This window comes from Xenopus laevis, chromosome 6L (genome assembly GCF_017654675.1).
Source record: "Xenopus laevis strain J_2021 chromosome 6L, Xenopus_laevis_v10.1, whole genome shotgun sequence".
Taxonomy (NCBI): Eukaryota; Metazoa; Chordata; class Amphibia; order Anura; family Pipidae; genus Xenopus; species Xenopus laevis.
In genome coordinates, this window is record NC_054381.1 from 112,349,434 (window position 1) to 112,471,329 (window position 121,896).

Genomic DNA, 121,896 nt, shown 5'->3' on the forward strand with positions numbered 1-121,896 from the left:
ATTTGCCACATGTGACAACAATGATTATCCTACAATATACAGTATAGTCCATACATAGGAGCCATATTGGAATAAATAAGCGCTTTTTTGTGGGCTTTGCTTGCTAAAGTTTCCCAGATGCAGAAATCAGAGCAGCAAAGGAAAGCTAACAATATGTCTGTTTGAATGGAATAACATCGCACTGAGCCCTTCTGCCTTCAGGCAACAGCTTAAGCCACAGGAATTCTGTCCCTTTTTGCTTACACAGCACTTGGACTCCAGGAAATTATTGACTAAACATAACTTCTAGGCGTAGTTTGATAACAATTTTTTTTAGTTTGCACAAAGTCTCCTTTAACCCTTTAATTGCCGTGACACATAGAATCAATGGTGCGTGCATAAAAAGACCATAATGCTGGTGCCGACGATTCCGGTTGGCTCTTTGATCAGTGTTGTGCATTTGTTTACATGGCAATGAGCGAATAGATCAAAGAGGCAGCCACAAAACTGAAAGATATAAGTTACCGAAATCTGTAGTTATTAGTAAAGAGGAAAACACCACAGTCAGAAATAATGGGGCCAAAAAACTGAGAAAGCACTTGTGAGCCCTGTTAGAAAGAGAATGATCTTTAACAAGGCCTTTGGGAGATATTTCACATACGTTTGATACTCAAATATAAAATAGAACTAATTCATTAAAGTTACAAGGAATCAGCTCAATATGCCATACTTTACCCTCTCTTTCAAGGGAAAGGACATCACTCTTTAAGGAAATAAGTTTACATTTACATCCCATTCAATTGTGTGTGATTATCAGACATTTAGGGGATTTACTAAACTCAGACTGCAAAAATCATGAAAAATTCGTGATTTTTTTTTAATAAAAACGGATTTTTAAAAAATCGAAAATTCTTCAGAATTTATTAAACCCCCAGGATGGAAAAGTCTAAATCAGAAAATCTGGCATCTCAGACATCTCGAGGCATATAAGTCAATGGGAGAAGTCCCAATGATTTTTTGATGTGTGCTATGTTTCGTACAACACCCCGAATTGTTCGGAGTTTTCGGGCAAAAAATATAAGAATTCAGAGTTTTCAGGTGAAAAATAAAAAAAAATTTGAAAATTGTATGAAAAATCCGAAAAAAAATTTAATCAGATTTTTTTCCCCACAAAGCAAATTATTGGGAAAATGTAATAAATAAGCGTAAGAAACCAGATCGGAGTTTGCAGCAGAAAATGTTGCGATACAATCATACTTTGATAAATATAAATAACCCCCTTATTGTCTATAGACAACATACAAACAAAGCCCTGCACTTACCACCTAATCAAGGTAGGTGTTTGGTAGAGGTCCCCCTTGCAACAGAGAACACTGCCCCTTGTGTCTCAGCACAAAGTAGGAGAAACTGTCACATGGCATTAATATAGATGTGCGCAAGTAGGCACAGGCGCTTATAAGAGTGGTTCACTTTAAGATATCTTTAGTATGTTGTAGAATGGGTAATTCTTAGCAACTTTTCAATTGGCTTTCATTTTTATAGTTTTTGAATTATTTGCCTTTTTCTTCTGATTCTTTCCAGCTTTCAAATGGGAGTCACTGACCCCATCTAAATACAAATGCTCTGTAAGGCTACAAAGTAATTGTTATTACTAATTCTTATTACTCCTCTTTCTATTCAGGCCTCTCCTATTCATATTCCAGTCTCTTATATAAATCAACGCATTGCTTGCCAAGGTAATTTGTTATTGGAAACTGGAGAGTTGCTGAATAAATAACTAAATAACTCAAAAACCACAAATAAAAAACAATTGCAAAATTGTCTCCAAATATTGCTCTCTACATCATGCTAAAAGTTTATTCAAAAGTAATAAACAACCCCTTTAAATAAGCCTTATTACAGTATATAGTAAATGTGTAGGTTTGTACCATTACAGTTGCATAAATCTGGATATATAAGTATGTAGTTGTTGAGTTCATATCCATTTAGCAGAATAGTTAAAAGAAAAAGGTAACTATTGACTTCCCCTAGATAGAATGGATATAAAGAATTCTAAATCTGTTATTTCTGAGATATCTGTCAGGTTTCTCATGCACCGGAATAGTGGGCAATTCTAGAAACAAGTGGGTTTGTTGTTATTATAAAGCCAGTCCTGCTTATGTTTCTTTAGCACACACACTGGAAAGTCATTCCCATTCGCTTGCTGCATTAATCCCCCAGATTTGCTCTTCCTTTCTGTCTCCAATCCTGCCTATTCAGTTATCACAGAATGAGAACTCCAGGGATGCACAGAATGAGAACTCCAGGCTTTCTTCCTCTCCTTTTAACTCTTACATTTACCTTGTGTGCGTGCAAATGTTTTCAATCAATGAACCTATTATTTGCCTCTTTTTTTTTTTTTAATTGTAATTGTAAACACTGCGAAAGAGCCAGAATAGTTACAAAGATTCTGCAAGGGAGGACTGCAGTTTAGACTTTCAGTTGCAAACTAAATGATTCCATTGTTTAAGGCATCAAATAAGGGTATATGTGGGTTGGTATGTCTGGCATTTTAACAGAAGCAATCCCAAAGATTATTGGCAGGAGGGGGGCTGTGATAAGATGTAGCAGAGTATAGTAATATCACATCTGCATTATATTATCTGGTGTATTTTATTTAATGATATTAATATAGAGTACAAGGCAAAGTACTGGCCAAAAAGCTTAATATTCTTAATGTTACTCCAAGGATAGGAAACAGGCCGCTCTCCACTTCCAATGCAATGCTGGGAGTTGTGTCTATATAACATGAAGGATGAAGTTGCCCAGTTTCATGTTAGTCCTATTTTTACTTATTGCATTGAGACATCTGGATGGTGGTAATTTCAGTCCGTGTTTCCTGACGATCAAACCAAACCATAATCAGGCTGACTAAAGCCTTGGGATGAAAGATATAGTCAGCAGGATGTCTCCAGGCCCACTAGTCACAACAAAACATTCTAGCTGCATATACATAAGCAAAGACCTCCGAACAGGGCAAGCACTTTACTAACTCATAACAGATGTATAAATAAAGGAACAAATTAGTCCTGACAAAAAAAAGAGACCTACAGGACGGTTTAATAACAACAAAAAAATAACATATTTCACCAGTATATTGAAAGTAACAACATTTGGAACTAAGACTTTGGAAACCACAACCTACAAAATTGTTTTTTTTTAATTTAATTTGATCTAAAATACGGTGTTCCTGCCAGTTTTCTCTTATCTCTGATCTAAAGAGACTAAAGAACTAAAAGTTATGTCTGTTTATTTTTTGAAACAAAAAAGAATGACACTTTCTTGAACCTTCTTTAACCCCGCTTCAGAATGGTGCTGTTTTTTCAATTACTAAATGTTAATGCATACCTCAACCACTAATCCAAGTGGCCCCTGGATGTTTCCTAAACCACGATAGTTACTCCATGTACTTAAAACAATGTAAACCAGGGTAACCCTTCACAACACTATAGACACATCTGTAGATGCTGTTCAAATATTTTGGACACACATGGGCAGAGTTACATGGTTTCTGATGATTCCCTGGTTAAACCAGTGCATAGGTAACCCAAGTACCTCCTTTCACTGGGTGGAATGTGTGCATGTATGTTTCCTTTTGTGTTCTCTAATTGCCACCCACAGTCTAAAAGCATAATGGTAGTTTAATTATCTATGGGGTAAGTGAAGTGTGTGGGTATTCTCCCCAACATTCTAAATTGAATGTACTGAATATTTTGGGCCAAGGCTGCAACCTGCCTTGGATACACCCAGACACTCCCCAGATACAGTTGAAACCATTTCTAGTCTGGTTAAGCCCCTTGCTTTTTGTGATCTGGATTGTCCTACTTAAATAGGGTGGATCTGTGTATGTGTGGTAGAAAAATTAGACTATTAGGCTGTTGACACATGGGGCATATTCTCATTTGTCTTTTTTAGGTAGAAAACTGCCTCTCATCAGCATATTTTAGCCAATGGCAGGCAGCAAGGGCAGTTTTGGACTGTGGAAAAAGAGGGTAAAATTATGGCTAAAAAAATGCATATTTTATATACTGAGCTTATTGCACCAGTCTAAAGTTTCAGCTTGTCAATAGCAGCAATGATCCAGGACTTCAAACTTGTCACAGGAGGTCACCATATTGGAAAGTGTCTGAGACACTCACATGCTCAGTGGGCTCTGAGCAGCTGTTGAGAACCTAAGTTTAGGGATCTTTGCAAATTATCCAGCAGAAAATGTGGTTGGCCTGTTATAAAAACTGATGCTACAAGGTTGATTATTAAATTCTGATGCTAGTTGCACTGGTTTCTGTGCTGCCATGTAGTAATTATCTGTATTAATTACCAATCAGCCTTATATTGTGACATTTCTATTCTATGTGTACTGTATATTGTGAGTGGTCCCTAAGCTCAGTAAGTGACAGCAGCACAGAGCATGTGCAGTGAATCAGCAGAAAAGAAGATGGAGAGCTACTGGGGCATCTTTGGAGACACAGATATTCCCTGCTAAATGACTATGTTGCCTTGGGCTAGCACATAAGCTCAAAACATAATGTACAACATTTCTAGCTACATCTTTAGTTAAGCTTTATTTCTCCTTTAAAGTTACATTATGCTGAGGCACCTCAGGTCCCCGTTCATGGTTCAGGTGTTGTCATTAACTTAATAGCTGTTATGACCAAAGCTCAACTCAATCTACATCTGTTTTTTAGCTAATAAATAAGTACCTTGTAGGTGCTCACAGAGAACAAAGGAATCCTGAACAAAGTGTTATCTTCTCACAAAGAACTGTGGCATTCCACAAAGAACCTCTCTCTTAATAAAGAAACCAATGAATGTCAGATTCCATAAACTGTAATTGCAGCAACATCCCATAATAGTCTTTCTCAAACAGATTATCCTGAATGGCTCAGTGGGCAAAGGCACTCTACTGGGTCTGGCTACTCTTTTGGGGAAGACAAATTGCTTTTTTTTTTAAAAAAAACTAGTTAGGGCATTACAATTTTATTTAACATACCCTCTCTTGGGTCTATTATAGGAAGCATATGTAAGGGTAATCCCGTATATACTAGTGGATCCATCACCTGCAGCAAACAATATTCCTTATGTCCTAAATAACCTTAACTGCACACTGGGTGACACTGGCATTGTAGAACAGAAAACCTGGCACTGCAAGCTAACTGAGCCAACCACAGTACAGTATGTATGCATGCATTCTACATTACATGATGAGTGATGGTCAGGATCAGGTACCTTCATGTTTTTAGAAAACTAGAAAAAATATTTAATATATTTCAGCTCATTTTAGTCCTTAGGCGCGCTTTTGTTGCCAACTGGGGGTGTAGACCCCACCCTGGGCCCCATGAGTTACCTGTCTCTTTATAGCAGACTACAAAGTGAAAAGTCCAGGGTACATTATCTTCTTCTAGTGTGTAATGTGTTAGAAATAAATACTAGACATTCTTGTAATGATATAAAAGAAAGGAAATAAAATTAAAGGATTGCTGAAATAACATAAATGCTGGTGTAAGAGAGAATGGTGTGAATGGGTGGCATTATATACTCTAATTATCATTATCCATTGTAAAATTCCTGTGAGCTGCATTTTTCTGGTGGTCTTGTGGGAGTTTAGCATGCTAGTCTTTAGGACAGTGATCCCCAACCAGTAGCTCGCGAGCAACATGTTGCTCACCAACCCCTTGGATGTTGCTCCCAGTGGCCTCAAAGCAGGGGCTTATTTTTGAATTCCAGGCTTGGCGGCAAGTTTTGGTTGCATAAAAAACAGGTGTACTACCAAACAGAGTCTCCTGTAGGCTGTCAGTCCACATAGGGGCCATCAAATAGCCAATTACAGTCCTTATTTGGCACCCCAGGAAGTTTTTGCATGCCTGTGTTGCTCCCCAACTCTTTTTATTTTTGAATGTGGCTCACAGGTTAAAAAGGTTGGGGACCCCTGCTTTAGGATATCACAACTGACATCCCACTGGGCAGTCTAGTATTGGTCAGTCTAATTGAAGCTAATAGCTCTTTCTGACACACAGTAGTGACTGAGTCTTTGAGATAAGAAGGTTCATGGAGGAGACCTCCCTCACATGACATGTCAGATACCAGCCAAATCAGATGCTGTTTTACTTCCCTTCAAGTTTATTTGCTTCTGATAAATCTTCTAGTGTGACATTATGCTAATGGTAGTGACACTTATAGACTTTGCGTAATATAGTACTAACGAGAGTACTAACCTGTTGTTTACAGTATGTGTGCCAGACTTGGGGGGGGTGTCACCTGATTCTGCCTGTTACATGGGTCTGCTCCAACAAAACTGCACAGAAAATAAATTACCAATGGGCAAGGGTTTAACAACAGATACAGCAGACCCAGTGGCTGCTACAAGTGGCCCTAATTACTTTAGTTTATGAACATGAAATGCACAGTTCTCCCCAAAGTTTGTAGGGTGACTTTAAAAGGGATTTTCTATTAGACCCAGTAACTACTTATAACTCCTTCACTCTTTCTTTCCCAAGAAAACACCCCTTACTACCTCACACACCTGCCTCACACACACATTGTGTCTCTCTTTATCACTTCCTTATAAAATCTTCTGACTTCTAGGAATCACCTAGATGTAAATAGTTGTTCAAAAGTGGGCCATACAGCCAATAATTTGGGTGACTTCCCCTTAATAAAGTTCTAGCAAATATCTCTGACTTATTGGCTGTAAGGCCATAGGCCACTTTCTTATTCAGTCCGACGTACTTTTTCCAGCACTCTAGTTCTGGTAGATTTAACTCACAAAGCTGTGGCATTGCTGCCTTTATTAGTGCATTGCATCCTGTGATAACGACATGAGAACAGTTTGTTAATCAGAGTTCTCTCTAGAATTCAGCTCAGAGGGGTGACTTTTGCCACCCAGCGTAACCTTATTATGCAGATCAAACATGGGTGCTGAGTGGGGTCAACAGACAAGCCTGCATAGCCATTACTTGCTGCATACCATTCTGGTGCTTATATTTCTAGGAAAATTTTGCTAAGGGCTAGAGTTATAGATTAAAAAAAAAACCTTCAGTGAGACTATAATTTAAGGAAATAAATGAAGCCGAGGTATGGCCAACCTGTGATGCTTCAGCTGTTGTCCCTCCAGCTGTTGTCTTCAACTCCAAGCATCCCCCTGTCAGTTTTCAGCTGTCAAAAGGATGCTGAGAGTTACAGTCACTCTTTGGGGCATGTTCCTCTTTACCTCTTATATCAGTTATAAAAAAAATGTTTGTTTTTTTAAAAAAAAAATCATTGGTGGTCAGGCCCCCTCCCCTTACAGGTGCCAGGGCTCCCCATAAAAGTTTTTCAAAAAATCATTGGTGGTCAAGGCCCCCATAAGTTAAAAAAAATAAAAGTTTTTAAAAAGAAACATTGGCACCCCAGGGAACATTTTTTTTAAAAACATTGGTGGCAAGGACCTATAGAGTATTACAATAATAGATCGGTGGCCAGGGGTTTAATACAATTAAAAAGAACTCACATTGGTGTTCAGTAGAACTGAACTGATGGCTTCAGGACCTCAACTTCAGCTCTTTTCGCGACTTTATGACTTCAACTTCGGCTGCTTTCGTGGCTTTGAGTCTTTTCACGGATTCAGGACTAGAGGAATAGAACTTTCATTTGAAGCAGTGTAGGTGGTTCTTCACAGTGAGGGCAGCAGGGCCGGAACTATGGGTAGGGAGAGTAGGCACGTGCCTAGGGCGCAAAGCTGGGAGGGCGCCAGGCACGTACCTCCTCTGTCGCCTACCCCAAGTCCGGTTCCCTTCTCTTGCTGACTTTTCGTGCTTTGTGCGCTTCTGCGCATGCGCGCTCAAATTCGCGCATGCGCACGCGAGTGCAAATGCGCGCACGCGTACTCCATACAGGCGCCGCGCGTGCCGGGCCTGCCTAGGGCGTCTGCCCAGCATGGCCCGGCACTGGAGGGCAGTGAGGTTGTGGAATGCACTGCTGGATGATGTTGTGATGCTGATTCTGTTAATGCTTGGAGGGGCTTGGATGGTTTCTTGTACAAGAAAAATATCAGGCTATTGTGATACTAATATCTACAATTAGTATAGATATTGGTGTATATATAGTTTTATGGTGGGGATTATTTGGAACAATGGTCTTTTTTCAGCCCAATTTATGTAACATGTTGGCATGTTAAAGTGGTTCTTCACCTTTGAGTTAAGTTTTAGTATAATGTCGAGAGACAAGTTTTCATTTTTTTTATTTGTAGTTTTTGAGTTATTTAGCTTTTTATTCAGTAGCTCTTCACTTTGCAATTTCTGGTTTCTAGGATCCAAATTACCCTAGCAGCCATGCACTGATTTGAATAAGAGACTGGAAAATATATAGGAGGAGAGGGTCTGAATAGAAATATGAGTATAACAATAAATATTTAGCCTTACAGAGCATTGATTTTTTAGATGGGGTCACTGACCCCCATATCATAGTGGGAAAGTGTCAGAAGAAGCTAAAAAAATTAAGACAATCAATTGAAGCATTTCTTAGAATTGGCCATTTTATAAAATACTAAAAGTGTACTTAAAGGTGAACCACTTCTTTAATAAATCATCATCATAACTAGAGGGCTGGAGTGCTACATCCCTGGAGACGCATTATACACAAAAGCTATGAATATCTTGTAAATTATATCCTTATAAACGGTGAGTTCTGATGTCATCAGTTATAAACGGTGAATAGTGATGTCATTTCTGTCACATGACTGTCACATGACTCTGAAACCTGTTGCAAAATATGAGGATATTAGGAGTGACCTTGGCGTTCCATCACCTTCGGCCTCGTGTTTTTATATGGTCATGTAACTCCTCGGTAACTTATAATTTACAAGAGGGTGGAACTTTATTCACTATATTAATGTAAAGGTGGCCATAGACAAACAGATAATATCGTACGAAACGAATTTTCGTCCGATATTCGTTGCGTGTATGGTGGAAAAAGAGCCGACCGATATCGGCAGAAGACTTGGATATCGGTCGGCTCGTCGATCGGGCTGGACGGAAAATTTTGATCGGGTGCCTTTGAAGGGACCCAAACATCGGCCATTGTTAGTGCTGAATCGTCAGATACAGGTAGATTTCTATTGTTTCTTCCCGTATATCTACCTGTATATCTGCTGATTCAGCTCTACACGTGTGTATTGAAACGAACGATCTTTCTTGGAAAGATCTTTTCCAAGAAAGATCGTAATTGTTACGTCTATGGCCACCTTTACATAATTACCCATTTTCCCTGGGGAAATTCCCACTCTGCCTCTGTAAGGGTTAGTTCACACGAGGAGATTCGGGGAGATTTTTTCGCCTGGCGATCTCACGAGGCAACTTCGGGCGACCATGGAAAACGCATCGCCGCGTGTGCTTTTTCATTATAGCCTTTGGGAAAACACGCCACTTAGAAGACGAGGCGATTAGTCACCAGGCGACAAAATCTCCCCGTGTGAACTAACCCTAACCTCGCCAACTCTATCCAAAGATAAATGGCTCTATCTCCAGCAGCAGCACGTCCCTGATACCCAATTGCCAGACCCCACATTCCTCCTCACAGCTTTCTGATCCTCTAGCTACCCCGGACACTACTGCTCCGCGCCACATTTTTCATAGGGGACACATCAAATACCTACTTTGTGCAAATATTTCCTCCAAAACACAGCAGAGAAAGTTTTGCTTTTGTTGGTTTCGGCTTCTGGAAAAACTACTCGTTTGAGCGATTGTAAGCAGACGATTGGAGAGTGGAGTTCTAACGAAAATGCATGCTGCATCAGACACCCCTCCCTCTTTGGCTGAATGGTTTCTCCCCCTGCCCTCTTCTTTTCCTAAGCGGTTTCCCCAGAGCCCTTTGGATGAGAGAAGATCCTCAGTGAGAATAGAAGTTGCAGAGCGGGGGGTGCAGCACAGACCCTCTAAGCACGGATGCCAAATTTATAACCTACAGCAAATTACCGGCCCCATTCCCTGTCCTTCATATTGGAACAGAGTGAGAAATGCTCTGCCGAGTGCTGCTGCTTTTGCTGCTGGGCGCTGCGGTCCGCTGCCAGCTCAGAGGTGAGTTTGGATCAGTCCCCATCACAGATCACGGGCCATTTTATCTTAATAGGGGGGACTAGTTCTATCTGGCGCACTGCTGGGCTCGCTGCTGCGACTTCAACAGAAATCAGTGAGAATAAATTAGACTATGAATGTGCTGTAATTATGTTCGAACCCTCAGGCTTTTGCTTTGCGCTTTAAATCTAAAATAGCACCAGATCTCCTCTGCAGCGATCCCTGCTGCGCACTGGCCAATCATTTGCTTTCAAAGAGGCATTTTCATTGAGTTTTCTAATGATCTTTCTCTGGAAAAAGTTCGAGTCATTGCTCAGCCATTGTCCCATCAATCTCACAGGATCATTGGAGTCTGTGAAAGGAGTAGAATTTTACTTAAAGGGTTGGTTCACCTTCAAGTTAACTTTTAGTATGTTATAGAATGGCCAATTCTAAGAAACATTTCAATTGGTCTTCATTATTTTTTTAGAATTATTTGCCTTTTTCTACTCTCTCCAGCTTTCAAATGGGGTCACTGTCCCCATCTAAAAACAAATGTTAGTGCTATTTTTTCCCCCACATATTTCCATTCAGGCCTCTCCTATTCATATTCCAGTCTCTTATTCAAATGAATGCATGGTTGCTTGGGGAATTTGGACCCTAGCAACCAGATTGCTGAAATTGCACATTAGAGAGCTTTTGAATAACAAGCTAAATAGTCAATAACAAAGAATCCAAAATGAAAACCAATTGCAAATTGTCTCAGAATATCGACCTCTACGTCACACTGAGGGGAAGATTTACTAAGGGTCGAAGTGAATTTTTTTTTTTTTTTATAATCTCTTTTATTTTTCAAAAATAGATACATTGACAGAGGATAACGTAAGTATCTTTTCCAGTATAGAACAGTGAAAGTAGAACACATCAGTACAATTCCATGTAGTATAACATACATTGAACTTATTGTTTTGGGGTCGAAGTGAATTTGAGGGAATTTTCGAAGTAAAAAAATTCGAAGTCATTTTTTGGATACTTCGACCATCGAATAGGATACTACGACTTCGAATTTATTTTGACTTTGATTCGAAGTAAAAATCGTTCGAATATTCGTCCATTTGATAATCGAAGTACTGTCTCTTCGACTTCAATACTTCGCCAAATTAAACCTGCCAAAGTGCTATGTTAGCCTATGGGGACCTTCTACATTTTTTTTAAGTCTGTACACATCGAATAAAAATCATTCGATCGTACACTAAAACCGTTCAATTCGAACTATTTAATCGTTCGATCAAACGATTTTTATTCGATCACAGGATTGCCAAAAAAGTTTTTTGTACTTCGAAATTCGACCCTTGATAAATCTGCCCCTAAATGTTTCTTTAAAGGTGAACAACCCCTTTAAGGGGCTTTCACTGTATTATTAAAATAAAACAACATCCTCTAACATGTGTCCCTCCCATATTATGGAGCATTTGTATTAAGCTGAGTTAAAAGAAAAGCTGTGTTAGAATATACGACACATTTTTAAATACTGCAAATTGCTTGGTGTAATGGATCATCAGGTGATTATTATGCATGGTGTTCAATACACAACTTTATTTTACAAGCTTTACGAATATGGCCCTAATTTGGTTGTATACTGTTCTAGGTGTAGTTTAACGGCAGACCATAAAGGAAACATACTTGGAAACATTGACCTGGAGATTTGGGGGGAAAGTTTATTTTTCAGGATTGTGCTACAGACTTGCCAGGCAATAAGCTCATGCCTGGAAAACTAGATCACTCTGGTCTTTGCTGTTATCAGACATGATGATTGACAGTGTTTGGGAGCTAATGGGGGCACCTCCTTCAGGCATGAGTTACTCCTAAGTGGAGGCATTTTGCTGTCCCTTCAGGCCATTCCGTGACTGCAATAAGAGCAGAGCAAAAGCATAGGAGCTGCAGGATGGAAGGAATTATTTACTCATTGTTTTGGATAAAGGCTTATTGTTACCATATGGATGTTAGTGTTATTAGCACCTGGCAATGGATGATGGCAATTAAAGGCAATAAAACCAGAGGGAAGATGTTCAGTAGGGATGGGGTTGTTGGAATTAATACTTTAACAACAGATAGAAAGACTTTCAGAGCAGGGCCCTTTAATCGCGTATTTGTTTGTTAAAATATGCTATGCTATGTAAATAATGATGATAAATGATGATGCTGAGACAGAAGGCCAGACTTTGGATACCCCCGTTTGCATACTGCACAGTTGTATTAGTAGTAAGGCTTTGCAGGAAGCATTTTTGAGATTTTTTACTTTGAAACATGGAAACACACATAAAATGTTGAAATCTGGATAGTATTACTTTTACATTGTGTGTTCCAGATATGTCCTTGCATCTGCACAAAGAGACAATTCAGGTCTGGACTGATAATCAAAATAGGTTCTGGCACCTCAAGTACATAGAGGCCTAAACAGCCCTTCACAGGCCCACTATATAGTGACTGTCTATGGCATCTTACAGCAGCACCTCTGGCATTTGCCAGAACTCACAGATTGCCAGTCCGGGCTTGTGAAACATAATGGAAAAGGGCTAAAGTTTACTTTTGTTTTATCTTTCATGCACTTATTATGTACATCCAATATGTTGGCATACACCTCTTCTCAGTGGGCCTGTGCAGCTACCTGGTAAAGTACCACTGGTCATCCATTGGAGCCAGGACTCAAGAGTAATTTCCATTGGGGGTCACTCGGGGGCAAGGATAACTGTGTCAGTTAAGTCAGTGTAGCTGGATTTGACTTGCTGCGGAATTGCTGGAATGATCTGTATTGATGTCACATTCTCATTATCTCCAATATTGTGGTTTGGCAATTCTTGCTGTCTGGCTTTAGTAGATAAATCCCAGTTTGACCAATAACATCTGTCCAGATATACTCACGCATGTAAATGTGACTTGGAAGTGTGACTTACTCATTTTGTGCAAGTACAGTACTGTGGTATTATTGATGATGCTTAGGTGTGCGATGTCAGAGATGGTCAACGTGCAGACCTGAAATGTCCAACATCTCTAAGCATGTCAGATCCTACACTTGGAACATACATGTGATGCCAGTATACATCAGTGTGTGTGAGTGTCGCAGTATAGTTACATATACAGGCATGGGACCTGGTGTTTTCCGGATAACAGATCTTTCCGTAATTTGGATCTTCATACTTTAAGGCTACTAGAAAATCATATAAAGATGAAATAAACCTAATAGACTGGTTTTGCTTCCAATGAGGATTAATTACATATTAGTTGGGATAAAGTATAAGGTACTGTTTTATGTTTACAGAGAAAAAGAAAATCATTTTTAAAAATTTGATTATTTGTATAAAATGGGAGATAGCCTTTTTGTAATTCGGAACTTTCTGGATAAAGGGTTTCCGGTAACGGATTCCATACCTGTATTTCATTTACACTCTAGGCATTAGGTTACCAGTTGCCCAGTTAAGGGGAACTTTAACCCTAAGTCTTTTTTTATTTATTGTCAAAATGCAGCTCTATCTAGATTGTACTTCAATGAAGAGAGGCCATTATCAGCTATACTCCAGATGTTCGTGGTTCAGATCATGTTGAAAGAATGCAACCTATTTCTAGCCAGCTGTATGTAGCAGCTACAAGTCTCTCCAAGTGATGTTACCATATGGACTATGGAACCCCAGAATTTGTGAGCATTGTCAGGCAATAGTCATTGGTCTTGCTTTGATCAATAGGCTTTTTTATTAACTGCTAACAGAAAATGCTAAGTTTTCCATAGTTTACAGCTTATTTACCCCCAGCTGTACACAGTCCGGAACCCCACATCAGCAATATTGCCTGACCACATAGTGTTTAGGCATATTTGTGGATGATTAGGGAGAGAAACACTATATACAGGTATGGGATCCGTTATATGCTGATCAAATAATCTACATTTTTAAGGACAATTTTCTTTTTCTCTGTAGTAATAAAACATTACCTTGTACTTGATCCAAACTAAGATATAATTAATCCTTATTGGAAGCAAAACCAGCCTATTGGGTTTATTTAATGTTTACATGATATTCTAATAGACTTAGATCCAAAATACAGAAAGATTCCTTATATGGAAAACTTCAGGTCCCACGCATTCTGGAGCACAGGTTCCATGCCTGTACTATATTATGGCATATTCTTTATTTTACAATTCATATATATATTCTGGCACTTAAATAATAATAACATGCATACAAAGTGTTCCACTGCATGGATACATAATGTGTTTCTTTGTCCCATTTATCTAGATAGGTCAGTTTTCACCCAGGAAAAATAGATCTCTGTACTTGAACACACAGATGATCAGGGATGGATGGGAGCAAATCATATAAGTCTTTCAGTCTGAATTGCACCTCTGCATGAATGCAGGAGGTCAGATTACTAAAGAGTAGCGATGACCGAATTTATTTGCCAATTTTGTGGGAAAATTCTGAATTTTGACGTGTGGGATTTTTTTCACAAAACTGTGCTGAAAATTTGCAGCAGGAAAATTTGTTGTGAAAAAACACCCATAAGAAAAAAAACTTAACTTTAATGCATTAGGACAAATAAAGTCACTATAAGAAGAAACGCCCATTGACTTTAATAGATTATCAGGTGGATCCAATTGATATCAGAGGGAGAAGGCAGAGGAGGTCACAGACAAGTTTCTGATACATTGGCAAACAAGATGGCCCATATGCTCATTAGGGTCTCATATGCATAGGTGATTTTTTTTAATGTTTGAGACGCATTTTATTGTAGCATGTTGTAATTAGCACAGTTGGCTTTCACTGCATCTTTTGAAACACTACTGCATGCTTTATTTTTTAGTGTTAAATATATACAGTATATATGTATCTCTCTCTGTTGGAATAGAGACGCTTGTTAAAAACAATAAAGAAATGCTTGCTTGAGCATTATGACTCTGTATCTTACTACTTCATTACTACTTCATTTAGTAGTATTAGGGTAAGGGCACACCATGCCTGTGCCAATGCACTCGCGGTGCTTAGATTTCCGAAGTCGCCCAATGTTTACTCGTGAGGAACCTTGGGGGGAAATTTAAGTGCTGCGAGTGCATTGGCGCAGGTGTTTTTCCATTGAAGCAGACGGGGAGATTAGTCACCCTAAAGAAGAGGCGATTAGTCGCCGGGCGATTAAATCTCTCCGAATCTCCAGGTGTGCCCTTACCCTTAGGAGTGTCGACAGGCAGACAAGGGTGATTCAACCTCCAATCTTCTCCTCTACAGTCTGCTATAACATCATTAGCATGCTATGCCCTTATAGGAAGGCAAACTTCAAATTCCCATACAGCCCTGTCACACTGCTTGGCCAAACTCTTTCCTTGTACAGCATGAGATAAATGGTCCTTTGTGACAAAGTGTTGAACACTTGAGTGCCTTTATTTTACTGCCAATCTAATAAACTTTCTTTCAAGTGTAACCAGACCGTTAATCTGCTACATATTGCCAGGAAGGATGAGCATTTGGGGGCAGATGATTTACAGAGGCAACCCCCCACCCTCCCCCGAACATTAACTTCTGTCTGAAGTAGGGTCATCTCTACTTGAGAACAAAGGACTCATCCACAGCTGTTTTCTGTTAGCGATACTAAGTACTGGGTCTGTTCTTTTCTTCAGAATTCATGATAAATACCATACATGTTATGGAATATTATAATAATGTATGTACAAAGCGCTGCCATATTTATCTTATGCTCTATAATTAATGGGGAATTAATCTTAGACTTAAGTTTTTACACACAAATAGTCTTAAGGCGGCCATACTTGGGCCAAAAATAGTCTACTTATCATTACATGGGAAGAATGGATGGGAAGAACAGATCATGATTGTTAAACGACTGTTCACTGCGCATGGCTTTATTTTGAAGGGTTGGGTTAAATGTTTGTACCCATGATACCATGAAAGCAGACAATTGGCATTGGATTTTAGCTATTAATACCAATAAATATGCTATACAAATAAATAAAACAAATAAGTAGTAGCTTGTAGAAGAGAGCTGAGCATTTCCTCAACTCTTTAATTTGCTCCACAAAGATTTCTCCTATATTTTTCCTTTTTATTAATGTGAGTAAAACTATAGCAAGTGCAGCTCTCTGATTTGAATCCATAAAGTCATTATAGGAATGTTTGAAACAAAAGAACTTTTGTCTGCAGATGACTGCATTGATTAGGAAACATACATCACTTCCTGTTTCCTGTATACACTGCTTCCGCCATGATCTGATGTCTCAGTGTGGATGTACAATTTTTTAAACCCGTTGCCATTTTGTTACTTGGTCGTTTTTCTTTGAAAAATTGGATGGATGGATAGGGATTATCCTACAGTAACTAGGAAATACACTTTAGCCACCAGTGATAAGACAGACAATGGCATAGAGTATTCACAGTCTCCAAAATGTTAGATCACAGTTGGCTTTCATCAACAAAATTAAAAATGTATTTTTATAGTAGATTACGGAATAGGTATAATATGTGATAAGGCAGACCCACGGATATAATAAAGTATGATAATGTAGATAAACAATAAGAGCAAGGGGCAGCGCCCATTTCACACTGTTAGTTTGAGGTCCCACCAATTTGTAATGTGCTTCCCAGATTTACAATTTCCTGGACCCAATGTAAAATGGGGGTTCTACTGTATTGCACTCACAAAGTTCTTATAATGCACTCATTTTTGTTTGCTAACTATTAAGTGTTAGGAAATGTTAAATTTGATTTTCCTGCATAGATTGTTTAAAATTCTTTCTAAATTATTTTTTATACATTTGTAATAGCAAGCCAATGTTTGGCCGGTTCTTGTAGCCCACAACACGTTGCATTTTATGTTGATCAGTTTCAAAGCAAATATTGTATAATTCTACAAGATATTAGACATGGAGCAAACTTTGGACCTATCTCACAATCATTTCTTGTTTTATGGCTCTTCTGCTAGGAGATCATTGCAATGTAGATATTCTGTCTTATCTTAGTGCAGGACGATAAGTCTGACAGAGCAATTCAGCTTGATTAAAGCAAAAGAGGACTGTTTTATAAAGGTTGTTCACCTTTATATTATCTTTTAGTATGATGTAGAGAGTGATATTCTGACACAATTTGCAGTTGGTTTTAATGTTTTATTATTTGTGTTTTTTGAGTTACTTAGCTTTTTATTCAGCAGCTCTCCAGTTTGCAATTTCAGCAATCTTGTTGTTAGGGTCCAAATTACCTTAGCATCCATGCATTGATTTGCATAAGAGACTGGAATATGAATAGGGGAGGGCTCTGAATATAAAGATGAGTAATAAAAAGCAGCAATAACAATAAATGTGTAGCCTTACAGAGCATTTGTTTTTTAGGTGGGGTCAGTGACCCCCATTTGAAAGCTGGAAAGAGTCAGAAGAAAAAGGCAAATAATTAAAAAACTATAACAAATACATAATGAATACTTAGTTGCTTATCATTGACCATTCTATAACATACTAAAAGTTAACTTAAATGTAAACCACCCCTTGAAGGGGCACAAACCCCTGTGACTCATTTTTAACCATTCCCGGGCAAGTCCACAGTTTCTTTCTACCCCCCTCACCCAACCTGTGTCCAACATACAGTAAGTATTACCTTTTTGCTGTTTCTGTGGCTGCCATGTTTTGCCGAATCACTTCAGTTCACAGGTTGCTTGGTCATGATTGGCAGGCAGGCCCATACCAGTGGTCCCAGGTTTTGAGGGACAAAACAGGGAAAGGAATCATGATAAAGTAGGCAGAGTTCAAGAGGTTTGACTGTGGTTGGGGGTAATAGGTGTGTGGTCCTTTATTTAATTATTCATATGGTAATGCCATGTGCATTGGATGCTAGCCAGTGGTACTGGACAGGACCTCAGATTGTAAGAACTTAGACAAAGATTGATGTGAAAAATAAATAGTCTATGAAAAGTGCTGTTTAAAGTGGTTTTTCATCTTACAAACACATCTTTCAGTTCAGTTGTTTTTAGATTGTTCCGCAGAAATAAAGACTTGTTTCAATCACTTTCCCTTTTTAAAAGTTTTTTCAAAATCTAAGTTTGAAGTTTAATGTTCCTGTCTCTGATGTAAAAGCGTGGACTCTAAAGTATTAAAATTTCGCAACATTCAGTTGATACATTTCTCAGCAGCATCTCTGGAGTATTATCAACTATTGTATCAATTCTAACAGTTGCCTTTAATGAAATTCAGAGATTCAGCTCAGCAGGGACAAAGATTAGAAATGTATCAACTAAAGTATCAATTAAGCGACCCCCATCCTAGCTACTGTAGGGCAGAGACAGATGCGAAGATTCAGGGAGATTTAGTCGCCCGGCGACGAATCGCCTCTTCTTCGAGCGACTAATCGGGATGGCACTCGAAGCACTTCGTTTTCCGAAGTCGCCCCGAAGTTGCCTCACAAAGCGTTCCAAGTGCCATGCTGCCAGCAATTTAGATTCTAGCCGGCGGGAAGGCTGTACAGGGCGATTAGTTGCTTGAAGAAGAGGCGATTAGTCGCCAGGCGTCTCTGCCCTTGGAAAGTGAAAAATGAAACTTTAGACTTCAGTATTAGAAAAACAGTCACACATAGAAAAAGTATTTATTTCTGATGAACTATCTGAAACCAACTGAACTGAAAAAAGTGTTGGAATGTGAACAGCCCCTTTAATATGACAACACTATGTAAATAAAGTATAATATTATATTCTTGGATGTTTCCTCAGCTCCTCTTACTTCATCCAAACCCACTTCCATCTTTGAATTCAAATCTCCTTTTTTCTGAGTTTCTTACCACATGGAGCTAAATCTCTATATATTAATGATTGCTTCAAGAGGTAAAGAGAGCACTGCACAAAGGTGTTTACAGTCTATATCAGGAAGGTTTTAAAACCATGTAGGCTAAGGAACGCATTGGGCTGTTAATGCAGTCCATTTCAGACAGGTCTGCCCCCATGGCAACCATTGGATCAACCCAAGCCTATCAGCCAAATATCTGCTCTTCCAAACGAGAGTATCTTTTTGTGCATGCCCATCTTAATTTGAACTTAGCTTCTGATTGATCCAGAGGTGGCAGTCAGAACACGTAGAGTGTCATATTCCTAAAACAAATCAGTGTAATCCACATAAGTGAGAATGAGGGCCAGCATGGAGTCAGTGTGGATCACTGATTAGCTTGGGAAAGTGGAAGAGGTGACTCCTGAATATGTGCCACTGTTTGCTTTCACACTCGGGAAGCATCTTCTTCTTAGTTTGCTTTTTGTTTACTATAGCTATACAGCTGCTCTTCTTTAGGCATTCCTGCACCATGCTGTGGCAGAACAATGCACTTCGGTTTTAATTTCTACAGCAACCTATAAAGAACGTGATTTCCTTTGTTTTACTAGCCACCTATCTTAGCTCTGCTTTGCTGTTGAACTATAACATTATGTTTTTTAAATTAAACTTTTTTTTACACAGAATAAATGTATATTGTTATTTTTTATAAATGTGGTTCCTGGGAAATGACTTTTACTTTTGCCGCAATTGTGCCACAGCCCTTACATGAAGCTAGATTTAGTCAAAAGGCACAACTTTACTGCACTTTAATTAAATAATTCAAAAATAGAAAACACATTTTCTATGTTATAATAAAACAGTACATTTGATCTCAACTAAGATAAAATTAATTCCCATTGGTGGAACAAATCCTATTGGGGTTATTTGATGTTTAAATTTAAATTTTGGCAGATATAAGGTATGGAGATCCAAATTACAGAAAGATCCCAGGTCATAAGCATTCTGAATAACAGGTCTCATACATGTATTCATTTCTCCTCTATTGCCCTTTTACTTCTTCTTTGTCTGTGTCATTAGTTCTTTGCTCTCCTGCCTTCACACCATACTACATAAGCTAATGTTTTCTAGTCCTGGTGATAAGGCTTCCATTACCATTTTGAGCACCGGAGGCTGGACAATGGTGTTAAAATGACTGAAGAGTAGGTGAGGAGGATTGGAGTATAGGGGAAAATTCCTCTGACCTTTAAACTGTTTTATGTGAAAGAATGCACATCAGTCCCATGTGGGCTAACAATAAGCGGTCTATTCTTTTTTAATAACGTATTTTGTCCTTTCATGTGGTCTGCACCAAACCCCAGATGACAATAGAACCAGTGTTAACCATTGCTCTCGCATATTTTCTCCATGTGTTCCACTCAACATATAGACTATTCGGTCTATACATGCAGCATTGCTCTTTGCTGAGCGGACATATGTGAAATGTGATTTTTTTTTATCCGTTGAGGAACTATAACTGTCATCACTCCATGCCAAAGTGCAAGGAAAATTGAAAAAAATCAATAAACACATTCTGCTATTTTCTCAAGAGCAGCTTCAGCTAAATAACAAACATTTTTTTCTGTTTGAAATCATTAGACCTCATTTACAAAATGCACAAGTAGCACTTTTTTTTTGCACTTTGCACCTTGCTGTGCACTTCTGATCCCTGCCTTGCAAACAAGGTCACTGCATCTTAGTGTGGCAGTGAGGATAGGGCCTTTGTAGACATGTCAACTCAAACGGAAAATCTGGGAGTCACATGGATAAATAATATATACTCTGTATGCATAATTACTATGTATCTAACGGTATAATATATATGTAACTGGTTCTAGATATGATTTGTATATATGTTTTTCCATTCTCCTTGCACAGAATTGGTGAAAAGGGCCAGACAGACAACAGTTAACTATATTACGGCTCCCCCTACCTCCCTCAGGTTTATGGGAAAGGGTCAGTTTTAACAGTATTTTAATTGTTAACATTTCTTATCCCAAAACCAAGGCTGAGGGAAAAAAGTCCAGAGGATTAAAAAGGGAGGCAAATTTATTTTTATTGCATTTACTGTGCTGATCTATGTAAAAAAATACTTTAAAGCTGCTGAAGAAGAACAGCTGAAATATTAAATGCAATTTGCATGTGCTAAGTGTCTTCAGATGTCCCTGCGGTGTGTGGTACAGTTACAATGCAACTTCATTCTCTGAGCATTGTCCTGGATTTACAGCTGTTTGCCTTTGGTAGTTTTCTTTTGTTTGAAGACAATTATGAATAGGCCCAGTGTTACCCAGAACATCTAAAAAGTTTGCTGTCTGCAGCATTAAGCTAGTTAGGTATTAAAGGGGACACTCAACGTTAGGCACCAATCCTTTGTATGTGGCGGACAGTGGTAATCTTTTATCTATCTATCTACAGTATCTATCTATCTATCTATCTATCTATCTATCTATCTATCTATCTATCTATCTATCATCTATCTATCTATCTATCTATCTATCTATCTATCATCTATCTAGTTGTCTGTCTATCAATTTCAAATGCTGCTTATCTATCTATCTATCTATCATCTATCTATTATCTATCTATCTATCTATCTATTATCTATCTATCTATCTATCTATCTATCTATCTATCATCTATCTATCTATCTATCTTTCTATCTATTTATCTATCTATCATCTATCTAGTTGTCTGTCTATCAATTTCAAATGCTGCTTATCTATCTATCTATCTATCTATCTATCTATCATCTATCTAGCTATCTATCTATTATCTATCTATCTATCTATTTATCTATCTATCATCTATCTAGTTGTCTGTCTATCAATTTCAAATGCTGCTTATCTATCTATCTATCCATCTATCTATCTATCTATCGTCTATCATCTATCTGTCTGTCAGTCTATCATCTATCTAATCCATATATAATATTTATTTGTTTTTTGTAATAATTTTTTCAGAGCACTGAAACCCCAAATAATTTTATTGAAGAGCATACTCATACATTGTATTAAAACCACATGAACCTCCATTTCATACGACTTTATCTTTGTGTTTATGGCCAGCTTATGATGTAGAGAGTGATATTCTGAGACAATATGCAATTGGTTTTCATTTTTTATTATTGAAGGTTTTTGAGTTATTTAGCTTTTTATTCAGCAGCTCATCAATTTGCATCTTAGGCATTTGCATCTGCTAACTAGGGTCCAAATTACCCTAGCAACCATGCATTGATTTGAATAAGAGACTGGAATATGAATAGGAGAGGGCCTGAATAGAAGGATCAGTAATAAAAATTAACAGTAACAATACATTTGTAGCCTTACCGAGCATTTGTTTTTTTAGTCAGCAACACCCAAGGAAAATAGGCAAATAGCTATAAAACAATAAAAAATAAATAATGAAAACCAATTGTAAAGTTGTTTAGAATTGGCCATCTATAACATAATAAAAGTTACACTAAAGGTGAACCGCCTCTTTAAGGGTAGAAATATTCTTAGAGACAACAAAAAAGGTTAATCACAGAGGGGGGCAATTGGTGAGGCACACTTATATATATATTCAGTTGTTGCTAAATACTGTAATATAAAATTCAATAATATTTAAACATTAAAAGGACCAGTCATAATATGGCTACACAACACACATATATTTATTGAGGTTAGATGATAGGATGATGACGGTATGAGTGATTTGGTTAAACTTTGGCATGACTATGGGCTGCTTCTCCATGTGTGTGGCCAAATTTGATTATATATGGGCCAACTGGTTGGTTACTACAAACATCAGTTGATGTGAGACTAGCATTAGGGTACCACTGATGTTAATATTTTTGTTTTTGTTTTGTCAGATGTATAGTGTGACTTTAGCTCTAGTGTGCTTTTCCCAACTCTGTGTAGTGTAATCAACCATTGTTTGTGCGCATCCGATGTGTGTTCTAATGTACATTTGCTAATTGACCTCATTTCCTGCTGGCACTGGTATCCAGGTGTGCTTCTGCTATTTGGAGACTATTGTTGGTTTATGGTTAGCAGTTATCTCCTAAAGAGGGCTGTGAGCCTGCATTTGTGACTTCTGAAGACTGTACAAGGCACATTAGACAAGACAGTGCATTTATGATTATTGAGCTGGTTTAAGGGACTTTGCCCTGTGAACAGATTGCAGGCATGCACTCATTTTCTTACTCTTTCGCATAGCTTTATATCTTTCTACTGTATTAAACATATGGATTTATTGAGTGTTAGTTTAAGGCATTATAAGTTGACCAGATACTGTTTACACCCTATGAACACTATGCATCTTTTCTTCATATTGTTTCTTTATTCTAAGGATGCGAGAATCCAGGATTCAGTTTGGAATTTGGCCAGGAATTAGCCTTTTTCAGCAGGATTCAAATTCGGCCAAATCCTTGTGTCTGCCCGAACTGAATCCTAATTTGCACATGTAAATTAGGGACGGGAAGGGAAATCACGTGACTTTTTGTCCCAAAACAAGGAAGCAAAAATGTTTTCCAACTTTCTCCTTTCTCGCCCCTAATTCACATATGCAAATTAGGATTCGGTTTGATATTCGGCCGAATCGTTCACAAAGGATTTGGGGAATCGGCTGAATCCCAAATAGTGGATTCGGTGCATCCCTACTTTATTAATATAATTGTTTATCTACTATTAGACTACAGTGCTATATTTGTTTCTAGAAGAATTACATTTGCAAGAATCTGCTATTAGGCCAGTATTTTGTTAACATGGAACATTTGACTGGCAAGGATTCTGTTATATTGCTACATTCTAGTTTAGTAATAGTATACTGTAAGTTCAATGATATCCTGTAAAATTCCATTTTAGAACCAATGTATGTGCAAGTATATAATGGTAGAGCTAAAGCATATGCAGGGATAAGCTCTGTTCCTTTCTATTGTCATAGTATATTCATGAAATCTGCTATCTTTAATCCCATTATTCAGGAAGTCCAAAATACAAAATTTCCATAGTATCCTATCAAAATAAAAATTCTTAATTTCTTTATTATTGTCTTTGTCAGTGGTTTTGTACATACTCAATGGTAACTATATCTATTTTCATATGGAACATATGTATTATTTTTGTTTTTAATGTTTAAGTGTACTTAAGTGTGCATTCAAGCCTGCCTCAATAATCAGATAAACCTATTGTTATATGCTACAATTCTACCACATATATTATGTATGCATTCACTATCTTCTCCTCTGAAGATGGCCATACACATTAAAGGAGTTGTTCACCTTTGAGTTAACTTAGAATGATGCAGAGATTGATATTCTGAACAATATGCAATTGGTTTTCATTTTTTACTTGTGGTATTGATTTGAATGAAAGACTGGAATATGAACATGAGAGGGACTGAATAGCAAGAGGAGTAATAAAAAGTAGCAACAACAATACATCTGAAGCCTTCCAGAGCATTTCTTTTTAGATGGGGTCAGTGATCACCGTTTGAAAGCTGGAAAGAGTCAGAAGAAGAAGGCAAAAAAAAGACCAATTGAAAAAGTTACTTAGGCCATTGGCCATTTTATAACTTAAATGTGAACCACCCCTTTAAGAGAGGTCACCAAATGAGCACATTTTTGCCCATTCAGGCCACCTACATTCTGGGCCAAATTGTGTAGGATAATAATGTGAGCCAGTGTCCATCGGGAGAGGACTGCATCAACACTCCAACGCACCCCCCAACTGGATTTTCAAACCTTATTTATATCCCTCTCTAAGCTTCTTCCGTTGCTGCCCTGTAGTGTTAGAATCCCCATACATAAAACAAACAAGACGTATAGATGTTTACCTGCAACAGGAACAACTGCCTAAATCTGCTTATACACAAAGATACTGTAAAACGTGGACGTCAGAAGGAACATTTAAGTGCACACTGCAGCTAAACGATCTGATAAGATTTTATCTCCCATTATCTACATTTTATAGTCCTGGTGTACAGTTCATATGAAATTGAAAGGTTTATTAACACAAGTGCAATGAGAAAGAAAAACAGATGAATATCACCATGTTTTTGTGCGGTATGACTCCCTGTTTTGTTGCCTTCTGCAGGGTTTGAACCTGGGCCTGATATTGTGCAGCTTATCTGCAGTCAGGCTTGAGCACCCCAAGGCCAGCTGGGTCCCAGTGCCCGGCAACCACAAACCCAGGCCTGTCTGCAGTTCTTACATCTATGCTACAGTCTGCAGATATCAGGATTCAGAGTATTGAATTCTACTTAATCCAGGCTATGTTATGTCGGTTACTCTGAGCTGCTCTGTATTAATTAACAGGTGCAGCTCATTCCCAGCAATCTCCCTGCTAGGCTTGTCACCTGTCTGGATTTGATCCGGATAACCAGTTTTTTTAGAGACTGCCTGTTTAAAGGGGTTGTTGACCTTCCAAACTCTTTTTCAGTTCAGTTGTTTTCAGATTGATCTCCAGAAATAAAAACTTTTTTTCAATTGCTTTCCATTTTTTTTGTTACCATTTTTCGAAAATCAAAGTTTAATGTTCGTGTATCTGGTGTTTGAGTCTGGCAGCTCAGTAATTCAGGTACAGACTCTAAACTGTTACAATTTGCTACATTACTTGATACATTTCTCAGCAGCATCTGTGGAGTATTAGCAACTATTGTATCAATTCTAACAGCTGCTATGCACGGAAAAAGATAAAAGATATATCACCTAAATCAACTAAATGTATCAGAACAGTTGCCCCACGAGGTAACTTCGGGTGACTTCGGAAAACCAAAGCAACACGTATGCCATACCGCTGGCGATTCACATTCTTTCTGGCGGGAAAGCATTTCTTGGAGATTAGTCGTCTGCAGTAGTGAACATTTTTTGCTTGGCAACTATCTCCCCTTGTGCCACCATCCTAAATATTTGTATTGGAGGCTATAGGCCTCTATTTGCATTACATCCCTAGGTCTATGCAATGTCTTTTCAAAGTTTGACTGTGCATGTGCTATAAAGGCTGCATAGATACTGATGATGTGCGCACACATTTAGGAGAGTGAGCTTTAAATCTGAAATAAGAGGACTCTCTGTGTTCTGCTCAATATCATTTCTAAAGGGATACTGTCATGGGAAAACATGTTTTTTTCCAAAGCACATCAGTTAATAGAGCTGCTCCAGCAGAATTCTGCACTGAAATCCATTTCTCAAAAGGGCAAACTGATTTTTTTTATATTCAATTTTGAAATATGACATTGGGCTAGACATATTGTCAGTTTCTCAGCTGCCCCAGTCATGTGACTTGTGCCTGCACTTTAGGATGGAACAACTTTGTGGCAGGCTGTTATTTCTCCTACTTAATGTAACTGAATCCGTCTCAGTGGGACTTGGCTTTTTCTAATAATAGTGGATCTTCCAGGGAGCTGTTATCTTGTGTTAGGGAGCTGCTATCGCGTTACCTTCCCATTGTTCTGTTGTTAGGCTGCTGGGGATGGGTGGGTGGAAGGGGTTGATATCATTCCAACTTGCAGTGAAGAGTGACTGAAGTTTATCAGAGTACAGGTCACATGACTGGGGGCAGCTGGGAAACTGACAATATGTCTAGCCCCATGTCAGATTTCAAAATTGATTATAACAAAATCTGTTTGCTCTTTGGAAAAATGGATTTCAGTGTAGAATTCTGCTGGAGCAGCACTATTAACTGATGTGTTTTGAAAAAAACATGTTTTTCCCATGGCAGTATCCCTTTAAGGGTAATTATATAGTACAGAGTAGTATGTTAGATATATAGTCACATCTGGTTAGCCACGTAGAAAACAGATGTACATCCGATTTTCATGCAAAGTCATTTGAGGTGTGGGAATACCTGTAATTATGGCTAATTATTATTATCTAGTAAAGCTGCAGATTTAGGAAGAAATATCAATTACCATTGTTAGTATGGAAAAAGATTCAGTGCTCTTGCCTTCCAGGTGTTTGAAATACCGGGTTAATCCCTAGAGAATTAGAGATTAGATTCTGTGAGTGAATTCCTTCTACATTCCAATAGTAATTAAAGTAAACTTTAGTCTTTGATGGTTTAGTACCTTTGCCTATCGCCTACCACTGTCAGGCTACTACTGTAAAACAGTTCTATATTTTCTATAGCTTTGTATCTAGGTGTAAGAATCCAGTTTTGTTATTAACCAGTTCATAAGCAAAAACAAATGGTATTTAGTATTAGTATTAGTATTAGTAATGTTTCTGTTGTGTTTTATGTATGGCCTGTAAATCTATGTAGTAATGGCTGCTGTCCATGGTGCTGCACAGTCAACCTGCCTGAACCCCCTCAACAATCAATAGATAAGCCAATTTACCAGTTTGTGTAGTATAAAAAAGACAGTACATTTATTTTGATATTTTGAAAAATTTCAATGTACATTTGTGACACTGAAAAACGACATCAACTAAAACCTTAATTTTAGATACTTTCTCTCTGAAAAGCTCTTGGGCCCAAGTTGTAAACTTGCATCGCCTAGGGATAACATTACATGCCATCATTCCCCACAGGTCAAACGACACCCAATAACCCATGTGCCATGCACATTTCCACAGCACATCAGTTTACAGCTTTTCTTCTGGAAAAAAATGGCTACAGATATGGGACCTGTTATCCAGAATAATTGAAAAAAATGGACCTGGGGTTTTCCAGACAAGGGATCTTTTTGTAATTTGGATCTCCATACCTTAAAGGGGTAGTTCACATTTAAGTTAACTTTAGTATGGTATAGAATGGCCAGTTCTAAGCAACTTTTCAATTGGTCTTCATTATTTTATTTTTTTTTACAGTTTTTTTTAATTATTTGCCCTTTTCTTCTGACTCTTTCCAGCTTTCAAATGGGGGTCACTGACCCATCTAAAAACAAATGCCCTTTAATGCTACAAATGTATTGTTATTGCTACTTTTTATTACTCGTCTCTCTATTCAGGCCTCTCCTATTCATATTCCAGCGTCTTATTCATATTAAAGCATGGTTGCTAAGTTAATTTGAACCATAGCCACCAGATTGCTGTAACTGCAGAATGGAGAGCTGCTGAATAAGAAGCTAAATAACTCAAAAACCACATATAATAAAAAAATGAAAACCAAATGCAAATTGTCTCAGAATATCACTCTCTACGTTGTACTAAAAGTTAACTCAAAGGTGAGCAACCCCTTTAAATCTACTAAAAAATAATTGAAACATTATCTAATCCCAATATGATTGTTTTACCTCCAATAAGGATTAATTATATCTTAGTTTATTATTACAGAGAAAAAATTTTTACAGAGAAAAAAGTTGTACAATTTTGAATTGTTTGAACATTTTATTTAGGTAAAGTAACTGTTATAAAATGTAAATGTTCTAATTGTAATGTATAGTTGAGATATGTAAACACTGAGAAAAAAAAACTATAGACAAATTCATAACACTGAGCTGAACTTTAGATTGCTTGACCTATTATAATATGGTAAAAATACATTTTAGGTAACCAATAGATACAAAGAATTTAAATTCAAAACACTATGGGGCCTTTTTATAATGTTGTGTAAAAAGTGGAGTGAAGCATTACCTGCAAAGTTGTCCAGAGCAACCAGTGAGCAATTAGACAGAAAACAAAAGCAAAGATCTAATTTTTTATGTTTTACTTCACTTTTTAAACAGCGTGATAAATAGACCCCTAAGTGTATTTCATGGTTAATTTTCTACTAAAATTGACACATTCTCAGGGGGCGCACTTTGCAAGCCGAGGGTATGCTGAGTGGGAGATAGATCTGAATGTTCATAAAGAAACTCCTGCAGTAGTGAACACATTTTCAAGTTTTGCAATCTCTGGCTTCAGCGAGTCAGCACACATACATGTGCGTCCAAGCAAAACCTGATGTAAATATACTGCATATATGAGCTTTCCTTATGGCCTACCACAACTTCCAAACCCTTTCAAACTTTTTCGGGATCCAACAGACCATTGTTGCCCAACATATTTAGGTCCTATTCCACCTTAAGGATGATACATAAAAACTTAATAGTCAGGAATGCTTTTTAGGAGCATGGTTATGAGCGCTCTGCTCTTTAGTAAGATGGTGGCACCCATGGGTGCAATGCTGCCATATCGAAATGCTGGCATGCCAATTAGCCGGGTTTAATACCTGAAAATAGGTTCTATTCCTGGGTGGTCTACATTTACCATTTTGCTGATTTCTGGTTCCTACGCCGATTGCATCTTGCCCCTGATTTTTTGCCTGGACATCAACCTTGTTTACCGTGTATTGAACTAACTCCATCAGTCTCAGTGTTGAACTGGTCCACCGGGATACCAGGAAAACTCCTGGTGGGCCCAGGGGTCATTGGGCCTCTTGCCTCTAACCATTTGGCATATTTCATGGTCATTACCATTCTTTATAAGAAAAAAGAGTTAATAATGGAAGAATATAGTATAGTATGTAGAGAAAAGGAACTAGGAGAATAAAGAGGTTGAGTGAAGAGAGGAGGTTAGTTTGGAAAGTGGGCCCTCAGCCTAAGGCTTTCTGGTGGGCCCCTGGCATCCCAGTCCGACACTGATCAATCTGCTCATCAGGTTCCTCCTTGGTCCCTACTCCAACCTACTATTTTGACAAATACCAGCTTGACTGTAGAGTCATACAAGCTCCTTCTATTTCTCTTGGACAAGTATAATTAATGGCTTTCTTTCTGCATAACAGTTTGATAGAGTTGCTTGCTTTCCAACTGCCAGTAGTTTAAATTAGTCCATAAACAACCAATTTAGGCTCAAAGTTTTTTTCAGAATTGTGCTTGTTCAACTTTTCTTTATGACATGCCTCTATACAGGACATAAGTAAACTTGGTGGGTTATCCCTTTTATGGAAATGTCCAGCTGTGGCTCTGTTCTGCAGGCCATCTCCCAGGGTTATACCCTAAGTTAATATTTCATTAGACTAATTACAAAGCAATCAAACAAAATTGTATATCAGCATCTAATTTTCCTGGAATATCTAAGTGTGTTTCTTAAATACAATGGGTATTTGGTTTGATGTTTATGAGTACCTCAAACTATGACAGCTATGAGTTATACTGAATGGTAAGTGTCCCTTGTTATTAGTACCCCATGCCTAGTGGCTAAATTATAATAAAAAATGCATGTTTGTGGTGCTCTAGCAGGTAATAACTTGTTTCCAAGTCAAGCAAGTGTCCAATACTTGTCTGGCTGCAGCCTAGTTGCGGCACATAGGAATGCTGTTAATATCTGCAGATAGCAGAGTTCTGAGAATTTCCTTTGAGAATGGGAATAGTTTCACAGATGCTTCCCATTCTCTTTGCCCATTTATGTGTTTACATATTGTTATCTGGTTCACTTGGAATTTTTATTATGTTTCTTAGCTCACTTGCTTCACAGTGATCTGCTGATGGAATTCCTGATTATTTCACTGTTCTTTAAGGGAATGTAACACTTGCAACAGTTCTAGGGTTTCATAAAACTTTGAACTATATCTTTACACAGATGTGAAATAGAAGCGAGAAGCTAAAATGTGAGAATATTTAATTCCTTGTCCTGCTGTGTCATCCTGTTTTTATAACTTCATATTTTTCTTGGCTCAGTTCATTGGTGTGATATAAATTTGTTCTCAGTTTTAGTCACCAATTTATATTCATAATCTGTATATTATTCCAAGATTTCCCCTCAGATACTAGTGGCCTGGCCCAGGGGAAATGGCCAGAAAGCCCTGAATTATGGAATGGCCATCTCCCGTAAACTCCATTTTATCCAAATAATCCACAGTTTAAAAAAAAAAATATTCTTTTGTCTCTGTGATAATAAAGCAGTACCTTGTAATTAATCCAAACTAAAATATAATTAATCTTTATTGGAAGCAAAACCATCTTATTGGGTTTGTTTAATGTTTACATCATTTTCTAGTAAAATTAAAGGGGTGTTTCACCTTTCAGTTAACTTTTAATATGTTATAGAATGGTCAATTCTAAGCAACTTTTCAAAAGGTCTTCATTATTTTTATTTTTTTTTATAGTTTTTTAATTATTTGCCTTTTCCTTCTGACTGTTTCCAGCTTTTAAATAGGGGTCACTGACCTAATAAAAAAACAAACAAATGCTCTGTTAGGCTACATATTTCTTGTTGCTACTTCTTACTACTCAATTTTCTATTCAGATCCTCCATGTTCATTTCCAGTCTCTTATTCATATCAATGCATGGTTGCTAGGTTAATTTGGACTCTAGTAATCAGATTGCATAAATAGCAATCTGGAGAGCTGCTGAATAAAAAGCTAAATAACTCAAAATCACAAATAATAAAAAATGAAAAACAATTGCAAATTGTCCCAGAATATCACTCTCTACATCATACTAAAAGTAAACTTAGAGGTGAACCACCCCTTTAAGGTATGAAGATCCAAATTACAGAAAGATCCATTATCTGGAAAACACTAGGCCCCGAGCATTCTGGATAACAGGTCCCATACCTGTACTAATTATGACATAATAGATCAGTGTTTCATCAAATGACAAATCACAAAAATATTTAAAAATAGTTAAACAGCAGCATATTGGTGCATGTCTTTTAGAATTACCTTATGTCACTTATGGTTAAATAATTTTGTTAAACTGAATAGATTAGTCATTTAGCTGGACTTTTCCATAGAATCTGATTTTATTTTTGATCTGGTTGTTAGTTTAATATCTAAACGGAATGCAACAGACAAATAAAGTCATCCTAGCAGAACTATATATCATTGTCTGTGTGTATTTTTGCCCAAAACAGGACCGATAAGCATAAACAAAATGTCATTCGCAAATCTGTGAAGTGCTGGCTCTGTTACTCAAACCCTCAGAATGATGGATATTGATTGAATAAAATACAAACATTGCTAAGAAAACTGCCTACCGAAACATGAATAGCGTTCTAAGTCAAAGTAAAACAACTGACAAGAATTTAAATACAGAGATTAGGAAAGTAAACTTCCTCTGTCATTTTTCTTACTAAACCAGGCATGGAAATACACAGAGGCACTTCCAACTGTCTCGTGTGTAGAGAGACAACCGGTGTTCCAGAATCCCTCTCATTTCCTGCCCAGAGGAAGAAGAAGGCCTGTTTCAGGCCAGGTGTTACCAGACCTAGAGGCTACTGTTTCACCCACAGCATTTTTCTCTCTTTCATTACATTACTTAAAAAAGCTGTTTATTGCTTTTCTTTGCTTTGTTCTTGCTAAGCTACAGCCTGGGATAAGGACTGTTGACTTGTGGTTCCCATTGTGGAAAGATACATAAAAGGTGCAGGACAGGTATTTGTGTGCACTAAGCACATTTGATCCTTCTGGAATCTGTCATTACCTAGCCAATGTGAAAACGGGAAGGACTATGGGTAACGTTTCTCAGAACTGGTGATTAGCTCATTAAGAAAACTCATATCTAAAAAACTCAATGTACCTGCAACACTAGAGGGGTTATTGATCAAAGGTCAAGGTTTTCGAGGTTTTTTATACCTCGAATGAACTCACAACTTGAATTTTTCTAATTTATAAAAAAAAAATCGAATGTAAAAAACTCAAATCAGTGGGAGAAAAACTTGAATGCTCAAATTAATCGAATTTTCAGGGGGGAAAAAAACTTGAATCGCTCAAATTAGTTGAGTTTTTTAACGAAACCCACTGAAAAAAACTTGAACATCATGAAGGCTACAAACATCTTCAAATGGTTGAAGGGACCTCTGCCATTGACTTCTACGTGATCTCCACAGGTTTTAGCTGGAGTATTTTCAAATTGGAAGTTACGCCGCTGATGGTAATCAATGGAAATCAATTAGGTAGCAACCTTTATATACCCATTACCCCTGGTCCAAAATATCTGGTATCAGGCCAAATAATAGTGAGAATGTGTTATTTGTACTAAAAACAGAACGATTTATAGCTTTTTGTTTTGCTTTGAACTTTGTGGTTTGAGCAACTTCTCTGTTCTGAAAAGAAGAATTATTTTTGTTCTTAGAGGGGAAACTATTTCAGTACAATCAGTGCAAACAAGTTGCTTGAGTTTATTGTTCTTTTCTTTCTGCACCGTTTCTTCTGCAGTTGAAACATTCCATATTTTGTTACACAGGGATACTACTTTTTTACTTGCCATGCTTGTGATCTACTTTAGGAAGCAATCATGCAGTTCAGTTGCCAAAAAGCTTAGGGATTTAACGTTTATCTGTGTTCATGCTCCTAGAGCTGAAAAACTGCTAAGCTTGCAAATTCCTTCGTATACATAGAACAACTTTGGCTCTCACTCTCTCTTTTCTTCTGCTCTATTGTAGTCTGCTCTGTGCTGCTAACTCATCTTTAGTGTATTTTTCCAATAGTCTGTAGAGAGATTAATGTACAGGGTTCTACTTAGTTAGCCAGCCACACATGCACAGATATTGTTGTTAAATATGTCATTAGATACAAGGTTTTGTGCAATATCTGGGACATGACCAATGCATTTTTTATAGTTCTTTATTAGAAAAGTCTCAAATACAGAATACCTTATCAGTTATTATGATACATTTTGGGTATATGCATAATGAAACAAAATCCAGAACCAGTAAAATAAACATAGATTACATTCAACCTAAATTGTGGTGTCATTCTTATCAAGAATTGTAGACTGTGTATTGTATTATTTAGAACATTAAGAAAAATGGCTTTATAAGTTACCATAGCGCCTAGTGTGGGGTGTGGAGTATTATGAAGAGGGAGCTCTGGGGACAACCCTTAAACATCGTCTTCAAGGTCGAGCCATGAACCCCAGACCTTTTAAAAATTTTGTGGACAGCCTCTTTTCATGTATGTCAGTTTATATATTTGGGTAGCCTTGCGAATGAGATCTTCTCATAGAGCCAGTGTTGGGCCCTTGGCAGTGTTCCACTTCCACACAATTGTTTTCTTAGCATACATACAGAGCAGGGATAGGAGGGTTTGTACAGCTTTTCTGATGGAAAGCTCTTCAACCAGGTCAAGGGGAGATTGATATGTCTAGTCTGACCTGGATCTGTTGTGCTACCATAAACCAGAATTGGTGGGCAAAGGGAAACAATCATATCATGTGGAAGAAATCTGCTGGACCCGTCTGGCATCTGGGACAGTCCTGACTTATGGCAGGGTTCAGCTTATGCAGGCGGCTTATATCTTCTTGGTATTGTTTTTGGAGGAGAAGAGAACATTAGGCCAGTTATGTGTTCTAACTTGCAATTTACAGACTCTTTTCTGCAGTTTTAGTTTGATGCCCCCTTCAATCACAAATGCGGCTCCTTTATGTCTGCTACTGAGCTGTGCACACAATTTCTTAATATTCTTTCTTTTTTGGAAGAACAATGTCCATAAAAGACAAAGACCATAAAGTTAGAAATGGCCCCTTTACCTTCACCACTTGGATTTGTGTGTGTTTTTTTAATATATTTATTAGGGTAAGGATGATTAAACTACACAAAGGGGCAAAGGCATTAGAATTAGAGCATTAATTAAGTGCAGTTCGGATCCCACATGCATTACATTCAGCAAGTGCAATACAAATGGCTTAAATAAGAATATACCGATTTACTTTTGCTTTTGTCGACAGTGGCCAAATGGTCTTGAAAAATATTTAGGAACGTTAGGTTTTAGGTAATTGACAACTGCTTTTAGCTTGCCACTAGCAGCTGAAGAGTTATATGCTGGCTAACCCTAAATAACAGACATTTACTATAGATCCCAGGGCTTCCATTTTGTTTGTACAAGTGCTAATGTTCACATTCAATACTTAATTGCAGTGACAGATATGCTGTTGTTGTTGGAAAATCTGCTGCTTTCAATTGTATTTTTTCATTATTTATAACTGATCAGTATAGCTTCTACTGTATGTTTCTATGTTGTAAAACAATTGTGTCTAATGGCAATTTAACTTCTTTTTAGGCTTGTTTCCTGCCATATTAAATCTTGCAAGCAATGCACAAATTTCCACTAATGCTACCTGTGGGGAGATGGGTCCAGAGATGTTCTGCAAGCTTGTGGAACATGTGCCAGGAAGGCCAGTTCGCAATGCGCAGTGTCGTATGTGTGACCAGAACAGCATCAATCCTAAAGGTAAGGCTGGCTTGATGTTTCTTACCTAACAACATTAAATATTATGGTAATTATGTGTTTGTGTTATGGGGCACCATAAAGGGCTAAACTACATGGGAAATTTTCATCCGATTTTGTGGGTCAGATCTTATCTGATCTTGCCAAGATCCTACAAAATCTGATCCCCATAGCTGTAATTTTAAGTCGACTCAAATAAAGTCAGATGCCGTGTTTTGTATATACATCTATATCTGACATTAAATGTATTTCAATGAGAAGAAAAAGTTGGTTAGACACCATTAGGTTTTATCTCATCAGATTAAGATATAACATACAGGAGTGTCGTGTTGGATGGCAAATCTTCTAGTTTACACATCAGATTTTTGTATCAGTCCTAGTATATTTTAACCCATGTGACTCCATCCAACTTGTAGGATGTGATCTGTCAATCCAACACCTTCCTACAAATTCTTCCATGTAGTTTAGCCCTAAGTATAAGGCTTTGTATACAAAGGTTATAGTGGCTTGTATTTAGGCTTGGATAACTTATTAGGCTACTGTACCTGCTGAGTCGGATAATATTAAAAAAGCAGAGAAAGAAAAAATTATGCAATACAAGTCAGAAAGAGGTCTGTGCATTGAACTGCAGGAATGGGAGAAAACATTGGGGTAATTGTCAGGGAAAGTATGATGGCTGGATGGAAGTTCAAAGAGGTGAAAGAAACAAAAGACAATAGAGCATTAAAGAAGTAAAAGAGGGAGAAGCATAAGAGAAAGAAGGACAGAGAAAAGAACGACAGGATTGGGTGTAGTATGTGCAGTAGGGAAGAAGACAAAGACTGGGTTATTAAAGCCACATAAGATGTAAGGACAGGTTAAAAGAATGTGGGATATAGAAAGCATGAACAAAATAGGAAAAGCATGGAAAATAATAATGTGGACAACATGCACAATAGATTTCATACAATTCAATGTTTGACCAACCTTGTATGATCATCTGTGCATGTCTGGAGAAAACTAAAAAAAGTGTAGTTGGCAAATATATGGGTTCATTGGCCAACCCAAATATTCATGGGCCTGTATTTTTGCAGAATGATAACACCGATTTGCCTGTGGAAATGATTAAGGGGGGGGTGGGGGGAGATAAAAGGAGTAAGGAAGTTTGTAAATTAGGGAAAGATGAGTATGGGCTTCTTCCCAGCATCCTGTTTTTACTGACATCCAAAGAAGTTGAGGTGGGCTGCCATTAGGAAAAATTGTGTCATGGGGGCTGGTATTTTTGAGACATCCATAGAAAATTGTGCCTATCTATCTATCTATCTATCTATCTATCTATCTATCTATCTATCTATCTATCTATCTATCTATAGTCTAGTACAAGTAGAAGGTTACAGCCATGGGCCAGAGTGTACATTAAGAGCTGGAGAGCCACTTTTCTGAGTGTGTTTGCATATAGTTTACAAAGTTGGTATTTTATGAGGACTTGCTCCTCTGCCACCATCACTGTAGCCATCATTCCCGAAGCCATACATTTCTGTTGCTAATAATCCAATAATGTTCTTTGTACTTCCTTGCAGAAAGACATCCAATTACTAATGCTATTGATGGTACCAATGACTGGTGGCAAAGTCCAAGCATACAGAACGGGCGAGTTTACCACTGGGTTACTATAACCTTAGATTTAAAACAAGTAAGCAAATAATTTCATGTTCCATTTCATTACACTATTGTTTTTTTTTTAATTCTTAAAAGTTCTGAAACTCATTTGAATACTTACGGGGGAATGTAATAAAAATCGCTAACGGAAAAACTATTCGCAATGCGAACAGTTATGCCTTTACGCGAACAAATTTGGCTTTGTGCGAATTTAATATAGCTTTTGTGAGCCCGGAAACTGTTTAGCGACCACTTCCGACAGTGAAAGACCGTTTGCGAATTTTATAGTTTGCGCCAATGCGCAGTCAATGTAATAAAACTTCTTACTGAAAAAGTCGTTATGTTTGCTCCAAAAGATTACGACACCTTCAAGCACTTCTTATGAGTGCGCAATTAAAATTCGCAATGTGCAATTAAAATTCGCAATGCAATAACAGTTTAAGGAACAATATTACATTGCGAGATGTGGATTTTTAGTATTATTGGTGCGAATTATTTTGCTCTTTGCAACTTTTATTACATTCCCCTGTTAAAGTCTTGATGCTTATGAATTCGGACAAATCCCAGTACAGGGATGAGATCTCAGAAACCCAGTATCCACAAAGCTCTGACTTATGAGATGGCCATCTCCCTAAAACAACCTTGTATTTGATTCCAACTTAAAGATCATTAATCCATATTGGTGGCAAACAATCCTATTGCGGTTATTTAGTATTTATTTAATCATTATTTAGTAGACTAAGGAGCCTATTTATCATGCTGTACAAAAATTGGAGGAAAACATGGAGATCCAATTTGCAGAAAATCCCAAATCCTGAGCATTCTGGATATTAGGTTCCATACCTGTACTTAATACGCAAGACTGGTTATAGGTGAACTATTTTACAGGTCATGGGGAAGGTGTTAGGGACAGGGCTCTTAAGCATCATTTTCCAATCCCTAAATTGTGGGTCTGAATGACACAAAACGTATGGGTTGGGAAGAGGGATGCCTACATAGCTTTCCCAGCCCGCCCCCCATTGAATACATTGCTGCCACTTTCAAGAAGTGTTGTATTAATTGGTAGCACAATCTATTAATACATACAGGTATGGGATTCGTTATCCGGAAAATTACAAATTACGGGATGACCATCTCCCATAGACTCAATTTTAATTAAATAATTCACAGTTTTAGAAATGATTTACCTTTTCTCTGTAATTAAACAGCACCTTGTACTTGATCACAGCTAAGATATAATTAATTTTAATTAGAGGCAAATAATCCTACTGGGTTTAATTGATGTTTAAATGCTTTTTTAGTAGTCTTAAGGTATGAAGATCCAGAGTACAAAAACTCTGTATAAATCCTGAGCATTCTGGATAACAGGTCCCATACCTGTATATTCGTTCTGGAGCACACAGTGGAACAGTGGAAAATTGTGCAAAAAACATGGCATCTTGCTCCTGTTTGTACCCTGTCTCAAAGTTTGTAAATGATCCCTGAAGTGTTTTGGTTCCTTTCTGACTTTATTTTTTAATCTTTAGGTCTATTTTGTCTTCTCTTCCTGTAAAATCTGTATCTCAAATCTTTGTTAGCTGTTAATGACTTGTGAATTTGGCTGCATTATATTGTGTTCTCTACATTTATAATGTGAGAACCCACTATCCTTCAAGTTAATGCAAATTATTTGAAAGGCGTAGACAAATTGCTTTAGAAGAAATAACAAGAAGTTCACAAGCCATGAATAATAAAAGATCATTTCAGTGTATAATTTTCCTTTCCTATGAATGCCGTGGTGACATTGCTATTTTTTATATTTCCAATCACATAATAAGGCCCATCTCGTCGAGAACTTTCCCTTTCTTTGCTTGACATGAACTGAAATGAGTAGCATGTCTGTACACTATGAAATCTCACTGGGATCAGCTTGTTGGTAATGAATAATGCAAAGCTTTTGCTGAAGGACTTGCTTGCTGGGAATGTCACTTTGTCATGGGTAAACAAGTTCAATTTCTAGTCTAATTTTCTGTATGACCTTGAGGCAGTCACAGTACAGGCCCTAACTGGGGACACTGTGTAGTGACAAAGAACTTGCCAGTTTTTGTTACATTACAGAGTGTGTGCTGAAAAGTATAGTGCCCTTTGCTCCAGAAATTGCCTGCATTTTATATTATAAATTCAAATGATCCACACATTGGAGTATTCTGAGGACTTTGTGTGCTTTGCATGCTGTTCCATCCATTATTATATACCCGTAAGATATGGTTTTACTCCTTGATGGGCCTGTGTGGAATTATGGTAGTCAACAAAAAAACATGCATTTGCTTCCTGTCCCAACTAGCTCATTATGAGCCTAATTTATCTGAATAATATTTCCATTTTAACAAGAAATTATGAATGAATGCATTCTTTTGAAAAGTGTAACCATATATGTACGACACGGCTGCCCCAAAATCAATTAAGCAGCCATATAGAAGTCATGTATTAGGTACAAGTATAGGATCTGTTATCCAGAAACCTGTTAATTACGGGAACGCCGTCTCCCATAGACTCAATTTTAATCAAATAATTTAAATTTTAAAAATGATTTCCTTTTTTTCTCTATAATAATAAATCAGTACCTTGTACTTGAGCCTAGCTAAGACATAGTTAATCCTTATTAGTCTCAACACAATCAGATTTATTTTGTACTTAAATGATTTGTTGTAGACTTAAAAGTATGGGCATCCAAATTACAGAAAGATCCCTTATGTGGAAAACCCCAAGTCCTGAGCATTCTGGATACACATACAAGCTAGCAAAGGAAACTTATTCTTAGTTTATTTGTTTTTTTTATTTTGTTACAGACAGCCTTTGCGAAGATTTTAGCTGTTCAGTCTTAAAACACATACTGGCATAATAGTTAATATAAGACATGTCATTTACAAAGTGCAGGACAGAGTGCAAAGTGCAAAAAAATGGATGTAAACTACCATTTTATTTGCACATGCCTGCACTTTTCTGAGTTGCTGTAGGTCTCTGCTCCAAAATGAAATGTCTTGACCAGTGCATGTCCCATTAATACGTTACTGTCTGTGTTTATGAGGGGCAGGCATGGCTGTATTCTTGTGGCACTTAATGGTCTCTGCACAGATACCTGCATCAGCTCAGTAAAGTGCATGGCAAGTAGCAGTGTGCAACAAACATTCCAGTTTGCACCCAGCAAAATAGAAAAAAACTGCTGCAACTCCTTAGTTCCTACTATTCTGATCACTTGGTTTGTCCTGCAGCGGGTCGGGTACCCGCGGGTTACCCTAAAAAAAGCAGGCACCTTGCGGAATGAGGGGAGGATTTTAAGGTGCAGGTATAGCTGGGGTTGTGGGTCTTCGGATCGTGGGTCTCAACTAAATTTCTTATCTTATGTAATATTGTCTATATTTTACTCCTTTTTAAGTTTTACAAAACTTGTTTCTGTCCTGCCTTCTTTTGATGATGTCACTTCCGGTTTGCAGCACCATCATTTCCTGTTTGATGGTGGTCGGCGGGTTACGGGTCAGGTCGCAGGCTGCGGCTTGCGGGTCCTGGTCGGGTCTGGGTTCTAGAAATTGGTTCATATAGTAAAGAAGTAGGATGGCACACAATGTTGCAATCATTCTAAAACATAAGTGTTTTATTTGGATCTCAAACGCAGTGTTTGAGATCCAAATAAAACACTTATGTTTTAGCACGATTGCAACAGTGTGTGCCATCCTACTTCTTTACTAGATGGAACAAGGGAACCAAGTCAAGCAGCAAGGTTTCTGGATAGAACACCACCAACATACAGCCATAGTCTTTTAAACAATTGTATGCTACTTAGAAATTGGTTCCACGCGTGGAACCAATTGTGGGGTACAGGAGTCGGTGAGAAGTGACTTGTGCTACTTTAGGTCTCAACTTTCCTAAGGAAATTGCAGTTGGCAAACTGGCTCGTGGGAGTACAAAGCTATAAAACTCTTGAAGCACAAGTCATCTAGAAGATTTTATAGTTTACTATCTATATAAACCTGCAACCAGTAACATTCCAAAAGCAGCATTTTGGCACAAACTGTTACAAAGAAATCAACTCTAAAGCAGCCATCCCATGTATTTTGCGCTAATTAAACACTAATCATTTGCCACGCCTTTGTATTTTACTATTGATTAAATGAGCAGACACATCTAATAAATATATGCCCCTGTGATTTTTTTTTGTCTTTTAAAGGGAATGTCAACCCAAAAAAATATTTTTTTGACAAAGCAGCTGATTAAAGGGGTGGTTCGCCTTTAAGTAAACTTTTAATATGTAATAGAATGGCCAATTTTAAGGAATTTTTCCATTGGTTTTGGTTATTTATTTTTGTATAGTTTTATAATAAATATATAAAAGAATCTTTCCAGCTTTCAAATAGGCATCGCTGATCCCATCTAAAAAAACATATGCTCTGTAAGGCTACACATTCATTGTTATAGCTAATTTAAGTTTGTCATCATTTTAGTAAGGTCCTCTCCTATTCATATTCAGTCTCTTATTCAAAGCAATGTATGGTTGCTAGGATAATTTGGGCCCTAGATACTAGATTGTTTATAATGCAAATTGAAGAGCAGCTGAATGAAAAGCTAAATAACCTTAAATAATAAAAAATGAAAACCAATTGCAAATTGTCTCAGAACATCACTATTTACATCATACTTAGGGGCCGATTCACTAAGGGTCGAATATCGAGGGTTAATTAACCCTCGATATTCGACTAGGAATTAAAATCCTTCGACTTCGAATATCGAAGTCGAAGGATTTAGCGCAGATAGGATAATTCCTTCGATCGAACGATAAAATCCTACGAATCGAACGATTCGAAGGATTTTAATCCAACGATCGAAGGAATTATCCTTTGATCAAAAAAAGTTAGGCAAGCCTATGGGGACCTTCCCCATAGGCTAACATTGACTTCGGTAGCTTTTAGATGGCGAACTAGGGGGTAGGGATGTAGCGAACGTCGGAAAAAAAGTTCGCGAACATATTCGCGAACTTGCGCAAAAATGCGAGCGGTTCGCGAACCCCATAGACTTCAATGGGAAGGCGAACTTTAACATCTAGAAAAGACATTTCTGGCCAGAAAAATGATTTTAAAGTTGTTTAAAGGGTGCAACGACCTGGACAGTGGCATGCCAGAGGGGGATCAAGGGCAAAAATGTATCTGAAAAATCTGCCTGTGTGTGCTTGGAAGAGATAGTGTAGGGGGAGAGCTGTTAGTGATTTCAGGGACAGATGATAGTAAGTTTGCTGGCTAGTAATCTGCTTGATACTGCTCTGTATTGGAGGGACAGAAGTCTGCAGGGATTTGAGGGACATTTTAGCTTAGGTAGCTTTGCTGGCTAGTAATCTACTGTTCTCTTTAAACAACTGCCATACGTTGACCTTGTAGGCATTGTTTGCCCAGTTTTTTTGGACGCAGCCACTGAAGCACAGTTGCCATAAAAAATATGCCATATAAATGCTGAAAATAGTAATTTTTCGCCATACGTTGACCTTGTAGACATTGTTTGCCCAGTTTTTTTGGTTGCAGCCACTGAAGCACAGTTGCCAGAAAAAATATGCCATATAAATGCTGAAAATAGTCATTTTTTGCCATACGTTGACCTTGTAGGCATTGTTTTCCCAGTTTTTTTGGTCGCAGCCACTGAAGCACAGTTGCCAGAAAAAATATGCCATATAAATGCTGAAAATAGTAATTTTTTGCCATATACGTTGAGTCAACGTATGGCAAAAAATGACTATTTTCAGCATTTATATGGCATATTTTTTCTGGCCTCTGTGCTTCAGTGGCTGCGGCCAAAAAACTGGGCAAACAATGCCTACAAGGTCAACGTCGTTGACCTTGTAGGCATTGTTTGCCCAGTTTTTTTGGCCGCAGCCACTGAAGCACAGAGGCCAGAAAAAATATGCCATATAAATGCTGAAAATAGTCATTTTTTTGGTCGCAGCCACTGAAGCACAGTTGCCAGAAAAATTATGCCATATAAATGCTGAAAATATGCATTTTTTTGGTTGCAGCCACTGAAGCACAGAGGCCAGAAAAATTATGCCATATAAATGCTGAAAATATAAATTTTTTTGGTTGCAGCCACTGAAGCACAGAGGCCAGAAAAATTATGCCATATAAATGCTGAAAATATGCATTTTTTTGGTCGCAGCCACTGAAGCACAGTTGCCAGAAAAATTATGCCATATAAATGCTGAAAATATAAATTTTTTTGGTTGCAGCCACTGAAGCACAGAGGCCAGAAAAATTATGCCATATAAATGCTGAAAATATGCATTTTTTTGGTCGCAGCCACTGAAGCACAGTTGCCAGAAAAATTATGCCATATAAATGCTGAAAATATGCATTTTTTTGGTTGCAGCCACTGAAGCACAGAGGCCAGAAAAATTATGCCATATAAATGCAGAAAATATGCATTTTTTTGGACGCAGCCACTGAAGCACAGTTGCCAGAAAAAATATGCCATATAAATGCTGAAAATAGTCATTTTTTGCCATACGTTGACCTTGTAGACATTGTTTGCCCAGTTTTTTTGGTTGCAGCCACTGAAGCACAGAGGCCAGAAAAAATTAAACCAGTAGGGTTTGCACCCTAGTTTGTAACGGTGGCGGAGGGAGGAGGAGGACGCTAAAGGACAGCTGTGTGTGGAGTCATGAGGCTTGAAGAGAAGGACAGCTGCATAGAAGTCAGAACAAGTCTTCCGGCGTGCAGTAACCCTCCGAGATCCACCCCTCATTCATTTTAATAAAGGTCAGGTAATCGACACTTTTGTGACCTAGGCGAGTTCTCTTCTCAGTTACAATCCCTCCTGCTGCACTGAAGGTCCTTTCTGAGAGCACACTTGAGGCTGGGCAAGACAAGAGGTTCATGGCAAATTGTGACAGCTCTGGCCACAGATCAAGCCTGCGCACCCAGTAGTCCAGGGGTTCATCGCTCCTCAGAGTGTCGATATCTGCAGTTAATGCCAGGTAGTCCGCTACCTGCCGGTCGAGGCGTTCTTTGAGGGTGGATCCAGAAGGGTTGTGGCGCTGCCTTGGACAGAAAAACATTTGCATGTCTGACGTTACAGACTGGCCAAAGGGCTTTGTCCTTGCAGGTGTGCTCGTGGCAGGATTACTGGCACCTCTGCCCCTGGAATGTTGATGAGTTCCTGAAGTGACATCACCCTTAAAAGCATTGTACAACATGTTTTGCAGGCTGGTTTGTAAATGCCGCATCTTTTCGGACTTGTGGTATGTTGGTAACATTTCTGACACTTTATGCTTGTACCGAGGGTCTAGTAGCGTTGCGACCCAGTACAGGTCCTTCTCCTTAAGCCTCTTGATACGGGGGTCCTTCAACAGGCATGACAGCATGAAAGACCCCATTCTCACAAGGTTGGATGCAGAGCTATCCATCTCCGCTTCCTCATTATCAAGGACTGCATCATCCACGGTCTCCTCCCCCCAGCCACGTACAAGACCAGGGGTCCCCAAAAGGTCACCACTAGCCCCCTGGGAAGCCTGCTCCTGTTGGTCCTCCTCCTCCTCCTCCACAAAGCCACCTTCCTCCTCTGACTCCACTTCTGGCACCTCTCCCTGCGTTGCAGCAGGTGCCTGGGTTCGTTCTGGTGATTCCGACCAGAAATCGTGCGCTTCCAGCTCCTCGTCACGCTGGTCTACAGCCTCATCTGTCACTCGTCGCACGGCACGCTCCAGGAAGAAAGCGAAGGGTATTAGGTCGCTGATGGTGCCTTCGGTGCGACTGACCATATTTGTCACCTCTTCAAAAGGTCGCATGAGCCTGCAGGCATCGCGCATAAGCACCCAGTAACGGGGGAAAAAAATCCCCAGCTGTGCAGATCCAGTCCTACCACCCAGTTCAAAAAGGTACTCGTTGACGGCCCTTTGTTGTTGCAGCAGACGTTCCAACATAAGGAGCGTTGAATTCCAGCGAGTCTGGCTGTCAGAAATCAAACGCCTGACTGGCATGTTGTAGCGCTGCTGAATGTCAGCAAGGCGTGCCATGGCTGTGTAGGAACGTCTGAAATGGGCCGACACCTTTCTGGACTGGGTGAGAACGTCCTGGAATCCTGGGTACTTGGAGACAAAACGTTGGACTATTAAATTTAACACATGTGCCATGCAGGGCACATGTGTTAAATTGCCTAGTCTCAACGCTGCCAACAGATTGCTTCCATTGTCACACACCACTTTTCCGATCTGCAGTTGGTGTGGGGTCAGCCACCGATCGGCCTGTGACTGCAGAGATGACAGGAGTACAGATCCGGTATGGTTTTTGCTTTCCAGGCACGTCATCCCCAAGACAGCGTGACAACGGCGTACCTGGCACGTCGAATAGCCTAGGGGGAGCTGGGGGTGCACAGGTGTGGAGGAGGAGAAGGAGGACCAGCAGCAGAGTAAGAAGAAGAAGAAGACGAGGTAGAGAGCGATGGAGGAGTAGAGGTGGTGGCAGAACCGCGTGCAATCCGTGGCGGTGACACCAACTCCACTGTTGTTGTTGAGCTACCCATTCCCTGCTTCCCAGCCATTACCAAGTTCACCCAGTGGGCAGTGTAGGTGACATACCTGCCCTGACCATGCTTGGAGGACCATGCGTCAGTAGTCATATGGACCTTTGGCCCAACACTAAGTGACAGAGATGCGGTAACTTGGCTCTGCACATGTTGGTACAGGTGTGGTATTCCCTTTTTAGAAAAAAAATTGCGGCTGGGTACCTTCCACTGCGGTGTCCCAATTGCTACAAATTTGCGGAAGGCCTCAGAGTCCACCAGCTGGTATGGTAAAAGCTGGCGGGCTAAGAGTGCAGACAAGCCAGCTGTCAGACGCCGGGCAAGGGGGTGACAGTCAGACATTGGCTTCTTACGCTCAAACATGGCCTTCACAGAAACTTGGCTGGTGGCAGATGACTGGGAATGGGAACAGGTGGTCAAGGTGGAAGGCGGAGTGGAGGGTGGTTCAGACGGGTCAAGGAGAGCAGAGGTAGAGCAGTAAGATGCTGGACCAGAAGGAGTGTGGCTTTTAGTTTGCCTGTTGCCTTTGAGGTGTTGCTCCCAAAGTGCTTTGTGCTTGCCGCTCATGTGCCTTCGCATAGAAGTTGTACCTATGTGGCTGTTGGGCTTACCAAGGCTCAGTTTCTGACTGCACTCATTGCAAATTACAATGCTTTTGTCAGAGGCACACACATTAAAAAAATCCCACACTGCTGACTTTTTGGAAGTGTGCGATCTGGCGGTAACAGTAGAAGTTGGCGGCATTGGCGGCAATGGCGGGTGCGTTGGCCGGCTGAACACAGGTGCCGATACATGTTGTTGCCCTACTGATCCCTGCGGGCTGTCCTCCCTGCTTCTTCTAAGTCTTATTCTCCTACTGCCTCTCTGACTCTCCGTCTCTCCATCTGAACTACCCTCCTCTTGCTCTCTTCTACTAGGCACCCACAAAACATCAATCTCCTCATCATCATTCTCCTCAGATGCATCAATTTCTTCTGACACATCACAGAAGGAAGCAGCAGCGGGGACCTCCTCCTCATCACTCATTATGTCCATCTCTATCGTGTTCTCTGCCAGAATTAAATCTGGTGTAAGGTCCTCATCTCCTTCATCTTCTTCTGGCAATAATGGTTGCGCATTACTCAGTTCAAGAAACTCATGGGAAAATAACTCCTCTGACCCCAGTGAAGAAGGGGCACCGGTGGTGGAGGAAGTGTTACGTGGGGTGGCCATAGCAGTGGAGGATGAGGAGGATGTTGTGGTAAAGTTAGAAACGGTAGAGGATGGGGTGTGCTGTGTGAGCCAGTCAACTACCTCTTCAGCATTTTGGGAGTTCAGGGTCATTGGCTTTTTAAAACTTGGCAATTTGCTAGGGCCACAGGATTGCATAGCAGCACGGCCCCTAGCACGGCCTCTGCGTGGCGGCCTGCCTTTGCCTGGCATTATTTTTAAAAAAACAACAACAACAACAAAAACTCAGTTGGTTTTTCTGGAAACGATAATACACACAGCTAGATGGCGGGTTGAAGAAAACAGTGTGCAAATAATGCCTACAAGGTCAACGTATACACTACTACAGCGGTGGATACGGATTACGTAAAATATATGAATGCTGCTTGAAAAAAGTCACTCCGGTGTTTTTTCTGGAGACGGTAATATTATGGATATTTAGACAGAATGTGAACAAGGTCACACAGCTAGATGGCGGGTTGAAGAAAACAGTGTGCAAATAATGCCTACAAGGTCAACGTATACACTACTACAGCGGTGGATACGGATTACGTAAAATATATTATGGCTGCTTGAAAAAAGTCACTCCGGTGTTTTTTCTGGAGACGGTAATATTATGGATATTTAGACAGAATGTGAACAAGGTCACACAGCTAGATGGCGGGTTGAAGAAAACAGTGTGCAAATAATGCCTACAAGGTCAACGTATACACTACTACAGCGGTGGATACGGATTACGTAAAATATATGAATGCTGCTTGAAAAAAAGTAACTCAAGTGGTTTTTCTAGAGACGATAATATTATCAATATTTAGACAAAATGTGAACAAGCTCACACAGCTAGATGGCGGGTTGAAGAAAACACTGTGCAAATAATGCCTACAAGGTCAACGTATACACTACTACAGCGGTGGATACGGATTACGTAAAATATATGAATGCTGCTTGAAAAAAGTCACTCCGGTGTTTTTTCTGGAGACGGTAATATTATGGATATTTAGACAGAATGTGAACAAGGTCACACAGCTAGATGGCGGGTTGAAGAAAACAGTGTGCAAATAATGCCTACAAGGTCAACGTATACACTACTACAGCGGTGGATACGGATTACGTAAAATATATTATGGCTGCTTGAAAAAAGTCACTCCGGTGTTTTTTCTGGAGACGGTAATATTATGGATATTTAGACAGAATGTGAACAAGGTCACACAGCTAGATGGCGGGTTGAAGAAAACAGTGTGCAAATAATGCCTACAGGGCAAATAATGCCTAAAAGGTCAACTTATACACTACTACAGCGGTAGTAAAATAAAAAAAGTAAAATAAAAAAAAAATGAATATTAAAAAAAAAAAATTAAAGTTGGTGCTGCTGAACTACTAGGAGCAGCAGATTAGCACACCAGTCCCACTCCCCAACACTGCTAGACTAATAGCACTGGGCTCTTATAGTAGTAGTAGTAGTAGTAGTAAAACAACAAAAAAATAAATAAAAGCAGTCCTTACAAGGACTACTGTTATTGCAGCAGTCAGCAGATGAGATCAGAAGCAGGACAGCTGCCCACTGCAGCTACATACAGAGCACTGCAGTAGAAGGTAGATTACTAGCCAGCAAAGCTACCTAAGCTTAAATGTCCCTCAAACCCCTGCAGACTTCTGTCCCTCCAATAACAGAGCAGTATCAAAACGATTACTAGCCAGCAAACTTTCAACTGTCCCTGAAATCACTAACAGGCAGCAGCTCTCTCCCTACACTATCTCTTCAGCACACACAGGCAGAGTGAAAAAACGCTGCAGGGCTTCGGTTTTTATAGGGAAGGGGAGTGGTCCAGGGGAGAGCTTCCTGATTGGCTGCCATGTACCTGCTGGTCTGGGGTGAGAGGGCAAAAAAAGCGCCAACAATGGCGAACCCAAAATGGCGAACGTCGCGCGACGTTCGCGAACTTCCGGCGAGCGCGAACACCCGATGTTCGCGCGAACAAGTTCGCCGGCGAACAGTTCGCAACATCTCTACTAGGGGGTCGAAGTTTTTTTTAAAGAGACAGTACTTCGACTATCGAATGGTCGAATAGTCGAATGATTTTTACTATGAATCCTTCGATTTGAAGTCGAAGGTCGAAGTAGCCGATTCGATGGTCGAAGTAGCCCAAAAAAAACTTTGAAATTCGAAGTTTTTTACCTTCAAATCCTTCACTCGAAGTTAGTGAATCGGCCCCTTAAAGTTAACTCAAAGATGAACAACCCCTTTAACAGACCTGTCTATCTATATACCTTTAAAACCACTGAAAATGTTTAATGCATATTGGATAGTTGATTTGATTTATGTTTTCTTTTATTAGGAAACTTTTTTTTTGGGGTTGACTTTCACTTTAAAAGGGAATTATACATTTTGTTAAACCTTGCTGCTATGCTGCATAACATACAATCCCTTTATGCGTCTATATATAATACAGGCCTCCTCTGAAGTGACACTGCTATGATTTCTGTCACTGGCAGCAACTTGTTCTTATGACTATAATGTATCCACATAAACCTGTACTGAGACACTCTCCCATGCCCTAGGATGAGACCTATTGTGCATTAAAGGTTTACTTATCACATTTTGGCTGTAAATTATTGTAGAATAATACTATACCCTTCCACACCTTCCGTTCAGTGCACTGACCTGTCTCAGTTCTATTTCTAGAAAGATGGTTAATGTTTGATTTACCTCATTGACCTTTTACCAATTTGCATTTTAAGTAAATAGGTTCAATTAACTTTTATGTTTTTATTTATGTAAATTACTAGTCTTCAGCCAAGTGTAAAATGAATTTGCTATTGAGCATTTACAACCACAGGACAGCTGCGGAAGGTCGGCTGAATGGGCACATTTTATTAAAACATAGGGGACTAATGTCAGAAAATAATGCTCACTTATGAGTTAATACATTAATATGTGAATGGAGCTAGTATCTGCTGTATATCCAGTTTGCATGGCTAACTATAGTCCAGTGCTAGCCAACAGCATGGTCAGATTGTTAATGTGATTTATAGAATGAATCTTACTCCATCTTTGTTGCGGTTGTTTGAAATTTGCAGCTTGCACACCAGCTAACTTTTCCTTTTTTGTATAAGAATCCATGTATCTCCTAGACCTAACTACTCTTATTTTATGACGTGCAACAAAAAAAAGGGCTAATTACCCCATTTAATACGCAGGTAGTTGCTAGTGTTTTAGGGGAAAAAGCTTCTTCAGGAAGACTTACAATGCAAAAATGACTGTGCAGTAGTGTAAGCCAGGGGCAGTGAGATGTTCAGACATTTTCCTAGATATAAGATAACATTCGGGAAATTTTAATGGAGGTATTTATTCTTAAAACTTGCTGATTGTACTATTGCCTGCATCATGACTAATACCTTTGCTGGCAGAATATGAGCACTTTAGCCCTGGCCCCTTTGTGTGTTAGCGTGCGGGGACAGTGCTCCGTGGTTTTTTTCTGTCGGAATCTGTGCAAGAAAGGCTGTGCATATTTTTACAGTGTTTGCTTATTAAGCCGGCTGGGGGAATGGGATGACTACAAAGAATCTGGTGTTTTGTTCTCTGGGAATTAGCAGCCGCATGGGTCATCAATTATTCTAAACAGAGACAGCTTTACTGAGCGGTGCCCAGCTCCTTATTATGTGCCATGGGGCTTTCACACACACATTTGCTCAGACCTGCATCGCTCAGGTCACACGGGCACTTATTTGGTGTCCAAGGTAACTTTTTGTCTTCTGATTTCAACCATGTGTTGGACCTCATAAAATGAATGCAGTCGTTTTTTTTTTTTCTCTCCTAGGAAATTTCTTTTGCATGAGAGAGTTAATGGGTAAATGATTCCGTAAATGGAACAATCCCATGTAGGTTTTTTGACACAGAGTTTGGATTTCTTGTTTTTGAGTTTATTTGATACAACATCAGTAGATTGTGCACACACAAGTCCAAATTTTTCTACCATTGCATCTTCAAAATTCATGAACCTCCGCTGTTTATTTAACCGTATACATGTGTTATTTGACTATTCACAGGGCCAGCCGTTGGGTTGGGCAACTATTGCAGCATTCTGAGGTGCTACATTGTGGGGGGACACCCAGATTGACATTAATTCATTTGCATAAAAATGTCCAACACTAATAATAAACTTGAAATTTTAGAGATTAGAGCTTTAATATAATAACACTGAATTGTATGTATTGCTTTTTCAATTTTCAAGCTGTGCCCACTGCACGGGGCCACTATTTACTCTAAATTCAGCCATTGTCTACAGTAGCTACTTAGTAATAAGATGGTGGCGTGCTGGGCATGCTCATAGATGCAGATAAAAATGGTCTAACAGCATTAGCATTTCTGAGCATTATATATGCTGACATAGACTTTTGGTGTCTCTCTGTAGGGGCAATTAGAAAATATAAGGAACAGTTCAGGCTATGGAAAGTGCCCAGTTTATCTAGCTCTGCCCCCAAAGATATCACCCTTTGCTTCACTGACTATCAAGCAATACACCCAAAACCATTGCAGTGGGGTGCATATACACGTGGTGAATTTTGGCACCAAAATGCGAGAGTTTGCATTCTCACAACACTGTTTGTGTGCCTGCACCCGGACCAATGCAATGGTTCTGGGTGCAGACAAAGAAGAAAGCTAATGCCAGCAATGGGGCTGATTCTCGGACCGTGTTTATCTCCAGGGCAAGATCAACCTCTCATTTCCAGGAGAGTGTTGGGGTTGGTGCAGAGCATATTGTCTGAAGGGCATGAAAAAGTAAATCTGTCTAAAAGCACAACACTTCGCTACCATGGTGCTCATTCTACCCAATGCATCCCGCTTAACCCTTCTGCAGCAGATGCAGAGCACTACAGTGGTGGCTGTATTGTAGCCTTGCGCTTACTTTCTGCTATAGGCAGGACCAGACTCCCTTGTAACTGTTAGAACCTGCACCCAAAGGCACTCACTAGAGGAAATGTGCAGAAAACACTGCAGTTTGCAATTTTTTGAATACTGCCCTTCTTTTGTTAAATGAGCCATTTGGTGATCTGATTGATGCTGTCATCAGGTATGCTTTCTAGGACAGTACGTCCCATTACAAGTGTTCACTTACTTTATTTCCAACTGCTGTGCCATAAGCTTTATATACTGGACAGCTAGAGCCAGACTCAAGGTACAACAAGCATAGTTTCTAAATGATCTTTTCTTCATGTCTATAAGTGAGTTATATCAAAATCAAAGACTTGCCTCACTGATGAAAACTTTTTGCCTGCCATTGATAGAAATAACTGGTACGCCAATTCAAATGAACAAGAATGATAATTGTGTCTATTATTTGAATCGCTCTGGAACTAAGTTATTGCAAGACATCTTGCGAAAACAGAACTTAATATTGGTGGAGCCCCAAAATAGATTAACAAGGAGTGATGTGCAGATTAATTGAATTGAATGAGACTGAGAGAGAACTTGCATGGCTTTTGGGGGCACTTTGATCTAGCAATGTGCCAGTCATAGTGCAGAAAACTGAGGAGGGCAGTGTAATCTCTCTTTTGAACTACAACTCCCACAATCACTATTTTACACTGTAAAAGCTGGATGAGGAGCCGTGGATAGCTTCACGTGGCTTAACATTCAAACAAGTCTTTTCTGTCATGTCCAGCTCTTGGGATATGTTATATTCCCAGGATGTGCTCACCTAATATTAATGCTGGTCTTGTTCATTCTCATAGAAGAAATGCTGGAGCACATTTTTACTGCAGTTAATGCTTGTTAAATGTGGATTTACAATTAGCTGCATGAGCTGCACTTTTGTCTGGGCTGTGATGAGTCTGGAGCCATTCAAAAATCCCAATATAATGCAAACAGGCCCATTTGCTGTTCAGCCAACCATGTAATGGGAAAAGATTATGTAGGCAGAAAGGGGCTTAGGAAAACTTTGAAAAGAAAGCAAACTTTACATTATGTGAGCCCAGTTGCTTTATTCTTTTCTCAGGATTATAACGGGGAATCCTGTAAATGAAAAGGGTGTCGTAGGAGAGAAGAGAAACCAAAGAGGCATTACAGCAGTCGTGTAAAATGCTAAATATTCCCCAAATTGGCTACAATGATTACTTTGTATGGTACACCTCAAGTTTGACACAATAAACCCCCTTGGTGAGGATATTAACACCTTTTTAATTTAGAACTCATTTCCACCCTAGGGGGGTCATTTACCAAACTTCCAATACAAAAATCATGAAAAATTCCGGTTTTTTTTACCAAAAAAAAAATCTGATTTTTTCGGAATTTATTATATCCCGAGGCTGAAAAAAGTCCAAATCTGAAAATCCACCATCTCCAAGCTGTCGGGTCCTGTAGAAGTCATTGGAAAAGGTCCCACTTCAATATCATGGTCAGCGCTGAGTTTCGGTTAAAAATCAGTTGTTTCTTTGGTGGGAAAATCAGACGTTTTGGCGGGAAATTGGACTTTTGGTGGGAAATTCAGATTTTTAGGATCTTTTGCCCGAGGTATTCCACCTTGCAAAGGAATTCAATTAACCGGTCATATTTTATGATCTGAAATAGGTTTTCCAAGTGGCATATGTCATTATTAAGGCGGCAAATTCTCCACGACCTGGTAACTGGATCTTGGAACGTTCTGTCGATGGAGTTGAGTTTATGCCTTGGCAATATTATGCAATCAGTGACACAGAGTGCTTGACCCGGTACAACGTGACTCCCAGGCTTGGCCCTCCAACCTACAAGAGAGATGATGAAGTGATATGCACGTCTTATTATTCCAGGCTTGTGCCACTGGAGCATGGAGAGGTACGTTATGTTAATTACCGCCTTTAATAGTATATAATGTACTATTATATATGAAAAATGTGAATCGCATATTATTATATATCACCCCATAAAGATCTGCCGCCATTTCACAAATTGTTTAGTACTAACTTTAAGGAATATGGGAATCTTTCATATGACATATTTGATAGCATATGTAAAATTTCATATGTCTATGAAGATTCTCATTTATTCAGGTCATTATATACAGTATCTAGTAGAATAAAGCCAATGGCAACTGGACATTTAGAGTTTTTCTTGAAAACATTTCACCACTCATCCGAGTGGCTTCTTCAGTTCAACAGGATTGGTAGGTAATTCCCCGGCATGTAAACCTTTGAGGGTAGTAAAGTCACTCATATCCAATCACAATGGTTCCATTGAACTTCAGTAAAGGTTTTCAAGAAATGTTCAGTTGCCTTTAACTAAATTCTACTAGACACGTATCATTTCAATTTCCCAGTAAAAAAACCTGACATCTATAAATAGTTACCTATAAAGTGTACATCTACAAGTGTGCCATTGTTTTAATCCTTAAGTGTCATGTGCTATAAAATCTGTGGCACAGCAATGAAAGTACCGTCATGATGAAGCCTAAGTTCTATAGATCCTGGTTCCCCTTTGGTCCGTGCCACTCCATGTGTTTATTGGTAACACGTGACACAACAAGATCATAGAGCGTGGCATGTACAGGGTTAAAGTTATGTCACACCATGAGATTAGCTGCAGATTTCATTGGTAACTCATACCTATATTGCAGAAATGCTTCTTAGCATGACTAAATTACTTTCATACTCTTTTTATTGGGAAATAAAAGTCATGCACTGACATAGCCTTCTAACATTATTTCCTGATTTAAAAGAGTTAATTTTCTTAAAGTTCCAAGCAGCTTTATTACATTTCATCCAAATTAATCTTTATTGATACCTATGCTCCGGCATGTTTGTTACTCATGGTTGTGCAATTTAATTTGTTTTCTAATGATGTTCCCTGGTGCCCAATTAGATTCACACTTCTTTGATTAATGGAAGACCAAGTGCAGAAGATCTCTCCCCAAAGTTGCTGGATTTTACCTCCGCAAGATACATCCGCCTCCGACTGCAGCGCATTAGGACACTCAATGCTGATCTCATGACCCTTAGTTACCGGGACCTCAGAGATGTTGATCCAATAGTAACAAGAAGGGTGAGTAACAAGGGAGCATATTTAAATAACAAGGAATGCAGTGTCTTTATATTGACAGTTTACAATCGCCTGTTATCATTAGTGAAATCACATTATTTAACTAGCTTTTATATAATTAATTTTCCTTTAGTTTGGGAAGACAACTAACAGACCTACTTTACCATAGAACCATAAGGTGTAATTCTTCCTCTGAATAAAATAAAATACTGTGTGTGCTTTATTGGTTGTTTGGCAATATCACGTAGTCAGTGAAGGGAATCCTGGAATTGGATCCTGGCAGGTCCACATCGATGCTAAGTCCAGGTCCCCCTTGCATCAAGGTGTGCAAATGATGCATTGATCTCATCAAAAGTTTAAGAGTGTATATATGGGCTGAGTACCTTCATGAGCAGTGTCAATGTGTGCTCAATTTTGTGTCCATCCATTTGCTTTGCACAAGGCAAGACAATTACTGTCCCATTTTTATTCAAGATTGATATAAAGGGGTGGTTCACCTTTGAGTTAACTTTTAGTATGTTACAGAATGACCGATTCTATACAACTTTTCAATTGGTCTTCATTATTTATTTTTTATAGTTTTCTTTTTAATTATATGCCTTCTTCTTTCAGCTTTTCCAACTTTCAAAAAAAAAATCTAAAACACAAATGCTCTGTAAGACTAAAAATGTATTGTTATTTGTACTTTTTATTCCTCATATTTCTATTCGTACCATCTCATATTCATATTCCAGTCTCTTAATTAAATCAATGCATGGTTGCTAGGGTAATTTGGTCTCTAGATCGCTGCAATTGCAAACTGCAGAGCTGCTGAATAGAAATCTAAATAGCTCAAAAACCACAAATGATAAAAAAACAATTGGAAATTGTCTCAGGATTTCAGTCTCTACATCATTCTAAAAGTGAATACATTTTTATAAATTGTGATTTGTGCTAACAGAAAATCATCTTAAAAGTAAGACATTGTGGAACAAATGCAGTTTGACTATCATAATAATTAGCGATTGCTGTACAAACCGTGCATATGGCATCTTTTCATCACACTTTTGTTTTTGTTTTTTTGCAGTACTACTATTCAGTTAAGGATATATCTGTTGGAGGTATGTGTATCTGCTATGGACACGCTCGGAGCTGCCCTTGGGATGACGTTAGCAAAGTAAGTTTGGGAATCAACAATACAGAAGTATCAGTGTTTTTTGTGGAATGTGCTTTCAGTGGCCTAATTAGTATAATGTCATCGATGTCAAGTAACACCATCTCATTGGGTTGATTATGATCCAGTCCTGGATTTTTTTTAATCTAATTCCTCTTCTCACTATTAACTTGAAATCAAGTCTTAATAATAATGAGCGGATCATTATCACTCTAATTGCAGGGTGTCTCTGTATAATATTAGTATATATTAAGGGATTTCATTTCTATTCGAACATGTTGCTGTTTAAGCATAGTAGTATGGTTACACAAAATGATATCATACTTGCAGCCACACCTTATTATCTTTTGCTTTTTTGTTTTTAGAAATTTCAGTGCCAGTGTGAACGTAACACTTGTGGAGAAAGCTGTAGTGAATGTTGCCCAGGATACCACCAAAACCCATGGCGGCCTGGCACCATTTCAGTTGGGAACAAGTGTGAAAGTAAGTTGAACTGTGTGTTTGTCTAAGCTCTTATACTATATATATTAGCTATTATGTAGTGCCACAGGGGGACATGCTGGCCTATAAGGCTCACTTAGCAAATAAATGATAACTTATATAGACTGCTTTATATTTATGTTCAGCTTGTGAACTGGGCCCATTGCCATTTATGGATCAGTGCAGTGAGATAAAAATGGGCCCCTGTATTTCCAGCTATGTTCTTAGTATTTTTTCCAAGCCAACTATTTATACTGCAGGCCTAATGGTCATAAAAATCAGACAACCTATCCCAAACAATAATTTTCACTAAAAAGTCAAGTTTGCGCCCCATTTTTCATTTTAAATAATAAAACCCAAATACCGATGCCATCTAACAAAATCTTTTGCATTGCTTTAAGAATGTAACTGTCATAACAAAGCAGAAGACTGTTATTATGACCAAAGTGTGGCAGATCGAAATATGAGCTTGAACATCCATGAGCAGTATATCGGCGGAGGAGTTTGTCTCAACTGCACTCAATTTACAGCTGGAATAAACTGTGAAACATGTATTGATGGCTACTATAGACAACATAAGGTGGGGCACAATTCAATCAGTTAAACATAAAAACAATTGTTTATAGAGACTAACTGGCCCTTACTCTTAGATGTGTTTCATTTGCCTGTTTTGATGTTTTTGTTGCCCTTTCATAAACTGTTAAACACTGTTCAATCCATACTTATTATTAATGCACTAATGAAGTGACCTATGCAGCGTTTCTCCCAGAATCTACTGTACAATGCTTTTCCTCCAGGCTTTAGAAACCAACTGAATAATATTGTATCTGTTTATTTTGCAGGTTTCCCCATATGAAGAGAATCCATGCATTCCTTGTGAATGTGATGCTTATGGTTCTGTTAATTCAGTTTGTGTCACTGATGATAATCATGCCAAACCAGGTATAGAAACATGTTAGGTGACACCAAAATAAAAATGCCAGAAAACACCAAAATGTTCTGTTTTATGCAGAAGGGTAGTTAGCCTTGAGCTAGACTGTGATTATTAAAAAATAACATCTAATTACACCCAGAAACATAATGTACTAGGAACCTGCATGACATTTTGATAATTTAAATTTAAAATAAAGAAGCCAAATAAACCAAGCATAGTATTTTTGGTTCTTGAAGAATTCCATATCTTTATATTGGTGTGAGTAGACGCTGCCATGTCATTTGTCCTGGCCAAGGCATTCTTCATAGACAGGCAGTGGGTTTGTCATTATATATATGGAGCATTCCATGAAAGATGCTAGCAATAAGGCAAACCACATTCACATTTTTAACAAATGATAAATAGTCTAATAATTAAAAGTCTGTGCAAAAATAAGCTGTATCCTCAGTGCAAGATAAAATTATAAATAGGGTATATATTATCTTTAAGACTTTGCTTTCCTCTTTAAGGCTAATTTTTCATATCTGTTGCATTTCAAAGGTTCCCCACCAGGTCAGTGTCAGTGCAAAGAAGGCTACACTGGAAGAAAATGTGATCAGTGCGAATTTGGATTCAAGGGATACCCCCACTGTGTGAGGTGCAATTGTAGTCTAGTGGGGAGTGTGAATGAGGATCCTTGTGCTGAGCAATGTCTATGTAAGGTGGGTGTGCTTAAAATCATATCATGAAGAAATACTGTATGTTTGGGGTAATATGTGAATTGAATCCATAATAAAATGCATGACACCACTAAATGGACCATGGAAATGCAAGAACTTTAGATATACACTGTACTTTTAACAATCTTCTTTGTGTCCCTAGATCATTTCTCTTTGCTAATTCAACATGGGTATACTATTCTCCCAAATATATTCCTTTCTATTCACTCGTTCTATACTCCCATCTCTTACCCTTCTTCTTTCAGTATTAACTTGTAGTTGTGTATCAAGGTTCTGTGTCTGGGATTACAATTCACATACATTCTTTTGGCATTCACTAGTGCCTAAAATATTTAGTCAAGTGAGAACTGGTGAAGCCCCATTATTTCGTATGGGAGGATGAGGAACCGTGAATGGGCAGTTAGAGAAGAAGCCAACTGTTTCATACTGCCATAGGTATACAGTATACCCCACCTTTGACTTCTACAATCTGCAAAATACATATCTCTCAAACCACTAAAAGTTGACACCTTAGGTGATGAATTTCCCTTGCTATTTATTAAAATCTGTTTGCTTACTCCCTTTTCAAGTTATATATTTCTAAGTATTATAAAGCTGGACACAATACTATCCTCTTCAAGTTATACATCTAGAGAATACTAGTGATACAGAAACCTTTGTGCTGTGTTACAGGAAAATGTGGAAGGTGAGAACTGTGATCAGTGTAAGGCTGGCTTCTACAACCTGCAGGAAAGGAATCCGGAAGGATGTACGGAATGTTTCTGTTTCGGTGTGTCTGGTGTGTGCGATGGCTTATTTTGGCACACTACTCAGGTACAATAAACTCATTCTTCTTATTTGTATCCCCCGCAAGCTATCCACATTCCTACATTCATTGCTAATATTGAGGGTTTTAAAAGCATTAAAAATGTAACCAACACTTAATTTCTTTGGAATATACTGTACATATACTGTAAGTACCTGTGGTTATATGGCATTGGGGGATCACAGAACAATATTCTTGCTAGTCTTAATATTAGAAGAGCATAAAACTGTAAAAGCCTTACTTTGCATTTTACACTTTAAACACTGGCTGCTGGGCTGCTGTGATACCCAGGAGGGCCCACTATAGAGGATTGGTCCTACTATTGGTGGGTTTTCATGTCTAATCAGTGCTGTGTGTAAGCACTTTGTTTGTGATTCTTTTTATGTTTTCAAGTTTGCTCCTTCTTTGCATTGAGTGTGCTTAAAAGAATCTGTTAAGCTGTCTGCTGTTTGTTGTATGGGCAAGCCTATATACAGTAAATTATTCCTTTGTTACAGATATCTGATGTTGTTGGCTGGCATATTAGTGACCTGCAAGGAACACAACATCTTCAGCCCAAACAAGATCATTTTGATGGCCCTCATCAAATAAGTGTTAATAATTCAGAGGCTAGGAAGGCATTTCAGTCAGCTTTTTTCTGGGAGGCACCCTCATCTTACCTTGGAAATAAGGTAATTCCAACAAACGTATATGCAGTGGTTGGCAACCAATCAGTCATTATCTTCATCAGCTGCAGGTAGAAGAAAGAAGGCAAAGATTTGATTGGTTGGCATGGGTTACTGCCCATGTGCAAATTTGCCCATTGCTGGTAATTGAGCTTAATTGTGTGCATTATATATATATATATATATATATATATATATATATATATATATATATATATTACAGCTATTTCATTAACGAGTGATGATCTTTCTCCAATTACAGCTGACCTCGTATGGAGGGTACTTGCGGTACACAGTGTCTTATGACATTCCAGAGGAAAGTACAAACAGTGAGCTAATTTCTGATGTGGATGTCATTATTAAGGTATGTCTATAAGTTATCACTTTAATTATATAAAAAAAAATGCCCAAATACCTTAAATTACATCTATTTTTTCATTGTATAGTGACAACTTTTAATAATTCCACGTATTTAATAATTCAATTGAATAATTCAAACTATTTATAAATAATGTTTTATTTATTGTAAAATAACTTGAATTCTGCTGTGCTATTATGATGCTTTTCAACAAATGAAACTAGGGCAACTGGTACAGATTTAGGTGGGGAGAGTGAGGGCTGTCCGCAAATACTAACTTTAATGTGAGGCTTTCCCTTCTCCTTTAAAATACCAATTAGTTTATGTCTTCCTTATGTCTTCCTTGTCTTCTACATTGTCTACCTTGTCTTGTACCTATTTACAGCAGTTAAGATGGGTTGAAAAAAGACCAAAGTTCATCAAATTCAACTGCTCAAAAAATCTCCACGGTGTGTCTGTATATATATATATAGCTGAAGTAGGAACGCACAACCAAAAGGGTAATCCAAATGCTGGGTGCCAGGCCGTAAAACTTTTACAAACATCTCCATAGTGGACAGCACTCCATAATCAATCAGACTGAGTAAAGCATTAGATCTTTGAAAGGTTTATTGGTGGTTTATCCACCAATATACCTTTCAAAGATCTAATGCTTTACTCAGTCTGATTGATTATGGAGTGCTGTCCACTATGGAGATGTATATATATATATATATATATATATATATATATATATATATATATATATATATATATATATATATATATATACTGTATACACACACACAGACCTATACAGTCACATATTTAAATTATATATACCAATATATAGACTAATGGTATATTTTAGTATCACAGTAGCCTTGGATATTATGCTTGTCCCAGAATTCATCCAAGCCACTCTTTAAAGCATTAACAGAATCACCTGATGAAGGCCTGTGTAGCCGAAACATGTTGTACAGTAAATGTCTGCAAATAAAGAAATGACCTTTTAACTAAAGAAACAAGTGCTCTCCGGCTACCTCTTTTTGTATTAGTAACCTTTGGCACTCCAGCACGGGGATTGCAGCGCGTAGAGAAGCACATTCACACGGATGGATACATAAAGGACTCTTTTATAGTTGGGTTGAAAAAAGACCAAAGTTCATCAAATTCAACTGCTCAAAAAATCTCCACGGTGTGTCTGTATATATATATATATATATATATATATATATATATATATATATATATATACTGTATACACACACACAGACCTATCTATACAGTCACATATTTAAATTATATATACCAATATATAGACTAATGGTATATTTTAGTATCACAGTAGCCTTGGATATTATGCTTGTCCAAGAAATCATCCAAGCCACTCTTTAAAGCATTAACAGAATCAGCCATCGCAGCATCACCCGACAGTTGCATTCCACAACCTCACTGCCCCACCATGAAGAAACCCCATCTCTGCTTCTTATGAAAGTTCTTTTCCTGAGGTCTAAAGGGATGACTTCTGTTGAAACCTATGATGGTCTCTCTAGATTGCAGTAATAGATTGTATTTTTCTATGTCTGTACAGGGAAATGGCCATACTTTAGGCACCAGAAATGATGGTGTGCTGCTGCAACCCTTTGAGGAGCATACTACAGAGCTAAAGCTTGTTCCGGACAACTTTATGGATTTCAGTACACGGAAACCTGTGGATCGGGACAGACTGCTGACTGTTCTTGCTAACATAAACCACCTAAAAATCAGAGCTAACTACAACCATGCAAAAAACACAATAACAAGGTAATATACATATATATATATATATATATATATATATATATATATATATATATATATATATAATTTTTTTTTCTAAAAAATAGAATTATTTTGAAATTACAACCTTTTATAGTAATTTTAATAAACATTTGCTGAAGCTGACAATTTTGTTTGTTGGTTTTTCCCATAATTCAGACTGAGCTCAGTCACTATGGATTCGGCAAAACCCAATGTCATTGCCCTCTTACCAGCTGTTCAGGTGGAAAACTGTGAATGCCCTCCTGGCTACGCTGGCACATCTTGTGAGGTAACGCATTTATTTTTTTTACCTTGATAGTCAGTGATAAGATCTTTTTCAGCATTTAGATGATATAAGGATGATGGCCGGAGCAACCTAGCTCCAAAGGGATGACTATAATTAGAATAAATGTCTGCCTATTCAAGGTACACATGCAATTATTATTATTTATTAATATTTATAAAGTGCCAACATGTCCACAGGGCTGTACAATAAATGGCTATAAACAGTGAGTGTACAGGTTTACATACAAAAACAATACCAATACAATTACAGAATGCTTCTAGATGTGACTGTTGTTGAAGAATGCATACAACCATTCCACTGGTCACAAGCAGAATGTTGTCTTGATCAGCAGTGCAGCAATTCATTCTGGAGATTATTTCCTTGACCGCTGATCTGGAAATGCCCCTGATGCATATATTTGTTGTATACGTATGTACATATAGCAGACTACACAGGAAACAAAGCCATCGTGTTTCCATTTTATATTGGTGAATATTTATCTTAAGCCAAACAAGGAAATAAGATTACTGGGTACAGATTTAGAGAAATATGTCTGTGTTGCCAATATATGTTCACATGTGTAGTGTCTGCTACTAAATCATGATAATAGCATGTATATGCATGCATACACATGCATAATGGGAACTGCAAGAACAAGCTAGTGACTAGAATTATCCTTTAGACTAAATATTTGGAATTTGCCTATACAAATGTAAAACATTCAACTAATTGCATTTAATGAGTTACTACTGCTCAAAGCATTCTTGCTGACTTTTTCCAAGAGAAGAAGTTTTACTGTAGGTCTCAGAGGCTCTGGAATAGACTTATATAAATAAAGCTAACATCTGCAGGCTAAAGGGAAGCAGTAACTAAAATACAATTTGTTCCTGTTTGAGATATCCATTTCAATATTTACTAAACTGTTTGCAAATTATATAGACATTTGAAACAACTGGTGTTGTGCAGCAGTTGGGAACTGATTTTTCTTGTGCCATTCGGTTATGATTAGAACATGATATGAGAGATCATCCACAAATGCATTTATATTCATAAGGTATACTATATGCAGGTATGGCATCCAGTATCCAAAAACCCGTCATCCATGGACTCCATTTTATCCAAATAATCCAATTTTTTTAAAAATAATTACCTTTTTCTCTGTAATAATAAACCAGTACCTTATACTTGATCCAAATTTTGGGTTTCGGCAAAAACCTGAACCCCTTGTGAAAGATTCAACTGAATACAGAACCGAATTCTAACCTTTTGCATAAACAAATTAGGGGGAGGAAGGCTGACAGAAAACTGCAAGCTCAGTGTGTGGTTAAAAAAATGTTTTACTTCCTTGTTTGTCACATGATTTTAAGGATTTGTATTTGGTTCAGCCAGGCACGAGGATTTGGCCGAATCCAAATCCTGCTGAAAAAGACCAAACACCGAACCGAATCCTGGATTCGGTGCATCTTTACATAATAGTAATGTCAATGGGTAGAGTACTTCATATCCATAGCCCACGTTTCTCTTCAGCAGGTGGAATTCCCTGCCCATTGAGGATAGTTTATAATGAGCCCTGAGCACATATGGGAACTTGGGGAATGTTTAAATCTGTGCCCTTACGAGGGCCAGTAGCAACCATTGTCTTTGTATAGGTACCTTATAGAGGGTGTTCACCTTTAAGATAACTTTTAGTATGTTATAGAACTTTTAATATCTTATAACTTGTTTTTTCGCAACTTTTTAATTTGGATTCATTTTTTATTGTTTATTTAATTATTTTTTCTTCATCTTATACCTAGATGTTAGGTGGGGCACTGACCCCATCTGCCAAAAAAACATTGCTCTATAAAACTACAGTTTTGTTATTGTTACTTGTCTTATCTTTCTAGTCAGCCCCTCTCCTATTCGTCTATCAGTCTCTCTTTCAAAGTAGTGCCTTGTTGCTAGGGTAAACTGAACCCTAACAACCAGATAACCACTAGAGAGCTGCTGAACAAAAAAAGCTAAATAATTCAAAAAACAATTTTTTAAAAAAAAATTCAAAAAGCCTACATTATACTAAAAGTATATTTAAGAGTAGCCCATCCTTTTAAAGAAAATATGTATCCAACTGTTCTGGGCATGCAAGACTTGTCCTACATTCTTTGTTGTGTGTCTGAAGCAGACAGAGGCCTTCACTAAGCCACAACATATTGAATAATAGCTTTCAGCATTCTACCAACAGCCTTTGCTCACTAGTGCTATTCTTGCTGTCAGGTCCGGACTGAGAATTAAAATAGGCCCTGGCATTTTAGGTACACAGAGGCCCAATCAGCCCACACAGAGGCCCAGACAGCCACCACCAGCCCACTAAATACTGACTTTCTATGGGACCTTATAGCAGCCCCTCTGGCATTTGCCACAACCCACAGATTGCCAGTCCAGGCCTGCTTGCTGTGGTAGTTCCATTACATCAGGAGGGTTGGGCATCGCTGTCCTAAGCAAATGTAAATGGTACTACTTGTTCCTTTGAAAGTATTTTGGTATAGCAATAACTAAAAATGTGTCTCTTACAGTCTTGCATTCCTGGATACTATCGTGTTGGTGGAACTCTCTTTGGAGGTATCTGCCAGCCATGTGAATGCAATGGTCATGCAACTGAATGTGACATCCATGGAGTGTGTTTTGTAAGTTAATCTACAGAGTGTTGTTTACTTATATTTGAAATCGAAATTGCGCACAAGTTCTTACAGCATTTATTGATGTGTGTCCTCAGGATTGTCAACACAATACTACAGGGCCTCATTGTGACCAGTGTTTGCCAGGCTTTTATGGAAATCCTTCACATGGAACCCCACAGGACTGCCAGCCATGTACTTGTCCTTTGAGCATCTCTTCTAATAAGTGAGTGTGTCCATCTAAGGCAAATTTTAAGTTTGCTACCCAAAACTCCACTACTCCCCACAAATCACTTCCCTTATCTTGAGAGGGGAATGCTGGTGCTCTCCCTGCATGGGCAGTTATGGTTCCAAATTGTACATCACTGTGTTTAAGTGGTGATCACTAATGCAAGGCAATGGCACTACAGCATTGCTGGGGCAGGTTTAAGTTAGGCAAGAAAGGGTATTTGTTCTATGCCCCTATGAAGAAAATTTGTTAAATGGGAAGTATACTTGTTCAACATGAATGAACAAGGCTTGTGCTGAACATAGAATACATTAGCTACACTTATATTAGTATTTGTTTTAGAGATGTCCAACCCTGCAGTAGTCATTTACCTGCAACAATTTATTCTATATTTCAGTTTTAGTCCAACATGCCATTTGTCCAGTGATGAGGAAGTGATCTGTGACCAGTGCCCGCCTGGTTACGCTGGTTCACGATGTGACAAGTAAGTTCTCATGTTGCTTAACTTTGACTTCTTATATGTTCTGTTATGAAAACATGTGTGAATGTATTTCTTGGAATGTATAATGTAATGACTGTAGTTTGTTTTACACCAAAATGATCAATTATCTACTTTAAATATAGATAGATATGGTAGATTAATGACATACACCCTTGTAAAAAGTACAGATATTCATTACTTAAATGTCTAACTATTTCATAGGTGTGCAGATGGTTACTATGGAAACCCAACCACGCCTGGGGGCCTGTGTGTGCCTTGTGATTGCAATGGCAATGTAGACCCTTCTGAAAGCGGCCGCTGTGATTCTGTGACAGGAGAATGCCTTAAATGCATTGCTAACACAGCTGGAAGCCATTGTGAAAGATGTGCCGATGGCTTTTATGGCGATGCAGTGTTTGCTAAGAACTGTACTGGTAAGTACGAAAACATTTATAAAGATGTTCTGCAGGCACACTGTTTCTTTCTGTGTCTTTTATCTGAACTGGAGATTGTAAAAATTAAAAACTATGTATGTGTTAGTGTTGTAGGACTTAGCTACAAATGTAGGGTCCAGAATGCTTTGAGCAGCTTTCCCCCAACAAGCAGAATCGAAAAAACAAGTGTTATATTGTGGTCAGGGAAGAAATGACTTGCTTGCACCAGGACAGTTTTTATAGAAGAGGCGGCCTGCAAAGCAGATTAATAGATTAAAGGCTTTGGAAATAAGGAAGTATAGCTGGGCACTTTGTAGAACATTTTCTTAAGAAGAGATGTGATAGCTGCATACTCAAAAGAGTAGTGAAACATGGCAGATAGAAGATAAAAGGTCATTATGCTGGGAAGTACTAATGGAACAATGAAAGTAAAATATTAGAAAATGGGTTGGAGGTAAATTGATAGGCTTGACATGATGTTGATGTGTGGGTAACTGATGCTATACTTCTAAATCTATGTGATAGTGTAGGGAGGTATGGGTTGAAAAGTTGACCACACATAGGACAAGGGGAGGAATATTCATATGGTCACCTTCTTGGATTATTGTTAGTACATGTTATGCATGAGCAAACTATTATTATTCTTTACTGAGATTATACTTAGAAATATCGTAGTCCCTACACACCCATCAATCCATCAATATTTTGGGTAGATCCCCACCCTTTTTCAAGGCTTAATTCACCTGAAACTAAGCTTGGTTTTAGGGGAATTCAGTGATTCAGAACTTAGGATGTCGGGTGCAACTAAACTGGTTAGGGGGAAGGAAGACTTAAATCAAAAGGGTAGACTGTCAGGGTTGGGATTGTTTTCTCTGGAAAAAAAGGAGCTTGTGAGGGGACATGATTACACTTTACAAGTACATCAGAGGACATTATAGACAAATAGCAGGGGACCTTTTTACCCATGAAGAGGATCAGTTAGTATAGATATGGGTATATATAATTTATCTGAGAGTATGGAGGGGTGTGTGTATGGATGCTGGGTTTTCATTTGGAGGAGTTGAACTTGATGGACTTTTTTCAACCCGATTTAACTATGTAACTATGAAAGCTTAACTTAGGAAAGTTCAGAATGAAGGATGGTTACTATAGCAGAATGATTAACAGAGGTATGGTTTGAATGATTTGGAGATATGAAATCAATGAGAATGAATCACTTAATCACGCTTAAATGCAGTTACAAAAAATGCTGTCGCCTGTAGATAGCACAATGCAATTTCCATGTTTTCCATTGTTCTTAGTCAACTGTTGACGGTCAGTATGAAAACTGTGTATCAAAACTGGGGAATCTTAAGATAGGAAATAAGAAAGTGTCAGTAGGATCTTGATAGAAAATGTTTTAGAGGGTGATCTAACAAAAATGGTTATGGCCAAGAATTAAATTGTTTTTTATGCACATGAAACTAAAATGCAAACAAAAACTAAAAACAAGGAGTGAGAGGAAGAAACAGAAGCTAAAAGTGAGAAGAAAGAGAGAGAGAAAGAGAGAGAGAGAGAGAGAGAGAGAGGGGAATATGGAGTATGTGAGATCTAAGTGTGTGATTGCATCCTTTGTAGCTAAGCTAGGTCTCTGTCAGGGCATGCAGCTGGAATGAATTACACAACTGTAATTTTGTTAGAAAGTTTTAAGACTGAGGAACAAGGAGGTTCAGAGGCAGGAAGTGTTGGAATGATGATGAGATAAGAGGATTTATGAATAAGGGGCAATATAAGAGAGCATGGGGAAGTCATGAACTGTTCTGAGCTTGTAAAACATAACCCAGAAAGTACAAACTAATAATTAAATTAAAAAAATCTTTCTCAACATTGGCCTTGTACAAATCTTGCTTCAGTTATCCAAACATTAGAGACAGGAACAGAATTTTCCAGCCTGTGGCCTTGATGTGTTGTGATTACAAACATTATCTTTAGTCAGTCATAATTTGCCAGCTAAGAATGGTGAGAAGTTAACTACTACATTTTCTATACAGATTCAAACAAAAAGAAGTTTAAATTTAGTATTTGAGTCACCCAGAGCAAACCAGCCAACAATTGTTTTCTTAAATGTTGTGTTTGAAAAACATCATTTGTGTACAACATTTCTTTTTGATGCATCACTTCAGCACGTGATAAAAATATTTTCTTAAGTATTTCAAGTGCAATTATATGCAGATCCTGGTTTCATATTGTATAATGGCTAATTCTGACCAAGCATGAAGTGGGCATTGTCTCAGCATTAAAAAATCCATATTTTGTATTTAGCAGTAATTTGCTTAGATCCAAATAGAAATATAAATCCAAAATAAATTCTACCTCTGAATAAACCCCATTAACTCAATAATGTCATTTTCTGAAGCATGCCGATGCCACCCAAACAGTTCCATTTCGGCCACGTGCCACCACGAGACTGGGTTCTGTGAGTGCAAAACCAATGTACTTGGACAAAGATGCGACCAGTGTATGGTAAGAAATTGCAGAAGAATATTTTATGTTCAAACTAGCTTAAAACATGGCTTATTGACTAAAGGCATCTATTTATATTGGGTGTCAAAATGATCACAGTATTATTTAGATATTATGTCCAATCTGCTCCTTCCATAACACTTTACATCCTTTCCTTATGCACCCCAGTGGGATCTTCATGGCTTTATACACACTATGCAAGTGTAGGAAGAAGCTTTGGTCTGGTCTGATCAGTCACACAAGGAAATTCATTCCTATACATCTCTATGCAGTTGCATGACAGTTACACAATTGAGTACAGTGTACACCATTGACCAACTACAGGTCATCTCAGGATCAATCTATATTTAATATTCTTTCATACTTTGAAGTAGGCAAAATGCAAATGTATCTAAATAATGTGTAGGATTTATGCCTACTTACCTATCCTTTAATTATGTGTGAATAGAGATTTGAAGCTTCAATTCATGTTTGCATAGCTTATCAATGTGGCTTATACTTGTGGCTTATGCTTGTCTTACAAGCAGGACAGAAGGCTAACCAACTGGTCACACCAATTACATGGGGAATGGAGGTTTGTCATCCAATTAACTCCTACAATTGTAGATTAACAGCATTTTTAGTCTTTAGGGAACTTCTGTTCCTACACTAGAAGAGAAGGACACAGTTTGGTAAAATTAGATACAATAGATTGGGCCACGTTTATCCTTCTGTGTAGAACCAGTGAAAGAGGAATTGCTCTGCTGAGCTAAGTCATAGTAGATCGATATTCCTGTACTGTGCACATAAGTCCCAATACTTTGCTTTCTTTAGATAGGATATTTTTGTCGTTGATTTGCTTCCAAATTGTCATACTTTAGCCTGACAGGATTTTTTGTTTTTACAGCACGGCTATTATGGCTTGACTACTGGCCTGGGCTGTCTTCCCTGTAACTGTAGCCAAATGGGCTCCATCTCGGATGCCTGCAATGATTTAGGGCAATGCCCCTGTGTTCCTGGCGTGGCTGGATTGAAGTGTGACATTTGTGCTCATGGATTTTATGCATTCCAGGAGGGTGGCTGCTCGCGTAAGTCCTATTCAGAGCCTCAGTGACTTCTCTGTTGTTGTTGTGGCGATTAAGCATTTTTCTGCTTCTCAATGTACTCCTTGGAAAGCTTAAAACAATCTGTGTTATTTTCCCCCAGCTTGTGATTGTGCACACACGCAGAACAACTGTAACCCCAACACTGGAGAGTGTATTTGTCCTCCTCACACAATTGGGCCTAAATGTGATTCCTGTGAAGCAAACTACTGGGGCCATGATCCAGAACTGGGCTGTCTGGTAAGAGCGAGAGCAACTTGGTAGTCATGTGGGATGGTGCAGCTTTGGAAGGTCTGGGTACAGGGGGCTTATATTTATATTTCTTCCCTACTAATAACATTTGTGTCAAATACTGTATCATTTTACCAGCCAGGCTAGTAAAATAGCATCCAAGTTCCACTTGGTGCCATTATTTTGTTTGACCATTGCATTTAATCCCTTCTAATATGTAAATATATTGTGTTATTAGGAGTGCAATTGCAGCATCGCAGGTTCGCAAACGCTTCAGTGTGACCTGTCGTCTGGCCAATGTCCTTGCAGAGATGGGTTTGGAGGGCAGACTTGCAATGCTTGCGCTTTTGGATTCAGGCAATACCCCAGCTGTGTTGCTTGTGATTGTGAGCCCAGTGGTACCCAATCTGCCTGGTGCGATGACACACAAACTGTGTGCAGCTGCGAGGAAGATACTGGTGTCTGTGCTTGTAAGGTAAAATTAGAACTAGTTTCTCCTTGAGTAAAAGATATGTCTTATGTTGATATTCTGTTTAGGGATGTCGCGGACTGTTCGCCTGCGAACTTGTTCGCGCGAACATCGACTGTTCGCGAACGTCGCGCGACGTTCGCCAATTTGGGTTCGCCTTAGCTGGCGTTTTTTTTTGCCATTTCTCCCCCAGACCAGCAGATACATGGCAGCCTATCAGGAAGCTCTCCCTCCTGGACCACCCCCACACCCCCTGGACCACTCCCCTTCCATATATAAACTGAAGCCCTGCAGCGTTTTTTCATTCTGCCTGTGTGTGCTTGGAAGAGCTAGTGTAGGGAGAGAGCTGTTAGTGATTTGAGGGACAGTTGATAGTAACTTTGCTGGCTAGTAATCTACTTGATACTGCTCTGTATTGTAGGGACAGAACTCTGCAGGGATTTGAGGGACATTTTAGGTTAGGTAGCTTTGCTGACTAGTAATCTACCTTCTACTGCAGTGCTCTGTATGTAGCTGCTGTGGGCAGCTGTCCTGCTGCTGATCTCTCATCTGCTGACTGCTGCCTGTAACCCAATAGTCCTTGTAAGAACTGCTTTTATTTTCTTTTTTGTTTTTTTTACTTTGCTACTGTAAGAGCCCAGTGCTATTAGTCTAGCTGTGTTGGGGAGTGGGACTGGTGTGCTGCTCCTCCTAGTAGTTCACCACTACCAGCACCAACCAGAGTCAAAATTGTTACAAAGTATCTTATTTGCACCTGTTAGCTGTTCTGAGCTCTCTGCCAAAAGCTAATTAAGTTAGAAACTGTTTTTTTTCTGGCTGTTCAGTGCAGAGAAAAGAGGGACTGGTGTGCTGCTCCTCCTAGTAGTTCACCACCACCAGCACCAACCAGAGTAAAAATTGTTACAAAGTATCTTATTTGCACCTGTTAGCTGTTCTGAGCTCTCTGCCAAAAGCCAATTAAGTTAGAAACTGGTTTTTTTCTGGCTGTTCAGTGCAGAGAAAAGAGGGACTTTCCAGTACAAAAGAGGGACAGGGGGTTGAGTGGTCAAAAGAGGGACAGTTGGGAGGTATGCAAGTGCCACCTAGCTGTGTGAGCTTTTTCACATTCTGTCTAAATAACAATAATAATTCCGTGTCCGTAAACATCACCTGAGTGATGTTTTTACAGCAGCAATAATATATTCCGTATCCACTACTGTATACGTTGCCCTTGCAGGCATTGTTTGCCCAGTCTTTAACCAAGTGCCACCTAGCTGTGTGAGCTTTTTCACATTCCGTGTCCAGAAACATCACCTGAGTGACGTAGTGTGATTTCTGCCCTTTACAGCACAAAACGCAGCGCTGTGTCAACAATGTATTTTTCAGATACATTTTTGCCCTTGATCCCCCTCTGGCATGCCACTGTCCAGGTCGTTGCACCCTTTAAACAACTTTAAAATCATTTTTCTGGCCAGAAATGTCTTTTCTAGCTTTTAAAATTCGCCTTCCCATTGAAGTCTATGGGGTTTGCGACGTTCGCGAACCGTTCGCATTTTTGACGCAAGTTCGCGAATATGTTCGCGAACTTTTTTTCCGACGTTCGCTACATCCCTAATTCTGTTATTATAGGATCAACAACTGCTAAGAACATCCAGTTCCCTTATCTGCAATGATTGCCTCTGTCTCTTTCTCTCTGTCTCTGTGGATATATATGTTTAAACATTGCCACCTGCTGGAATCCAGCAATAACAGTTACTTGTAAAGTTTTACAGACGTTTTGCCTCTGTAGTAATTTGCACTTTGCATCAGTTTATTTTTTTTTCTTGTAGATGTAAATGTCAAGTGACACATAGAACCATATAATGAGTACAGTGGCAACAATTTGTATGGTCCTTTTATATTGTTATTGATACGCTGCTCATTTTATGTTATAGCACAATGTGGTGGGAAGTTACTGCAATGAATGCAAGGCTGGAACCTTTGCTCTGCGTGCTGACAATCCACTGGGCTGCTCCCCGTGTTTCTGTTCTGGAGTATCACAGCTTTGCACAGAAATGGATGGCTATGTTCGAATTCCCGTGAGTTAAGGAGATGGGTTTTTATTTTTCTGTTCAGTTAACTGCTTCCAATAAGAATATGAGATTTCAGCAATAACTATTGACTATTCAACATCTTAAAGGGTTGTTTACCTTCAAAATAACTAGTTGTTTTCCAACAGATCACCAGAAATAACGACGTTTTCCAATTACTTTCTATTTTTCACAGTTCTAATATTGAAGTGTAAAGTGTAATTTGTCACCTTCTAAAGCAGCTCTGGGAGGGGGTTTGCTGACCCTGTAAACTGTTCTGAATTGATACATTTAGTTGATACATTTTTTATCGTTCTCCCTGCTGAGCAGAATCCCTGTGTTTCATTAAAGGCAGCTGTTAGAATTGATACAATAGTTGCTAATATTCCAGAGATGCTGCTGAGAAATGTATCAACTAAATGTTGTAAAATCTTAACAGCACATAATCTGCACCTGAATTACTGAGCTGCCAGACTGAAACACCAGAGACAGGAACATTCAACTTTAAACTTAGATTTTGTAAAAACAGTAAAAAATAAATAATGTAAAGTAATTGAAAAAAGTCTTTATTTCTAGGGAACATTCTAAAAACAGCTGAACTGAAAAAAAGTGTTTGGAATGTGAACAACCCCTTTAAAGGCCTAGTGACAATACATATATATAGAACTCGCATCTCACAGCTTGTAGTACTTTGCACAACACTACTTTGCATGAACTGTTTAACATCTCATGTGCTTTAATCTTAATATCAATACATTTTTCTTGTATGTATGGAGGCTGTCATACAGCATTCCAAAGAACTTTTGGGCTTGGTTTGAATAAAAAGTGAGGATAAGGGGGTCTTGTAAACCAGACAATGGCAATGATTTGTTAAACTGATATTGGAGTTTGATTACCGTATGCATCCCCCTCTCTTCACCCTTTTTTGTGACTGTTTTGTTAGCAGGAGCCCAGTATGCAGGGGAATTATCTGTTCACTGGTAATCTAATGATCTACGTAGTAGCTTCCATTACCTGTTTGCCCTGTTTAACTCAAGAAATAATTAAAAGGCATGTTTAGCACAGGCACTGTTAAATCCACCCATGTTGAATACTGTCTCTGTAAGAAACATCTGATTTGTTAGTGTTGGCTTAAATTATTACTGTTCTAGTGAAACCGACCATGCGATTCCTAGTGTATACAGACAAACCAAGGGCACATGAATATCTGTATTTTACTCCCACACTTCTTCCTGTTACACTTAGAGCTGCAGTATTTCTGTTCAGGTGATCTCTGAGGCCATCACAGTATGGCCACTCAAGGTAAAAGATGTAAAAGAGCAATATTTACTGATATATTCCAGTTTGATATGTTTCCTTACTTTGGAGCTTAATATGTTATAAACTATCTATTGGTTAAGCATAGTTTTCCTTTAATAGATATATTAACTGTTTTTTTAACAAATTTTTTTGTATAGATTTCCTTAATCCCAGACCAGCCGCTGCTTCATGTTGTGTCTCTCAATAATCAAGATGGAACTACAGATGGGGTATTTTCCGAGTTCCCTGAATTGTTACTTGATGCAGCCATGGTAAAGCAGCACCTGGATTCCGAAACATTTTACTGGCAATTATCTGATCAGTTCCTGGGCAATAAGGTGAGAAGAGTTACATGGGGACAATGGTATATAATGGGCTGTAATATCATTTCCAGTTAAATCTGCTTCCAGTCCAACCGTGCTGAGATCAAGATGCTTTAAAATATAAAAAAATGATTTTAGCCAAGCCTTCTGTACTACTTGCAATATTGAACGATGCAGCTCCAATGTAATAACTTTTTACATTTCTTTTTCTGACTTCAGATTATGAGTTACGGAGGTCAACTAAAGTATGTTATCACATATTATGCTGTGGGGGATTCCGGTGTTTCTGACTTTGAGCCATACATTTTAATGAAGGGTGGCCGTTTTAACAAGCAGGTCATCTATGCAGACATTCCTCAGCCTGCCAACAGAGTTAGAAGTGAGATTAAAATCAGCTTGACAGAGGTAAATATTTGTCTTATTTATAACATGAAGCCACCATGAATTTGTTAGTTTTTTTTGTTTTCAGCAATATATATGTCTCTGCATCTGCCTTAATATCAAACATGACACCTATTGTACACGCTGATTATACTGGAATTTACTCTGAATTATTGTGGGATTAAGAACATTAGTGTGTTCTTCTTATTGAGAAATATTCATTTGTATTTTAAATTTATTTGTATGTAAAATGAGTATTTCCGATGATAGCGTATATATATATATATATATATATATATATTATATATATATATATATATATATATATATATATATATACTGTGTATATATATATACTGTGTATATATATATATATATATATATATATATATATATATATATATATATATATATATATATATATACACAATATTTATTATTGTACATGAAATAATGGAGAATGAAATGTGAAACCACTGGCTGTTACCAATTGGTCAAGTACCAAAATTACTAGGGGTTCCAGGTTTCCCTTGTGCAGATTACAGCTGTGCCTGTACCCCTCCCAGGGCAGTTCAAGGAATACTTGGAAAGAGGATAAAACTTGGCGGTATGGCAAAAAAGGTAAATAAAGTACCCCAGGCTAATGTGTTTTTTTATGGAAGAGGTACACCGATCCTTGGGACAGGAACACCCATCAGTGGTTTCCTGATTTGTTCTCTGTTTTCAAAGTGCAGATAAGTAGTGCAACTCGCTTGTACAAACTGTGTATGTCATAATAAAAGTTTTTTTAAAGGGATACTGTCATGGGAAAATTAATTCAAAATGAATCAGCAGAATTCTGCACTGAAATCCATTTCTCAAAAGAGCAAACCGATTTTTTAATATTCAGTTTTGAAATCTGACATTGGGCTAGACATATTGTCAATTTTCCAGCTGCCCCAAGTCATGTGACTTGTGCTCTGATAAACTTCAATCACTCTTTACTGCTGTACTGCAAGTTGGAGTGATATCACCCCCTCCCTCCCCCCCCCCCCCCCAGCAGCCAAACAAAAGAACAATGGGAAGGTAACCAGATAACAGCTCCCTAACACAAGATAACAGCTGCCTGGTAGATCTAAGAACAGCACTCAATAGTAAAAACCCATGTCCCACTAAGACACATTCAGTTACATTGAGAAGGAAAAACAGCAGCCTACCAGAAAGCATTTCTCTCCTAAAGTGCAGGCACAAGTCACATGACCAGGGGGAGCTGGGAAATTGACAAAATGTCTAGCCCCATGTCAGATTTCAAAATTGAATCTAAAAAAATCTGTTTGCTCTTTTGAGAAATGGATTTCAGTGCAGAATTCTGATGGAGTATCACTATTAACTGATGCGTTTTGTAAAAAACATGTTTCCGATGACAGGATCCCTTTAAGGTGAACAACCTGTTTAAGCCAATGAATGTGTTTGCTTTACCCACAAAAATATGACTAATCATAATGTTCTGTTTTCCCTGGGCAGAATAAATGGAAGTACTTCAATGCTGTATCGGACCAATCAGTCACAAGATCAGATTTCATGTCTGTTTTAGAAAATGTTGACTATGTTCTGATAAAGGCATCCTATGGCTATGGACTGCACCAAAGCAGGTAAGACTCTGCATACAATTGCATTATTTATATGTAAGAAAAGTTCCTGTAGCGGTCCACCATGTTCTTTATGATTTATTTTAAAGAGTCTAAAAAATGTAGGATATTCTGCAATTTAGATCAACAGGAATCCCAGAATTAATTGAGAAAGTGCTGTCAGCCTAAGAAGTTACTTCAGACCCCTATAGTGCAGGCAATTTTGTGGTGAATCTCAGTGCAGCCCCTGGGAAAGAAAATAAACATTAAACATAATAAACATGTTATTATTAATACACTCCTTTATACGCATTACCTTAATGTTCATTGTTAGACATGTGATAATATTAACTTTTTTTTTTTTATCTTAAGAATCTCAAACATATCAATGGATATTGCTGTTGAGGTATCAGAAATGCATTCTGGCCGGGAAGTTGCCCATCTCATAGAGATATGTGAATGTCCCCCTGGATATACAGGACTGTCCTGCCAGGTATGCCAGAGATTCATTTACTTTCACACAGAATAGAAACAGAAATAAAACAGTGTTATATATATCTGTCCTATTTCATGAATGTCTCTAGGACTGTGCCCCGGGGTATTTCAAAGAAAAACCGACAGAGACCAATGTACGAGGCTCCCAGCCTTTGATTGCCCGCTGTGTACCGTGTCAGTGCAACAATCACAGTGACATTTGTGATCCAGATACAGGGAATTGCCAGGTATGTGCACATTATATTACCCCATGTGTTCAACACACTTCAGCACTAACTTATATTTTATATGGGGGTCATTAAATGAGTAGTACACCTTGAAGTGAATTAATAGTATTAGTTAGACAGTGGTATTTTAAAGAAAATAATTGAATGTGAAATTGACGAGATTGCAATTCTAAGCACTTTTGCATTTCGTCAATTTTTTTGTAATACCAAGACATTAAGGGATACATGTAATATTAATATGAATTAATTTTGTTTCCAACCATAAAATTGCAGAGGAAGAAGGAAAAGAAAAAGGGCTGCTCTGATGTTCTTCTGTTTAGGAAAAACATTAGAAATCTCAGATAACTTTTCTCACATCTTTCCTAAACAAAAGAACTCTCACCAATTTTACATTCACTTTTTTTAAAGGGATCCTGTCATCAGAAAACATGTTTTTTTCAAAACGCATCAGTTAATAGTGCTACTCCAGCAGACTTCTGGACTGAAATCCATTTCTCAAAGGAGCAAACAGATTTTTTTAGATTCAATTTTGAAATCTGACATGGGGCTAGACATTTTGTCAATTTCCCAGCTGCCCCATGTCATGTGACTTGTGCCTGCACTTTAGGAGAGAAATGCTTTCTGGCAGGCTGCTGTTTTTCCTTTTCAATGTAACTGAAAGTGTCTCAGTGGGACATGGGTTTTTACTATTGAGTGTTGTTCTTAGATCTACCAGGCAGCTGTTATCTTGTGTTAGGGAGCTGTTATCTGGTTACCTTCCCATTGTTCTTTTGTTTGGCTGCTGGGGGGGAAAGGGAGGGGGGTGATATTACTCTAACTTGCAGTACAGCAGTAAAGAGTGATTGAAGTTTATCAGAGCACAAGTCACATGACTTGGGGCAGCTGGGAAATTGACAATATGGGGCCGATTCATCAAGGGTCGAATATCGAGGGTTAATTAAGCCTCGATATTTGACTAGGAATTGAAATCCTTCGACTTCGAATATCGGAGTCGAAGGATTTAGCGCAAATTCTGCGATCGTACGATCGAAGGATTATTCCTTCGATCGAACGATTAAATCCTTTGAATCGAATGATTCGAAGGATTTGAATCCAACGATCGAAGGAATATCCTTCGATCAAAAAAACTTAGGCAAGCCTATGGGGACCTTCCCCATAGGCTAACATTGACTTCAGTAGCTTTTATCTGCCGAACTAGGGGGTCGAAGTTTTTTTTAAAGAGACAGTACTTCGACTATCGAATGGTTGAATAGTTGAACGATTTTTACTTCGAATCCTTCGATTTGAAGTCGTAGTCGAAGGTCGAACTAGCCCATTCGATGGTCGAAGTAGCCCAAAAAACACTTCGAAATTCGAAGTTTTTTTACTTCGAATCCTTCACTCGAATTTAGTGAATCGGCCCCTATGTCTACCCCCATGTCAGATTTCAAAATTGAATATAAAAATATCTGTTTGCTCTTTTGAGAAATGGATTTCAGTGCAGAATTCTGCTGCAGCAGCACTATTACCTGATTAATTTTGAAAAAAAATTTTTTTCCCATGACAGTATCTGTTTAAAGGTTCACTAAACCTTTAAGGCCGTTTGTGACCCTTTCTATTTTATTCTTTGTGGTTTGTAAATTTTGGTTTTGCAGCTCCATTTTGGAATTAAAAACATTATCTGGTTGCTAGTATCACCCTTACCCTAGAAACGAGGCATTGGTTTGAATGATAGACTAAAAGATGTATGCCTACACAGAAACAGAAAATATTAATAACAAAAAGCATGGGATTCATAAATCATTTACTTTGTTATTGCTGTTGTCACTGACCCATAAAAACAGAATGTTCAATTTCAGAGTGGAAAAGGATAGACTAGAAAGATAAATAGTTCAAAACTCAAAAGAACTTAAAAAAATACTAGATTTTCTTTGAATACAAGTTCATTCAAAATATTAAGGCAAACTAACCCTTGAAAAATATTAGACTTTTATGAATAATATGAATTTAATAATGAAGCCACACACTATTAATATGCCCCTCTGTGTCTATTAAGTTGACATACCTGCTCTAGAGGAAATAAATATTAATATTTACTGGAACCAGAGGTGTAACCAGCGAGTAGAAGACTCCATGGCAGTGGAGGGCACTCAGAGTAGAGAGGGCCTTCAGAGCATTTGTTCACACATCGTGTATGCACAGGGTGGATGGGGCCCAACATTTTCTTTTTGGTTGGGGGGTGCAGGAACAAACAGTTATGCATCTGACTACAACTACAAGAGTTCATTATGAATTAAAAGACAAATTCTATTGTGATTCTCTTTTATCCCTTTTTTTCCCCACCATTTATGTTAATCAGCCCCTTTTTATATAGCTTACTCTTGATTTCTCTTGTATGACAGGACTGCAGAGACAATACAGCAGGGCATCACTGCCATGTATGTGCTTCTGGATTTTATGGCAGAGTCACTGGAACAATTGCAGACTGCTCACTGTGCGCTTGTCCAAAAGGCAACACCCAAAGGTAAAGTCTTTTGACACTGCTAATCTCTGTCATTTCAGTGAGTTTTATCTTTTTTATGTACAAGGGAAAACAATTCTTTTGCGATATGCTCACAAGATGTATCCGTGGAAATTATAGATAGTTGATATGCTGAAAGCCAAATAATAACCCTGTCATTAAAAAAGCTGTTATTTTCACATACTTGTCTGGACTGGACTAAGACATCCCTGCAGACACACCGAAATTAGAGTATTGCACAGCTGTCACAACTGACACCTTTGTCTTGAGTACATTTGATTTAAAAAGAGACTATTTTTCCTCTTTGTTTCTTTCATGACACTATTAAAACAAGCATTATAATTATATTATTACTTTAGTGCTTTCTATAGATTCTACGTTACTAAATCTGAGAACCAGTGATCTTTCTCCCATAATCCTCCAAGTCATCTTCCAAAACCCTCTGGACAGTTATTGCCAGGTGTAATAATCATCTCACTTTAAAGAACCATGGGGGCATAACCCAATTATAGAAGTCTTTGTATATTGGGGGACTGGGCTGGGACAAAAAGGGCCAACATTAGCTGAGAAAGGTATTTTGGAAATTCCCTGCATGTATTTTTAGCCTGTGCTTTACTTATGACCTATACAGAGAGAGTGTAAAGGGAAGGTTTATCAAAGTTTGACATCAGAGCTCACCACAGAAAAACTCACCCACTTTCTATTAATTCCTAAGGGATATTTAGAAGTGTTTATCAAGTGGTGAACTCTAACTTTCACCCACTGATAAATAAACTTCTAAATATCTCCATAGGAACAAATAGAGAATGAATGACTTTTTCAGTGGTGAGCTGTAATTTCACACTTTGATAAATCTGTCCCATAAAATCTATATCTAGCAACATTCCAGTGTCCTAGGTGCATCCAAGCAAAAACAGTTTTATATTTTATTAATGAAAGTTTTATGTTTGTTGTTTGAGCGTGGTTTTGCAAGTCCATCATGAGTTCTATTCTAATACTTTATCACAGCAACCAGGCTTATTTACAAGCACTTTCTTCTATTGTAGTCTGCACAAAAGCTAGAGAGTAAGATGCTATCACATTACAATGTATGTAACAAGATTTTTTTTGCCCCTTAGTTTTAGCCCCACCTGTGTGCTTGAAGGAATTAGTGATTTCCGCTGCAATGCCTGCCTGCCGGGGTATGAAGGGCAGTACTGTGAACGGTAAGGATTCTTCAACTTAGGGCATAGTGGAACAAATGAGAAATTATTTTAACCTCAACGCTCTAGATCAGTGGTCCCTAACCAGCGGCTCGTGAGGAAAATGTTGTTCACCAGCCCCTTGGCTGTTGCTCCCAGTGGTCTCAAAGCAGGTGCTTATTCTTGGCTTGGAGGCAACTTTTTGTTCCATAAAAAACAGTTGTACTATGAAACAGAACCTCCTTTAGGCTGCCACGTCAGATGGGGTTACTACTAGCCAATCACACCTTATATTTGGTATCCCCATGAACATTTTGCATGCTTATGTTGCTCGCCAACCTTTTTTTGCATCTGAATGATGCTCACGGGTTAAAAGGGTTGGAGACTCCTGCTCTAGATGCTTCAACTTTACCTACCTGGCTGTCTATTTAGTTCTGAATTTGTCCTAGTACAGAATGTATGGCCTTCTGTGTCTGGTCAATGATATGCACTTGTGGTGGGAAACCAAGGAAACAAGCCTCTTTGTCTCAAAGCATAAGCAGCATACATCATAGTCCAAACTGGGCTTCATTGTTTTTTCTGCCCTACCACTAGTAGGAGTTATAAGAATATTATTATGACATCCAGTGGAGCTTCTGATCGGTCTAGTGGCCATAAGCATCTCTTGGAGATCCAGCTCACAGGCCTCCAGTTACACAGCCTTGTCATATATTATAAGCTTCTGGCCTTCCACCCCTCACATACAGCCACTGCCATTTGTAATACCTTCTGTAGAGACTTGTAAAAAAGTTAAGGTCTTCATGATGTAGTAATTCACATATTTTATTGCACAACAAAGTCATGACAACAAATCTAATCCATGACTGGTCAAACAATATATATTTGAGCTGTGGCCTTAACTACTGTTTCCCAATTTTTGTAAAGAACATTTCTATGTTGTTTTTAAACATCTAGGTGTTCTCTTGGTTATTATGGAAATCCCAATGAACCTGGTGGCACATGCCAGAAGTGTGACTGCAATCCTAGTGGATCACTGAATAATGACTGTGATCGAATAACTGGTCAGTGCTCTTGCAAGCCAGGAGTTACAGGACGCCTTTGTGACACTTGTGAAATAAGACACATTCTTCTCGAACAGGAATGCATATGTAAGACTTCTTTTTCTCTCTACTATTATTTTCTGTCACGTTACAAATGATCATGAAACACAGTCAGTGCTTTCTGCTGAGGTAGCCAGACAGGCTGTATCTCTCTCTACAAGCCAAACGCAACAAGCTACATGCATTAGGGTTTCATGCGTTTTTTTTTCGTTAGGGTTTTCATGCATTCGGGTTTCATATTCAATAATAATAATAATTATGGTGCCATATAAAAACAGATGCACACTGTAGAGCAAACCTTTCCCAAACTAGAACCAAATTCAGTTCAGTCTTCATTTAATCTGTTCTAAAATAGATTTTATCTCTTTGTTTGACAAGTCCTTTACTTTAACCTGACAATATGGCCAAGCACAATCAACTCCTTGGCTCCCATTGCAAGTATATTAAATTGTTGGTTGTAGGAGATAGCTAGTATAATATTGCATATTTTAAAAAGCACTAAACAAAATACTTTAATAGTATAATGCATGTAAAAATACCATTACACTTGTTACTATCAGATAATACAGTTTAGTGGATTTGTTTATTGCCATTACAGTTCTCCACCTTCTGATGTTAGTGCTAGTCTTAGGGGGCAGATGTATGAAGGGTCGAATATCGAGGGTTAATTAACCCTCGATATTCGACTAGGAACTAAAATCGTTCGACTTCGAATATCGAAGTCGAACGATTTAGCGCAAATCCTGCGATCGAACGATCGAAGGATTTTTCGTTCGATCAAAAAATCTCAGGCAAGCCTATGGGGACCTTCCCCATAGGCTAACATTGACTTCGGTAGCTTTTAGCTGCCGAAGTAGGGGGTCGAAGTTTTTCTTAAAGAGACAGTACTTCGACTATCGAATGGTCGAATAGTCGAACGATTTTTAGTTCGAATCGTTCGATTCATAGTCGAAGTCGTAGTCGAAGGTCGAAGTAGCCCATTCGATGGTCGAAGTAGCCCAAAAAACACTTCGAAATTCGAAGTTTTTTTAATTCGAATCCTTCACTCGAGCTTTGTAAATGTGCCCCTTAATGTCTATTGTTCTGTTCCTAGCTTGCGATGATGACTGCACAGGGCCACTGCTAGATGATCTTGATAGCCTGGATATGGCCATGCGCTCTGTTAACTTCACGGGGGTCATCACAGTGCCTCACGGTATCCTGTCACAACTGGAAAATGCCACACAACATTTAAAGGTAGGTAAATGCAGGTTCGGAAGAGTACAGTACTCTGTACGGTGTTACATAAGCTATAATTTGGGGCTTTTTTAGCTGGGGGTACACTGTATCCTTATAATAATCACATGTAACACATTTGGGGATGGAGGAAGGTGACACTGGAAACAGTGTCATCTTCCTCCATCCCCATATGTGTAAGTAAAATCACTCTACTCACATTCTTCTTTGCTTCTCCCTTTTTTCTATTTTCTTTCCCTCCTGCTCTTTGTCACTACCCACTTGTATTTGTCCTTATTCTTATAGTATTTTTGCTCTTGCACTTCCATATTTACCACACTTTTACCACATCCTCCTGTGATCACCCACCGTCCCTTATTTGCATCCTTTTCCGTCACCTTAATTTAGTTTTTACTAGTTTGATTTCCTCTCCATTTCTCTCCTGCATGTGCCATTTCCACTTTTACATCTGTTCTTTTCCCTGCTGTGCTTTACTCCCTCGCTCTTCCTTCTCCTGTCTCATATGTCACTCCTCTGCATCTCCTTTTCTATTGTCAGTTGCTTTCCTTATTTTACATATAACTTTTAAGGGGGGTATTTTGCTAACCACATCCGCTTCTTCCTCCTCCTGTCCTTTTTTTTCTGCATCTGTATGTTACCCACCTCCCAGGTCACCTATCTATCCTCCCAATCCCAATATCCTCTCCTACACTTATTTATGCATATACCTACTCTGAGGGGAACATTTACTAAGCTCGAGTGAAGGATTCAAATGAAAAAAACTACTACGAACTTCGACTTCGAACAATTCAAAGTAAAAATCGTTCGACTATTTGATAGTCAAAGTACTGTCTCTTTAAAACATCCTTCGAACAATCGCTTAAAATCGAAGGATTTTTACTTCGATCTATCGATTGAAGGATTGGCACTAAATCCTTCGAATTCGATATTCGAATTCGTAGGATTTAACTTCGAGGGTCGAATTCGAGGGTTTATTAACCCTCGAAAATCGACCCTTAATTAATGTGCCTCCCCAAGACTCTTAAGGCCTGTGCATCGCCGGGTGTTGTAGACTCTTCAGAGCTATAAAACTACAAGGAACTGATACCTATACTGAATACTGTAAACAAAATACCTGATAATTTATATTTTAATAACAGACACACAAGTAGCATGGTAAATTTAGTCATTACTTTTTGGTCTGGATACTATTGTTTTTAATTGAAATGAGCAAATGTCCAAGACAGCAAGAAATGTAATTAAATTTGGTAGGAACAATGTACTTAATATTATCCAGATGGAGCAAAGTTGAAGGATCTGTATTTGCTGGCAAATGAACACTACAAAATGGATTACCAAGCAGACATTGCAAGGAGTGTTGTTCTATTCTCTCTTTAAATTAAGGCTGGTTGGGGATAAATGTTCCATAGCTAAAGGCAGCTGCAAGGAAAAATATTTTAATATGCACTTAAGTATGTTGTTGGGTGGAAAACTGTTTGTAATTGAAAAAACATGTGAGTGTTTGTGGGATGTTAAGAAAGCTTTGTGTCCTGTTTAGAAAAAGCACGTTTTACTGCAATGTTTTTTTCATAACTTTTTGGGAAATCTTCATCAACTCAGGGCTAGTTATTTTATGGTTTATATGATAGGCAGTAATGCTTATATTCCATCTGCTTATGCATGAAAAGAGATGTGTTATCATGGGGAAATGTAATAATCCAAGAAGGGAAAGTGGCAGATCAAACCACAGCTGTACTTTGTCTGGCTTGGAACAGCAACATTTTGGACATTACAGAACTCTTACCTACAATGGAGTCTGTAAATCAAAAAACAGCAAACGAAACATATTAGTCAGATATTAAAAGAGGTTACTCTACCACTAGGCATGGTCACTTATATTATACTTATATTACTTAAGTGATATGAAGGTTAGACATATCTGATTTATATAGTCCCTCCCCACAAATGGGGCTCAAGCCCTCCTACATCTCCTCTTTCTTCCTCAGCTCTAAGTCTAGCCTTGGGTTCCTTAGTGTAAATATCAGTGCAAATACATGGCATAGTTCTTCCCACCAGAATTGTGCAATTTAATCAAAAATCTGTCGCTATATAGATCTATATTAATATCAGTTTGATATTTGGCAGTGAAGGATTGCAGAGATCCAAAAGACATTGAAAAAATTTTGAGAGAAAAAATAATAATAATTTGTTATTATGGTGTATACTTTTTTTTTCTTTAAGGATTCTGTATCCAGAAGAGCCAACACAACTGTAATAAAGAAGACAATGGAGCAACTGTCAAAGATGTCTGAAAGTGCAGATGAATTGCAGCTACGAGTGAGTAAACTCAGTGTTAGCCAGGTCATAGCACAAGGAACTTAAGGTGACTGATACAAAAGTCATTCACAACTCGATTATTGGTAAAAAGAGGTCTTTTTGCTTCTTTGGGGTTTCTAAATGCTTAATGTATTGTTACAGTTTAACTTCAATTTTTTGGAGATCTAGTCCTTCTGGCTGTAGAGTGAAAGCAACTGGCTTCAGATTTTAACATGCTCTGCTTTAAACTAATAAATATTGTACATTTCTTTTGCTTGTTAAAGAACCAAAATTGGAACAGATTTTTAGTTTTTATTTTCATCTCTCAAACATCTGTAAAAATGCGATATAGATTGGATTTATAAAGTAAATTGTTTTTATGAGCCTGTGCAAGTACAAGATGATGCTATGTAATAACAGATCATCTACCTTGCAGCAAATAGATGGGGGGGTATTTTATCTCTCTGACTGTTAACTAACTAATAGAATGGCACAGTCCTATGACATTACAAGTAGGGGGTTTATTATCTAAAAAGTAATTCCCATTAGCTTTGTTTGCCTTTTTTTTACTCTGAAAATCAGAAAAGCTGCCCCTGTACACCTTTTACAGTATTACTATAAAACAGAACTGAACAGCAAGCAAGTTAAGATTACTTCAGTTCCACAGTCATAGTTTAGATACATATTACAAGTAGGTTCTTTTACTTTTTAGCAATGTATGGTGCTGGATGTATGGTACTTTGACAACCATTTTTCTTTGTTTAAGATGGCACAATCGACCAGTCGCGGTGAAGCAGTGAACAATTCGACCATCAGAACCCTGAATAAGACTCAAGAACTGGTGGCGTTTATTGAAAAAATGCATGAAACCATAAAAGGTAACTTTATGTGGGTACAGTTGGTCAGTGAGATGCTTTGCTGGGGGGGGGGTAATGTTTTGCTCTTACCCGTTTGTTCTTATCTCAAGTAACATTAAAGTCTGTGGACTGTAGAATTAATTTTGTAGCCTATGTAAACAGAGGGCCAGTCTCTATAACTTTTAGTCCCAGATTTGAGTGTCAAAGTAATAATCCAAGAATATTGGATAACTGGGCAAATTTGCACCTGGGCAATTACCCATGGTAACCAGTCAAATTTTTTGCTGTCATTGCTCCACCTGCAGATGACTGGAAAATCGAATCATTAATTGGTTGCTATGCGTTTACTGCCCAGTTTTGCTAAATGAGCCCCATTAAAATTGCCCAGGTGCAGTAACCCATAGCAACTAATCAGCAGGTAGTATTTACTGGTCACCTGTTTAAAAGTAAACACCTTGTGCTATGGGTTACAGTACCTGGGCAAACGTATTTCCTTTTATTACATATGGGGAATAGTACTCTATTCATACTGGAAGCAGTGAGTGCTGAAATATAACATCATGATGCAAGCCAGTAGCTTTACATTCCTAGTGTACTTTGGTAATATATTAAACTGTAGACTTTGTGCCACCATTGAACTATAAACTGCTTCTGGCTGAATTGTGGTGGAGGCAGTACGTATATATTAAGGATTTACTGATTCAGGTATAGGATCCGATATCCAGAAACCCATTATCTAGAAAGATCCAAATTACCGGAAGGCAATAGACTCAATTTTAAGCAAATAATAATTATTTTTTTTAAATGATTTCCTTTTTCCTCTAATAATAAAACAGTACCTTGTACTTGATCCCAACTAAGATATAATTAAGCCTTATTGAAGGCAAAACAATCCAACTGGGTTTATTTAATATTTCAATATTGTTTTAGCAGACTTAAGGTATGGAGATCCAAATTACGGAAACACCCCAGGTCCAGTGCATTCTGGATAACAGGTCCCATACCTGTACTTTTCACTGTCGCTAACAGAGCATGTGCTTGGAACATACTTCCCCTATTTTTGTAAAATGTCATTCTTGATGCCATATTATTATATGTATATATAGATTTTCTCTTATTGTTTTTCTTTTCTTTCTCCTTTTTCAGTGCTGGTTGAAGTGGCAGAGAGTTTGAATGGCACAATAGCAAATGACGCTCAGTTATCTAACAACACATTGCTGAATTACCAAGAAGATGTGTCTTCTATGCTTGGACATATGACCTCAAAATCCTTTAACGATCAACAACTAATTGCTAATGAACATCTTAAGTAAGAACTCGATTATATTTTGCAACTGGTTGTATTTTTTTAAAGGAGAACTAAACCCTACATTTATTATGGCTAAAAATGCCATGTTTTATATACTGAACCATATATATATTGTACCAGCCTAAAGTTTCAGCTTCTCAATAGCAGCAATGATCCAGGACTTCAAACTTGTAACAGGGGGTCACCATCTTATGTCACAGCTGATGACATAAGCTAATGCTACAAGGCTGAGTGTTAAATTCTGAAGCTAGTTGCACTGGTTTCTGTGTTGCCATAGATTGTCTGTATTAATTACTAATCAGCCTTATATTGTGACATTTATATTCTATGTGTACTGTGTATTGTGAGAGGGTCCCTAAGCTCAGTAAGTGACAGCAGCACAGAGCATGTGCAGTGAATCAGCAGAAAAGAAGATGGGGAGCTACTGGGGCATCTTCAGAGGCACAGATCTCCCCTGCTAAAGGACTCTGGTTCTTGGGCTTATAAAGAATCCCAAAATATAATGTACAACATTTCTAGCTTCTTTAGTTAAGCTTTAGTGCTCCTTTAAAGCTTATTGCTTGTAAGTAGAAGTAGTTTATAAAAAATTAAGCCCTTTAAAACAGACTCAGCATGTGCATGTGTTTATTTTGCATGGAGGTTTATACAACAGTTTGCACTATTAATGAGCTAGCACATGATAAGCAAGTTGGCACTGACATCTATCAACATCAGTTTTATCAGCTTGGTCTGTCATGTATTTTTGTTTTTTTGGACCACCAGCTGTCAGTGGCTGCTACAGGTTATTTTCTAATAACAACTGTCTTTGAAGGTTACCCATCCAGAACTAGCACTAGGGTGATTTCATGAATCATATTGATGGTAGCTGGTAGTGTAGTCCGACTTTTTTTTTTTAAAAGAAATAGCTTGTCATGTTTTGCTTCTTTGAATTTATTTCCCCTTTGTGTACTTCTCAGGGCATCAGAAGGATTATTGAGTAAAGTTCAAAAAGATTTTGGGAAGCCACATCAAGATCTAAAAAAGATAAAAAAAAGCCTTGAAGCTACTCTAGAGGAACATACTAGAAATTTACAAAGTGCCAGAGATATCCTGCTGGAAGCAGCTACAAACACCAACAGCACCAACCACCTGCTTGTTCCTATTCAGAAGAACCTGACTGATTATAATGTAAGCAATGGTCAGGGATGCTGATTCAGTGCAGAGCGTTATCTATGCAGTGATCTTTTTTTTTCAGTATTTATTATATTATTAGGAGATTAGGAGATCAATATATGAGCCGTTGCATTCTTTTATGTCACTAGGAACTAGTCAGTTCTTGTATTTTTATGAGGCAAACGCTGAAGAGAATGTTTTTAATATGTGTCTTTGTTTATTGCATTGAGCAGATGAAATCTTTGAACCTCCAAGAGAACAAGAACCGTACAATGATGTTGGTAGAGGAGGGGCTGTGCCTTGTTGATGATGCTGTTCTGCTTGCAGAGGACACTATTAATGCAACATCTGTATGTATCACAGTATCCTCCCCTGGATATTACCATAGATGATAGATTAAACCCAAATCACTACCATTTGTCTTTTCCTAGTATTAGTATAGATCTTTTTTTTATCTCTTCTTTTAAATGTTATCACCAGTATGTTTGTGAAACATATACACACAGAAATGATTTATAAGAATTCTTCCTAAACCTAAAATTGTTTCCACCTCAAGCATGCTGTGTCTCTGTAGCACATTGCAAAAAGGTAATTTTTTTTAAAGAGTGATATAAATAGTATTTTCTATCCAGCTGCTTCTGGTTCTTTTGTTATAGAAAACATCAAATTAATGAATGACTAACTGATGATAATGAATAATTCTGTCCTATAATGTCCTATGATTCCAAGGTAGCCATTTTGTTACACAAACAGTGAAGCATTGGAGAGCAGGCAAGCTGCAGTACATAAAAAAAAACATGTAAATGTAGCATAAAAAGCATGATTTGTAAAGTATATGATTTCCCATTACTTGTTAGGTAAAACACTTTCAAACCACTGAAATGAAATCCTATTGATGCTCACTGTCTAGGTTTTGGAGGCTCACCAAGAAGAGCTGATTCTGTGGAATACGAAGTTGAGGCATCACGTGGATCGTCTGGTTATGCAGATGGCTAAAAGGGATGTGCTAGAACTGGTCTATAAAGCAGAAGACCATGCAGCCAATCTCTTGAAAATTTCAGAAGCAATGAACAGGTAAGAGTTAAACACATTGTAAATATAAAGTTGTAATTGTGCTTATAGACTGGGGCTGCATTTATATTATCTCTGGATGGGCTCATATGTGTGGGTTCTTTTTAATGGATGAACTTTAGCTTATATTGTACAGACATTCCTTTTCAGCATATTTGCCTTTATAAATCTGACTGGAAGCCATCATATTTCTTAGGTGGGCTGCGGAAGTCTCCATAAATAAAAGTAAAGGGAAACAATGTTCATTTATAATCACTTATAATCATTTTTTTCAAGCTTGCAGAGCAAGACTTCTCTATGCATTTAGCCATGGCTTGTGTTACTATTTTATGGAAATATATTGGGAGAAAGCTTAATTATAAACAGGGTGTAGTGTCATTATATTGTTACATACTGATAAATAGTTGAACACATTAGGCACTGCTTTAAGGTTGTTGTTGTTTCAGTTCTCTTTTAGATATAAGGGACACAACACTGAATGCCACCGTTGCTGTCCTCCCTAACTCAGAGATTAGTCACATGGTAGAACAAGCTTGGGTGCTGGCTGACCAGTCTAACCGCACAATTACTGAGTCTCAGAAGTCGGTAAGTGTTCCTTATTCCACCAGCCCTAAATCTCAAAAGTTAAAGAGGTTGATCACCTCCAAATACTTTTTTCGCTTCAGTCATGGACACACACACCAGTTAAAAATACCTTACATAATAAATAAAGACACTAGGGGGCAGATTTACTTATGGTCGAATATCAAGGGTTAATTAACCCTCGAGATTCGCTTGCCGAATTGAAATCCTTCGACTTCGAATATCGATTCGATTCGATTTTAATCCATCAATCGAACTATTTTTCTTCGACCTAAAAATTTTTCAAAAGCCTATGGGGACCTTCCCCATAGGCTAACATTGACATCGGTAGGTTTTAGGTGGCGAACTAGGGGGGTCGAAGTTTTTTTTTAAAGAGACAGTACTTCGACTATCGAATGGTCGAATAGTTGAACGATTTTTAGTTCGAATCGTTTGACTCGAAGTCGTAGTCGAAGTAGCCCATTCGATGGTCTAAGTAGCCAAAAAAATCATTCGAAATTCTAAGTTTTTTTTAATTCTATTCCTTCACTCAAGTAAATGGGCCCCTTACACAAACTAGCGTTGCTGTGCCATTTATGTATGCTAATTAATACCACAATTTTGTCAGCACCTGTTTTAAGAATACACTTGTTGATGGGTGCAGGTCACACCATGGTCACGTCCATCTGCATATCCAGCAAACTAATAATAGGCCACACTAACGAAAATAAATCTTCTTAAAAGCCTTTATTGAGTTAAGGGTTCTGACCCAGGCACAAGCAATATTTCATACCAACACCAGTCTTGATATAAGACTAGTTACATTCCTCCACAGGAGCCCAACATAGTTTAACTGCAACTGGCTATTAATATTTGGACAGCAATCACAATGGGCATTTTGAATACTCAGAACCTGAGTATTCATTGGCTACATCCACCGAAGTGGTGTGAGATGAAGGTTGTAACATGCACCTTGTTTTTTTTGTTTTGTTTTGTTTATGTGCGCTCCTTTGCATTATGTTTTTTTTTATTATTTCTGACAAAACCTCTGCATAGAAAATAAAAACAATGTAATTCTGCAGCTTAGTTTTAATAGACTGAAATGTAATACTTTTATTAGACTTAAAATATACTGTGAATAAATCGTTTTTTCATCAAGAAATCAGAACACAGTGCAGCACATTTTAGGGCAATAAGTACAGGTCCTGGGTGACCAGTGGCGGTTCCTATTATAGTAAATAAGAACCAGTTTGTGGAAAATCACCGGTTTCACAGAGTTGAACATGATGACCTTTTTAAGCGTAACACTATACAACAATATAAATCTCTAGGGTTGTACTAACTGCCATTTTTAACAACCATGGGTTCATGTAATCAGATAATTCCCAACCTGATCACAGTAGTCCTCACCAACATTATGCAAAACAAATAGCTTTTGGATCAGAGTTATGGAGACCAACAATGAAGAACTCTGGCACAGATTAATTTAAATATGTGTGTTGTTTTTTTGCTTTGATATATAGATATGAATATCAGCGTTTAAGCCTCTGCTGAAGTCAGCACATTGGTTTGGACATTGCTTAAGACAACAGAGATAACATGACTTTAAAAAAGCATTTTATTTTTATAACGGTAGCAGTAAAAAATGGAATCTACTGTGCCTAAACATTTAGTACAGTATGTCAATTTTGTTTCAAATGACACAGGTGTCTCTGCAGTCTACATGTGAGAGATCCATGATGTTCAGCTGGCAGCTTCTAAATGAAGCCAAGAATTTAAGTCGTAGCACAGAAGGTAATTTACAAAAATCATCTTTGTTATTATATCACATTCTTTAGGCAGAAGGACTTAAATAAGGCAGGTGTTTATGGTAGAAATGTTGTTTATTGATAAAATTCTTATTACATAACACAAAACTTTTAAACAAAAGAATATACAATCTTCTTTACAAAAACTGAATGCATGAAAGATTTTTAGAGATTTATATTTTTTTTCTCTGTAATAATAAAACAGTACCTTGTACTTGATGGGAACTAAGCTGCATGGATCCATATTGGTGGCAAAACAACCCTATTGGGTTTATTTAAATGATTAATGATTTTTAGTAGACTTAGTCATATGGAGACCCAAATTACAGAAAGGTCCCTGTAAAACGACCATGTTTCAAGTATTCAGGATCATATCTGTAATACTCTGTTTAATAAATGATAGATTTTTTTTTTTATATCAAGTAAGTCCAATATTTGACTTTTCATGAATTACATCTACCAGCCTTGAAAGCTGTTTGGAATGCTGGGAGTGTTATTTTAAATTAACTGATGGGTCACTGGCTGGATATTTATGATTTAAATATCTTTCCACTTTAGACCTTGTACTGCTCTCTCTACAGCCTTATATATAGTTTACATCTTTCTCTTTAATTCCTCTAATGACAACTTGCATTGCTTTGTTTTCATTTCCCAGGTCTCATGACAGACTTGAATAAACTGAAAACCAAAGTGGCTAAAATACAGAACCGCACCCTTGCTTTTACCCTTCAGATAAATAAGCAGCTTCTTGCACTCACAATGTTACCCAATGGTGAGTAAAATACATTTTTTTTTTAAAAAAAATCAGCATTTGTTGAACTTGCCTAAAGCACACTGATTAGTTTAGTATTTCCAAAGCACATAAAGCATATATTGAGCAGACTTCATAACATCATGTCACCACATTTTTAAGCATAAGGAGACTGTGCACATTTGGCTACCCCCGGTTCTGTTGTAATGCAGTACTTTGTGTGGAAAAGAACAAACGAAACGAAGTTGAAGTAGTAAAATATGTCTCCTGTAAGTTGTACATGTAACATAGACGTGCAAGGAAGGGAACCACTATTGCAAACTGCACATTTTGCTTCAAAATGTAGTGCCAAGACATGCACTGCCCCATGATTAAAGTACTGCCAGTTTTCGGCTGCATAGTATTCGCGAGGAGTGTACTGGGGAGTATGTAGACATTCCCCAAGTCACACCTCTATGCATCCTCCAACATGCACGTTATTCAGACACACAAGTGATGGATACCAATGAGCACAAGGTACTAAGGAGCCCTGTCCTTACTGTATACCCTATAGCAGGCAGTAAGTACATTGCTACCTTTTACCCACCAGTGCTGTACTTTGCATTGGCAACCCACAAAATTAATTTAGATTCAGTTTGTTTGAAAGCAAAGGGTTCATCTATAATGCTCTGCAGTGTTGTATTCATGAGGGGTTTACTTTGGTAGCACCAAGGAATGCCATACCCTAACTTGCACATCATTCAGACATGCAATGTCAAAGGTATTAAAGGGGTTTTCACAATTTTACAATTTACAATTGCTAATTCTAAGGGGCAGATTTATCAAAGGTCGAAGTGAATTCGAGTGAATTTTCTAAGTAAAAAAATTGAAATGAAATAGGATACTACAACTTTTAATTTACTTCGAATTCAATTCGAAGTAAAATAGTTTGAATATTCGAATATTCGATAATCGAAGTACTGTCTCTTTAAGAAAACGTCGACTTCAATAGTTTGCCAAATTAAACCTGCCGAAGTGCTATGTTAGCCTATGGGGACCTTCTAATGCATTTTTCTAAGTTTTTTGTAGTCAAAATAAAATCGTTCAATCAATCGCTAAAATCGTTCGAACAATTTTACTTCGACCGCAAAACGGTCAAATTCGGTAAAAAAAAACGTTGACTTCGATATTCGAAGTCAAAGTATAGCCATTCGGTGATCAAATTTCGATTTATTTTACACTTCGAAATTCGACCCTTGATAAATCTGCCCCAAAGCGACTTTTCAATTGGTCTTCATTTTTTCTTTTTTATAGTTTTTGAATTATTTGATTCTGATTCTTTCAAGCTTTCAAAAGGGGGGGGGGTGCCACTGATCCCATCTAAAAACAAATTATCTGTAAGGCTACAAATTGTTATTGCAACTTTTTTTTACTCATCTTTCTATGCAGGCCTCTCCCATTCATATTTCAGTCTCTTATTCAAATCAGTGCATGGTTGCTAGGGTAATTTGGATCTGCTGAAAACAAAGCTAAATAACTCAAAAACTGCAAATAATAAAAAATGAAAACCAATTGCAAATTGTCACTTTCTACATCATATTAAAAGTTTATTTTAAGGTGAACAACCCCTTTAAACAACGACATGTCTGGCATTGCTGCCTTGTTGTTACTGACTCTGAGCCAATGGTGGAAAGTGAAGCGAGAATTTGAATCTTATCAGGTACAAGGCCTCTCTGATGTAAACATTTTCAAATTCCCTGCAGATACAAGTGAAAAGCTCCATAATGCCAAAGAGCTTGCCTTGTCTGCCAATGCCAATGCTGCTGGCACTTTAAGCCACATCATGAAGTTCAATGAGGAAGTGCTGAACACCACCTCGGAATTGTCGAAGGTTAATGACACAGTGCAGAAAACCTACAAACTCCTAAAAGACTCCAAAAAGACAGGTACGTTATAGATGGCTTTTAGTTAAAGTGCTTTGTTCTGGGTCACTTGTTCTTTATTAACAACACGGTAAATAGACTGCCCTGTTTGCTGGTTAGCTCATGTGTCAGGACCTTGTTGCATGTTATATATTTGTGTCTTTTCTTCGCATTTAGCTGTGTCCGTGGGAAGCAAAATAAAAGAAGTGGAGACACAAGCCAACATTTTATTGGAGAGGCTGAAACCTTTGAAATTACTTGAAGAAAACCTAAGCAGAAATCTGTCGGAAATAAAAGAGCTGATTAGTCAGGCACGCAAACAGGCAGCTTCGGTAAGTCAACTTTGTGGGTTCCTTACACAGTAAAACAATATTAGTGGATAGTGGCACCGTGAGGATAATGCAAATTTTATTTTTTAAACAGAAGACTGTGGTAAGGAAGCCAAATGAATTATATGAACCACCTCCCCTTCTAGTTAATTCACTTTGGTTTTTTAATGGTGAATGAGCATGGCTATGTACTGTACAATGTAAAATAAACATCTCAGTTCCTTGTTTACTGTAATGCAAAGTGATTCAGCAGATTTTCGTTGAATTTCCCCAAAAGGGTGACAAAATGACATGCGTTCGTACCACTAAATTGGCCGCTCTCATTAATTTGAAATATAGATCTGGGGATTATGATGATCCCTTGATCTGAACAACATTAGCAGTAATACATTTCCTACATGCAGTGTCACGTGTATTGTCATAGCTAAATACACACATGGAGGCCTATTTCTCAAAGTTTGAATTTGTGAGGTATTAACACTGATAAACTCACATTTTTAAAATATCCGACTATAAAAAGCACGACAGCTAAAAGGTGGGATGAATAAGAATACTTCAAAATCCTTGTTTTCATTTGAATTTTCATTCACAAATGAAAAAAACCCCCAAAACCTCTAGAAGCTCAAAACATACAAAGATTTTAATATTGGAACAGGTCAGCTCCCATTGACTTCTACATGACCTCAACAGCTTTTAGATGGTGACGTTTTGTATTCAAATTTTTTTCTTTTATGATTCTTATGATCAAAATCCAAAAATATCGGAGTATTTTCTGAAAACGACTCCGACCTAATTCGCACAGATTTTCCCCCTTATTTATCAAAAATCGAATTGTACAAATTTTTCGGATTTTCCGCCCGAAAACTCAGATTTTTTTTTTGATTTTCCACCCGAAAACTCACAAAATCTTCGGATAATTGCATGAAACCCAGCACAGATCAGGATATCTTCGGGACTTCTCCCATTGACTTCTACATGAACTCAGCAGGTCTGAGTTGGAGTACTTTTTTATTCAGACTTTTCACACCCTCTGGGGTTTAATAAATACTAGTTTTTTTCTCCACTAAAAATTTAGATTTTATAGTAAAAAAAAAAGTTTCTGGCATTTGGACTTTAATAAATAACCCCCTTAATAAATATAATTTTTTGTGGTTTAGAGTAATTAGTCTAATACGTGATTTTTAGTGCTAAACTGTTTGATTCAGGGAAACAAGAAAAAATACGAACATATAATAAATCGACCCCGAAGTCATGCCGAGTTGTCTACATTCTAATATCTATTTGGAACCAGAACACTGCCAGTTTTATGTGGCAAAGCAGACGTGAATGTTAAGTTACTGCTTTGTGTCTCCAATCTAATAGAAGAAAAATGTACAGACAGACCTAAAGGCCAAGTTTGATTGCAGGAGATAATGGGGTTTGCACCCAAGGGGAAAACTGACTGCTGCAATAAACAATAGGAATATTCATTCGAGCCTGCTCCCGTTCCTACTTTAACAATGTCTTTGTTTGCTTTCTTCTAGATTAAAGTGGCAGTTTCAGCTGACAGAGATTGTGTTCGCTCTTACAAACCAGAAATCTATTCTTCTAATTTCAACACTTTAACACTGAACGTGAAAACCAATGAGCCTGACAACCTTCTGTTTTACATAGGCAGCAGCACCAAAGTAAGTGGGTGTGCTTATGTGTAGGGAGACAGGGAACTTGATTTTGGTTGCCAACCAGTGTTGTGATTGTTGGAGAATTGTAAGGGACACGAAAAATAGTAAGGGACACTGTAGAAACTTCTGTTGGTAAAATGTGGCTGATACTAAAACATAAAAGGGATATATCAATATATCTGTTGATATTGACGCAAAACTGGTTCTAAAGCATAAATACTGGTGTTTGTGATTTAACTGTGTTTATAGGTGCAATGTTTTGGACTAGCTCTAAATTTAGCACTTATTGCTGGGCTGTGCGATTGTAAATGAAGCCTGACAATATAACCACAGTTAGTAGGAGTGCAGCTGCTTTCATTCAACCTGTTAAAACAAAAAGTCTGTTTTCTAGTAGCTGTATATACTGTAAATTAGCTTATTCTTTTAACTTTTTTCTTTAGAATTACATTTTTCATATGGAGCGGAATGATGAAATCTTACGAATTTGTTTGCATGAGCAGAGAGGAAGATGCTTGCTGCTGTTTTTCTCTACTGTCTTGTTCAGATCTATAATCAGAATATAATTGGTAGCTCCGCTTTTTGCTTATTGGTCTTCTAGTTTGGCGGAGCAATACATCTGAACTATATGTTCAGTTATTGCACATTTACATTTTTTCCCATACTAGGGATTTTTAGGACATTTAATTTATCTAACTGAAAAAAGTAATTTTAAGACCTTGATTTTGTATTGGTTCTTAATCTTAAAAGTGTTGGTCCTCTTGCCGAACCCCCCCCCCCCCCCAAAAAAAAGATAATGTAATTGTAAGCAAGCATTGTAACATGCATTCAGTAAAAATACTCTGTGGCATTATAATAATTGTTATTGTATTGAAAGCAGCATCTAAAATAAAAATAATTAGGTGGTATACCTATTTATGATACTATACCAAATAGTAACTAAACTGCTACTATCCGATCTAGAGGAGGTAACAGTATTATGTTTGGGTACAGTTATTCTTTATCTTGGCTCATTTACAATCGGCAGTTGCAGGTAGGTTTTTACACTGATTTTAGTCTAATTGGGACAAAGTCAACCCTTGCATACAGTTTTTAAAGACTCCCATTTGGACGACTATACTCTGTTTGCTGCATGTTGTCATGTCAAGACAAGGCTACTAAAATATTAATGCAACAGAAGAAATAGAAGTGGCAAATCTATATATTAAATCTCTTGGCATAGTGTTTTCCTAGCCGTGCACATTCAGTCGATTAAATGAAAGTCAATATTCCACTTAAATGTTGTTTGGCAGACGGACTTCATGGCAGTCGAAATGCGAAATGGGAAAGTTTCCTTCCTTTGGGACTTGGGCTCTGGCACCATGAAACTAGAAGAGCCTGATGTGAAAATAAACAATAACAAGTGGCATAAAATAAATATCGAAAGGTAAACAATTTTGCTGAATCCCGTCAACGTGTGTATATTTAATTTATCCACTATAGGAAAAAAGTCTGTCAGTCTACAAGATATATGTTAAATTTCATAAAGCTTGCTGGATTTCATATTGCAATAATTGGACTTATAGTCAGTCGTAAAAGGTAAGGAAGTAAGAAGCCACCCCATATTTTCAAATGTTCTTTTTTATTTATTCTTAACTTGACATGGGTTTTATGAGAAGTAGAAATGTAGGCATTTATATTACTTAGCTTGAAAAAGTCTACAAGGGACAGTGGAATATATCCCAAAACAGCTATAAACTAAAGCCTACTCAGTTGTAGTGAGCATCTGGGGGACTCGAGATTCATTGGATTATGCAGACTGGTTGGGGTTGGCTGAGACATATTAGTCCATTGCAGCAACTTAAGGTGATTTTACAATAGGCAAAGTGTTAGGGGTTTCACAAGACTAGGATTGCAAAAAAAAAAAAAAAAAAGAATGTATTACTATATTTTCCTAATTCATGTGTAAATAATATGATATTGTTGATTAGATTTGGTAGGTCCGGCACACTGAAAGTGGAAGAAGTTGTCTCCTCACAGATATCCTCATCTAAAACCTCAGTGTCTCCAGGAACATCAGCCATACTCCATGTAGACAACTCAACTCTAATGTTTGTTGGAGGGCTAGCAGGACAAATAAAGGTATCTGTCAGATGATTAAATGTCCTGGTTAAACTGTCAAATACTTTGATTTTCAAGAGCTTGCACTTTTTCCAAGGGGGGGGGGATAAAAACATGTGAATGCTGGTTAGAAAAATAAGGATTTTCGGTGCCATAGCATCATGTAAACAATCTAGTGCTTGTACACATTTAATGGGGTAGTCACTGTTAAATTAACTTTAAGGGGCAGATTTACATAGGGTCGAATATCGAGGGTTAATTAACCCTCAATATTCGACTGCCGAATGTAAATCCTTCAACTTCGAATATCAAAGTCGAAGGATTTATCGCTATTCCTACGATCGAACGTTCGAAGGAATAATCGTTCGATCTAACAATTAAATCCTTTGAATCGAACGATCCGAAGGATTTTAATCCATCGATCGAAGGATTTTCCTTCGATCAGAAAATTGTTAAGAAGCCCATGGGGACCTTCCCCATAGGCTAACATCGGCCTCGGTAGGTTTTAGGTGGTGAACTAGGGGGTCGAAGTATTTTTTAAAGAGACAGTACTTCGACTATCGAATGGTCGAATAGTCGAACGATTTTTAGTTCGAATCGTTCAATTCGAAGTCCTAATCTAAGGTCAAAGTAGCCTATTCGATGGTCGAAGTAGCCATATTCGTCCATTCGAAATTCAAAGTATTTTTTCTTCTATTCCTTCACTCGAGCTAAGTAAATGAGCCCCCACGTATGACATAGACAAATATTGTGAGACAATTTGAAGTTGGTTCTTTTTTATTTTTTGTGTTTTTTTTCAGCAGCTATCTAGTTTGTAATTTCAGCAAAAATGTGGTTGCTATGGTTCAGTTAACCCTAGAAAATAGGCAGCGGTTTAAATGACTGGTTGGAAGGATAGAAGAGGGTCTGAATAGAGAGAAAAGCAATAAACAATAAGTAACAATAAAATCATAGCTGCACAGAAGAGGAAAACTTTAATAATGAAAAATTGAAAAGTTGCTAAGAATAGAACAAACTGTAACATACTAAAAGATACCTATCCCTATAATGTCATTAATATGTGACTTTATTGATCTACCACCCACATGACCGTTCATAATTCCTCCTTTTAACCTTTAGAAGTCCCCAGCAGTCTTGACAGCAGATTTTAAAGGATGTATGGGCGAAGCATTCCTTAATGGCAAATCAATTGGCCTATGGAACTATGTTGTAAGAGAGGGCAAATGTGGTGGATGCTTTTCAAGGTAAGTATTTAGCTTTTGCTGTAGGGGTGATGACCCTCTTGCTTTGTTCAAGATTTGTCAAAATGTTGTAGTTTTAGTAACGGTTAGCAATATACAAACACACAGACAGCCATATAAGTCACATATGAAGTACAAAATCTTATATTCTCACCTTTGATGCCACATCTTCAGTCTAAATACGATTCAGACTCAAAACAATGATTTATGTGTAATAAGTGGAGTTTGTATCAAGCCAAGGGACATGACTGCAATTGCAAAGTGTGTGAAGCAATGGCAAAAATACAACCACAGTCTCAGCAAAATACACAGATCACATATAAATAATGTAACCCCCCCCCCCCATTAATTTGTGGACAACATTTTTGTATTTTGCCCATGGATTTGTCTTGTGCAAATATTCAGAGCTAAATTTATATTTTGTTTTTCTTTTGATGTGTTTTACCAAAATTTCATAAAGCCAGGTCCCGAGAATGCTCGGGACCTGGAGTTTTCCGGATAACAAATCTTTCCGTAATTTGGATCTTCATACCTTAATTCTATTAGAAAATCATTTAAACATTAAATAAACCCAATAGGCTGGTTTTACTTCCAATAAGGATTAATTATATATTAGTTTGGATCAAGTACAATGTGCTGTTTTATTATTACAGAGAAAAAGGAAATCATTTTTAAAAATTTGGATTATTTGGATAAAATACAGTCTATAGGAGACAGCCTTTTTGTAATTCAGAGCTTTCTGGATAACAGGTTTCCATATAATGGATCCCATACCTGTACTCGCAGTTTTAGTCTTGCTTATGCATATGTTTCTGCTTCTTCTTCTTCTTGGACACCTCCCACGGTCCCACCAGCCCCCTGTTTTGTTTTAATCTGCTTAAAAGAAGCAATAAGATGCCCTGATTTGCCAGTTCAGGGGGCATAGAAGGATATCATAAGGGTGTGATCAAACCAGCCTTGAATGGCATTTTCCAGAGCAATTGCAACTCCATACATAGGTTTTCCGATAATAATATGCAATCATGGTTATTCTCCACTATGTCGCTGCGAGAAAATTTGAGGGTGTAGTAAATTCCCAATTTCTAACTTTATAGTTAATAGTCTGTCTTGTGACCTCTCGATGCTGTAATACAAAATAGTAAAAAGGAAGAAATAATGTAATGCTCGTAGTCGCCAAACGTGCTCATTACAATGATTCCAGAGCATCTGTGCAGCTAGTTTCACAAAAAACTTTCTGTGTAAAATGTTTCATCCAACCAGCAGAGGGTGCTGCGTAACTGTCTAAACAGTTGATTTTTAAATGTCAGTAAAAAAATTTTGTCAAATAACACATTTGGGTTAAAGAATTTGTATTTTTCTTTAATGACTCCTGTTTGCTATCTGTTCCATTTGCTTGGCCATAACATAACATAGGGACAATAATCGTCAGGAGCCAATTAATGTGTGTGTTGTAATAATGAAGTCAGAACTCAAACTCAAGACCACAGCGATACAATGCACCAACACTAACCACAGAGATACATGTGTAGGCAATAAACCTATATAACAGTTATACACTTGTCGGTGTGGCATCAATCAAACTCAGTTTTCTCTGGGCTCCCAATAATTAGTCTTTACATTGACTACAAATTTGAGAACCGCACTGAAGGCTAACAAGTTACATAGTCACATAGTTAAATCAGTTTGAAAAAAGACAAAGTCCATCAAGTTCAACCCCTCCAAATGAAAACCCAGCATCCATACATACACCCCTCGATACTTTCACATAAATTCTATATACCCATATCTATACTAACTATAGAGTTTAGTATCACAATAGCCTTTGATATTATGTCTGTCCAAGAAATCATCCAAGCCATTCTTATAGTCATTAACTGAATCAGCCATCACAACATCACCCGGCAGTGCATTCCACAACCTCACTGTCCTGACTGTGAAGAACCACCTACGTTGCTTCAAATGAAAGTTCTTTTCTTCTAGTCTAAAGGGGTGGCCTCTGATACGGTGATCCACTTTATAGGTAAAAAGGTCCCCTGCTATTTGTCTATAATGTCCTCTAATGTACTTGTAAAGTGTAATCATGTCCCCTCGCAAGCGCCTTTTTTCCAGAGAAAACATCTCCAACCTTGACAGTCTACCCTCATAATTTAAGTCTTCCATCCCTCTAACCAGTTTAGTTGCACTTAGTCTCTGCACTCTCTCCAGCTCATTTATATCCCTCTTAAGGACTGGAGTCCAAAACTGCACTGCATACTCCAGATGAGGCCTTACCAGGGACCTATAAAGAGGCATAATTATATTTTCATCCCTTGAGTTAATGCCTTTTTTTATGCAAGACAGAACTTTATTTGCTTTAGTAGCCACAGAATGACGCTGCCCGGAATTAGACAACTTGTTATCTACAAAAAAACCCTAGATCCTTCTCATTTAAGGAAACTCCCAACACACTGCCATTTAGTATATAACTTGCATTTATATTATTTTTGCCAAAGTGCATAACCTTGCATTTATCAACATTGAACCTCATTTTCCAGTTTGCTGCCCAGTTTCCCAGTTTCTCCATACACAATAATTAAACAGCACCTCTGTTTTTGACCATAAGTGGTGCAGCTGCATCTGTATCTGTTCCTAACCAGAAAAAGTCAGCTATTTTGTCCTCTTATGTTTCAGCCAAAATAAGTATAAGAGGAATATAAATAGTAGAAAATAAATGGAAGAGAATTTATACTTATAAGAGCTTATATTTTACCTGTAAAAGCTTAAATATCAAACTAAATCATTTATTAATGAATAAGTGTAAGTGGTCCAAAAAAGGAACAACTTTCAGCCTATGTGTGTGATGTGTAGCCCACAGGAAGAAGACAATGCTTTTCACTTTGATGGCAGTGGATATTCCATTGTGGAAAAGACTCTTCGTTCTACTGCAACACAGATAGTCATCCATTTCCGCACCTTCTCTCCCAATGGGCTCCTGCTCTATCTTGCCTCCAATGGAACGGTAACAGCTTGCTGAGGAATTATCTTGATATCTTGATTCATTGCAGATTCAGAGATGAATTATATTGTTTTATTAATTTATTGCAGATACAGAGATCTACTATTGTTTCTGAAGTCAGTCAACTGTGCTTCTGTTAGCTCAAACACATTCTGAGTTATGGTAGCACATGTAGGATCAGAGATTCTTCAACTGAATCTCCATTCTGCCAATTCACAGCATGGCATGTTTTTGGATATTGGATGCCATCTCGTACATATTTAACATATATTTAATGGGTGTAACTGACAAGCAGTTAGCACAGCTCCTGGCAAATTTAGTTATATGCATGTTCTCCAGTGGCCACTTACCACTGGAGTGTTCTAATACATCCTGCTGTGGGTATATTTGGCTGTTGTAGATATTTATTTACACTACTCGGGCATTGTGTGTTTTTTATTGTGTTCAGTACAGTCTTCAGTTACACAAAAAAATTAAACTGTTTTAAAGTAACTGAAATATAACGTACTGTTCCCCTGCACAAGTAATATTGGTGTGTCTGCTTTAGAAACACTACTATACTTTATATAGCTTCTGTTTAGCAATGGGGGCAGACATTCAAAACAAAGGTTACAAAGCAGATAACAGATGCACTCTGCAGAATACCATTGTATTCTATTACAGAGCTTATCTGTTATCTGCTAAGTAACTTGTGCCTTTTCAACTTTTTTCAACGGCTGCCCCCATAGCTACACAGCTGCCTATTTATATAAATTATAGTAGTCTTTCTAAAGCAAACACATAACTTTTAATAATTCATGGCAATAGTACATGACATTTTAATTTCTTTAAAATGATTTTACTTTTTTGGTGTTACTGTTCCTTGAACCAGGACTTGGGTTCACGCCTTTGTTTATTTCTTGAGGCCAAATGTTAATTTCTGTGCTTTTTTGGCTTATCAGAGAGATTTTCTGTCTGTGGAAATAGTGGATGGGAAGGTGAGAGTTTCAGTGGAACTTGGATCGGGGCCTCTAGTTCTGACATCAGACGAGCGTTACAATGATGGATTATGGTATAAAGTTGCCTTCCACCGCAACAGAAAGCAAGGTATAGTTTTCAAATCTGACCTACAGATCAAGTGTGGAGTATTGTAGATGTCGCTGTGCTTTTCTCATGAACCTCTGCCAAACTCATTGTAAACAATGGCAAAGGTGTTGTATGATGAGTTTCGCCATGTGGGAATGTTTAGCCTGTGCATTATCTGTATATACATGACAACGATGTAATACAGTTCACCCCTTTTATACCTCTGTGCCAGAAAACGTGAGAGTATTATTTCAGAGCAATATAGCAAAGAAGACAAAGAGCCCTGTCACATGTATCTAATGTGCTAGAGACACTTCTTGTGAATTGTAAACATAAAGAAAGAAGTTGGTATACTGAATATGTATATATAGTACAGTAGCATTAGTAGTAAAAAATTAAATTAAGGGATACAAATTAGATAGAAGCAATTTCGGTACCCAGGCTTGTGATATTATTGTGTCTTTAGGGTGGAAAACATTTTAAGATTATGGTTTCTGTACTGCACTTTGAAGCAAGGAGAGGTATTAAATATATATTACATTTTGTTTAATATTTTATTGTTCTGCATTGTCACAGTGAAGAGTTCATCCTTTAAATACTAATTCAGGATTATTTCATCACAAAGGTAATTTAATGATTATGGACTCCTACAACTCCAGCACTAGGGAAACCAAGCAAGGAGAAGCTCCAGGCAGTGCCTCAGACCTTAACAGATCAGAAAAGGATCCTATATATTTAGGTGGACTCCCACGTTCCAGGACTGTCAGGTATGTCATGTGATTGATGCTCAGAATTTGGATAATCTGAACGACTGCACTTGATTTGATCTTGAGTGACTGTATACGCTTGCCTTTTTTATACCAACTCTTGTTGAAGATGCATTTTTTAAATAAAAATGGTGGACAATTCTTGTATTACTGCATTGAGCATATTAGCATTGAACCATAGGAAGGAGAAGAGCCTTCAACTCTGGGTTCTACAGGAAAAAATGTAGGGATTAACGTACTCTATTAACTAATTATATCAATTATTTATTTTCATCAGTTTTAAGCTAACCATACACAGGCCTACATTAGCTGTTGGCTCTGTCTCTTCAGAGTCAAGTCAGATGGCCATGTTAAAACAGCATTTCCAACCAATGTCTGGCTAGGGATGGGTCAACTTCCAGTGATTCTAATCGCTACCCCTGGATGAAATACTCCTCTTCAAAAATGCATCAGCTGACTGATGCACCTGCTTTAAATATTAAGGGGCCGATTCACTAAGGGTCGAATTTCGAAGTTAAAAATACTTCGAAATTCGACCCTCGGATTGAAATCCTTCGACTTCGAATATCGAAGTCGAAGGATTTAGCGCTAATTCTGCGATCGATCGATCGAAGGATTTTCCGTTCGATCGAACGATTAAATCCTTCGAATCGAACGATTCGAAGGATTTTAATCCAACGATCGAAGGAAAATCCTTCGATCAAAAAATCGCAGGCAAGCCTATGTGGACCTTCCCCATAGGCTAACATTGACTTCGGTAGCTTTTAGCTGCCGAAGTAGGGGGTCGAAGTTTTTTTTAAAGGGGAAGTACTTCGACTATCGAATGGTCGAATAGTCGAACGATTTTTCGTTCGATTCGTTCGATTTCGTTCGAATTCGAACGAATTTAACCAATTCGATGGTCGAAGTACCCAAAAAATACTTCGAAATTCGAAGTATTTTTCATTCGAATCCTTCACTCGAGCTTAGTGAATCAGCCCCTTAGTGTGTTGAAAGAGGCCTGCATTATTCCTTCAATGTGGTTCACTTCTGATGGCTGTGCATTGGCCTGAAGTAGGATCCAATCATTTGGTCACTCAAAGATCCACAAGTTGGTGACCTCAACACAAGCAGATCTTTACATGTATGGACAGCTATCGCTAAATCATTCACATCCATTGATTGGTTACTAAAAGTTACTTTATAGTGTATAGGGAATTCAGCCCATCTGTCGTATTTCCTTGATCTCAGTCTAATATTCAGGATAGTATCCCTTAAATTCATTTTACTACTCAATGTATAATAAAAAAGACATGTTCTTGCCTTTTGTAGGAGACAGCTCAGCAGTAGGTCCTATGTTGGTTGCATAAAGAATCTCGAGATTTCACGTTCCAACTTTGACTTACTGAGGAATGCCTACGGTGTAAGGAAAGGCTGCAAACTGCAGGTAGGAAATGCTTCATCCTAAAAAGCAATAATTAATTCTAAAAGCGTGCCCTTGCAGTGGTTTGCAAAAGTCAGCAGAACCTTAATGAATCCAGTAATTAAGAGTTTTCTTTGACATTGATTGATGCATTTCATATGAAATATTAGATGCTTGTAACCTTTAAAGTGCATAATACTCCATTTTGTGCACAGCATGTAAAGGGCTAATAACACCATAAACTAAGAATATTTTATTTGCATTAAAGGATTACAATAGTGTAGCATCTGCAAATTTCATATTTCTTGCCAGCAAGGTATGCTTTTTATGTATGAGAAATTTTCTCATCTTGTAGGCAGGTAGAGAGTTATGAATGATATATGACCCTTGTTAAATTCTTAACCTATCATATACCTTTAATAACTTGTCTGTTATATAATATTTAATTGTGGGCCATAAAACCTTCTAAGCTACTACATAGAAAGGGGGGCTAGAATTGTAAGAAATAGATTATATAAAATACTTCTAAAGCAAACACAACGTTTACCACTCCCAGTGATAAAAGAGTTTTGGAAAATCCTGCACTGAAGACTGCCCTACATAGCATGTTATATTTTAAGAGAACACTTTGGGGGAGACAATATTGGGCACTTGTGTTGCTTTTCTCTGATACTAAGAGCTGTTAAAGGGTAACAATCACTATATCATACAAAATCCACTAAACTGTATTGGCTGCTTGGCTGACATTACTGCAAACAACTGGGTGTCTGTAGTTCTGTGCCAATTGCTGATTCAGGCTTGGATCAGCCAGTTAGACTAGGGGACATGTGTCGGCGACTCACATCATGATTGTGTTGGTTGCAGCCAGAGAAAAAAATGTTAGGTTGAGGAACAAGCAAACGCCGTGTTAAATAAATATAAACAGCTGCAAACAAACCAATAATTCATACAATTTGTTAAACAGTTTATTAAATATCTACTCAGTTTAGTAAAATTTTCATCTGTAATCAGGTGATTGTCTTGGGAGCAAACTTGATTACTATTTGAAACTTATAAAAGCACACTGTAACTATACTGTTAATCAGCTGTGAAATGGATAATGTATTTAGTGTGATGATTATTTCTAAACTCATTTCACATTTCCTACATATCCCTTGTGATGGGACCTTCTCCAGTGATGTGCTCCTATTTGCATATCCCTATTACAGACTGTTCCTGCTGAAGCCTAGTACAAATCAATGGCACTAATTACAGTTCTTTGTGTCTGTTTTTTCCTTGGTAGCCAATTCGTAGCATTACTGTCTTAAATAATGGCTATGTGGAAATGTTGCCCATATCACTGTTGCCAGAATCAGAGATGATGGTATCATTTTCTACATTGAATGACACGGGAATTATCTTGGCTGGACTTGGCAAGGGGACAGAGAAACGCAGCCGAAGGCAAGCTCATCTGGTGAGTAATTGTGGGAAGTTTCAACATTATCTGAAACCCATTCAGTGTTTCTCTGTAGACGTAACTGGGTTTCTCAGAAAAATAGATCTGTTGGTTATGAAACATAGGGAATGCATGGAAGTGTAACTATTGGTTTTTAGTCATTCCATTGTTCCTCTAAATTGACTAAAAAATGGGCTGAAATGTTTTTTCAGTTGCACTTTTACACCACCTGACTTCCCCTTGCAGCATATTTTAAAGTAATTGGCAAAAATCGAATTCCCTTATTGTTCATTATTTTTATATTATGTAGAATGTACCACTAATCGCCGATCTCCCTAGTTCAAGATGTAATTTACCTAATTTATAGGTACAGTGGAGTTTGTCATTCCATGTCACTTGCATTGAAGATTAGTAAATGTGAAATCTCAGTGCTATCATTAAAGCACCTCCATTTTGGGGCCTCTAGTCAGAAACATCTATTTTGCCTTAATCTTCTATTTTTTTTTTTTAATTAAAGCCATTCTTTGCTATAATGCTCATCAATGGCCACGTTGAAGTACAAATCAATGCAGTGGATGGAGCCAGCACAAGAAAACTCCTGATTAAGTCTCCATCTGGAACATACAGCGATGGACAGGAACATTCTATTATTCTTATTCGCAACAAGAGGTACATTTTCTTCCATTGTGTGTGTGTGTGTGTGTATAATGCTTTTCAGGCCCTCTTGTCATTCATTCCCAGAATTTTATGTCCCACCAGCAAGATCTGCAGCTTTTTCTTGTTGGCATAAGTTTATTATCACAGAGAATATGGTAATTTGACTTGTCTCAAAGCCTCTACTGAGAAAGTGTATTTGTCAACATGGGTGTTCCCAGTAGTGAGCAGCATAGAGGACATTAATAGTGGCCTTTTAAATAGACATTATGAGGATATTTATTGATGGACCTTGCTTTATTTAGAGTCTGAATATTTTCCATTTACTGGTAGTCAATTTCATATCACATTTCTCTTGACCTGTTTTAATTTTTATTTTTAGACTTGTGAGTGTTCAGGTGGATGAGGGAAAGCCATCAGAAATAAAGCTGAATGGCCCATCTGCTGAATCAGTGGCTATAAATACGTCTAGCTTCTATGTTGGTGGAATGCCTTCTAAAGCGGGTGCCCCTATGCTGAGAATAAGTCAGTCGTTCTATGGATGCATTCGCAATGTGATCCTCAATATGGAGTAAGTATCAAAAAAGGGCAGTGACATATAATACTCTGTCCATTTGCATTTGGGGGGGAACAAGGCCTTAGGGGCACTGCCAATGCATTTGTTGGAATTATACGCAATGCAAATGCCGTACATGAATAGTAGTTGCACATGTGTGCCGCCATGTTGCTGCCCCCGCTGTATTTATTGTTATTTTAATGAATCATATTTGTTGTGTTGTTACACTAGGCAGATGGATTTCACAAAGGTGTTAATGTATGAGAACATTCACATGGACAGCTGCCTCCTGACTGAGAAACCTAAGCCCATTGTTCATGTGGAAGAACTGGAAGTGCAGCCAACACATATACCTGCCAGGCCTGTTACAGAAAGGAAAGTACCTGTGACTACAGTGCAGAAACCCCACATCACCAAAGCAAATAATAAAGTATGTGTATAAATACAACGTCTTTTCATATTGTTTGATTAACTGTTTAGATTTAAACATCAGTCTGTCTTTTGCTCATCTTTCCTCCTGCTCATCTTGCTCACAATACCATTTCATTAAGTCACCTTTCAAATCTCTTAAACTTTGATGCTAATTCTGGTTACACACAATATGATTCGGACATTCAAGATCACATAGGGGCAAATGTACTAAAGGGTGAAGTGACTAACGTGGGTGAGAATTCGCTAGTGTGACGTAATTTTGGTACTTCGGCGATTTACTAATGGGCGCTGGCGTCATTTCCCTAGCGAAGGAGTTAAACTCTAGCGGTACTTCGCTCCCTAACGCCTGGCGAATTTGCGCTCTGGCGAATGGACGTAACTATGCAAAATCACTAAGATGCGTATTTCACTGAACGTTACGTCTTGCGCCAGACTTGTCTTCGCCACCTTAGACCAGGCAAAGTGCAATAGAGTAGATAGGAGTTCCTAAAAAATAGTTGAAAAAAAACGCTAGTGTATTTTCCTTTTATTAGGGTGATAGGCTGAAAAAGAGCGTACATTTTTTTTGGGTAACCCGCTGCCCCCCTAACATATGGGACATAAACTATACACTGGGCTCATGTGTAGGGTATTATAACAACTTTATTTTATTAAGGTTTCCCGGGCTTGTGTAGTGTAATGTATTTGCTGCAACATATACGTCCATTCAACTTTAACTTCCAGCTGTATGCAAATTAGGCAACGCTAGCGTAACTTCGCTTCGCCTGACGCAGTAACGGTAGCACAACTTCACCAGCGTTCGGCGTCCTGGACACAACTTCGGATTTTAGTGAATTAGCTTTGTCCTGGTGATTCTACGCCTGGCGAAGTGTTTCGCTGTGAGCGAAGCTGTCCCTGGCAATTTTTTCTGAGATTAGTAAATTTGCCCCATAGGCTGGAATGTAATTAAAAGTCCCAGGCCTTATTTAAAATGGCGCCTATCCGAATGTTTAGCACTGCTCGCAATGTAAAATCAGTCACTGGAGAAAATTACATGTGCGTTTTCGCTCAGCAAAGGTTTAGCGTTAACACTTGCTCTGGAGTTTCATTAAATATTTTGTTGCTAAAAAGACTGTGTTTGCGAAAATGAATTACATACGCTGAGAAGGTTTGCAAAAGCCTTTATTCACAAACTTTGCTTTGAAGGTAGTCAAACATGGTCGATAACGTTCTCAAGCGTCTTTTTGCAGGTTTTTTGTGCTAGCGAAACATATTACATTCCCCCCATAGTTGCCTATATGACTATAGCAGCATAAGTTAGGGCAACTGGCAGTAGATGAAATGATTGGATTACTAGGGGCATATTAGAATGCATAAAAGGTTGAAGTTGGACTCTATATACCTGTGTATGACCATTCCATACCATTGTCTACTCACCCACCCATCTTCTCACCCACCCATCTTCTCACCCACCCATCTTCTCACCATCTTCTCACCCACCCATCTCCTTACCCATCAATTGCACCTGAATCAAGCTCTTTTTGTTTAATCAGAGAGACAATTGTCAACTGTAATGAATGCAGTGTTCCCATATAAAATACGTCTTTTTTTACTCAAGCCTGTACAGTGTGCTATGGAACCCCTGCCAGATCATGTGCCTGATGCACATCAGTTTGGACTTACTACTGGAAGCCACATTGTGCTGCCTTTTAACCAGTCTACAGTCAGAAGAAAGTAAGTATTGCTCACAGAACATATTAGTGTGTTGGTTTTTTCTATTTTATATTCTATAGTTTTTTGCATTACTAATATCATTGTAGTGGTTATTTGCCTGTGCTTCAGTAATGACCTATAAGTACTGTTCATGTTAATTATCAACTGCCTTTTGTCTATTAGGTTATCAGTTCAAATGACTCTAAGAACATTTGCCACCAGCGGCCTCATTTACTACATGGCTCACCAAAATCAGGTTGACTATGCTGCACTTCAGCTTGTTGAAGGAAAACTCTATTTCCTATTGGATACGGGAAAAGGACGTACTGTAACCTCTCATCCAGCTGATATCAGTGATGGGAAATGGCACACAGTATGTATAATTTTATTATTCATTTTATTTTGTATCAGTGTTCAAATGAATCCATCACTTTACCTTCATTCAATCACTAATAGTTTTAAGACTGGCGTTACACTGATTGCTCCCATTACTACACTAGTTAGGGTAAGAGACCAAGACATCGGTTGTCTAAAAAAAAGATGGCAGAAGAAGGGAGATTGGGTAAAAACATATTCAGTGCCAGTTAACCAGATAAAGGATATGCTGTGGGGCATGGGGGGAATCCGTTATCCAGAAACCCATTATCCAGAAAGCTCAGAATTACAGAATGGCAGTCTCCCATAGACTCCATTTTATCCAAATAATCCAAATTTTTTAAAATGATTTCCCTTTTCTCTGTAAAAATAAAACAGTACCTTGTACTTGATCCCAAATAAAATCTTCATTTCCTGCTATTTGTTGATAGTACAGGAAATGACCTATGGTGACAGATTTATGGTGGCCCTACATTCAGGCTACAGGCAACCAGACCAGGCTCTTTTCCATTCCTACTCTGTTTTTGGTTGGCTGCATCCAAATATTGTCATCCTGTACCCGTTCACCTGTCAGCCATATTATTTGCCGGCTTCTTGTAAAAGCTTAGATGATTCTAAAGAATGACTCATTTTCTATTTACTGTGCAATTTAAGAGGAGGAACACGACATACAGCACATGCTTTGGAAATAGCAGTATGTCAGCTGTGAGTTATATTTAATAGTTTCTGTTTCATTACAGGTGACAACTGAGTACATTAAAAGGAAAGGCACCATTACTGTTGATGGGCAAGAATCTGTATCAGCCAGTGCCCCAGGGGACAGTAGCACTCTAGATGTAGAAGGGAAGTTGTATCTTGGTGGGCTGCCATTGGATTATACAGCCAAGAACCTAGGAAATGTAAGTATCCTTCGTGCAATGCTTCACATATGGGACAGAGCAGAACAGGAATTTATGTAGGTGAAGGCTAAATATACTCACAACTATTCACTTGTGGCAATTGTCATGAGCATGTTCCTCCTCTGCTTTCTCTGCTCACCCACATGCTCTTTTCACTTTTCCTTGCATCATATTGTAATACTTGCAAATTAACTCATTGACTGACCTACAGCACCACTGCAGTTCATAACTTTTATTAAATGCCCATTATCTTGTTGATCATAAACTGTCCATGTGAGCAGAACTGGGAACTTCAGGGTTACCTATCCAACCGGCCATCCATCCTTTCCCTTTGCTGTTCTTTCCTAATTCCATATCTACATAGATTATTATATTTAAAAAAAAAAAAGCAGCCCTCATTTCACATACTTCACCTGACCCATATTTCCTTCTACTTGTTTGTGTATTAAATGAAGAACAGACTTTATTATTGCTCAATGTTGTTCATTCATCATCTATAAAATCTCAACTTGGAAGTCGGCACCCGCCCGCAACCCGGAAATGAGCGTGCAAGGTCGGCCTGAACCTGCCTGACCCGCAGGTATTGGGTCGGCCCGCACATCACTACTGCACAGTTCTCTTATTTCCTCCTGTTTCCCTCATTTACATATGCAAATTAGAGTTCGGATTCGGTTCTGTATTCTGCCAAATCCCGAATCCTTTGTGAAAGATTCAACCAAATCCAAGTGCCTGGCCGAAACCGAATCACACAACTTTTTGTCACACAAACAGTCAGACTTTTTCAGCACAGTTCTCTTTCTCTCTTGTTTCTAATAGAAGTTCCTAGGAGTCTATAAGGTAATATGGAAATCTCCACTCACATTGTCCCTATAGAAATGGCCCTTGGGCTTATAGATTGGCTGCATAACCCAACATGAAATAAAATGGCATTCCATGGCAGTGTTTAAGCAATAAGCTCTTCCTCTGGTTAGTCACAGTGAGTTGCTTTTCAGGCTCCGCTGAACACAAAGTAGATGATTTCCCTGTAATTGTGTGTTGCTCATAAGCTCTAATAACTTTACTGGTTTTCCCGCTGAAATGTTAAAACACTGCTCCTTTATAAAGGCATTTGTATGCCACCAATTGTCACTGAGATGTGGTAACGCTTACTGTAATATACTCTTTTACTAACTCAGTTTTGTTATTTCGACTACAGGTCTGTAGCATGAATAAACCTGAAAAGTGTTAAATCATTAACTTATTAACGTCAAATTCATTTCATTTGTTCTGCTGTTAATAGAAAGACTGATGAAAAAAACTTCAGATTCCCAGAATAGTCCATGCTGCTTTGAACTGGCCAAGCTGGAACAGTTAGCTTTTGAGTGGTCATTTTATGATTTACTGTAACAATGTCCTGCAAAGCTTTACCTGAAGTACTTTTAATTCATTAAATTAAAAGTATTTGCCTGTTTGTAGAAAGTCTTCACAATCTCTAACTAGAAATGTTGTTTTTAACTGGGCAAGCAGTAGCAGTTGGGAATAGAGACATCACTTCTTGATCTAGCATTTCAGTAATTTCTGTAATTTGGGAATTGATGAGAACAGGAAAGAAAGTATATAATGGAAGCTGTCTTGTTGAAGAAAACTGGTTTCTCTCAATAAAAGGGACCTTTACTAAAAAAAAAAAAAAACTATCCGGTTTTCTTAATAAAATACAGTCAGACATACTTTTATTCAAGCTGGTGCTTGTCTATCGCAGATTATCACAATAAACCATGAGACCAATATCCACCTCAAAGGGACAAGACACAGAGTTGTAGTATTTATTGAAAAGCAAAAACCGAACCAAATGACTAGAATGTGGAGCAATTCTATTACGCAGTATGGAGAGTTTTCAGGTCTCTGCAACAGTCTTGTGTGTGCAGTATTATAAAAAGAATAATACTGTATGTTATTCTGAGAAAGGGAGGTGTAACACCAAACTCTCCAGGCAGGGCCGGACTGGGAGTAAAAAGCAGCCCGGGCAAAAAAAATTAAAGCAGCCCACATGTAAACACACAATGGTTTTGTACTCATTCACACATATATTGGGGTAAAACTGCAAAAATTATGTGCATAAAGAGCTGCCTTTCTCACTTAACTGTACTTAATGTAAAATATTACAGTCATTAACTAACTATTATTATTACATTATAGTACAGTAACATATTTTTTACTGGCACCACACAAATCTAATGTGTCCTTATTAACCATTTTGTTGATTTGCCATTTATTGACAAGGAGTCACCATCTCTCCCTACTATACCTGCTATCCCACAGTCACACTCCCTTCCCAGAGACTATTATCCACTGTTACTATAGACACCATCTCTCCCTACTATACCTGCTATCCCACAGTCACACTCCCTTCCCAGAGACTATTATCCACTGTTACTATAGACACCATCTCTCCCTACTATACCTGCTATCCCACAGTCACACTCCCTTCCCAGAGACTATTATCCACTGTTACTATAGGCACCATCTCTCCCTACTATACCTGCTATCCCACAGTCACACTCCCTTCCCAGAGACTATTATCCACTGTTACTATAGGCACCATCTCTCCCTACTATACCTGCTATCCCACAGTCACACTCCCTTCCCAGAGACTATTATCCACTGTTACTATAGGCACCATCTCTCCCTACTATACCTGCTATCCCACAGTCACACTCCCTTCCCAGAGACTATTATCCACTGTTACTATAGACACCATCTCGCCCTACTATACCTGCTATCCCACAGTCACACTCCCTTCCCAGAGACTATTATCCACTGTTACTATAGACACCATCTCTCCCTACTATACCTGCTATCCCACAGTCACACTCCCTTCCCAGAGACTATTATCCACTGTTACTATAGGCACCATCTCTCCCTACTAAAATATTCAGAAGGCTTGGGACTTGTGGTTTTCTAGATAACAGATCTTTCTGTAATTTGGATCATCATACATAAAGTCTACTAGAAAATGTTACTGGCTCTTTAAATTTGGGGGGCCCCGCCAAAGTTGCCCCAATTGGGCCCCGCAGTTGGTAAGACCGGCCCTGACTGGTCCTTTAACTGTAAACAATAGCAATTTGTTGTTTTCCGATGTGCCTCTTTTAAAACTTTCTAAAACGTTTATGCTTGTATATTGTGCATTTTGACCATTCAGTTGGATGAATATGACAGATCATGCAGCATGTCAGTCAATAAGATCCTTGCACAGCATGCAGTCCTATTCTCTTTTAGGCTGGCAAATACCCAGTGCATACAACAATGGAGATCATCAACTTCATTTTGAATCAATCATCTGCCAAAAAGCAACACACACACATATATATATATATATATATATATATATATATATATATATATATATATATATATATTAGTAATACATGAGTAATACAATGTATAGCAGGTAACATTAATAACCAGACCACATTTTTTATTTTTGTTCATCATGGCCCAGCTTATACTATTCCTAACGTGCAAATTGTTGGAACTGCAATGTGTGACATTTTTCCATCTGATTGCTGATTCAAGCTAACTAATTGAGTCTGTTCTTTTAAACATGAACTTATTGACAGTGAGTTTGATATTTTGCTTGTTTACATGTGATATAAAGCTAGGTAAATTATGTAATATAATGGCATCAAATGTGACATTCGTGGCATAAAATAAAACATTATCCTTTGCCTTTTCAGTGACTGTGTAATGCAGTGAAACAGACCTTTCTGCTGTGCTGTCTCTTGTTGTACTTCTCCTAATAATCAGCTCTCTGCTGGCAGGCTGCAAACAGCAGACCGTTTCTAATTGAGGCTCACTCTGCAATCCACTAATCATGTCTGCTGTCTGCAGCCTGCAGACTTGCCGGCAGAGAGCGGATTATTAGGAGAAATACAACAGGAGACAGCACGGCTGCAGAGAGGTCTGTTTTACTGCTCCACACAGTCAGGGAAAAGGGCGAGGGAAGGGGACTTGCAGGGGCAGTTGACTCCCGGACAGAGCGGCCCACTTAATAAGAAACAGAGCGGCCCCTCGGGCAATTGCCCGTATTGGCACATTGTCAGTCCGGGCCTGTCTCCAGGCAGGACTGCCAAATGTTCTGCTTTTATACGTGTAGCAGCATCTCCCTGGTCTTCACACAAACAGACTCCCTTGATTATTAGTATCTGCCTCTAATTACCTTCTTCACTGATATAGAATCAATATGACTAAGTACCTTAAAGGGATTCTGTCATGGGAAAACGTGTTTTTTTTCTTCAGAACACATCAGTTAATAGTGCTACTCCAGCAGAATTCTGCACTGAAATCCAATTCTCAAAAGAGCAGATATTTTGATATTCAATTTTGAAACCTGACATGGGGCTAGAGATATTGTCAGTTTCCCAGCTGCCCCCAGTCATGCGACTTGTGCCTGCACTTTAAGATGGAACTACTTTCTGGCAGGCTGTTATTTCTCCTACTTAATGTAACTGAATCAGTCTCAGTGGGACTTGACTTTTACTATTGAGTGTTGTTTTTAGATCTACCAGGTAGCTGTTATCTTGTGTTAGGGAGCTGCTATCTGGTTAATTTCCCATTATTCTATTGTTATGCTGCTGGGGGGGGAGTTGGATATCACTCCAATTTGCAGTACAGCGGTAAAAAGTGACTAAAGTTTATCAGAGCACAAGTCACATGACTGGGGGCAGCTGGGAAACTGACAATATGTCTAGTCCCATGTCAGATTTCAAAACTGAATATAAAAAAAAAATCTGTTTGCTCCTTTGAAAGATGGATTTCAGTGCAGAATTCTGCTGGAGCAGCACTATTAAATGATGCGTTTTGAAAAAAACACGTTTTCCCATGACAGTATCCCTTTAATATGTGTCACGGAATTCCAAGGTGATTTCTCATATCCTTATGTTTGAAATCGGCATAAAGTGTTAGGTCAGGAGCTTAATAAAGATGTGAAGAGCTAAATGCTGAAGTCATACTAATTTTCATTGTATTTATCTTTCCAGCTTCTTTGTAAAGTGGGTCTTCTGGTCGGGCTTTAGTGGGGAAAAACGTTTTTATTTTTTCAACCCTGATGCCACAAATAACCTGAATCGGAAAATCTGCCATTGCAGACCATGTTTAAGTCAATGCGAGACATCCCTATACCAATTTGAAGATATCATGGTCTGCGCTGGGTTTAGCCTGATAATCCTAAAAATTTGAGTTTTTTTGGGCAAAAACTCAAGTGATTTGTGAGAAAAGTAAAAAAAAATCATACGATTCAAGTTTTCGTTCAGTTTTATCAAGTTTTTCCCCAATCCGAGTTATTTTAGTGACTTTTTTAATGAAAAGCATGGATGGGAGTTTGGTCAAACTTTTTTTTTTCATTGAAGAATGAGATAAAATCGGATTTTAGTAAATAACCCCCTAAGTGTTCCTTTGCAGTGGGTTGAATGATTGCATTGGTCACGTGCACTTTAGTATTATGCTCACGAAATTCAGTTCAAATACAAGTTGAGTTCTCTGAACTTCTTGTTGCTATGTATGTCTCTGGAGAGTAGATGTCGCCCACCCCAGCATTTCAGCTGGTGCGCAGGGCAGATCACTAAGTGGCAGGTCCTCGTGGTTCATAAAATAATGAGAGGGGGAATAATGCAGCCAGCAGTTCACAGGGTATAGATTGTGATTGTGCTTGTATAGGTCTAGTACCTTAGCAGTAAACTAAAGGAATTTGTATTGGATGTTTTTAGCATTCTCATATTGTATTTTTCATTCAGGTCACTCACAGCATCCCAGCATGCATCAGCAATGTTATGATAAACAGCAAGCAGCTACAGAAAGATAATGCCATTTCCATCCATGCTGTGAAGAAATGCTATGCGCTAGCACAAAAGGGAACTCACTTTGAAGGAACAGGATATGCTGCTCTAGGTAATTATCTGACAGTAAGATCATTGTTATGTTTTGCTGCAAAACACTTAGGCCCTGGCTTCTCCAAACTATTAAAGGAGACATAGAGGACAAATGAAACCCCCCTAATTTTGTAGACAATAGTGTATACTGTATGGAGCTGGTTTTAGTTTTGACTGTAAGATCCCCATAGATGTTCTCTGGTCCTTGTTTTAAATGAAGGGTGGGCGTGTCCCTGCCAGAAGCACAGTAGTCGGCCAATCACAGCCCTGCAGTCACACAAGCAAAGACAGGCTTCAATTCCCCATCAGGTCAGCCAAGCTGCTGATTGGTTTCTATCCTACAGTGCAGTTACTGAGTGCTGCATGCTCCCCTGCATAGCCTGGGAAAGGAGGCAGCAGGAAGTGGAACAGCTGGGCGGGACTTGTAGAGTTTTTGCAAAAAATGTCAATAAAGTAATCAGAAACACAACTTCTTAAAGTACATTCCTTCTATATCTATATCTAGTTATTCTTGTTTTTTACATTTTATATCTCTTTTAAAATGAAGGCCTGAGGCACAGCAATATTTAGGCATTTTGCATCACCTCAAACATGAGGTCACAAATGCCTGGAATTGTCCCCTGCAACCCCCCCATTTCTTCCAGCATATCCTTATGTTTGGAAACATTGAGTAGGCAAAGGGGCAAAATGTGCTGCTTGAAATGGACAGATAAGGATAGATATTTGTCAGCTATTGTTAATTCAGCTGATTACCCTGTGAATGTTTCCAAAACTAACCTCCTCATTATGATACACTTTTATTTAATAGGGTGTTTACCCAGATCACAGGTTTAAAAAAGGATACTTGATGTTATTTAAGGAGCAGTAACACCTGGAATAAAATTACACTAAAAGTATTTAAATAAAAGGGCTCAGTTAGAATGGGGGCAGATGCACAACACCAGGTTTTTTCCCACAATGCACCTTGCCGCCACCTGGCACTCCAGTGTCCCTGACCTTAGTGAAAGAATCTAATCCTTCTCCTGTAAATGTGGGGTGTCACTACCCTGTGGCAGTTGAATGAATTTCCTCAAGTTATGGGCCATTCATGTGTCGATCAATGTGTTCGAATCATCTGTTAAAAAATGCTCAGGTTCCAAAATTGAAACACAATGTCAGGAGCAACACCTTTCCAGTAGGAGGGAGAAAGTGCATTTATGGTTTATTTGACATGACCCATGGGATCATTGATGTCAATCCCAGAGTCAAATGCCCTGCCATAGCATTTCATTTATGTTTCTACAACTGCTCCAAGATCTGCTGCTTGAATCATGCCTAGGATACGACAGACAAAAGTCTGACTCTATATGGGAGTTACAAAATATGTGGCACCCAGGATATTGTGTCCAGTGGATGAGAAGAAACGGGGGCAGTGGACTGTAAAAAATGTAAAAAAAAAAAAATGACATTCTTTTTATTACAAAGATTAAGAGACATACAAAACCAAGAGAAAACTGCTTTGATTTGAAATATACATTTTTTGATTGCAGTAATAATATTTTTGACATGTCAAAAAAAAAATTTTCCCGACAGTTAAGGAAGGTTACAAGGTTCGATCGGACGTGAACATCAGCTTAGAGTTCCGCACTGCTGCTATGAATGGTGTTCTTCTCGGTATTAGTAGCGCCAAAGTTGATGCCGTTGGTTTGGAGATTGTAAATGGAAAGGTATGTTTCTTTTTACCCTTTAATTATTTTCACCACATCACTAAACACCATATATATATATATATATATATATATATATATATATATATATATTTACCTACAGTTGACTAAACTACTTCTTATAATGCCACGTTTTTCCATGTGTTAGTCTCCATTCATTTACTCTGATTCATGGCTCTATGTCACATAACTAAATCAGCAAAACTTAAAAATAAAATATATGGGGGTTATTTATCAAAATCCAAGAATATCTCATTATTTTCTGAAATCTACTCCAACCAAATCTGCATGGGCTATTTCCCCTTATTTATCAATACATTTTCCTGAAAAAAAATCAAATCGTACAAATTTTACTGATTTTCTACCCAAAAACTTAAATAGGCAGGTCTGAGATGCTTGATTTTTGGATGCAGACTTTTTCCATCCTCAGGGTATAATAAATCCCTACAAATTAGAGGGGTTTTTTTTCACTAAAAATTCAGGTATTATAGTCAACACAACTCAAATTTAAAAAATTTTTGGCATTCGGACTTAATAACCCTCATAAATACAACCTTGGCAGGTCTGAGATGCTGGATTTTCAGATTTGGACTTTTTCCATCCTTGGGGTAAAATAAATCTAAAATACTTTTTTGTGTGGGTAACTTCTTAAAGGGATACTGTCATGGGAAAACATGTTTTTCTCAAAATGCATCATTTAATAGTGCTGCTCCAGCAGACTTCTGCACTGAAATCTGTTTTTCAAAAGAGCAAACATATTTTTCTATATTTAATTTTGAAATCTGACATGATGTCAGTTTCCCAGGTGCCCCTAGTCATGGGACTTGTGCTCTGATAAACTTCAGTCACTCTTTCAGTCACTTTTTACTGCTGCACTGCAAGTTGGAGCAATATAACCCCCCTCCCTTCACCCCCCACCGCCCCCACAGAAGCCCATCAGCAGATCAATGGGAAGGTAATCAGATAACAGCTCCCTGGTAGATATAAGAACAGCCCTCAATAGTAAAAATCCATGTCCCATTGCCAGGGGTGCTTCACCAATGAGGCAAGTTGAGGCTGTCGCCTCAGGCAGCAGCGCCCCACTAGGTACCAGGGGCAGCAAAAATGCTGCTCCTGGTACTTTAAGAGCAAATTTCCGGGGGAGGGGGGGCAGCAGCAACGGCTGTTGCCTCAGGCGGCGGAGGGGCCAGGATCGCCCCTGCCCATTGCGACACATTCAGTTACATTGAGTAGGAGAAAAAATAGCCTGTCAGAAAGCAGTTCCTTAGTGCAGCACTGGCTCTTTCTGAAAGCACATGACCAGGCAAAATGACCTGAAATGGCTGCCTACACACCATATTACAAAAAAAAAATACACTTTCTGGGTTAGGAATGAAATTTTTCATGGTAGAGTTAATTATCTGCAGTGTAAACAGTGTAATTTAGAAATAAAATCTACATCGTAAAAATCATGACAGAGTCCCTTTAAAATGAATAACATTTTAGGAGTTTACTTTTCCCTGGGGTGCAAGTGCTAGAACTCTAGGGTAGGCAACAGCATGCCCCTTAGTGCTCACCTAAGAAGAATTTGGACATTTGGAGGCTCTTCTTTATACTTAATTCCAACAATGTCTTATTTTTCTGCAACCATTTTAGTTAACCCAGGGCCCTGTATGTTTTCACTCTTTCCAGATTTACTTTCACGTCAACAATGGTGCTGGTAGAATAACAGCCGTTTACACTCCTGAAAACAGCAGCCCCTTGTGTGACGGGAAGTGGCACAAAATTCAGGCCAATAAAATAAAACATCAGATTGTCCTCACTGTGGATGGGACCTCAGTTCAGGCGGAAAGCCCTAATGTACAGTCTACCTCTGCCGACACCAACAACCCAGTTTATGTTGGGGGATACCCAGGTAAGAAATTAAAAAAAACACAATCGAGAAACGCAACAAATAAACAACGAAGACTAATTGCCGATTATATTAGAATACAACAATGTGCTTCATAGTAGAGCTTCAGATGAACTATCCCATTAACCACTGCTGGTGGAACTTCATGTGAACATGTTGTGGTTGCTTTAACATGAAAGTGTTTCTTCCTCTTGTTCTGCAGCCGACGTGAAGCAAAACTGCTTGACTAGCCAGACTTCATTCCATGGCTGCATAAGGAACATGAAGCTTGTGAAGGGCACGCAGATGGAGGCTAATGACTTCAGCAAAGCCTTTGAGATGCGCGGCGTCATCCCTCATTCCTGCCCTGGGACAGAGCCATGAACACAAGATATATCACCTAATTTATACATAAAAGGAGCATATTCATCAAACACATGAGATAATCTATATTCATACTCTGTTATTTAAGGAAACCCACTCATCACACAGAGTGTCACTTTAGACACTGATGTATTACCCATACAATAACAGAGCATGAAGCGGTTTAATATAACCCATTAGAGAAATAGACCTTTTATTGTCTGATGCAAAAAAACATTCCAGGACATCTCCATTCCACTTAACATGTACATCTCAGGAATACAATATTTAGACAAACAAATCTGCAATTATGTTGGAAATAAAGGACAGGTACAACAAAATACCTCCAGTAGGATATTGATAGCATTACATTGGGTATTTTATTTAAATGTTTATTCCTTGTTTACTGCTGGATTCTGCCAAATACTTGGCAGTGTTTTGATTCAAAATTATCAGTGTTAACTGTTTCTAAGATGTCAAATTCAAATCCAGTTCAATAAAAACCTTTGATTTATTTTATGGCATAAAGTTGTTGTTATTAAAGGAGAAGGAAAGCTACCGAAGCAGTTTATTGCCAACAGATTAGCCACAATAGTGCAAGCTATAAGACTATATTTATTCTGCAGAATGCTTTACCATACCTGCGTAAACAGCTCTAGAAGCTCTCTCTGTTTGTTTAGGATAGCAGCTGCCATATTAGCTTGGTGTGACATCACTTCCTGCCTAAATCTCTCCCTGCTCACTCAAA

At 38.2% G+C, this 121,896-nt stretch overlaps 1 protein-coding gene across 1 annotated transcript; it reads left to right on the plus strand.

The window, feature by feature from the left end:
- The first annotated feature begins 9,700 nt into the window (after positions 1 to 9,700).
- Positions 9,701 to 121,662, plus strand: LOC108718546 (laminin subunit alpha-1). Its single transcript, XM_041566381.1, has 63 exons — positions 9,701 to 10,067; positions 34,780 to 34,950; positions 36,507 to 36,619; positions 52,898 to 53,140; positions 54,164 to 54,343; positions 55,407 to 55,496; positions 55,859 to 55,976; positions 56,375 to 56,553; positions 56,816 to 56,915; positions 57,448 to 57,608; positions 58,299 to 58,439; positions 58,929 to 59,102; positions 59,359 to 59,460; positions 61,028 to 61,239; positions 61,414 to 61,525; positions 64,075 to 64,185; positions 64,275 to 64,402; positions 64,803 to 64,889; positions 65,109 to 65,320; positions 67,716 to 67,822; positions 68,709 to 68,889; positions 69,008 to 69,144; positions 69,374 to 69,610; positions 71,518 to 71,661; positions 73,110 to 73,289; positions 73,494 to 73,679; positions 75,159 to 75,286; positions 75,635 to 75,755; positions 75,847 to 75,984; positions 78,366 to 78,487; positions 79,603 to 79,689; positions 80,620 to 80,813; positions 81,859 to 82,001; positions 84,222 to 84,317; positions 85,063 to 85,174; positions 86,300 to 86,462; positions 87,419 to 87,629; positions 87,848 to 87,964; positions 88,525 to 88,688; positions 89,132 to 89,270; positions 90,953 to 91,040; positions 91,710 to 91,826; positions 93,548 to 93,730; positions 93,884 to 94,038; positions 95,559 to 95,702; positions 96,986 to 97,119; positions 97,664 to 97,814; positions 98,913 to 99,037; positions 101,882 to 102,032; positions 102,971 to 103,115; positions 103,720 to 103,861; positions 105,173 to 105,287; positions 106,546 to 106,716; positions 107,216 to 107,367; positions 107,735 to 107,923; positions 108,140 to 108,338; positions 109,938 to 110,053; positions 110,216 to 110,405; positions 111,148 to 111,306; positions 117,075 to 117,228; positions 118,782 to 118,915; positions 120,587 to 120,809; positions 121,009 to 121,662. The coding sequence occupies exons 1-63, from the start codon at positions 10,007 to 10,009 to the stop codon at positions 121,167 to 121,169; spliced, it is 9,300 nt and encodes a 3,099-aa protein (XP_041422315.1). The 5' UTR covers positions 9,701 to 10,006; the 3' UTR covers positions 121,170 to 121,662.
- Positions 121,663 to 121,896: the final 234 nt, after the last annotated feature.

Excerpts from the sequence above, each read along its gene's own strand:
- LOC108718546 (XM_041566381.1), top strand. The coding sequence starts at position 10,007 with ATGCTCTGCCGAGTGCTGCTGCTTTTGCTGCTGGGCGCTGCGGTCCGC. Across the intron at positions 56,916-57,447 it reads TGATAATCATGCCAAACCAG|GTTCCCCACCAGGTCAGTGT; the intron begins GTATAGAAACAT and ends TGCATTTCAAAG. Across the intron at positions 87,965-88,524 it reads ACACTATTAATGCAACATCT|GTTTTGGAGGCTCACCAAGA; the intron begins GTATGTATCACA and ends CTCACTGTCTAG.